Source organism: Phoenix dactylifera, chromosome 1, assembly GCF_051530095.1.
Source record: "Phoenix dactylifera cultivar Ajwa chromosome 1, Ajwa_hap1_PhDact_Kaust_v1.1, whole genome shotgun sequence".
In the NCBI taxonomy this organism is placed as follows: Eukaryota; Viridiplantae; Streptophyta; class Magnoliopsida; order Arecales; family Arecaceae; genus Phoenix; species Phoenix dactylifera.
The window spans coordinates 9239417-9361681 of NC_143190.1; the positions used below are offsets into that span (position 1 = coordinate 9239417).

At 37.5% G+C, this 122265-nt stretch overlaps 8 protein-coding genes and 1 pseudogene across 32 annotated transcripts in view; 4 read left to right on the forward strand and 5 right to left on the reverse strand.

Moving 5' to 3' along the window:
* LOC103718799 (indole-3-acetate beta-glucosyltransferase-like) overlaps window positions 1-223 on the reverse strand; it is a 3512-nt gene extending 3289 nt beyond the window's left edge. Inside the window, exon 1 of the mRNA XM_008807775.5 lies at window positions 1-223. This exon is cut by the window's left edge and continues 413 nt beyond it. Coding sequence (XP_008805997.2) covers window positions 1-208 — 208 coding nt within the window. The 5' untranslated portion in view covers window positions 209-223.
* A 17491-nt stretch (window positions 224-17714) lies between these two features.
* On the forward strand, window positions 17715-29888 carry TZP (zinc knuckle (CCHC-type) family protein). 19 transcript variants are annotated; one of them, XM_088720356.1, is made up of 10 exons: window positions 17825-18017; window positions 19165-19220; window positions 19862-19974; window positions 22813-22946; window positions 23097-23277; window positions 23404-23586; window positions 23659-26191; window positions 27898-28013; window positions 28216-28307; window positions 29485-29888. In XM_088720356.1, exons 4-10 carry the CDS (start codon window positions 22839-22841, stop codon window positions 29590-29592), a joined length of 3321 nt encoding a protein of 1106 aa, XP_088576482.1. In that variant the 5' UTR covers window positions 17825-18017; window positions 19165-19220; window positions 19862-19974; window positions 22813-22838; the 3' UTR covers window positions 29593-29888. The 19 variants fall into 19 exon arrangements, with proteins under 19 accessions (XP_088576481.1, XP_088576502.1, XP_088576511.1 ...); XM_088720355.1 differs by lacking the exon at window positions 19165-19220 and having other exon boundaries at window positions 17715-18017; XM_088720376.1 differs by lacking the exon at window positions 19165-19220 and having other exon boundaries at window positions 17715-18017; window positions 22906-22946.
* A 7103-nt stretch (window positions 29889-36991) lies between these two features.
* Window positions 36992-43694, forward strand: LOC103718776 (calmodulin calcium-dependent NAD kinase-like). Its single transcript, XM_008807737.5, has 9 exons — window positions 36992-37215; window positions 37410-37592; window positions 38060-38283; window positions 38385-38446; window positions 39386-39610; window positions 40610-40733; window positions 42280-42611; window positions 42734-42875; window positions 43150-43694. The coding sequence occupies exons 1-9, from the start codon at window positions 37206-37208 to the stop codon at window positions 43387-43389; spliced, it is 1542 nt and encodes a 513-aa protein (XP_008805959.1). The 5' UTR covers window positions 36992-37205; the 3' UTR covers window positions 43390-43694.
* A 1203-nt stretch (window positions 43695-44897) lies between these two features.
* LOC103718775 (small ribosomal subunit protein uS19) lies at window positions 44898-48376 on the forward strand. Its single transcript, XM_008807734.6, has 3 exons — window positions 44898-45930; window positions 46080-46137; window positions 47951-48376. Exons 1-3 carry the CDS (start codon window positions 45776-45778, stop codon window positions 48197-48199), a joined length of 462 nt encoding a protein of 153 aa, XP_008805956.2. The 5' UTR covers window positions 44898-45775; the 3' UTR covers window positions 48200-48376.
* A 2972-nt stretch (window positions 48377-51348) lies between these two features.
* Window positions 51349-54355, reverse strand: LOC103718774 (protein WRKY1-like). Of its 2 annotated transcripts, XM_008807733.5 has the most exons (5): window positions 54241-54355; window positions 52832-53680; window positions 52611-52736; window positions 51823-51939; window positions 51349-51686 (listed from the first exon to the last, which is right to left on the reverse strand). In XM_008807733.5, the coding sequence occupies exons 2-5, from the start codon at window positions 53623-53625 to the stop codon at window positions 51677-51679; spliced, it is 1047 nt and encodes a 348-aa protein (XP_008805955.2). In that variant the 5' UTR covers window positions 53626-53680; window positions 54241-54355; the 3' UTR covers window positions 51349-51676. The 2 variants fall into 2 exon arrangements, with proteins under 2 accessions (XP_008805955.2, XP_008805954.2); XM_008807732.5 differs by having other exon boundaries at window positions 51651-51939.
* A 16811-nt stretch (window positions 54356-71166) lies between these two features.
* LOC103718773 (PRA1 family protein F3 pseudogene) lies at window positions 71167-77199 on the forward strand (annotated as a pseudogene). The gene is made up of 2 exons (XR_015977360.1): window positions 71167-72408; window positions 76715-77199. The product of XR_015977360.1 is annotated as a PRA1 family protein F3 pseudogene (transcript).
* Window positions 77200-77505: 306 nt separating this feature from the next.
* Window positions 77506-94602, reverse strand: LOC103718772 (DNA (cytosine-5)-methyltransferase 1B-like). Of its 4 annotated transcripts, XM_088720435.2 has the most exons (14): window positions 94172-94313; window positions 93537-93675; window positions 91764-91872; window positions 83595-85068; window positions 81767-83258; window positions 81417-81581; window positions 81131-81332; window positions 80936-81047; window positions 80691-80838; window positions 80362-80559; window positions 79983-80261; window positions 79699-79860; window positions 79353-79571; window positions 77506-78822 (listed from the first exon to the last, which is right to left on the reverse strand). In XM_088720435.2, the coding sequence occupies exons 3-14, from the start codon at window positions 91804-91806 to the stop codon at window positions 78682-78684; spliced, it is 4635 nt and encodes a 1544-aa protein (XP_088576561.1). In that variant the 5' UTR covers window positions 91807-91872; window positions 93537-93675; window positions 94172-94313; the 3' UTR covers window positions 77506-78681. The 4 variants fall into 4 exon arrangements, with proteins under 4 accessions (XP_088576561.1, XP_088576553.1, XP_038970209.1 ...); XM_088720427.1 differs by lacking the exon at window positions 93537-93675 and having other exon boundaries at window positions 94172-94602; XM_039114281.2 differs by lacking the exon at window positions 93537-93675 and having other exon boundaries at window positions 91764-91864; window positions 94172-94307.
* Window positions 94603-96618: 2016 nt separating this feature from the next.
* AIP3 (ABI3-interacting protein 3) lies at window positions 96619-102093 on the reverse strand. Its single transcript, XM_008789900.5, has 3 exons — window positions 101963-102093; window positions 101714-101824; window positions 96619-97129 (listed from the first exon to the last, which is right to left on the reverse strand). The coding sequence occupies exons 1-3, from the start codon at window positions 101969-101971 to the stop codon at window positions 96869-96871; spliced, it is 381 nt and encodes a 126-aa protein (XP_008788122.1). The 5' UTR covers window positions 101972-102093; the 3' UTR covers window positions 96619-96868.
* Window positions 102094-103517: 1424 nt separating this feature from the next.
* Window positions 103518-121182, reverse strand: LOC103705977 (E3 ubiquitin protein ligase DRIP2-like). 2 transcript variants are annotated; one of them, XM_008789901.6, is made up of 7 exons: window positions 120628-121182; window positions 118821-118920; window positions 115320-115650; window positions 114750-115174; window positions 114601-114651; window positions 105953-106025; window positions 103518-104023 (listed from the first exon to the last, which is right to left on the reverse strand). In XM_008789901.6, exons 1-7 carry the CDS (start codon window positions 120770-120772, stop codon window positions 103850-103852), a joined length of 1299 nt encoding a protein of 432 aa, XP_008788123.1. In that variant the 5' UTR covers window positions 120773-121182; the 3' UTR covers window positions 103518-103849. The 2 variants fall into 2 exon arrangements, with proteins under 2 accessions (XP_008788123.1, XP_008788125.1); XM_008789903.6 differs by lacking the exon at window positions 105953-106025 and having other exon boundaries at window positions 103853-104023; window positions 120628-120918.
* Window positions 121183-122265: the final 1083 nt, after the last annotated feature.

The following is a 122265-nucleotide window of genomic DNA, read 5'->3' on the forward strand; positions in this document are numbered from 1 at the left end:
TGACGGCGGACTGCATGCCGCCTTCGTCATGGCCGTCGGAGATGGGCTCGACGGAGACCGGGCCAGCGTCGACGTCGATGGTGTTGATGATGAAGCGGGTGACGACGATGGTGGTCCGGGGGCCCTTGACGGCCAGCCGCTTCGCAAACTGGAGCATGGGGTTGATGTGGCTCTGCATGGGATATGGGAGGACCAAGACATGGGCCATGGCGGTGTGTGCGGCTTTGGGATTCTTTCTCCTTTAGTGGGATGAAAGGGCGTTGGTGTTTATATAAAGAGAGAGGAAGGGTGGAGCGAATGCACTCTTGCTAGGGTTGGTGTGAGGACAGAATTGAAATAAATACGGCATAGCTGGCAGACAAAGGTTTATGGTAACCAAAGCCACTGGTGCCAGATTCTCGTTTCGAGATTCGATTCATATTAGTATAATATAGTTCGATACGAATTTTTTTTAGCGTACCTAATATCGGTATGCCATCCTTATCAAACATCTATATTAAATCAGTACACTACGCACTGCAAAAAAATTAAACATTACCGATGATTTTTATTTTCTATATCGATGCTTATAAGTGTTGTTGGTTTTATTAGCAATGCTTCATAAAACGTTACAAAAGTGTCAGCAATACGAGCGTATGGTACATTTCATACTGTCTGATTCAGATTGATATGGCATAATGTTGTCTTATTGTACGAAGAATTGTCTACCTGTTAATATGTGAAATGGACCGGTAGTCATTATTTTCTTTTTTTCCTAAGTTTATCATTTTATTTTCTGCAGCGAATTGAAGGGTAGAAATGGTGGAATGACACGGATCAGTAGTTGCTTTCTCTTGGTGTTCATGTCTGGATCCACTGTGTATGGGAGATCAGGGTAGTTGCTCTCCGTTTTCCTTCATGTTTGTATCAACTTTAATTAAATGATATTTTTATTGCCTTCCCTAAATACCCCGTCCGTGTTCATGATGATAAGTGATATAAATTTTTCTTTATATATATATAAACAGGAAGGGGTTAATTTTCTTCTTCTTTTTGCTTGCTTTCTGCTTATTCCATCATCTTCAGAATTGATCCCAACCAGCATCGAACCCCTAATCTCTTGCCGATTTTTTAAGCGGAGCAAATGCTGGGTGGTAGGATGGTTTATTGCTTAAAATGATAAATTTCAAGTTTGAATACTCATGCACAATTTAGAAATAAGATATTATCTTATGGAAAGTAACATAATTAAATAATCTCATTTTTCACTATTAAAAAATGAAGGTTGTTATAAAATTAGCAGCTAGCTTTTTTCTTTAATATTATCTTAGAGTGGATAACGATGGTTGTTGGGATGGATTATTTTACTTCCTAAAAATCCAGCGCAATGCTTTTCTAGGTAAATTGCCTGCTATTTTCTCATTTTAACAGTAAATAATAGTTTTAGAGAAAACTACATTATATGAGGAGACTTTCTTAAAATAATAGTTTTAAAAAATGACTTTCTTTTGCTTTTCCCCTCTCTCTCTCTCTCTTCGGGTCCATTCGGGCCGAGTTGGGTCCATTCGGTAAATCCAAACCCGATCCAGAAAATGATTCGGGCCCAATTTTAGGATCCAATCCGGACCCGTGGGTCCTAAAATTCGGATCGGGTCGGGTCGGGTCGGGTCACGGGTTGACCCAACCCATTTGCAGTTTAGAAATCATAGTATTGCCGAAACTCTGATCCCAGGAGATTTGTTAAGAATGCCCAATTTTCACTACAGGTCAGACAACAGCTGCTGGACCATATTTAGTAGTATAATGAAACCTATCTATGCATGCGTGAGTCCTAGATGGTCTTTAATTTCTTAGTTTCAATTACACATCTAAAGCATATACGACTCGTATCTTGAGGAGGCAGGATGTAGCTCAAGTCATGATATTTGGACACTCCTCACCTTCAGATAATTATATATCGAATAGGCTTTAGAAGGGGAAAATGGCTTGGAGATTCAAGATGTAGCTAAAAGATTATATTTAATTTTTTGTAAATTTCATATTACATTGTGGCCCTATCTAGATAGTCGTGTGGCATCGTTTCTCAGATAATTAGAGAATCTTGATCATGTAATCCAAAACCCTCATGATGCTAAAGATCATCTTTTGGTCCACTCAAACAATCGTCTGCATGCACTTGCATTGATGTGGCTGCTCCCGTGCAATTGGCCATGCACACAATAGTAGCACAAGACTTGTAAGGAAGTTATTGCTTAGGTGTTCCCTTCTGCATTTGTAGAAATCTACTTAGAAAATCCTGTTCATGAGTTCATCTTTTTAACATGTTTAAATGGAATATAATACCCCAATTTATTAGAGATTATGTGATGTAGGGTTTTTTCGATCAGGACAATTTCTATAAGACCCAGGCGAGCTAGGCCTGACCTGGATTAAAGTCAGCAGGCCCAGCCGGCTTTGCTCCATCAAAACAGGGGATCACAATTTCCTGACCGAAACGCTCGAACAACTGTTAGAGATAGTTGTAACCGCCGAACAACTGTAACCGCCGAACGACCGTAACCGCCCAATAGCTGTAACCTTCGAACGACTGGTTGATACAACCGTCCGAGCTTATCCTCTTCCTCTGGGGGTTAAAAAACCCCCACTCCACCTGAACCTCCACCCATCATTCTTCTCCTTCCTCTTTTCTCCCTCCTCCATCTTCCTCCCTTTCTTATCTCCCTCCCTTCCTTTCCTCTTCCCTTCTTCCTTCCTCTGTTGTGTCACTCATATACCTCTATTTTATTTTTCTCTCTAAGTAAATAAGATTAGTAGGGGCGAAGGTTGGCTTGGAGGTCGTACTAGCAAGCTTGATAATTTTGTAGAAAAATTTTAATATTTTAAATTGACTATTAATTTGCAATTAATGATTTTCTGAATTTTGAGAATTATGGGTTTGGTATATATATTTTGATTTAGAAGCTCTAAACCAATATTGATTTTATTTAATAAATAATGAAACTGGATTCCTATTTAATTTATTATTTTTATGTTGGATTTGAAAGTTAAATGTAATGTTGCCTTCGTTTTATCGTGGGTTGTACCCCTCGGTAGCACAGTTGTTTCGTGCTGTGGATCTGGGGCACGATAAATCAAGCTCTGAATCTGGGGCATGACAAAAATGGTATCAGAGCAATAGGTTTAATCATGGATAAAACTTAAAGTTTAGCAATGAATAGTTAGGTCTCATTTAGTTAGGTTCCATATAGTTGAATAAGAAAAAATAGATTTTCTTAACTATAGAAATCGATTAATGTTAGTATTTTGATAGGTGACAATGAGCAACAAAAAGAGAAGGTTAGGGTTAATACAAACCATTCTAGAGTTTTGGGCCTCAGAAGAGTTTGTTTAGATCAGAGTTGCGCAATAAAAGTTTGGTGGAGTAGAAAATACTAAGTATTTTTATTTATTAATGAGCGAAGGTATGTTAAGTTTTGAAGATGGAACTTTTTTAAAGAGAGAAGAGTGTAAGATCCAGGCTAGCTGGGCCTGACCTGAAACAAAGTCTGCAGGCCCAGCTGGGCTTTGCTCCATCAGAACAAGGGATTGCGGTCCCCTACCCAAGCAGCTCCACGACGGCCATTAGAGGCCGTTATAATCGCCGAACAGCCGTAACCTCCGAACAACCGGCTTGTGCAACCGTCTGAGCTTATCATCTTCCAATGGAGGTTATAAAAAACCCCACTCCACCCGAACCTCCACCCATCGTTCTTCTCCTTCCTCCTTCCTTCTCCCTCCTCCATCTTCCTCCCTTTCTCCTCTCCTCCCTTCCTTTCTCTCTTCCCTTCTTCCTTCTTTTGCTTGGGTTCACCGTGCCCTAGCTTGTGTCGCTGGAGGTTGGGATTGCAGCGCCTCACCAAAGCGAGGTAAGGTCTTCCATGTTGGGAATTGTATCCTAATAGTCAACCCTCAGCATATTGATGATTGAATTTTGTAAATAAATTGATAAATTAATAAAGTGTTATTTGGCATTATTCATCATTTTACATCTTCAAATGAACTCTTATATGATGAAGTCCTTAGGACTTATTAATGATAAAGGAGGATTTATCTTCAAGTCCTTAAATCAGTTCGCGACCAAATGAGATATGTTGTTACTAGGATGACAGTCTTATCGAGATTAGGTCATTGTGTGACATATACGTTGGTTGTCCTCCTAACCAAGGAGTGTAGAGACACTGGTATGCCACACAGGTAAAGTGTAGGAGTACATTTCACTGAACGTGACCAATTTCGGAACGCTCTACTGTCAAGAGATGTTCCGAGTGGATATGGGTATAAGTTTGGCCCTCTGACCTGAGACCGCAACCTGTGACTAGCAAGCAACTCATTGTACTTTGGTACTGGACTATCTGGATTTCTAATTCAGTGACGGAAGGTCACTGGGTGCAGTCAAGTACTTGCATAGTCAGTTGTGAGTCGAGATGGAATTGACCCCTCTTGGAAACAGGAGATAATGTCTTGTGATTAATTTAGCAAAACCTTGGCCAGGGTAACCCAGTGAGGAGTCACGAGATATCTAAAGTTAATCACATAATGGATATACTAATTATAGGGTTGACAGTGAGCTCTAAGTCATCCTGGCATTAGGAGTCAAAGGGATTGAATTATACAGTAACCATAGTTCAGGGTTCCAGAATATTTGCTTCGCATATATTCGGCCTATCCGAACGTCGGGTACCATTGCTAGATGGTCACATCGATTAGTGTAGGAAGTCGTTCCTATACTACCGGCTTAGGTTCGAACCCATGAGGTCACACGCATAGAAGATTCCTGATTGATCAAGAAGGCTGATGAATGATTAAGAATCATTCAGGAGTAATTTGGTCAATTCGATTGATAAATTATCTTATAAAATAATTAAAGTAATTATCGAAGGATTAATTAGTAATTAGTTTGCTAATGAACTCAATTGGATTGAATAATTAGACTAAGGATGAGCCAAATTGAATTAGATTCAATTCTGGGCTCAATCAGGATTTTTGACCTAATTGGATTAGGTCTGAATCAAGAGGACTTAGGTTGACCAAATTAAATTAGATTAAATTTGTGCTTAATTAGGGATTGACCTAATTGGATTAGGTTCAACCCATGGTAATTGGATCATTCTAATTGTTAGGATTTAATTAAATTAAATAGGTTTGATCTAAAACTGTTCGGATCTTGAAATCCACTTGTCACATATCCATGCATGGCGCCATAAATTAATTTTTAATATGATTAAAAATTAATTTAATTTATTTAATGGTGCCATGGGATACTTGGCAACATCATGGACCTCTTTCATCATCAGATGGGGTGACATGGAGAGATAAATTCATGAAAAGAATTGGATAAGATCAAATTTTCTCTCTTCATGGCATATGTCATCCTTATCTTTATCTTACTTCTAATTAAGGTTGAATTTCGAATTTAATCACCACAAAATCACCACGTGACTCTCTAATCTGATTGGAGGCATGGAAATTTCGAAATTGAAAGAGGAAAGTGGCAACATGGTGAATGGTTTAGATTAGATCAAGCTTCATCATGTAATGGCGCATGAACTTGAATTTTGAATTCAAAATTCAAAACCCCACAAAATCCTCCTCAAATATGGGATGGTTGGCATGAAGTTAGAGAGGATAGCAACATTAAAAGGACCTCCATCAGCTGGTGGTCGAATTAAAGAAAAAAAGAGAGAAAAAGAAGAAAACAAAGGGAAAAGAAAAGAGAGGAACCCTAGTTCATGCATGGAAAAATTCTGCATTCAATCTAGCCGACTTCTTCCTCCTCTAAGTCCATCAAGCCATTAGTGTTAGGGGTCCCTGATCATAAGAGTCTTTAGATCAGATCTAAGTCCTCTTCAATCCCTCTAAACCTTTCCTCCAAGTTCTTCCAAGAAGGCGGATCAAAAGTTGATAGCGTTGGGAAGATCAAATTTCAGCCTCAAGAAATTCTGCGCAAGCTAGCACTTCCGCAGAATTGGATCTCTTCAGGAACTTCGCGTGTACTTCTCATAGAGACCATTCATGTGCGTGACTGCGAAGTCAAGGATCATATCCACAACTTTCATCCATCATAAAAGGTATTAATCTAGCATTAATCATTTATTATGGTGTCAAGATGTAGGTCCGATTCTCCGAGGTTTTACCCTCTTTTGGGGCTCCTCACGGAGATATCTCCAGAATCCATTCGATGGATATTCGAAGATTAATCAGAATAGAGTGTTTACCTTTCAGATCTGATAGTTAATCATGCATGAAAGTTTTAGCATAATTGTTTAAACGATTTCGGCATAATCTTATGTATTCTTAAGGTACTGATTTCTAGATTTGATCTTGTAAGCATACATGAATTAAATTGTTTGATTCGGTTTTTCCGCTGCATTTTAAAACTTAAAAAGTACTACGTATGGCTTAATCCCCCTTATGAAGGGGTACGTAGGCAACCCGATCAGGTTCAGCCATGGTTTTCAAAAAAAAAAAAAAAAATTCAGCATGCTTAACACCAAAGAACCTAGGATTCACTTTCATCCCATTCCCTTTCCGTCTCCTCTACTTCCTCTCCCTCCTTTCGGTCGACCGACAATGGCCGGAATCCAGCAAAGGGCCACCGGGACAAGGAAAAGAAGAAGAAGAAGAAGAAGAAGAAGAAGAAAAGGGAGAACACTTACCTAGTGGTCATTCCCACGGTCCTTGGCCTCGCCGCAGCCGGCCCTTAGCTGTGCCACTGCCGGGACGGAGGCCTCTTCCCTCCTCTGTTCCTACCCTGCTTCCTTTGGTGGCTGCTCCAACCTGCCGCGATCCTCGACCGCAACCGTCACCGGCTTTCGGCCGCAGCCGCAGCCGCCGCCAGGCCGGAGGCCCTTCCTCCCCTTCCCCTACTTCTCAGTGGCGTGGGTTTAGAAAAGAGGGAGAAAGAGATAAAAGGGCAATGAAGAAAAGAAGAGAATAAAAGAAGAAAAAGAGAAGAAGAAGAAGAAACGATAAAAAAATGAAATAAATAAATAAATAAAAATTAGGAGAGAGAAAGAGATCCCATCTTTGGTACAACCATTCTCTCTCTACTAGATTTATAGATCCACTACAAACTTACCCAGTCGAGATCTGAAGTCTGCTCAAATCTATTTCAGATTGCTTAAAGATTTTAAATAGAGAATAGCAACTAATTTATTTTAAAATAATTTTGATAGGTGCAGCAGAGTTGCTCAACTGAATCTAGAGATCTTTGGTCGAACAGAGTAAGTAAATCTTATACTCTTGACTAGTTTTTAAATTTCTATTTATTTTTTTGGTATTATAAAAATATAAAAATAGTGTTAAACGTTGATGATATCATGTCTTCTTAAAATTAAGGATCAAGCATACGATATTATGAAACTCATGATTTAGTGCGAATTAATGAATCCATAAGGACATTTAATATTTTATTCATGTATGATACAAAAAAATATAATTTGAGAAATAGGATTTAAGAAAGTTATCTTAATAACTATGGCGAAAAGGGTCTCAGATAACTATGTATAACCCCTAAAAGTGGGGTAAATCGACATTCAATTTTTACAACTCTGTCAATGGATAATAGTAGTTGGCATACGATCCTGCCAGTAGATAATAGTAGTTAGCATACAACTCTAACAACGGATAATAGTAGTTGGCATATGACCCTCCCAACGGGTAATATTAGTTGATGTTTATTGATTACGGCCCTGTCATAGATATAATAGTGATCTTAGCATTTAGTCTGAGAGTAGTAATTTGATCAATGATAAATGATTTATAATTTTATGCTATACACGAGGAACCATATTTTATAAATGATTTATGCATATATTATTGGTTTTATGACTTGTTTTTATATAATATACTATGAAACGATTTATTTTGTAATATTTGTTATTTTCTTTAAATGATGTATTGACAAAGAAAAACTTATGCTTGATCCGATAAGGTAGTAAAAGGTTTACTTACGGAGATGTGTGGCTCATATACCTCTATTTTATTTTTCTCCTTGGGCAAATAAGATCAGTAGGACGAAGGTTAGCTTGGAGGTTGTAATAACAAACTTGATAATTTTGTGAAAGAATCTTAGTATTTTAAATTAACTATTAATTTGTAGTTAATATTTTTTTGAATTTTGAGGATTATGGGTTTGAAATATATGTTGCGATTTAGAAGCTCTGAACTAATATTGATTTTATTTAATAAATAATCAAATTGGATTCCTATTTATTTTATTATTTTTGTGTTGGATCTGAAAGTTAAATATAATATTAGCTTCATATTATCATAGGTTGTACCCCTCGCTAGTATGGCTGTGTCATGCTATGGATCTGAGGCACGACAAATCATGCTCTAAATATGAGGCGTGACAATTTCCTTTTGTTTCTATTCATCCTTTCTTTACCTCTAGCTTGTGTTATAATTTATCAATAGAATCTAGTCTCCTAGTAAACTGAAGATTGTGTAACCTAAGATTTCTTAGGGTGCACTAGTTTCTTCTTTCTCTCCCTACTCTTTTTCCTCCTCCAGCACATATTGTAATAAATAAATATAATAATAGTATATAACCCATGCGATGCATGAGGTACATTTTTTTCTTTTTCTCTAACTGTTCTTGAAATATAATATGTAACAAATGATAATAAATAGGAGGCTTCAATAGCAACATAATAAGCAATAAACTTTAATATGATGGTGACACAAAATCTCCAACTCCTATCATTAGTACCAGTATTATTAATTTTAAAACTTCAGTCATTAATTCAGCATCATTAATTTTGAAACTTCTATCATGAATATCAACATCATTAATTTTAAAACTTTTGTCATTAATATCAGTATCTTTAATTTTGAAACTTCTGTCATTATTATCGGCATTATTAATTTTGAAACTTCCACATCATTAGTTTTAAAAATTTTGTCATTAATATTAGCATCATTAATTTCAAAACTTCTATTATTAATATCAGCATCATTAATTTTGAAACTTCTGTCATTAATATCCACATGATTAATTTTGAAATTTCTATCATTAATATTGGCATCATTAATTGGCCTGCACCACATGGGGGTATCATTCTTTTCTCTTTTTTTAATTATTTTTGAAATACAATATTACAATGTAACAAATTATAATAAATAGAAAACTTCAATAACCAAATATTTATTACGCATTAAGAAATTAACTATAATAATGGCCGACCATATTGATATTGATATCATTAATGTAAATTACACATTAAGCAATTAAATGTAATGATGCTAACCTTATTGATTTTGATGTCCTCATGGTCGATAGAGAGCTCCATGCAAGCTAAGCCTCAATTTTGTAAATAGTCATGTAATAGATAATAGATAATAGATAAGGTATATAAGCATTCAAAAAGGCCCTATATTGTTAAATCACCCCATGAGTTCCTTGCAATGGCATGTTTTGGCCTAGCATGTCGTGACTTCATCATCCATTATGAATTGAATCCATCCATATGAACCACTAGAATACCCACATCCATGTTAACATGAGAAATTGTTTTAATTGAAAAAATTCGAGCCCCATAAATTACTTATATTTCTAAAATATCCCTAATAATACTTATAATCTTTATTTCTTATGTTAATAATTTCAAGTTTGTCACCAATATAAATTTTAACTACTCTTGTGGTGGCAAAAATAAAAACAACTAATACAAATGCTCTATTGATGGAGAAGGATTGTCATGCTCCGAATCCGGATCATGACATGGCCATTCTATTGCAAACTTAAGTGTTGCCGAGATATGTAGCCCAAGAAGGGAGGTGTATTGGGTTATAAAATTTTTTTAACTAAATGCAGCAGATAAATGATAATTTCAATTTGAAAGATACAAATGCTGAACAAATGAATGAATGAGGGCAGAATTTAAAAGATAAGTATAAAAAGACAAGCACATACAAACACAAAAAATTTATAGTGGTTTGGTGTAACTCACACCTACATCCACTCCCCATGACTCTTGAAAATTTTACTATAACCTCCTTCATTACAGCGTGGTTGTTTTTCGAGTTCACAACCCAACTTGTTATTTTTTTTTGGAGGATCACAACGAACCTAGTCGGTTTTCACAGGATCACCAACCAAAATCTTTATCTATTTGTTTTTGGAGATCACAAATAACCCAATCAATTTTTAATGGATCACCAACCAAAATCTTTACCCGTTTGTTTTTCGGGATCACAGACAATCCAGTCAGTTTTCACCAGATCACCAACCAAAACATTTACCCTTGTTGAATTCTCAAATTCAACAACTTTCAATTCAAGTTTGGAAGAACCTTTATCAGTTTTAGAATAAATGAAACTATTACAGTAGAGTTAAAGCTAAGTAATAAATGCGGTAACAAAGTAAACAAAGCTTAAAAATAAATGAAACAATAAACATGCATGTGAAGCTTTGAAGATGGTTATTGGCTGCAGCTGAATATCTTGATTGTACAGCAGCAACTCTTGTTGAATATCCCCAACGGATTTTTTCATAAAATGGTTTTTCTCTTTGAAAGCTTTCTTGTGAGGATTTGATTTTTGGAAGCTTGAATTTTGAATTTTGAATTTTCTCTCTTGTTCCTCTCTTGTCTTTCTTTAGCGCTCCTTTAAATTTATAGGCTTCATGCTATTTGGGAAGCACCAACTAGCCGTTAGACCAAAAAACTAGCCGTTGAGACCTAAGGAGATCCCGTCGAAAGTAGCCGTTGGAATAGTCAGGATAACAGGGGTTGTCCCTCCAAATTCAGGGATTGTCCCATGTACTGATGGGGATGACTCACTAAGCACAAGGGTCGGCTCATTCTTTTAGTTCATACAAAATTTCTGTGCTGGCCTCAAAGGGTCGACTCTTCAATATCGGGGGTCGACTCATATAGATAATGGGTCGACTCTTTAAGCACAAAGGTCGGCTCATTCCTTCAGTTCATATAAAATTTTTACGCTGGCCTCAAAGGGTCGACTTTTCAATATCGGGGGTCGACCCATGTAGATGATGGGTCGATTCTTTAAGTACAAGGGTTGGCTCATCTAATTTGTCTCAGGCAGTGATTCTTCTCTGTCTTCTTTGAACTGCATAGGGGTCGACTCATTTTCTACATGAGTCAACTCGTTCAGATAATGGGTTGACTCTTTAAACATAAAGGTCGGCTCATCTAACTTGTCTCAGGTGGCGATTCTTCTCTGTCTTTCTTGAACTACACAGGGGTTGACTCATTCAGATAATGGGTCGACTCTTTAAACATAAGGGTCAGCTCATCTAACTTGTCTCAAGCAATGATTCTTCTCTGTCTTTCTTGAACTACACAGGGGTCGACTCATTTACTACATCAGTCGACTCATTCAGATAACAGACAGAACTTCAGAGACCTTTGATTTTTCTTAATTCTTTGGAGGTTGTAAGTGCTCTTTTCTTCTTGAAATTTAAACCTTCACACTTAAGACAAAAACATTAGAGTACACATTTAATCAATTTTTTGTGACCATCAAAATTCATCCTTTAGCGTTAACAATCTCTCCCTTTTTGTTGATGACAAAACTATTAAGTCTAAAAGAATTTTGCAATAATATTCAGAGCATTTTTTGCAATAAAGTTCAGAGCAAAACAAAAAGACATTCAAAAAATTCAGAACATGTGCATTATTGAATCTAAAAAACTTCAATATGTAAATTTAATATGAGAAAATCTCCTCCTTTATATTATGATCAAATAAATTATGCTTCTCCCCCTTTTTATTATAAGAGTTTAAGTTAAGCAGGGGTCTTAGTTTCTTTTCTTTTCAGTTCTCTCCCTATCTTTTGTCATTTGATTCCAATGATTTTGATCAATTTTCTCCAATAAAATTCTTGATACCACTATTTCTCCAAGACAATTCTTTTTCTTCTCTCCCTTTTCGAAATTCTCTTACTTCTCCCCCTTTTTGAAATTTTTTTACTTCTCCCATTTTTGGTCATCAACAAAAGGGTGAGGTGCTAGAAAATGTTCTACTTTCAGATCATTAAGTATTAAGAGTTAAAGGGAATAACTGAATAGAATGTTCAGATTTGTCATCACAGAATTAGAGTATCAGTGCAAGTATTAGTGCAGCAATTAGAGCGAGTATCAGTGCCAAGATTTCAGAGCATTATTATTTTAGAATTGGTAATGCATCAAAGTATTTTGATTTGTAAATGTATCAGAGCTTTGGAGACAAACAAAACATACAAGCTTGAACATAAAGATTGCAGTGAAGATATAGTTCTGTGAAAATAAACAGTCATTTCATTGATAACCAAGCAATTTACAAAAGATGTTTACATATTAAGTGAAGGTAATTGTGAAAAATGAAAGACAAAAGGACGTGAAAAACATTTGAACAGAGGTTTCAAGTTTTGATAGGAGAAGGTATCAGCCTAGATGAAAAGATCTAGGCTAAGAAAATGGTCCAAGCTGATTGGCCTCCTTGTTCCCCAAGAACTTTTTGATTTTGGAATCCGGAGCAGAGAGGCATGCAGTCAACTGCGAGTTTTTCTTCTTTTATCTACTGCAGTGACTCGAGGAATTCATTTTCTTGTTGCCTAAAATTTTCTTCAATAACTCTAAGTATTCTTTGTTGGATGGCAGCAAGTGATCTTAAACTCTCCATCTCAGTTTTTACTTCTTTTACCATCTCAATCAGGTCAAAAACTAAATTCCAACAAACTCCTGAATGAAAAAGTTCTTGCAGTATATGATCTCCAATAAACTTTAACTGGTCTCTTTCAAGCCTGAGAGACTTTACAGGTGGCCTTTCTTTTTGTGAACTAGTGCTAGGTGTCTTCTAAGAAGATCCTGCACTAGCTTGCTCAGCTTCAACTGGCCTTTCTACCTCTTCTCTAGCTTCTCCTTGCCTTTCTTCTCCTTTATGAATCCACTGGTTATTTACTTTAATGAATCCCATTCTTTTCAATGATTTTTCACTGTAGATATCAGTGTGCTTGAGTTCCATTTTAGTTTCTCCTTGAAGACTGATATCATAGCGAATAAAGATAAGGGTTAGGACCATACCATTAGGGAGTGATGCTCCCTTTCTCCGTCCAAGATTAGCCATATGTCTTATCATCATGGAAGGAAGGTTCAATGAGTAGCCTTGAAGTAGGTGGTGCATCACTAGAATATTCCTTTCAGACACATGATCAAATCAGCATGTTTTTGGAAATAGCATCCGATTGATGATATGATGAAGGAGTCTCATTTCAGCATTCAGTTGATTTGCCTTTATTTCTTCTGGTTTACCAACAACATTAGAATCAACCTAACTCCTTCATTTCTATCTTCCACATGTCGATGTCCTCTCCATCAATGGGAGCCCTAATTATATTCCCTAAGATTTCATCCGTGATGAGAATGGGAATATCCTTGACCTTGGATGAGATCTGTCCATTCCCATACCAAACATTGCAGTAGAATTCTCTCACAAGGTCTGTGTAGGTAGGCAGGTCTCGAGAGCACACATATTTCCAACCCATCTCTTTCAGATTTACCCCAATGTGAAACTCTTTTCTTTTCAGAAATTAAAAGTCTACCTTTCTTCCGGTCGACACTGTTCGGGTTGAAAGTGGAATGAATCTTGGAATGGGGGAAGAAGGTGACGAAACAGGTGAGGATGGAACGGATTGTTGCTGAGATGGTGGAGGATTTGTGGGTTCATTGTTCTGTCTATTCGTGCCTTGGATCTTCTTTCTGGATGCACGATGGGTTCCTTTCTCTTTGGTCCAGATGCCACTTGCTTTCTAGGAGCCATGAGGGATCGGCCGGGACCACACGAGAGTTTTAGAATTTTGTTTTTAGGAGAGGAGGAAGGCGGAATATTTTTGAAAGAGAACTTTCGAAACGACTGAAACGTTTTGAGGAAACATTTTTGAAAGAGAGTATCATTTTGGGAGAAAACAATTCCAGAGCAGCATGGGTCGATTCATTTGTTTCATGGGTCGACTCAAGTAGAGTAGGGGTCGACTCCTGACTGAGTGAGCTGTCCCTTCTAATTGAGAAAGAGTCGAGTTAGATTTCTTTATGATTCAAAACTCTCCCCTTCACTCCATGAGTCGACTCCTCATTATCATGAATCGTCTCTTCATAAATCAAAGAATAAATTTGTAAATAAAATCTTCAATTTAAAACCACTGAAAATGATTTAAAGACGAGAATAAAAAGAATCAATCATACCAAATATGCATTCAAACAATATTTACACTTAGATTTAATTAAAAAGGGTCGCAAATACATAATTCTCCTCTTATTTCATTAAATCTTTCTTTACTATGGCTTTAACATTTGTGACTTCGATAAATGTCTATATTGGAGAATATTTGATAGGTCTATTATTATCCTATATTTATATGTAGATGATATTTTAATTTTTAGTAGTGACCATGTCACAATTGTAGAAGTAAAGAAATACTTAAGTGACAATTTTGAGATGAAAGATCTAGGGTTAGCTAAAGTAATCTTAGGAATCGGAATTATAAGGACACAAAATGAGATTGTTTAGAGTCAATCTCACTATGTTGAAAAGGTGTGAAAGAAATATAGGTATGAAAATTGCAAGCCAGTTAGCACCCCATATGATCCTAGCATAAAATTAAAGAAAAATGGTGGGGATAGTGTTTCCCAATTAAAGTATTTTCAATTAATTGGAAATCTTATGTATTTATCTAACTGTATAAGACTAGATATCTTCTATGCTATAGGAAGACTGAGTGGATACACCAGTAACCCCAATAAAACACATTGGGATGCAATAGAAAGGCTTCTTAAATATTTGAAGGGTACTAACAACTATGGAATATATTATTCTAGTTTTTCCACTGTACTAAAAGGGTATAGTGATGCTAACTGGATCTCTGATTTTGAAGATACTAAAGCCACTAGTTGATTTATTTTTACATTAGATGGTGGTGTTGATACTTAGAAATCTTTCAAGCAGACCTTGATTACTAGATCCATCATAGAAGCTGAGATAGTAGCCTTAGAATTAGCTGGTGGAAAAGCAGATTGGCTTAGGGATATGTTATCAGATATTTCCATGATGGATAAGCCTATTCCTACTATTCTAATTAACTGTGATAATCAGATGACTATAGCAAAAGTAAAAAGTAAAAATCACAACTCAAAGTCATCTAGGCACATTAAGCTTCGATATAAATTTTTAAGGAAGCTCACCTTTACTGGAATTATAACTTTAAGTTATATTAAATCAGTAGAGAACTCGGCAGATCATCTGACCAAGAGCTTGTCGAGAGGACAAGTTCAATATGCTTCAAGGGGGATAGGTTTAAGGCCCATTTTTGAGTTACCTTCAGCGGCAACCCAACCTATCTGACTGAAGATCCCAAGATGTAGGTTCAATGAAATAAACAAGCTGACTGAGTAACTGGTAGGAGCACCAAATTTAAAGTAAACTTTGTTCACTATCCATCTCTATGGAGTAGGTGCTCAACTGCACTAGATAGGAGGATGGCGTAATGCTTTAATGATATCAAAGCTATTATAGTAGGGTATAGAGATGCAGTATACCCTTGAAGATATCACCGATGTGAGTGTGACTGTGGGGCTGCAGTCAAATAGAGAATTAAAGCTTGTTCTCTAAGAGACACTTACAAAAAAAGATACATGCGCACGGTCGTAATACACTACTCTGATAGAACTCACATGCAGGGTCAACTCTTAGTTGTTCGGTATTTTCAAAATTTATACATAAAATCTAAGTTCAAGACTCTATTCACTTCAGACCGGTGTAGATGGCGAAATACCAACTAGATGAAGGTTCAAGTCCGGAAGACACCTTTCATCGAAAACTAAGTGTACTGATTGCTCGTACATTGAATTTTCAAAAAAAAAATTCATTTTCAAAATTATCTTCAAAAAAAATTGAAACTTCAAAAATGGTGGGGAATGTAAGAGGTTTCTTTTTAAAATTTGAAACGCCTCTCTCTCATCAGAATGGTTTGAAACCGTCCCTCCATTTAAACTCATTAATGTAGAGTTGCCCGTGGGAGAACTCAACGGACAGCTCAATTAAAATGTAAACATTGGAGGGGTGAACCAGATAGAAGGCTACACCGAGGGAGAAAAAAAAAAAGAAGAAGAAAAAGAAGAGTTCTCTCATTTTTCTCATTTTTCATTTTAAAGTTTTGTTTCTTCATTCTATGAGTACGAGTATACATAAAAGTCTCTGTCGAGTTCAAGAAAATTTGTAGTACTGTGCATGTCTATAAATTCAACGGTCCGTTATATCTTGCAGAGGAATCGCCAGAATCTGGTGCACGTAAGGAAGCGAATCTCTTTTAAAGACAGTAATGCCATGCCTCGGACCAATCTACAGGAATTATTTATTTTATTTTGGATCGAAAGAAAATAAAAACAAAGAGGAACGCATCAGAACCGGTTGTTTGAGTGAAATTAAATTATTTGTAGATTATTTGAGTTCTTTTGAGGTGATATTTTCCATCATAAAATACTTTGTTTTGGAAGTTTAAATTTTCTAATTTTACCAATGCTTGTGCATAAATTATTTTGATCAAATTATGTTATAGTTTTTTACAGGTTCCAAGCCTTGCACATATAGGACTAATGCTGGTGAACATGTGGTAGTTGCTATGCCCTCCACTTCTAACTTTGGATTGGGGGCATGACAGTGTTGTTTGATAATACCCAAAAAACTGCATGACATCTCAAGAGTAGAACTTCAAGAAAAATTTACTTACCCAAGTGAGTTAAAATCCTGATAATCATAGCCACTTTATTCCCAGAAACTAGGATATTGTGTGCAGGCAGGTAGTACTTCAACTCTAACATAGTTAGACCCTTCAACCGCATATGAATGAAGCCAAGAAATGGAAAATCATTATTAAACACAAGTATTAATTAGTATCTTTTCCCAAATATATATAGCCATGTTCAGTTGTCCTGCCCTCTACACCATGACTTATTAAAGTATCCTTAAAGTTATAAAAAATAAGGATATTTTTTGTCCAATGAAAAATGGATAGATTGATAACCTATCATAACAGAAAGTAGGTTATCAATTCCTATATATATATATATATATATATATATATATGAGAGAGAGAAAGTATTAATTAGGAGGTTGAGAGAGTGAGTTAATGTGGAATTGTAAAAAGACATAAAATACCCTTAAGAGTTATAAAAAGTAAGGATACTTTTTGTCCCAAAAAAATGGGTAGATTGATAACCTACCATAATAGAGAGTAGGTTATCAATCCCCATATTTATATTCTACATGCTATGGATTTTTTTTCCAAAATTGTCAGCAGCATAACTATTAACTATTATCTTTTTTTTTACAAATGACGTGCCAGTTTCCAACTTATGGCTCATGCTTGACAAGCATAGTGGATGCATGCTGCTCATGTATAAAAATAAATAAAGATTTTACTGTGGATTAGCAGAGTTTACTGTGGATTAGCAGAGTTACTGTGGATTAGACAAATTCTTCAGTAGAGAATTTTATGATAATCATTATTGTATTTAAAAAAATTCAGATATCACAAATAACAAAAAGTATTTCTGTTATGATGGAAAATAACGGAGTCTGGACAAAAAATCCAACTCAGGGACGGCAACGAGAGAAGGCGGCGTTACCGGAGTCTTGGAGGAAAAAATCCAACTCAGGGACCGCAGCGAGAGAAAGCTTGAGGCCCCTGGCCTTCCACCTGGCAGCATTCTGACCTCCAAAAATAGAATGGTACAAAGTGGTCCGACAGATGACCCTCTCCTTATCTCTCCATTCTTTTTAAAACTCCTTCTTCGATCTTTTCCTCGCTTGTCTCCATTTTTTTTTTTAATAATCCCAGTCACTCCTCTCTCAGATTTCTTCCTCTTTACTTTTGTCAATATCGCGGATTTTTTCTTTCTGTTCATAGAAGGCCCTCCAAAAGTTGGTGGAACCGCAAACCCTGTACCAGAGCCTGAAAGAAAAATAAGAAAGAGGGCCCTGGAGTCCAGCACTCAGAATAGAGTAAGTATATAAGGGTTCCATTCATCTTCTCGATACTTTAGGCTTTGTGTTACCAACTAATATTTGTTTTCTTTTTTGGATATTTTTCTGCCTGTATTGAGTTTATTTATTTTTCTCATGGCTTGCTGGATTTGTGGCTTATCATTGCACTCTTACTCCTGTGTTATATTTGCTTTAACCAAAAGAATTGGTGGTGGTTCTTTGCTTTATTATTCCTTTATCTCATATTGATGCTCTGTATGAAAAGTTTGGAAGCTTTGTGTCTTTAATTTCTATTTTTTCCAAGATGCTTCGTAGTGTCCTGTTTCTTATATGCGGTGTTTGTTCTGTCGTATCGATTTGCGGGGTCTTGATGACTGGTTTTTTGCACCTGTTCTGAGATTTTTTTTTGTGTGTTTGAAAAAAAACCCCGAAAGGATCGATAATTATAGTGATGACCGCAGCCAATAAGTCTTGTTCAGACTATCTGAATCGGCTTTGTGAATGTTTCTTGGTGATTGATTTCATCATTCAATGAAGAACAAGCCGTCGTCCTTAAAGTCTTATCAGATCTTTTCCTGTTTTTTCAGAATACCTCATCGGATCTTTGTTGCACTTTGCCATGCAATTTACTCATTACTCCATCAGTTAAGTTAAATCTCAATTGATGGAAATTTTCTGTGTACTTTAGCCTAGTTTACTCGTGCATAATCCGGATAGATATAGTTCAGTGGATCCTCGTCTTTGTGATATGGCTATAAGAAAAGAGGCGAGCTAACACTGGTTGGGAATATTACTGAGCGTTAGAGCATATGGAATGGCAGAGAGAACGAAATTGGATGACTGGCAACTCACACTTGAACAGCACGGGCCCTTTCTGTGGATTTTGACACTTTTTTTATTTTCAGCTATTCGATGATCATTTAGATATGCCATGCTTTATCCTTTTATTCTTCTATATAATGGAATTAAAATAGCTAACATCTTGACAACGAGGTGCCTCTTAGTCATCAATTTCACATGCAATCTCCTGTTCACTTCCATTTATAATCTCCAATTAAATTGCTACCTACTTACTTTATGTTAGTTCTATTAATCTATAAATTTTTGATTCTTTAAAGCATTCCCTGATAGAAGATTTTTCGATTCCTGCCCTCTGGCTCTGCAGTTTGCTACGTGAAAATGAACATTCTCTGTGAAGATGTCAGAACATAATTCGGGCATGTATGTTGAGAAATTCTAACTATAAATTCTAGATCCTAATGTGTTGGATTTTGATTCGGTTTCAGGAAAATGTGTCTAATTATGTTCTGTTCTTATGCTGAATAATATGGATGTCTTAATTCTAGAGTTCATTGATTGATAAATTATAGGTTATTTTTTCTCGTAATTGTATATTGGGTACCCTTTGATATTTTGCTCCTAATTTTTATTTCTGTGTTATCTGAGGAACCCGAGTTAATAGAACCATACAAACTCCATTGTGCCAGGTAACTTTCCTCAAAAAATATAGCAAAACACTCCTATAATTTTTTTAACAATATAACTTTTACCACTGCCATTTCTTTCTTTGTTTATTTTTCTCCTTTTTTTTCTCTTCTGGTATGACTGACATGCTTTCCTACAACATAGATTAATGTTAAAAAGATTGGAATTCCGTATAAAGTATAAACCGTCTTTTATTTTTGTTCAAAGCTCAACTTGACTAGTGTGACTCTTTGTTGTGAGTCTTGTGACTATCATGAATGCAGTCACAACCAAGATTCCTTATCCACCATGCCATGTATGTTGCCTACTTCATGCTTTATCTAAATCCATGCAGGATTAATGTGCTTGGTTTGAGTATTTTGCTTTCTTCATGTCAGCCATACAGTTTGCCTGAACCGAGCACAAGCATCTATGGTGTATCATGATCCCCATTGATAGTGTACTCCAATGGATTTATAAGCTACAGGATCAATTCTTTTGATGCTTTGAGGTGAAGGATTCTGTCCACCTTTCTTGTTTTCTTGGGCTTGCTTCCCTGATGGTTGCCGAATGTTTCAAGAATAACATCGCTTCCATGATCTCTCTAATGCATTCTTAGTGATCTGCACACTGCAGGACTTATTTGGAGCTTCATTAGAATGCCATTCATTGATTGTCTAAGTTCTTCTTCGACTTACTTTTCCTTTTTTCTCTAAACAATTGTCTAAGTTCTTCGATTGGTTCATGCTGTGGATCTTCACATTCTTTGATATCTTCTGTAGGTTCTAATACCCCTTCCCCAGGGTTTGTGCTGTGAGTTCTATGGTTTTGCTATCATATGGTGACAAAGAGTGCACAAACTAACATACCTACATCTTATCTTGGCCTTATATTCCAATGCACTCCACATTATTCTCACAAACTCCTGTACTTTGGTGAGATTTTACTGTTCTTAACAATAAGCAAATGACCGTACTTATTTTTTGGGTTACTGCTATTTAGAAAAAATATCCTTCAAAATCCTACTAGTGTCATCATACCATTGGTACTTCAATTTGCATTATTTTAACATGGCTTGATGCAGCACACTTTTCACATAATTAACTTATCTTAGTTCATTGGTTGGTTCTTCACGTGCATCTTCTTTGCGTGAATTACTAATCAATTTCTTCAGAGCTCTATCACTTGTGTTTTATATATTCCATCTACTTCAACCTCCACTTACAATGCCCAATCTGATACAATTGATGTAGCTGATATCACAGACTGCTATCTAACTTCAGAATTTTGTCCTTGTTGGGGCTTTCTTTACCACAAATAGTCAGCATGGTCACTTCAAGTACTATGATTCCACATTATGGCGATAAGCAACTTTATAACACTTGTCCCCTCATTCAAAAGATTACATATTATGCTATTTTTGTTTTACATTTCCATTATATATACTTCTTATTGCTACTTTACAAAGATTTGTACATTTGTGAGATTTTGTGCTCTTGTTAAGTAACTCTCAATGCTCTTTGTTGATCCACCACGAAAACCAGGATGCATCTGTGAAGGCATTTATATATATGTGATGTACATATGCATGTCAGACTCTGATTCATCCTTATCTATGTGACTCATGCAGAGTGGTCTTTGTATTTGTGTACTTTTGCATAAAAGATATTATTTGATCTATGAGCCATTTGTTCTAAGCCATCCAGTTCTTTTGTTGGTTTAGGAGTCTGCTGACTTGCAATGGGTAATATTTCTAGCTTTCTGCTCAGCCTAGAAGCAACATTTATAGAGAACTGTCTTGTGAAGAAGAATGTAGTCTATAATGCATTAATATAACCATAGATTTATATATATAAATATATAATCGGGGAATGGTGTATTTGTACATGCCAACATCAGTATTCGTTTCCTAGTCTGACCCCTAGTTTGCATTTGGAGGTACTTGGTCTATCAGTCTTCCTCTTCCATATTCTTTGAAACCAACATTCTGTTGTTGGTTTTTGTTCAAAGACATGATATAGGACTCATTGCTTGTGGTACTGCAGAGATGGAATCGCTGCATGTTTTGATTTCAGGCTGGGTTGGCTGTACTTTTTCTGTTACAAAGTCATGCTACTCATGAAAATTTCGCATCATTGAGGTCGCATTAGTTGTTTATTACTGAGAAATAATTAGAAACAATTAGCATTATTTTGTCAGCATTTTATTAAAATATGGTCTAAGCATTCTTGAGACCTTTGTATAATGATGAAGAACAATAAATTTTCTCAAACACAAGATTTTAGCGCACATGACTGCAGTAGGTTTTCAGGCTTCTGCAGAACATTATTGTATTACTAAAAGCAAACTCCCAAGTAGTGTGTGAGCTCTTTTTAGGAGGTCATCCATCTCCATACCATGTGCACCACATTTAGCACATTCTAGTAAAGGTAAAATAAAAGAAGAGAAAGAGGGTCTATGCCTCCAATAGAACCAGAAAGATCTAATTCATTATGTTGGGCTTCCCTTTCTCTTATAGAGTTGTAATTACCTGTATGACACCTGATGATATTAGTCTGTCCAAAGACATACACGAACGTGCACGCATAAAGCTTTATACCATAAGGACAATCATACAGTGCTGATTATCAAATAAGCAACCCATCCCTCCAAGTTGGGGCACATAGATCAAGCTTACCCAACTTTAGGCAAGTAGGTCAAAGGTCTTTACAACATAGAGCATCTATAAAAATGTCAGCAGGTTGATTTTCTAATCTAATATGACTAGCTCCCTAGTTGTGTATCCTTGCAAACCACTATCAGAGGATGGCAGCTTATCTCATTATGATCAGTTCTCAAATGATGAACAGAAACTAATTTAATGCATCATAGCTATGCTAGCATTCGACAACACCACTTGATCTGCCCTTTTTATTGTATTTGTTTTTACCATATTTGTGTTGATTGAAGTTGCTTAAACCATATAAGCTGCAGAGACTATGGGATGACGACTGAAATATACTTCGAAAACTACTCTGCATGCTTCCAACTGTAAACTGAATTCTTGTAATGCATCTAGATATTTGTTTTCCTGCACGCATTTTGGTAAAGTTGGTCTTCTTTGCATTTGAGTAGATTATACATTTCTAGATAGCGTTCACATTTTTGTGCTTGTTCCCTCCATGTAAGGACACTGGCTAGTGCATCTGCTCAAGTTCCTGCTTTGCTTTATAGGTGTATTTGTTCTTTTTTTTCAATTTTCTTCTTATATTAGCATAGTTTACATATATAGAGGCATGGAATAAACTGTCCTGGATTTGATTTATATTTTTGGAAAAAAAAATCCTGCTAAAGTATTTGCTGTGAGCAGATCTTGAAAATTTCTTTGAGGAATCAATGGCAGATATACATGTCTTGGACTCTGCCGAAAGGTGTAATGAAAGCATAATAAATAAAGATTCAGGTGCAGGTGCAGGTGCAAATGCAGCTTCAAGGGCAGATATGGTATTCATTTCCACCACTCCTCTCTCAGAACTCGTGTGGTCTCCACACGAGGGACTGAGTCTTAAATATGCTGGTTCCAGTTTAGCTGAAAAGAAAGCCTCTCTTTTGTGGAATACAGAATCATTCAATATAATAATTTCATCACCGCAGCATACTAATGGTGGGGAGAGTGGCAATGTTGGAGATATTGCTGTGGGGAACATGAAAAATATGCAGATTGAATTAAATTCTGATAATAGGAATTCTAAAAGAGTAAACCTGCCGAGCTCTCCTAGGAGAACTGTCGACATGCAACCTGCCTTTCTGACAAGGCTATGCGAACAAGATTCAAGTAAGTGTGAACAAAAACAACTATGTGTCCATTAAACTTCAATTATAAGGATTCTGTAATGTGTGTTTCAGATTCATCACGAAAGCCATCTTCACAAGCCCATTCTAATTGCAAATATAATTCTAGTTGCAGGATCTCATGGAGACCTGAACAAAATGGAAGGAGCAATTTTAGATGATAAGTATGAGCATGATGAGTCAGATAAGAAGGAAACTGGCATATGCCTGCCCAGAAACAGCAAGGGTTTTGGCATCATCGATCCTGAGACAGTTGCAGCTGATACTACTGATGATAAGATTTTTATTGCAGGTATTTCCACTGCAAATTCACATTTTTGCTCTATCAGCTCACATCTGAAATATGTACCTTGTCATTGTGTAGGTCCATATAATAATGACCTGAGTACCAATTCTATATCATGTAGCCTAAAAGAGCTGAAGCCTGATCAAGCACAGATTGAAGTTGAGTGTGCATCCCATATTGGAACCTCAAATGACCATCACAAAGAAATGATTAGAATAAAGAAGCACCAGGCATCAGGCTTGGTCGAAGCATCTGCTCATGAAGATTCTATGTTAGCAAAAAATGGAAGCAATGTGAAATCAGCCTCAAGCTCAGGTTCTGCAGAGTGCGGGGATGCTGGCTTGGAATTAGGTGATGCAGAAGACAATACTGAAAGGATCACTGAGCAGTCTACTGGCTTCCATATTCTTGGTAAACCATGTTCAGGTGATGTGCTATCTGTAGACATTAATATTATGAGCAAGGTTGGTACGGCTGCGGTGTCGCAATCTCAGGATGTTGGCAATAATGAAACTTGGCAAGCAAATACAAACACAAAAGATGAGCCTGCTTTATTTGAGTCTCAATCAGCATGCAATGCAAATCCTAGAAGTCTGAAAAAGGGTAAAGAAAAAGTTCGCTATGTTGAAGACAGTGGGAGAGTTTCAATAGAGAGAGGGGACAGCAATGAAAGTGTTGAAAGCAGTACTAGCAGAAGTTTAGCATCAACACAGAAACGAGCACGGAGTTGCAACTCAAAGATGTCCCTAGGAAGCAAAAGATCCAAAAAAGAAAGCAATGAGAGCTCTTGCTCAGGATCTTTTCTCAGAAAAGAAAACTCTTTTATGAATTGGATTTCAACCATAACTAATGGTTTTTCCAGACATGGTCAAATAGCACCTTCCTTGGCAATTGTTCCAAAATCGTCTAACACTAGGAAAGAAAGCTTGGGTCCTTTTCCCTTGACAGATGATAAAAGCGACAGCATTGCCTGCAGAACAACGGGTTTTAACTCCATTTTTCAATCTCTCTACTGTCCAAACGTCACCGCACATAGTGGGCCAAATTATCATAATAATCAAAGAGAAGCTGATGCCTTGAAAAAACTAGAAGTTATGAGAGAGCAACTGGATTATGGTAATCATGTGGACGGGGATAGTCTGGAATTGAATATAAACATAAACACTACTGTAACAAGTCAGGAGACACATGATGTTTCAAAAGAACTTCATGTTACTGGTAAACCTTTTGCCATTGGCAGCCCTCATTCAGTCTGCGATAGGGAGGGTGGCAAATTAGATACTATTGTATCTTTTTCAGGTGAGAGGCTTGACCAGGGTACTTATCAAGTGGAGTTTCCATCAAACACAATCATTTTATCTTCCACTAGCTCTACTGTTAATCAGAAAGTAAAACAGGCTTGCACTGTGAACAACATTGGATCTTCAAGCTCTTCAGCAAAGAGCGGTTCTGGATCTCCTAAAGACAAGGGAACTGGAGTACCTGGTTCAATTCCAAATAGCTCTTTAAATCAGTTATTCGACAACAGAAGTGGTTTTTGTCAGAACTTATGGATAACTCGGCTGTTGCCAAAAGCTTCGTCACCAATATTAAATCCAGTACCTTGCAATCTGGGTGCAGGAGCAACTCAGAATCTCAATAATGAAAATAGTATGTTAAGCTCTCCTTCTCAAGGTAAAGTTGCTCCTGGGAAGGAGCATAAAAATTCAGAGAACTGTAGCCTCTCTTACCTAGAAACAAGAAGGGGTGCTAGAAATGGAGGAATGAAGCCATATCCAACGTGTTCTACAGATTCATATGATTTAAAGGAGCCAGGGGATCACAAGCTCACATCTAAGCTAAGTCCAATACAACCTTCACAAAGATTTAGAAACTCAGAATCAATAGCATCTCTCTTTGCAAAGAGATTGGGTGCCCTTAGACATATCGTGCCTCCAAAAATTTCAGATGGCACATCAAGTGCAGCCATAATCTGCTTCTTTTGTGGAAAGACTGGTCACAGCTTAAGAGAATGTTCTGAGCTAGTTGAATCTGATCTCGAGGATCTTCTGAAATATATGAATTCACAAGATGGCACAGATATGCCATTCGGTTTATGCATTCGATGTTTTCAGCTCGACCACTGGGCCATTGCATGTCCGCGTGCATCCTCAAAAGGAAAAAATAGCAGTGATAATTCTTTCATTGTTAATAATGAGAACTCTGGCAAGGTTGATGGAAGTCATGGACAACATAGTTCTGCGAATTATGATGGAAGAGGTGTTTTATGGTCTGAAGACAAACAGGAGCATCAGCAGCATGTCAGCATATATGAAATTCCTCCAATAAGAGAGTCAAGAGTGAAGACCAAGCTTGCAGTACATGGAAGCAGCAGTGTTGATGAAGTTGCAGGCCCTAATACAAGTGGTTTATATTCAAAACCAGTCAACGAGGATCTGGCAGAAAGGAGAATTAAATTGAAGGGCAGGGCTTTGAATTCAGAAGATGATGAGTTAAAGGAAAATTGTATAATACCATTCTGTAATTTTATGGCTACTGAAGTACGTGATGAGCCAACTGAAATTTTTGAGACAATAAGGAGGCTTCGTTTATCTCGCATTGATGTCATCAGGTAGAAGAAAACCTGGAATTTAATGATGATGATGTTGATATCCTAATAGCGGTTTCTGCAGCACTTCTTGCTAGCAATCACCAATCATGTTGCTCAAAATATAGTTTCCTGCACTAATTTCCTTGAAGCATATGTTCTTCTAGGATGCATCAAAATCATGAATGTTTTGACTTTTCATAATGTATGCTTGCTGATGTAAAACATTACCCTGCAGCATATTGATAATGAAATCAATATAAATATTTATCAGGGTGAGCATGACCATGAAGTCCACTTTAAGGACTTGATGGCTATGTCCGTGTGATAGTTGCTATGATTTTACACATATAGAGTTATTAGTTCTATGTATTTACTTTTCAGTAACATTTTTTTTGGTAACAGTACATGTTTTAGTATTTGCATTGCCACGTTGTAGGACATTGTCATGAAGTTTGTCTTTCTTAGTTATGCACAGAGGCAACCCATTGTACAAGAGAGCTATTTTTATTCTAGACATATATGAAAAATATGATCTAGAATGTGGATGTTCGTAAGTCCAAATAGTTTATGAAGACTGGAAGTTTGTCTAAGTGACAAATTTCTTGTCCTTGCTACAATTATAAGGGAGTTGTGTAGTGAGATACTGATGATCTGGAAATACATAACAATGGTCCTACTTCTCTACTCTTTGATTTTTATGACATGATCATACACTGAAGATACATTCTTCAGAAAATCTGGAATTAGATAGAAATTTTGAAGTCGGAGTATGATTTAAAGACAAAATACTTGATCAAGTGAGCAATCACAATGTCTGCAAATTGTATTCTATCAGGTGACACAAGTTACCAGTTTTCAATAATGTTTTTGCTAATCTCAGCCACATGCATTTAATAAAATTATTTGGAAAGAAATTGGTTAAAAGGTCTTTTGCTTTATATAGTAGTTACTAATTATTATGTATTAGTGCAGACTGGTGGCTTGTTCTCTTGCCAATAAAATGAATTGTTTTTTATTTGTTTTTCCTGACTGAATCTTGTTCTTCTTTTACACTAAAGAGACAGGCATTGCTGAAATGCATATTTTCTTGAGTTAATGGTTCAATAATTACTATGATTGCTAATATAAATTTACCTTGTTTGGCTTTTCTTTTCCCTAGGAAATGCCTGTCTCAATTATATCTTCAGCTTCAGAAACTAAGTTGCAGATAGGTTTTTAGTTTTGGTAATGGACCCTGTAGCTTGCTGGTATGGGCTGGGTTCAACCCTGTATCAATGCATGGTACATGTTGGAGGTGAGACAGCAGCTATACGGCTGTACCATGTGTCAGCACAGTACCGTATTGAGCCCTCATACTGTGCCGGTATCTTATTGGGGTGGTATAGTATGCCAAATGGCAGGCAGTACTAGTGAGTACGGAAAACCTTGTTATAGTTTGAGCTTTAAGACCCTGGTGCATTGCAGATATATAATCCAAAGAACTTTTACTGGTCCATGTAATTACTAAATCATGAAATAGATGGAATTGGATAACTTTCCTAAGTCATATTTATCAATGTTAGGAAATAATTATGATGCCTAAATTCTGTAATATTTTCTTAGGTCCCTGTTGTTTGGTTCCTTTAAAGGGGTCAGGTAGGATAGGTTCATGGAGATTTAATTGTTCTTATTTCAAATATCCTATTTTTGTAATTACTAATCATTATTGTAATCTATGAATTTTATAGGTTGCTGAAATCACCAGTTGCCCAATTTAGCGTAGAAGGTTTTTTCGTGCGCCTGCGGCTCGGAAAGTGGGAGGAAGGACTGGGGGGAACAGGGTATCATGTGGCTCGCATTAATGGTGACATTCTACCCTTCCCGCTCCTTGTTTGTGAAATAGTAGATTATCTCTTACGATCTTTATCAAAAATTGCTTATCTTTTTTATTTCTGAAAGAAAGGTAATAGTTGATGTTAGACATAAAATCAGTGCCATCTAAAGATTGACTTGCAGATTTATTTTTCATTCAGAACTTTTACAATGGTATTTCTTTGATTTCACAGGTACAAGTTTTGGAAACTGCCTTTCTGTAAGCATAGGGAGTTCCACATGCCTTGTGAAATATCATACTGTGTCTGATGATGATTTTCTTGAGGTAACATTTACAGCTTAGGATTCTATCTATTACTATGTCTATTGACTATTGTCAAGTGCTATGCTCCAACGTCCAACCCACTTCATGGACACAACAGCCTTTTTTAAACATGATGTAGCAGAATTTGCAGCCTTTCAGTTTTTATGCTATGGTCCTGTTGTTAAGAAACTTATAATTGTTTCACATTTCCTCCTTTTGCTCAAGTGGTCAGGTTGATCCTGAAATTATCATTATCTTGTTGGTGGAATAAGTTAGCTGTCTGTTTGAAATTCACCCTCATTCTTCTTGTTTCATCATAGACCAGACCTTTCCGAGTATCTTGACACGAGTGTCTTAAAATTATATTTGTCAAGACTCACATGCTGGTCAGCGAGCCTTGCCTTCGACATGCCTTTCTCAGCACCATCAGTAGAGATTCATATATGATTGTGCGAACTTAAAGCTTTTGCAGGAGATTTTTGATATCAACTTGGTAATGTTCAATTGATAGAAAGCAGAAGCTAAGAAATAATTATGGGGTTGATGACTGCATCTTTAGGGGCCTATTTGGATGCTGCCGTACCATATCCATATTATTGGTTGATAGTCATTTAAACAAATTTTAGTTATATATCTTTTTCCTATCGAGTGCATGATGGAAGCAACCTCGAAGTACAGAAGTGAAGGAAGCTAGAATTGCATGCAGGTTATCCAATGGTGTTAGCATTAGGCTTAGCAGGCTAAGCAGCAGCCAAGCAGAGATCTTAGGTGCTGTTCCTGATCGACCTGCTCTTTATAAATGGTACATTGTTTGGTGTTTAATGCCTCAGTGCTTTGTTCCTTGTATCTGTTGGGGACCTGATAGTGGAGCCTTTGTTATAGACCTCCTCTCTCCCTTGAGTACTTATTTAATTTTCTAGATGAAATTTGTCCTGGGAACACCATGGTTTACTCTTCTTTTGTCTACTCTTTAAATCATCCTGATTTATCTTATGCCAAACTATATTTCATTTCTCCAAATATGTCTTATATTTGCATTTTAAGCCATTTAATTCATTATCCCATTAATTTGTTTTTTTTATTGAAAAATTTGAAATTTGAAGAAGGCTCCAAAATCTTCTGTGTTTCAGGTCAGATTAATCAGTGATTCTAATGCTCATCCATAATTATTGATTTTGCTGGTGCTTGGTGATTGCAGGATGAACTAAAGGACTGGTTGTCTGCTATCATGAAAGGAGATGGTGAACTGCCCTCAAGAGAAGAGTTGAACAAGAAACTTAGTGAGAGGGCGGAGCTTGGATTCTAGAAACAAATGATCAACCAATGATATGCCTCTAAGATATCCTGTTGCCTTCAAGAAAAAACTTGAATCTGATCCAGATTGCTTAAGATTACTTAGAATTGAGGTCACACCTCAACCGAGCTATATTAATCATCTCAATTAGTTGGATAATTATAAAAGTAGCTGCCAAAAGAGAGATTGTTGTGCCAGTCTTAAAGAGGTGCTGCATAAAATAGTTGGTGGATATGATTACAAGGTATGGCATGAATAGATATTAACTGTATTGGTGTGTTACATGAAGAATAGCTGGTAAATTTCAAGTGTGGTATTATTTATGTTGTAAAAAAAAAAAAACTAGTTCTGATACTTGTGCAGAGATACTCTATTGTCTTTGAATCCTTTCCATCACTTCTCTTGATCCAAGAACATCAATGTGTGTTTCAAATATTAGTTAATCGGAAGTTGGAATGGTGAGAATGGGTTAAGAAGCTTTGGTTAATCGTCATTTCACTCACATATCCACATCAATATATTGGATTCCTGGTGTTAAAATATTTACAGAAGAGGAGGAAAATAAAAGAAAATGAGAGAAATATGATTTTATTTCTCTATTCCGTCATATTAGGTACATCTCGGAGGTTATATATATTCATGCACATATTCCATATAAGAAAAATAATATGAATTAATATAGTTTATGCTAATAAAGAAAAATAATACTTGTTAATATTAGTTGTTATGTGATCCTAAAATCATTCTAACAAGATTATGCTGACAAAGAAAAATAATAGTGATCGATAAAAGATCGCGCTAACAAAAAAAATAATACTGACGATACAGGATCACGCTAATAAAAAAAAAATAATATAGGCTGATACGTGATCTCTAAAATTATGCTAACATTCCTTTTCAAACTCAAAATAGTACTATAGGTGCCAACTTGAGTTTGAAAACTAGATCACGAATGTACCTAGAAACTAACCTACTAGATCAAGAGCTGAAGTAGCAGCTTAGAAACTAACGTGATACACTAAGAACTGACATAGCAGCACAGAGGATGATATGGTGATAGATCAAGAGTTGATGTGGCAGTATATAACCTGATGTGGCAGAATAGAGCCTGATGTGGCAGACCATGAGCTGTTATAGCAGCTTAGAAGTTAATATAACAGATTAGGAGTTGATATAACAACTCAAAAACCGATATGACAGGCTGATGTTCCAAACCAATGTGACAATACAGAATTTGATATTGTAGAATAGAAGCTGGCATAGCAGCTTAAAAACTGATGCGACAGACTAAGAAGCTTACGTAGCAAACTGATATGTTTGATAATGTTGACGTAGCTAACTGACACAGCAAACTAATGTGTCTACTGACACAGGTGACTAACATAGCAGATTGGTGTGCCTGACTAACGTGACATACTAACATATCTGTCAATGTGGCTGATTGACTTATCTGATAATATGACTGCGAGAAGACACATAAAAGATGATAGTTGCAGCGAGAACAGAGCTTAAAGAGAAGACAACCGAAGGTCGACAATCCTCGTAGACAAAGGCACCATGGAAGAGAAGCAATTGGCTGATTGACTTGTCTGATGATGTGGCAACAAGAAGATATATAAAAGATAACAGTTGCAGCGAGGATAGAGCTCAAAAAGAAGGTAACTAAAGGTCAACGATCCTCGTAGATGGAGGCACCATGGAAGAAGAGCAAATAACTTTGAACTGGATGGTGAAGGAGCCGAAGGCAGCAAATAAAATTGGAGGTAGAGAGAATGGGACTAAGCAATAGTAAGGAAAGACGACCAAAGATTTAAAGCTGAGGAGACAGGCGATGGTGAGAAGCAGCGGATCCATAGAAAACAAAAGATCTTTGGATATTAATCTACCATAAATAGAGAATATGCAGATCTGCTAATGAGAACAATATTGATTCATTAGGAAATAGAGGATCTGCGGAGAAACAGAGTATCTATAGATTGACCAAAAAATAAAAAATTTTTGAGTATTAATTCATCCAAAAATAGAAATTGATAGATTGGCAATAGTGGTCTTCAAAGATTCTAAATACGGCAACTGTGGCTATAACAAAGGCGGAAGAGAGAGTGGCAGCAATTAGGTGATTTGTGGTTCTAATACCATGTTAAAATATTTGCAGAAGAAGAGAAAAACAAGAGAAAAAGCGAAAAAAATGATTTTATTTCTTTGTTCTGTCACATTCGGTACATCTCAGGAGTTATATATACTCGTATATAAACTCAATACAAGAAAAATAATATAGACTGATATAAAATTATGTTAATTAAAAAAAACAATACTCGCTGATATAAGGTGCTATGTAATTCCTAAAATTACTCTAATAAGATCGTGCTAACAAAGAAAAATAATACTAATGATACATGATCACACTAACAAAAAAAAAATAATATGGATTAATACAAGTTATTATGCGATTTCTAAAATTATGCTCACACCTGGACCTATTAGCTGTCAACCTCAACATGAGCCTCTTAAATCCTATTCATGTTGTTTTGATTTGGATGTGGCACGAAGAACTCAGTGCGGCAAATTTGATTTTCGGATTATTCGGTCAATGGCAAGGCCTGTTTGGTCTGTCTGATCTGTTACGCGGTGGACAATATGGCATCAGCTATTTTGACCGAAAATTTTCCTTTCCAAATTAATGCTTAGATACAATTGTTTCATCCGATAATTTTAGAATCTCGTGATGTAGAATTCATAAAGTTATGAACATTAAAAAGAAACACCTGTAATATATATATATATATATATATATATATATATATATATATATATATATATATATATATATATATATATATATATATATATATATATATATGGATGAATCGAAAAAGATTGTATAAAAAAAAAAAACTTTTTGAGTTTGGCTACCAATCACCCATCCGATACCACCGAGGTGGTAGCACGGTTGGAACGGGGCCAAGATTCCACCGGAGTGGCCTAAATTCGAAATGCGCGGGTGTCGATTAAATGCAAAGATCGGATGCCTCCCGTCTGGTTTGCCCAGTAGAGACGTCATCTGGTCTGCCGGTACTGGAGTAACGTACTCACACGTGAAAGAAGGTGCCACGTTGGTGAGGCTCCCCACGGGTCGGAGAGGGTATGAGTGTATTGTCTATCCACATTGGACATTTTCTGGTGAAAGAAAAGCCCAGTGGGGACTGCTATACTGGTGGAGTTTATTCCGCGCCAATCACCCATCCGATCACCAAATATTGGGCTAATGCGGAAGTTGGGAATTGGTATGGTACACAGGCAGGTCAATCGTATCAGTCGGTCTCTATTTATCACTGGTTACCATTTTGGATCGGTGATCCGGAAGGCGACCTCTTGCGTTTACTTTTTCTTTGAGTTTATTCTCTGCAGATCAAGTTGGTCTACTTGATAAGTAAAGACCCATGATTGGTTTACCATGCGTATCCCATGATTAAAGTGCAGCACTAAAACAGTTGAGTTCAATGATTGCCAATTAATATATTTGGCTTCCCAAAATTATCCCATGTTTAAAGTGTGGCAGTAAACTACAAAGTTCGTTGATTACTAATTAATCACGCAAATGTGGTGGAAGACAGCTGGGCGAGTGGAAAGAAAAGAGGTCGCTCAAGTTTGATGCCAACTGGAACCTATAATTAATTTATAACCAGACTCGTAACTAATTTCTAGCAAATGTATGTAGATTTCTAACTTTTGATAGGAGATTTGAGAAAGTGTTTCTATATTCAAAACCTTATTTTGATATAACAACTCAGAACCTTACTCAAAAAGATTAGTCGGAAGGTATTATTTAATTTGTTGGGACTATATAAGTACCCAAGATCTATCCAATAAATAACCGATGTTACTTTCTTCGTTTAAATCCTGATGTCCTCATCAGGCTAAGATTCAAATTCATTTAAATCTAATCACAAGCATCACAATCGGTCTGTGGTCAGTCTCAATAAATCTGTGTTGCAGTGTCTCCTATTTCATATAGATTATGGGTCGGATCCGCTCTAATACTATTTATAAAAAATACAGAACCTCATCAAAAAAAGCTAATCGAAAAGTATTATTTAGATTTCTCACATTTTGAAGTGTGCATTTAAAACTCTGTTAAAAATACAGATCTCAAAGAATATGTAATAATGGCATTAATTTTATATATATATAAGAAAAATTTAAGAAGGCTCTAGCAAGGATAGATATCTTAGTTTCTATAGGAGGTTGTAAAAAAAATTGTTAGTAAATATATGAAAAAGTTTAGAATAACATCAAAAATAATCCTTGATCAATGAGGATTTATAAAGTCAACCACCAAGAATCGAGAAGAGTCTGGATGGTTAAAATCTATCCCTTGCTATCACTTCTAACTAGTTTGAGACGGTTTAGCGGCCCGTGTGAGGTCAATGTAGTGACCTGAAGGTTTCTTGTCCTGAAAAAACCTTCGGCGAGGGAGGCAGATGCCTCCAAGGCCAAGACAGCAAAGCAGAATTAACTCGTTGCTTGTAGCAACCGCCATCGAATTTGGACGGTGATGGAGGCCCGCATGCTTATGACGTGTCCTTCCGTGTACCGCACTCTCTGCTCGTCAGCCGATGTCATGTGGTTGCACGATCCCCAACAGCCCTTCAAACCCTTTTACGGTGGACGTGCTCTCACTATTTTTTTTTTTTTAAAATACAGCGGCAATTCACACAGCTTGAGTACATCCGCTGGAGTCAAAAAGAAATAGTCGACGCAAATGTGATACAAAGCAACCCAGCTGTACTATTTACGTTTCGTTCAACATAGATAGCTTGAAAAGCTGCAAGCCCTCCCATAATCTTATTTATATCTGCAAAAGTAGGTGTCTGCTCAGACGCATGCCTATCAATATTTTTTTGAATCCAATCGATCACCAAAGCTGCATTACCTTCAAGATGGATACAATCCGCCTCGAGAGCCAATCTGGCAAAAATAATGCTCTCTTATGCAGCTATCAACTCCGCATCACTTATGGACTCATTGAAGATGTACTGTCCTCCGGCTGCAATAAGCTTGCACTTATATTTCTGATCACAAAGCTCACTCTATCTCTGCCATCAGTGATATTGTCATCAAAATTAATCTTGAGAAGAGAGCTCTCAAAAAATCATAATGGACACAAGCTAAATAGACGCTCCAAATATCTCTGGCCGTCTCCAGCACCGATGCAGCAATAGTATCCATAGTCTCTCTTGCATGGAGTAAAGCCGTCTTAGGAACTTTTGTCACGTGCCGTTGAAGTAGAAAAGTAATTGAGAGTACGGCAACTCTCCTAGCCTTCTCCATCACGTGCCCGGCGTCTTGGGGTTTTTCATATTTTTTTGCCACCCAGGCGCTCGCCGTGAGGCTACGAGCTTGCTTGAGCATTTCATACCCACGTAAACAATTTTCTTTTAATAAATCTTGTCTTGCGTCCCATGGTTAATGGAAGCGTTTGCAGCTATTGCAGGAACTCTCCTTGAACTACTAAACACGTGGCTCTCCTTTTTTGCCTTTTTGAAAAAAAATCATATAAAAATTGGAGCAATTTTAGGTCTTGCATTTAAAATAACAATATTTCTTTTGTCAATACCTTGTGCATGTTCCAGGAGCATAAATTGGGTGCGGAGATTTCCAATGAAAACGACAAATGAAGGCACAAATGAGATTATCTAAGGATTTTTATGAGGGTAAACGATCTGCATTCCCATTATCCCAACAAGTCATTCCTTTTATTTATTTGTCAAGTTTTTTTTTTTTTTTTGCTGAAGCAAATGATTCATATAGTTCTAGTATGGACACATCCAAAAACATCAAAAAAATAGTAAATCACGAAATGTTACAGGTAACTCTCTCTTTCCAACCCATAGGGCACCTCCAGAGTAATTGGCCATATATAAGGTCATGCAGTCCGCGGCTCCATTAGCCTCTTTGCAAAGTGCTTGACTTGGAATGCCACACAGCCATTAATCATGGTCCGGATGTTTCGAAACAGAGGGTGGCACCCACCCACGCTGTTAGTGTCTTTCTAGATTTAGTCAATTACCATAGCCGAATCATCTTCATGCATAACTATTCTACCCCGCATGGCCCAGACCAGTCCATGCCGCCCTAAGCTCAGCTTCCGAGACCGTCCAACAACCACATGATGTTCCAGCCTTCTTCCAAGGCAAGCGATGGATTATATGCACATGAGTTATGATATTACCTTGTCCCATGGCAAAAGGGAATTCTACTTGATATGGTTAACATTTTAACTATATATATACATCTGGCTGCATAATTTTTATCTTGTTAGTGTGATTATACACATACGAAGTTAACATTAGAATTAATATGGGCAAATTCATCAATAATTTTCAAGCAAGCCAAATCTATTATTATCTATTGCTACATTTTATGCCACCGTAAAAAAGGATGATTGCTAAACCTGTAGGGACATTCTGGCCGGCTAAATTTATAACGAGATAAGCATACATTTTATAACGAGATGAGCATACATGTCACATCCTTGAAATCAACCATCACTCACTAAGACAAGATTTAAAGTAAGGGCAATGCTCTGGGCACATATTAATTAGTCGGAAAAGAAAAGGCTAGCAATCCAGCAAATGATGTGGCTCACTCAAATTGTGAACTAGGTAACCGATTTTCTTTTTTATCCCATACTCTTCTGGAACAATCTGAAGCGTCTTCCTGTTTGGTGCTGCTCTGGAACACCCAATAACAATCTCATGCATGCTTCCAGTGTACCGCATGCTGAAAAAAGCATCAACAAAAACAAAATACGATGATTCAAGTAAATTACCTTGAAATACAAATCAAAGAACCACGTATACCAATTTTTTAATTTTTATTCTTATTTATCTATATTAGGAGTAAAGTAGATCCGGATCTATTTTCGTATCGAAATCTATCTGAATAAGAATAAAAATTTAAGTAGTCGACTAATATAGATAAATAGATATGAATATAGATAAATAACTAATCGAGTTGTATTCGATTTCATTTATAATTTTATTTAATTTTAAAAAAATTAATGACCATATTAACATACTATTAATTTGATTAATCATCAACTTAATAATATTTTTAATTTTATGGTTATAAAATTTAGTTATCTGATTTATATTTTAATATTCAATTTATATTTATATCTATTTAAAATAAATATTCAGCCATAATTTTTTTTTTTTTTTTTGCTAAACAAGAGAAAGAAGGGGTGAGAAGAACCTCACCCAGATAGCAACTTTCACTGGGCCTCTATTTTGCTGGAGAATGTTCGATACGAGCAAGAGAAGTTTTTACTGGGGCCCCTTTCCGTTGGCAGACAACTTTTTATTCACACCCTCCCCACTTATAAAAAGCCCTACCAACGTGACCAGATGGCGACTCTATGATGCCCGTACGTTTCGAATATGAGTCATTTGGGTAGAATACTGTAGTACCACCTCGGTGGTGCCGCATCATTTTTCGTTTCTATATAAAGGAAGGCAGGCTTAGCCTTGGCGGTTCTATCATCTCACCTAAGCTCGGTATCTCGATCTTTCTTTTTGTCCCGCACCTTCAACACCAACAGGTGTACATTTCGATCTAAAATCATGCACAAAGGTAAGCACTCTCTCTCCTCTTTTTCTCATTTTGGTTGGAGGAATTTGCCCCTCACAACCCCCACCCCTTCTCTCTCTCATCTTCTTCAGATCTTATGTCCTCTCCCTTCCTCTCTCTTTTACGGGCTTCCTCTTCAAATTCTTCTTCTTCCCTTGCTGAAGAATCTCTTATCCAATCTCTATCGCTCTTTTTAGATGCAGTCATTAAATTTATCCTCCTCCACATTGTCGCGGTCTCCTCGGCCGCTGCAATTGCCGCCGCGGTGGGCTACCGCCGCAAGAAACGGCGATCGGCGAGAGACAGTCGGCTGATGCCGAGGCTTGTTTTGACGGACTCCGGCCGGATCGAGGAGCTCGAGGGTTTCTCCCACTACGTCGGTAATTATTACACTACCAGATCTCTGCCCATTAAGTCTCATCTTCTTTTTTTTTCCCCAAGTTTTTTTGGAACACAATTCGGCAATGGGCCTTTTTAAGGGTTGATTGGTAGAAAAAGCTCCGTTCCATGGACTTCATCCATATAATTTTCCCCAAACATTTTTTTCTTCTTCCCTTTCCTCTCCCCCCTCTTCTCTTGGATGGGGTAGTTGGCGTCTTTTTTCTCTCTTTTTTAATTTAATCTTCCATGATGACGAGTGGTCCCACTCCTTAGTTTAGAAATCATAATTGGGAACTGTTCTTGCACCAGCATTGAGTTCCAAAAAAGTACATTTACTTCTATGTTTTTGCATGACAGTCGTACACTAATGGCGATATTTGCTTCAGATTTTAAATGCTGTGTTTTGAGGAGAAAACAACAATTTTTTTTTTCCAGTTCTAATGGTGATCTGATGATGTTTTGGCAGCCAGGCAGCTGGGTTTCAGGGACGTAAATGAATGTCCCCAGATGTGCAAATTAGCGTATAATTACCTGAGGAAAACCAAAGGTTGTGAAGACAACATATTTGCCTTCTTTGCCAGCGACCCAAATCCTGAAGCTGGGTATGTGAAGTTCATAGAGGAAATGGACAAGTGTATACTAGGCTATTTTGCATTTCACTGGGATCATGCCACTCTTATGATTACTAAGGTAAGACCAGATCAATCAACAAAAAGTTACCCCTTTTTTAATTTTGTTTCATCTATATTTTGATGTATTATTATCTGCTGGCTATTTAATTATTTCTATAGGTTTTGGCTGCTGATGGTGAACCCAAAAGAAAGCTCAAAGACTTGGTCATGGAGGCTACAAGGTGGGCACTGCTATGTTCCCTGTATATCAATAGATGATATAAACACAGGGAAACAATTGAGAATCAGTAAAGTTACCAACCAATTGTGACCTTAGAAATCATTATTTGTCTAATAGTAAGTACTGGGAGCTATATCCTAGGTCGGTACTGACTCTTCTAGTTTTCTAATTATTTCTTGCACTATATTAATCTAAATATGGATGCTTGAAGAGTTCACCCCAAAGACTCAAGAATATATCATCCAAGACTTGAAGTCATCTAAATAGCAAGATATGACTCTTAGGACAGTGCCACAATTTATATTATTCTTCCTACTAAAGCTGACAAAGGGATGATGAATTCCAATTCTTAGTCATATGGATATAAATTAATAGAAAGGCTTTGAAGACGGCAAAGAAAGATTCCATTAAATTAAAAGTTTTATCGTTATGCTCAGCTGGCACATTTGACTTTCATTACATATATTATTGCAGCTGATAAATAATTTAGTGCTAAAAGATGCCTAATATGTAACTGATAAATTTTGTACTCTTATGATTACTTGCACTAGCCAATAATGGGTCATGGCTTTTAAACTTTTGAGAATGCGGTGGTTGGAGATTTAATATTTGAATTTACAACTTCAATGGACAAAGTTTAAGAAACTTAATTAAATTTTGCTAAAAAGTAATAGAAATAGATTTGAATTTGTTTTGAATTCTTTGAACATTATAATTTGTCTATACTGCAATCATAAAACTTGGAACATGCTGCTGACACCACTTGCTGTGATTCTAATAAGTAATTGGGCATACCCAATAGATGTGGATCATGAATGTTGCAAATTTTTCATTAATGATGTGCCTAGTTTACTACCGATCAATAAGCAAATTCAAGAAATTGGCTCAATGACATGAAACATGAGTCGGTTTAGCATTGGTTTTGTTCATTGGGACATAGGAAACAGAGGTTTGAGAGGGTGACAAGAGACCTAAAGGTGGCAAGGGTGTTCTCTACATTGGTGGAGGAGATGAAAGCCATCGGGATCGCACCGCACGATGATTCCCGGTGCACGGACGTGATGGTCCCTGCAGCCCACTGCGACCGGAGCCCCGTTCTACTTCTGATGGGCGGCGGCATGGGAGCTGGCAAGAGCACTGTGCTTAATGACATACTTGCTCAGGAGTAAGTCCCTATTTGTTCCTTCCTCACTTTCCTCTAGTCTTGTTACTGTTAGATTAATTGTTGAATGATAAGTTGTCGATTTTGTCATTATCATGATTGCAATGCACTGAAATGGGCTGGAGCTGATTGTAGGTAAGTCGCCAGTTCTTCCTGCTCTCCTTTTTGACATCCTTTTTGCTTTTAGAGGACGTTCAGCCGTGTCTTGCGCTAGTTTCACTAATTGTCGCTTCCGAAAGGATTCCAACCGGCTCCCATTCAAGAAAGCTATGCAAGGAAATCAAGGGAAAGGGATGGTTGTGCTCACAATTAGAGTGGAAACTTATGTCGTGTGCCAACAATAAGCAAAGCTTTTGCATTTCTTAAAAGGAAGCAAGTGCGGCCAAGCTAGCTTCCATCATGCGACGAATTTGAGCTCCGATTTAACTTTTTGGACACGTTTGGTTCATGAAAAAAAAAAAATTTCGGACATATAATGCTTGAAAAAATAGTTTTCGTATAATTGATTAACTATAAAAAAAGTAGTACATTTTAGAATAGCTAATATTTAGTTGAGTATTTATTTCGTATAATTGATTAACTATAAAAAAAGTAGTACATTTTAGAATAGCTAATATTTAGTTGAGTATTTATTTTTCTGAGAAAGTTACGTAGAATATCTGTTATCTAATATTTGCTTGGGCATCTATTTTTTTGAGAAAATTACATAGAATATATGTTATGAAGCATCTTATCTCATGGCGGCATATTTTATATATATATATATATATTAATTCTCAGCCGGTGAAATTGGACTTTTCTATATTATACGTGTATTTTTTTCCATAAAATATAAAAATTTTATTTTTATGAAAAACTATTTTTTTAGATAACTTTAATCAAATATAAGAATTTTTTTTCTCGCAAACCGATCGAACCATGTACAAATAAATCCTTATAATCAATAAGATTCTTAATTTTTTTTGAGTAATTAAGGCAGTTGTACGTTTATTTTGGTTGCAGTGTGTTTTGGTCGAAGGCGAACGCGGTGAGGGTGGAAGCGGACGCGTTCAAAGAGACAGATGTCATCTACCGAGCCATCAGCTCCCGAGGACACCACAACGACATGCTCCAAACGGCCGAGCTGGTATACATTAAGACTTGCTTCGTCCTCCTCCACTTGCGTCTCCTCGGAGACATCCGATAAAACTTATTCCTTCACTCGCTATTCCCTTACGCAAATCCTACTCCCGGACCCCTATTCTAGATATCAAAGCCATTTCAAGTGGATCCCTGAGGATAAGACGGTAACGTTCTCCCTCGTCGGTATTCCCCTACTTCTGTAAATGGTGCGTGGTAGGACAAGTTTGATGAAAGCTTTTCCGCAAGAATGAAAAATAGTTAATTAAGGACCTAAGCTAGGAATAAAAAAATCCAGATACTGTGGTTAAATCTTAGAATATTATGCTAATATCCTCGATAGATATTGATGAATAAGCTTTCTTTGACATTTTTTTCTAAAAAATGTCGTGTAATATAATTAATGTAATATAGCATATAATATAATATACTGGTATTATATTGTCATTTTGGAGCTCAAATTCAAACCTAAGTAGTGGCTAAAAGCTGCTATAAATTCTCAGAAAAGCATATCATACCTCATAGTTATCAATTATGAATTACCCATTTTTTAATGGCAAAGTATATGTAAATTTATATAATGCAAAAGAAAAGATTGACTTTGTCTCTCATTTACTCTCTCCCTCTCTCTACTATTCCTCATGGGGTGGAGAAAGGGATAATTGCGAGAGATCTCCATTCAGCCTAAAATATTTTGATTTTAATTTTATAGATATAAGGCTTGTGATTAAATATAAAAATAATTATTATACTAAAAAAATAAAGATAACAAATTCAAATTGGACTTTGCCCAATTCTTCTCTCTCTCTCTCTCTCACACTCACACACAAAAAAAAAATTGCTGAACCATAAAATGTATGATCATGTCGTAAACTATGGGATATAATTTGGGTCATTTGGTCCAATTGTCAAGAACTTTACTGGTTTAATAGCCTGACACCTTCAATAATCATTAATTTTCAATCCTTTTTAATATTAAAAAATTAGTTAAATTATCTTACATCCAAAATCTTTCGCAAAATCGTGCATCTGTTTGTTTTTATTCCCTTGTGTGGGCATACACATTGGTGATTGCAGATAGCCATATTAGATCAAAATCAAAAACAATAAATTCTGTTAACATTTAGGGCTATAATCCTTTTACAGCATATTAGGCGATTCGAGTACAAGTTTTCTGCCTTTGTTTTTCTGAAATATGGCTTGGAAAATGGCAGGGCAGCAGACTGAGTAGATTCAAAATAATTTGAATTTGTTTAGCCCATGAAAACAAAACCTTTTAGCACCATGGGTCTGAATTCTGAAGCCTTCTTAAAATAAGCACTGAGTAAACATCCAGCAGCCATGAACCCTAACCATTACATTCCAATATACGAAACTACATTGTGGGGTGCTACGTCGGATATTCCTTTTATTTTTAACATATTTTATTTTTTAATTCACACAAATGTATTTTTTCTAGATTAGTATGAATAAATTCTGATATTATCGAAAAAGGAAAAAAATAAGCATTACATTCCAAACAAAAACCAGGCTGATATGAAAGGCTGCAACAGGTGCACCAATCTTCGACGGACGCTGCCTCCTCCCTCCTTGTGACCGCACTCAACGAGGGCCGGGATGTGATCATGGATGGCACGCTCTCATGGGAGCCATTTGTCGAGCAAACGATTGCCATGGCTAGAGCCGTCCACCGCCAGCGCTACCGAATGGGGGTCGGCTACAAGGTCGCCGAAGATGGGGCCATCACTGAGAATTACTGGGAACCAGTCGATGATGACGACGGCAATAACCATGACAGCAGTCAGCCCAGCAAGATGAAGCCTTACCGGATCGAGCTGATCGGAGTTGTTTGTGATGCCTATCTTGCAGTAGTGAGAGGTATCAGGTAAAATTCTTACTACAAAAAGAAGCCAGCCCAAGCTCAGCCCATAACCCTATAGCATCATTGTTAGATCCACTCATTCTCTTGTGGTTGCTTGGCCAACCTTGGTTGTGGAATAATGATAGGAGAGCGATAATGACAAACAGAGCCGTGAGGGTGAAGTCCCAATTGAAGTCCCACCAGAGATTTGCAGACGCCTTCCAAAGATACTGCGAGCTTGTAGACAACGCCAAGCTCTACAGCACCAACACTTTGGGGACCCCCAAGGTCTGCTCTCCTCTTCCATGATTTTCCTTGTGTCAAACCAGCAACTGTGAATGATCCTGGAAGTTGGCCTCTAGACTCCAAAAACTCCAACTATTAGCTCGAGCATGCATCTGAAGACTGAAATGGAAGCAAGATAAGATCTAAATTGCTCGAAAGATAGTTAGCTAGCTTACAAGGATTTGAACTCGCAACCTCTAGTAATTACAATGTGATACCATGTTATGCCTATCGGTCTTGAGATGTCGATTTAAGTTTCATTGTGTTGTTGTTGCAGCTAATAGCGAGGAAAGATGTGGACACAGACTTGCTGGTGAACCATCGAGAATTCGGGTGCGTGGAGAAGGTGAGCAAATTGAATGCGGAAGCTACCTCGATCTACGAGCTCTATCCTTGTGGGGACACTACCTGCGGATCTCGCTCCATTTGGGATGACATAGTGATGTCGCCATCGAGGGAACTGATCCAGCGAGAACTAAAAGCAGCAGTTCAGATGATCGAGAACCACACCTCGTGACCTGGTCGCCGTGAAGACCCTCACCAGGTCCTGGTTGGTGTCATGTTGTCTCATTTGCCGAGTGTATTTATGTCCTTTATTTACGGATTTACTTAATGGTTCTTTAAGTTTATCCACCTTTTCACAAGTCCTAAGGCATTCCAAAGTCATTGTTGAACGTTAAGGGGGCGTTTGGTAACCCCAACAGGATCACCACGGTGATCTAAGATCTCCGGTGATCCGAATGCTAGGATGATTTGATCCCCAGTGATCTAAGATCAATGTGTTTAGTAGGCCATGGTCCAGTGATTAAAAATTTTCGAATATTCATAAGTAACTTGTTTGGTATGGTACGGGGATCCAAGATCACCGACCACATAATATTATAAATATCTCTGATATATCTTAGATGGATTTTTTATGTGTTTTTAATTCTCATGATCAAAAATGTAAGTCAATATGCTAATTCCTATAATAGCTCCATAATTTTGTCACATATTCTACTTTTAGTAGCCCTTATCATATATTTATTAATCATATAAAATATATTATAATAAATTATTAATATATTTATCAATATATTAATTATTAATATATTCTATAAAAATATATTTATTACTCCTATAAATTATTAATATTGTAAAAATATGTTATTTTTAATTATAGAATTAATATTTTTATTTATACTTATAATAGATTTTTTGTACTAATAATTATTTTGATTAAAAAATAAGGTAAATAGGAGTAATATATTAAATATTTTCATTATATAAATATAAAATATAATAATATATTTCTACTATAATTTAAAATTATCCTTCAATAATAATATGATAATAATATGATTAATAATATATTATAATATAATATATATCATTAATATAATATATAATATCAACATAATATTTTATATATATATAACATTGACATAATATATTGATAGTATTTTGATATATCAATTTTTCTACTAAATTGAGAGGTATTTTTGTCTTTTAACTTTCAACCCAAGATCACTGTCCTAGGGTGATCTTGGATTTCCGACCTCAAGGATGAATATCTCATCACCTCTACCTACATCACCCTTAATCCTGGGAGGATCACCTCATACCAAACGCTCCCTAAGGGGACATTGCAAGCTAAACAGCTGAGCATGGCGATGGGTTCGATGATCAGCTAAAAATGGGCTTGGACGATATCTGGTGTAAGCAATTGACAACTTTAACATGGACTTGTTTGAACATGTTGATCATCATTTTTTGTCAGTCCCATCCAAAATAATAATAATAATAATAATAATAATAATAATAAATAAAATTTTAATAATAAAGTTTACCGTCTCAGTACCGAACTTTATACTAGTGCCACACTTGCATAGTATCGGTACGGTACGGTATGAAAATTTTTTAGCATACCGAGTATCGGTCAGTACATCCGTACCATCATTTGGTACATCACCTACACCGGATAACAGTACGGTATGCTCCGTACTGCCTAGTTTGCCTAGTTTAGACTGGTACGATCTAATAGGATATACTATCATGAATCTCATCCATCCATAAAAGTATATTTATTATTTTACAATATTTTTGTTGCCACGGATCTCGGGATGCTAATGTTGACCGCCCCGATGGATCTACGAGCTAAAAAAAAAAAAAGTTAAGGACTCATCAGATTGGCTCCAATCAGCCCGCCGAAATCAAGTGGTGAGAATGAAAAAAAAGAAGAAAAATAGAGAGACAATCTCCCCCATCTAAGATATATGTTCAATTTTTAAAAATAAGATTTCAAGCAAGATATTTGTTCGAGTTTTAAAAATATGACTTCAAGCAATATGTTGAGCAAATAAAATTTTAATTTTGTCCCATTATGCTTTGTTGTTTCCTATTAATGGTGGAACAAATCAGGAGGACTAGTCAAATATCACCGGCCATTTATGCTATTACGAGTCCAGGAGACGGTCTCTTACTTTGGAGACATCAAAAGTACTTTGTCTAAACCAAATACTAGCGCATGGTCTTCTTGCCCATTGATAAGTTTGTCATCTAATATACCAGCTTTCACAAAATTATTCTTCTACGTGATTACATTAACCTTTCACAAAATTAACGGTCAACTAGCTCAAATCAGCTAAACGAGGCCGAAGTGGTGCAACCTTCTCTCCTGTCACGTGCATATCACGTGCTGAGACACAAGTCCGTATAAAGCTATCAGATTGCCGGGAAGGAAGGGGGGGGGGAAAAGCCCCAGAAACCCCGCATCAGCGCTCGCTTCTCCCTTCTTCGACCCAATCTCAGCGATGGCGAGCCTCCTCTCCTCTCCTCTACTTTCATCTCGTCTTTAACGAATCCATGCCTGAGTTGATCTCGTGGAAGGCCTCTCTCTCGCTACTTTTCTTCTTCTGGGATGAATGCAGGCGGATCCTGAGGTGGAGGTGCCGGCGGGGGGGCAGCCGAAGAAGAGGACGTTCAGGAAGTTCAGCTACAGGGGGATCGATCTCGATGCCCTCCTCAACATGTCCACCGACGAGCTCGTCAAGCTCTTCCACGCTCGCGCTCGCAGGAGGCAAGCCCCCCTTTTCCCCATTCCCCCTTATCTTCCGCCGGATCTAGTTTTCCTCCATGGGCATTGTCTCCCTCTTTTGTTTTAATGCAATCAAATCATTTGTATGTTTAATTTATTTCACGAATGATTGAATGAATTCATTCGATCAGGTTCCAGCGGGGCCTGAAGCGGAAGCCGATGGCTCTGATCAAGAAACTGCGCAAGGCGGTAAGATCATCCAAATCCTGTTTTGTATCTATTTCCTATGTGCCTTACGCACTGTTGGATATCCATATTAGATCTGGTATCTCTTACGTATTCAGTTGTCATATTATGTTATTTGTTGTATGCAAGGTAGGCCGTACCAGTCCAAACCGAACGGTACAGACCGTACTATATAAATTTATTATTAGTACAGATGGTGCACCGACACTCGGTATACTTCAAAAAATATCGGACTGTACTGTACTGCTAGTGTGGCACTGGTACAGGTCTGATATCAAGATGGCAAACCTTAATTGTATGAGCCAAGCTTCTATGTTTAAAGCAGCAATTTTTTCATCTTGCAAGTCTTTGATAAAGTGCAAGTGTTGGGGTGGTTTTCTATTCTTTCAGTGGATAGATTTTTCTTGTCGGGGGTTTTAGAGATGAGGGGAGAGAGAATGTGGTTAGTTGAATAGATTGGGCCTTATGAATAGTGGATCATGATATTTGAGCTCTGATTTGTGAAATCTAAGCTGCTAAAATCCTACAAGGGGGCTCTTAAGTACACTTCATAATTTCTCTTCTATAGATTATGTTGATAGATCATTTGTGTGTGCAGATTTCGAGGGAAAGATGACTGAGTGTTAGGAGAAAATATTGCAATTTTCATTAAATATATGATTTTTAATTTTCCTTCTCATATGTTTAGATTGTTATATGTGTATTGTCATCAAACAATTGATCAATATAATACATTCCAAAATATTGCCAAAAAAACTGTCAATTTTTCTTATTTAATTTTTTTTATAGTGTAAATTTACAAAGCCACATAATTGAAACTTTATGGTCGAAGATCCGAAATAATATAGTTCACTATAAAAGTATGTCTACTTTATTATGTTTTGACGTGGTTTGCCAACACCACTGTTGAACCCTATGTTACGTATAGTCACCGAATATCAACCAGAAAGACCTTCTCCAGTAGGTTTGCAGTCAGCTTGATATACCAGGCTATGATCACTGAAGGTTGAGAATGCTCATGGATTTGAGAGCTACATTTCGCGATTCTCCAGGATTTTCGAGTCTACACTGAGTTGGAGGATGGTGAATTTCTAGAGGATGGTCCATCAGTTATCTCCAGGATGCTTTATGAAAAAGCTTCGACTCTTGACGGTTAAAGTTATACCAAATGATGTAGTACGATCTTCTGAAAGTTTAGTGCACTCTTTTGAACATTGATGGTATGGTCACTCATTGGTAGAATGCTAGTTTACTTAATTTGTTTCATGAGGAAAATATGAGCTGACAGTATTTTTTATTGTTTAAGCATATAATCAACCTTATTACCTCTTGTTCTCATTCTTCAAAGCATATCTTTGAATACCATGATTACTTTTTTAATCATACTTGTTGCTTGTGTTGTTTCTTTTCATTCCTTAATGAGAGCAGGTTGGGCTTAGCTCAACTCTTTTCCTGAGGAGGGAGAAAAAGGAAAAATAGCTCATGCTAACTTATTTCTGGAGTTTCCATGGTATTTGGACTTTATAGAGTTTATATATAATATCTTACCACCAAGCGCTTGCTCCGGCGATATCACCCCTTGCACTTTGGCAAGGGGGTGGGATTTGATTCCGGTTGGCATCAACCCTTGAGGGGCCGATGGGGTTAGCGTAGGAGGTGGGGATTAGCCCTCCTATTCCCAATAAAAATAAAAAAATAAAAAGCGGTATCTTGATCAGCCTGATATTTTGGATTTTTTTTTCTAATAAGTTGATAGACACCATTACATGTGGAAAACTGATCCTCATTACGCCCGTGTTATCAATTATCCATGCAGAAAAAGGAGGCCCCTCTGGGCGAGAAGCCTGAACCAGTGAGGACTCACCTCCGCAACATGATTATAGTGCCTGAGATGATAGGGAGCATTATTGGCGTATACAATGGCAAGATCTTCAACCAGGTTGAAATCAAACCTGAAATGATAGGTCACTACCTCGCAGAGTTCTCCATCAGCTACAAGCCTGTCAAACATGGTAGGCCTGGTATTGGTGCCACCCACTCTTCAAGGTTCATTCCACTCAAGTAATGAGTTTTGTGCTGTCAAAATTTATGCTTTTGAGCTCCCTTAGTGGTTATATTTTGATGGAACCCTCTTTTCCCAATTAATGGAATTTTGACCTGGTTGAATTATTTGATCTGGATAATTAAACTATATTCCAATGACAATTTCATTTTGATATCCTTGTTGATATTAGTTTGATCTCACTGATTGCAAGTTAGCTTTTAACTTCCAGCACATTCTGTACTATCTGTTGTTTTGCTTGTTCATAATGGCCAATCAAAGCGATTAATTCCCAGAGCTGGTAATTACCCCAAAGCTGATTCATGGAGGTATTTTACTATCATTCTCTGCGAGAAGCGTGTCTGACGTGTGTAGACCTAAATCCTGTTTGTTACATCATTTCAAGTATTTTTCTAAACTGATCATTTTGGCAGAGAACACTAATTTATGGATGCTAAAAACATTAATACTTGAGAGGCTTGGACTCGTTGTAAAAATTATATTGCCTTGATATAGCTAACCAGTCATTGTTATTATGTGGTGACATAAATATCTGCTTAAGATAGATGCGGTGAGTATTTTCTGTGCGTTAGCATTCTAATTTTTGTTTTAAAGCACGATTCTATCTTCCAAATGTGTGCATTCAACATACCACAGGGCACACAATATGTTTCATATGCATTGGCCTTTTCGTTCGTTTCGTGGTCGGACGGTTGGTAGGAAAAAGATTGGGAGCAATTTCAATGTGGCCCGGCCTGAAGCTGCCTGGTGATTACTAGGCTCGGTCGCGGTCTGTGAACAATGAAAAAATAAGAAATTGTCTCACGTTTGGTTGAAGTTTTGAGATAAAATATGAGAAAGTAGTTTTTTTATGAAAACCACATTTATAAATATATATATATATATATATATATATATATATATATATATATATATATATATGGAATATGGGAAGCCTAATTCTCCCCTCATGTGAATTAGAATGTTTTTTTCAAAAATGCTTTTAAGTTTTTAGATTGAATAGAATAAGATTTTTTATTAAAAATATAATAAGTATTTTATATAATTTTTTTTTAAAAAAAAAAGTAGATGCTCAACCAATCATAAATTATTTTGGAATGTGCTACTTTTATGGTCAATCAAACATACAAAAACTGTTTTCTTATATAGGTATTAATTTTTTAGAAAAAATATTTCAAAATTTTTTTTCATTGAACCAAACAAGCTTGGTAGTAGGACAAATTAGCCTCACTAGTTGGGCAACCCAAATTTTACTCTTGGCGCAAAATAAATAAAAGAAGAGATGTCTATACCACAAAACATTGATAAATCTCCTTTTAGTTGGAGCTTCATATCCTGGGTTTCCCGGGATTGTGCATTCGGCAGCCTCTCCCAATCGCACCAAACTCTCCCTCTCTCGACCTACACGCCTTCTTCATCCAGAGCGAGATATCCAACGGATAATTGTATGTTCGCATCGAAAGAGGACCAACCACCAAGTCATTGTAACGCAGGATTCTCCTGCCAACCTCCACCAAGAAGTCTCATTCTTTGATTTGAAGACCGTAGTTGACTCTTTGATCATCCTTGTAACTAATTGGTACACAATATCCACGTTAAATTTATGCACAAGTTTCCCGTTTTCAGTTTCATAAACGGATGGTAACTAGCACTGCAAAGTTATAATGGAGGAAGTCTATGGCTAATAAAGTTCGTTTTATTATTATTTTTAGGTACAACAGCGGCTCACACCTTACGAGTATGAATGCGGCTAATAAAATCAGAAAATAACAGAGCAGATAAAGAATTCTACATTATGTCACGCTTCTTCCAAATGAAACTTTAGGAATGGTGAGCGGCATAGTAGGCAATCCAATCAGCAGAAGTTTGTTTAACGACGCTAAGAATGGCTTGGTTCCTCTACTGTGGCATCCAATAAAGGTTCATGATTATCATCTGGCGTGTAGATTAAGCATGAACTTGTTCTAAGTTCATTTACCAAAATACAAATCTGTTATTGAGCATCAAACCAAGTTTATTCCATAACACTTGTCACATTCCCCAGGGCTCCAGAAAAGGGAAGATTCGCAGTACGGAGTGTCATACCTTCACCCTGCCTGCCCACTTATTATAAAATTGTGAAACGAGAAGGAACATGTTTGCTTAAGAACTGAAAAAAGGCAAAAGCTGGCCAAGTTGGCTTGGAGCTATTGCGTTCGCTCTTCCCCGTTATTAATTTAACTGGATTGATGGGTACTTCTGGCATATAAGAGTAACCTATTATTATTTTAAATTTAACTGGATTGATGAGTACTTTTGGCATGTAAGAGTAACCTATTATTATCTTGGTACACGCCACCAGTCACGGCTTCATCTCTCCATGGATGCATTGAAGTCTGGAAGATAAAACAAATTATGGTATCTTATTATAAAGTTGTTCTCTTGAGGCTTGGAAACAACAACCAAACCTGAAACCTCTTTGCTTGCTTGCATGGATAAGACTGGATACATCAATCTCCCTAAATCCTGCAATCGTTATAGTTATAGATTAAGACGCGATCATATAGAAGATTTTGATTCCATATGCCCAATCCGTTGTCTTGCAATGGCTGCAAGCTTCAAGTTTTGGATCATTCCCACCATGATCTTACATCATGAGAGCAAAGCTATTAAGCTATTTGCAAAAGGATGCAACAACACATTTGTACCAGAAGGAAGAAAAGAGAGAGAGAGAGAGAGAGAGAGAGAGACAGAGATACATGTAAGACTCGAGGGAATCATTTTTGGGAGCAATTAAAATTTAAAAAAGAACTATTAGCTTTCCAAATGCATCCAAAATACTGAGGTTTGGAAGAGTTTTCCAAGTCAGGACAAGCAGACAATAATAGCAGTACTCAGCAGGAGCAAGGCTTGCAGAAGTGTCAGATGGGAAGGCACCGTACTTCACGAGGTGATGAGAAGCTCCATGATAATCAAATACTTGGCATCTCACAAAGCAACACCGAATGGAGACTTCATGGAAGCTTCATTGGTCCAGAAGCAAGCACCTTATAATTGAGAGTTTGAGACAGCTTGCAGGCATGGACCACCAGAGCATGGATGACCAAGTACTAATTATCCATAGAACAAAAGCTGAAATGAAGTACTGAAATGAAAGCAAAGCAAAGAACAGATTAGAGCAACATGAAAATACCACCATTTCCTTCCAAAGATTACAAGATGCCCATTGTTGTCTCAAAAAAGTTTGCTATGTAGTATCCTCCATCCATCTGCTTCTAAACATGTTTGAAGAGATGGTATGAGATGTAAATTGAACAACTCCAAGTTCATCCAAACGAGCAAGATCACATTCCAAAACCAAGAAAAAGAGTTCTTTGTTTGCTTTCTTCAACCAGTACTCGGGTAGCATTTCTCCTGTTGTATGCTCCCTTTTCGCCATGGAAAGCTCGCAGGACCCAGGAGACCTTGCCCACATCAGCAACTGCTCCACTGCTTCGATCTTTAAAAAAAACTGAAAGTTAACATATGCAGGAGTGATTAGGTCACCACTAAATGAGGGGCTGGGGATGCAAATGGAGCAACAGCTCTGCTGGTTGCTGGTGGAGAGGCTCTAATGCCTCTAAGCGTGGGCAGACTGGGTTAGCAACCTGGTATGGTTGTGCTCGCCTTCGTAAGTAACAATGAGCATTGAGGGGTCTTCCAGGCACCTCTCAACATGCTTCCTTGCAGGGCAGCCCCTCATGCTGCTGCATTTGTAGTATCCCCTGCATTACATTAAAGGTGCCATTTTCTTAGTGGGTTCTTATAACTTCAAATTCAATGAAAGACAGAACCTAAATAGGAATGGCAAGAATCAAAAAAAAAAGAGAGAGAAAATGGTAAGATCGAACTTTCTTGACATACGGTATTTCAAAACATAAATACACACCACCATCAAATAAGTTTGGTTCAGATCTACTCATAATTTCAGAGAAAACTACTGACTTGCTTTTGTCATCATGGGTTACTGTATGGAGTTGACAAAGTTTAGGTGCCTGATGAATAGAGTTGAATGAGTATATGCAACAAAAAAGTTTGGCAACAAGAAGAAAAAAAAGTGGAAAAATCAAGGTGTGTTCAGTTTCCACAATAGAGAGCATTACTCAGAAGTGCTTTGTACCAGAATCAACAACCTCATCCTATCAATGCTATTGTTACTCGTAGTTATTAGGACATGTGGGAAACCAAATCAATTTGCAGTTCAGAACATTTCAGAGCGCAAAATTCTGCAACATGATGTGCTTGTGATGGGATGCATTTATTGTTCTTTACATATGTCAAGCCAAATATATAAGCCGTGAACAAGGAGATCAAACTATAACTAAGCAGCTACCAAAGGCCATAAAATATTCATTGCCCAAAATTCATACAAGTTGGTGTTGAGAATATATTATACCTAGGATGAGGAGAACCTTTGATTGGTTTCTGCCCATACTTCCTCCATGAATACTCATCAGGCGGGATGTCAGCAAGTTTGTTACTGATTGCAGGAACCTTAATGGATCTCTTGACTCTCAGTTTCCTGCAATTATAAGAACAAAAAGAAACTAAGATTTCAAAACCAACAATGTATTAAATCCAACAAGAACCAAAAAAAAACAGCTCTAATAGTCTAACCTCCTCTTGGAGCAGTGGCACCTGCCGGTGGTTGCACATTTTCCGCTCCCATCCTCTCCTCTACCGGAGCACCTCCTCTTCGGAGGCGGTGCGTTCACTGGATCGGATGCTGCCGGCCCGCCAATCAGATGGAATGCCTTTCCATCCAAGCTGGCCACACTCCCATCCATGCTCAGCGATGACAAGAAGGACCTCGTCGACGACATGGTCGGCGTGCAGCTTGAGCTGTCAAACTTGAGGTTCATGCCACTATTGCTCCTCCTAAACATGTCAGCCTGGAACTTAATCTGCTGCTGGAGCTGAAACCTTTGGTTGCTCTGCTGCTGCCGGAGGAACTGGAAGTGCACTGCTGTTGAAGGACCCTGCGGTGCAAGCTGGAGAGTGCTCCTAGAAGAAGATGAATCCAAATCCAGCCCTGCGTTCTCAAGAAAGGTCATTTGGGTGACCTGCTCTGGATTTTTAGCACTGTGATCCAACTCTGGTGCTGAGGTATCTAATAGACTTCTTGGCAGGAATTGGAGAGGCTTGGGAGAAGGGTCCATCTTAGATACCGCAGAGTGGTCTAGGAAGGCCTTATGATTGAAGGGGGGCTGGACTCTCTTCACAATCCTCACCCTGGCATGACCCACACCATTGCTGAGCATCGAGGCCACTCTCTTGAACCTAGAAACAGCCTCCCCTGCCTCTGCCACCAGATTACTATACTGGACTTGATCCTGGGACTGGGAAAGAAGGCTCAGGACTCTGTGGCAGCTCTCCACAGCAGCTCGGTTAGCTTCTTCCACCTTCTCCATCTCCACACCAAAGTCCTAAAACACCCTAAATACCCCAAAGACTCAGCAGCAGCATCTGAAACCACCAAAACCCACTTCATCAGAAAGATCTCAAACAAAAACCATTACAGAGACCGAAGCGCATGGAAAGAAGAAAAATCCAAGATCCGATTTTTGATAGCTTATTCACGAGTCTTCTCGCGCAGTATACCAACAGAGAATCAAATTAGAACAATTGCAAAGGATTTGAACAAACAAGAAAGTGCGAATAAACGATCCAAAACAATAATAAAAGTAATGCAGGGAGTGTGTGGAAACCCCAAGATCTCAGAAGCAAGGACAACCAGCCAATCACATACCTTGACTCAAAAAAGGAAGATGTCTCTAAACTAAATTAAGAAAGCAAGCTTAAATGGAAAAAAACGTAACCGAGATGAGATTTTGATGATCTGAATCAGCCCCTATATAAGAAAAGATACTCTCTCTGGATTGATTCCATGCAATCTTATCAAAAGAGGAGCAATAATCTAGATGTTAGATTTTTTAACTTTTATACAGAAATCCAGCCAAAAGATCGAGACAAACCGGAACGAAAACAAGAGAGAGGAGGAAGAGGAGAAAGCGCGGAGGACTGACCTTGGATTCGAGATGGGGGAACCCTAGATTGGTCCCATGGCTGCCTTAGGGACTGGAAGGTGTGAAGGGGGGGTGCCTGCGCGGAGAAGAAAATTTCCATCCTTTATTAATATAAATAAAATAATACCAAAACCCCCGCCTTGGAGTGAAAAAATTAAAAAAAGTAAAAAAAAAAAACTCCGGGGACTAAAATAGTAGATTCCGCGTTGAGAGGGGTCTCAATTAAAAAACCAAGAAAAAAAAAAGACTTGGAACTTGGAAGGAATGGTAATGATGATTAAAATGGACGGTAGTGATTTATTTTTTAATCGTGGGTCCCACACATGAGACCTCGATTTTCCTTGCATTATTATAGTCTTCATGTCTTTTGCGTTGTTTTAATTTTTATTTTTATTTTCAGACAGGGGTTCTTTGTCAACATTTCCGTCGGGGCGCGGTCTCTGACCTTAAGGTGGGAGCATCTCGAAGTAGCCGTTGCGGCTCAGATCGATCCAGAGAGCGACACGTGTCCTCAGGTCCGGTTTGTGGGCGCGCGTTTCGGGTGCGTTTTGTTGACCGCAGCAGCCTTTGCTTCCGCGCTGGGAAGCGGTGAGCTCGAGTGGGCCCCAAGGAGGTCGGGGACTCCGTTGACTCCTTTGGTCCTCTCTCTCTCTCTCTCTCTCTCTCTCTCTCTCTCTCTCTCTCCCCCCACGTCTTGGGGTTAATTTTTGCGGTGGGTTGTCGGTGTCTGTGGCCAAAACTTGGTCCTTCAACGAGAAATTATTAGGTGGACGGCTCTCTCTCTCTCTCTCTCTCTCTCTCTCATCCTTCTATACAACGGTCCAATATTTGCAGGGCAATTGAGTACTTTGCCTCTTAACGGAAAAATCATGATAGTGTCAAGAAAGCTAAATTCTAAATCCCTTGTTTTTTAAAAAAAAGAAGTTTGTATCTCAAAATCATTCCATTCCTTCCAAGATGAAAATAGTATTTGATAAAATGTTTTTCAATAATGTGAAGAGATCTTATGCTTTGCTTAGAACTCAAAAATATTATAACTAAATTCTCGGCTTCAGGCCATGATAGAAATCCTCCTCTTATAAAATTGTTGGTTACATTTAGCTTTGCTAAAATAGATTTTTTATAAATTTTCTCCGCATTATGCAATCTTGATTTTAAGCTAAGCCCTAGGATATACGTTTTGCATAATGTGGATAGGTCTAATCCTAGCATGGCTTAATTCATTCTAGACTACTTAGAATAGGTTTCAAATATGAAACCAAAGGTGCAACCTAGCTCGGTTTAATCTAAATTTCGCATAATGTAATCCGTGCACGCACCTAACACGGATGTGGGACCTGATTTGGATTGAAAAATGTTAATATGATTTGAAGTCAAAGGATTAGCCAAGTCCCACTCTTTGTTTTCCCTCCTTGAATCAATTCAAAATTATCCATCCAAGGAGAAAGAAACTCGATGCTAACTTGACATCTAAGCTTTGCATTAAGTAATCTAGCTTAACATTTAATGACTCATTTTAAATCAAATCGGATTCGTGATCCAACTTGTTGATTGAGTGATATGTCATTATAACGCCATGCTGCCCATTTTTTTCCCCTTTTAAATAGCGTCAAATCATGACACGCTAAATTCCACCTTTTTTTTGCCTTGGCGAATATGAGCGTAATTATTACTGACGACTCTTTTGCGGTTTCCCAAACCTTTTTTTTATTCTTTGCCACAGCCTTTTGTAATCATCAAGTATTGAAGTAATCTCGCCTTAAATAAATGCTTAAAACGGATTATTAGCGTTAATTAATTTGTGAAAGGTGGCCATCCAAAGTGTGGCACGTTAATGAGAACATTATTAAAAGTGAAATCGAGCCTTCATTTGGGAACAGAAGATGGTGTATTTTGGAGCAGATGTTAAGAAATGGGACCCACCTATGAAGGAATTTGAGCCACGGAATTGATGCTGGAGCCTGGCAGAGCTAGGTTTAAACGGGGTGGGATCCTTTTTGGTGCCTCAAATGTTGGGTTTGTTTAGCGTTACTCATTTGAAAATCGTGATATATATTATATATTTTCAATTTAGTTTTTGATGCTTGTACGACAAGGAAGGAATATGGGTGAGAGTGCCCCATCATCCACCGGGCGTGAAAAAAAAAAAAAAACTTAAGGCTGAGTTTGACGTCATCATTATTTTCTAAAAAAATATAAAACAAAAATTTTATTTCTACGGTGAATAGTTAGAAACATGTGAAGTACATGGCTAATCCAATAACAAAAATTTCGTAAGAAACTGGAGCAGACTACCATGAGATAAAAGATTTTCTTTCTAAAAAGATCCGATTCGGAACTATTACATGTCCAAGATTTAATATTGAAATCATTTCAGAGTTTAAATATTTAAAAATAAAAATATATTTGATTTGTTTTCACAATAAGGATCAATGAGGAGGGAGAGAGAAAAATAATGGAGCCTGATTGAAAAAGTAGGAGAGAAAAAAAAAGTGGAGATAGAGCCAACAATGTGGCTAGGGCGAGAAATAACTTAGCCTCGGATGAAGAGATGGCCGACGAAGACCGAAAAGCTAGTGAGATTAGATGGAAGAGCTGAGGCTGAGGGTAAGAATGGGCGTAACATGGGTGGTTAGAAAAAAAAATATATGTAAATTTTTTTTTATTTTTTAAAAAATAATAAAAATTATTTTTAAAAAAATAGAAATAGGATAACCAAATATAATCTTTGTATTAGATTCCAAATTTCTATTAAACAAAAAGAAAAGAAAAAAAATATTACCAAACAGAAATGGGCTGATCCAATATTTAATATGCATTACTAACTCATTCTTTATATAGAATCAAAGTTTCAGAACTACTTGTATATCTCCATTTATCTAATATAATCTCAGATAAAGTAGCAACTTAAAAACCAGTTTGTCATGGTAATTACATGAGGTAGGATTACAGGTCCATTCTTCTATATAATTACGGATTAACAAACTTACAAAATTGAACCCTTTTATTTCCATATGAACTTGAGAAAGATCCGGATTTACTTAACTTGAATGTTCTCGATGCATGCCCCATCGTTTTAATTTCTTCTTGATAACGATGTCTCCTTTATTCTTTAGGCTATGATGTGGCCGGCGGATGGAGGTGGGACCTTGGTATTTGCCCACAAGAAAATATCTTGCTTCAGATAGATTTATAGACGCCCAAGCAGGATGGATGCACATCAAGGTAGCTTTTGATATCTTGAAAAGAGTTTGGCCAATTTTTTGTGAGCCAAAAGGAGATTCCCTCTGAAACTGAGACTGCTGTGATGTGTCTCGAACCCAAAGGTATTGAAATCATTGTGTCGGACGGACCCACTGCATGGCACACTGGTACTTGTGCTCGAGCTCCCATCTCCTTTTTTTTCCTTTTTTTTTTTTTTTCTCCTTAAAGATCTCTTCTGTTTAGGGTTTAAAAAGGTTCGAGGGGTCAATGCCAGTGGAGCACTGAGAACTTTTAAATCATTTCTTTGGATGAAGAAAAAACTATAATTAGCACTCAATTAGAGAGTTTGGTTTCTTAAGGAGTGGATCGAACTCTCTCTATCAACTGCACTTGATGCATGGCAAGGTATGGAGGTATGTTGCGTTCTTGTAGAATATCTCAACAATTGAATGTGTTAAGTACTTGCATTGATAGATACATCCCCTAATTCATTCCAGTGATCTAAGATCAATGTATTTGGTAGGCCATGATCCAGTGACTAAAAATTTCTGGATATCCATAAGTAACTTGTTTAGTATAGTACGGAGATCTAAAATCACCAACCACATAATACCACAAATACCCATGATATATCTTAGATGGATTTTTTATTTTTAATTCTTATGAATCAAAAATGTAAGTCAATATGCTAATTCCTATAATAGCTTCATAATTTTGTTACATATTCTACTTTTAGTAGCCCTTATCATATAGTTATTAATCATATAAAATATATTATAATAAATTATTAATATATTTATCAATATATTAATTATTAATATATTCTATAAAAATATATTTATTACTCCTATAAATTATTAATCTGATAAAAATATGTTATTTTTCATTATAGAATTAATATTTTTATTTATACTTATAATAGATTTTTAATACTAATAATTATTTTGATTAGGAAAATAAGGTAAATAGGAGTAATATATTAAATATTTTCATTATATAAATATAAAATATAATAATATATTTCTACTATAATTTAAAATTATCTTTCAATAATAATAGGATAATAATATGATTAATAATATATTATAATATATATATCATTAATATAATATATAATATCAACATAATATTATATATATATATATATAACATTGACATAATATATTCAAGGTATATTGATATATCAATTTTTCTGCTAAATTTAGGGGTATTTTTGTCTTCAACTTTCAACCCAAGATCATTGCCATGGGGTGATCTTGGATTTCCGACCTCAAGGACAGATATCCCATAGCCCCCAATATATGTGTAAGGATCTGTGCGAATGTATGTTTAGTCCTACATCAGTTATTCGTTGAATAGATGTTGGGAACTCAAATAATATCTTTCGTCTAGCTTTTTTGGGGGAGGTCCTGGGTTGTTACAATATGAAGGCAAGTGATAGAAGATGATGATATCTCAAATATATGTTTATTGTTTGACATGCAATAATTGTTTTTTTCAAGATTAAGAGAGATTAATCTCTACTTTCTATCGTATATCCATTCCATCCACCGAGAATTGATGCAAAAGGTGACAAAAGTAATGCCATTCAAGCAAATGCTATGATATATTTGAGAAGGGAAATATAGATTCTAATTAATCTTTACATGAGAAAATCAGGCAAATGGTGGGTGAAGAAAAAACAAAAGAACAAAAAAAAAAAAAAACCTCAACACTCCTAACTAGTGTGGAAATGAATAATGAATTAGACAAATTGAGTTGGTATGGAACGGGAGATCAGTATCAGATGCAACTGTGGGAATGTGGGTGATTAAACTTGATCGGTGCAACCGCATGTCAATTAGTAAAAGTTCTAACAAAATGCATGATATGTGAAGATCTTATAAGTCTAGATTTCTTGTCAAGGAAAAGGAAGAGATATTATGAGACTGGAAAAATTTTGAAGAGATGTAATCTAGAGTGGGTATAGGATGAGCCAAAATTTGGATGATGCAATCTAGAGTTTTTTTGGGCATGCAATTATATAATCCAGTTTCTCCTGAGCACATTCAGATCGTTTTTTTTGTATCTTGTCAATTTTGCTTTCATTATTGTTGTTGTCCCATGCTCATGCAAATGGAATGATCCTTAAGCCATCCTTATAGATGAAGCCACAATCACCACTAGAACATTACCATTGCGTCCATGTGATAATTAAAAAAAAAAAAAGTCCCTTCCGAGCTACTTGTGATAATTACTAGTTTTTCTCAATGAGATCTGTTGAATTAAAACGGGCACCAAAAATTGCTAAGCTATCAACGGCAGCCTAGCTTATTCAAAAATATTGTGAGCGGCAAAATCATTGTGACGACCGTGCGAGCGGCTATTTGGACTCACATCGGTTATTTGCTGGGTAGATTTTAGATATTTATATAGGATCAAAAAATTCAAATTGGGTGTGGTCTTAAGTTGTTACAAATGGTATCAGAGCGGACTCGGTTTATAACCTATGTAGCTTATGGGACATTGTAGCTCAGATCCATTAGGGCTAACCATGGGCCGATCGTGTTGCTTGTGATTAGATTTGAATAAATTTGAAACTTTAGTCTAACAAGAACGTCAGAGCTTAAATAGGGGAAGTATGTGAGAATCCGTGCATGCATGTATTTAAATGACGGAAGTATGTGAGATTCCGTGCGGGCATGTATTTAGTCTCATATCGGTTACTTGTTGGATAAATTTTGGATACTTATATAAGATCAAGGAACCCAAATAATATTTTCTAGCTAGCCATTTTGGATGAGGTTCTGAGCTGTTACAACCATGACTCTACTTTTTTTTATCATTCCAACTTTTTTTTTTTTTATTTACCCTGATATTTCAGCATTTTAACTATTTTGACAGCATAATCACCAGGGGTGGGTGAGGGGTTGCTGTAACGCATGTTGAAAAGTCAATTTGATAATAACCAAACCTGAAAGGTAGGAGCGAGCATGGTGCCAAAGAATGACAGGTTTGTGAATTGAGAGCAAATCGACTTGAATGCCTTCGGTATTGACCCATACTTGGATGACAGTGCCAAAGGCCATCACCCTCATGATGCAATCTAAAAGCTCGATGTTGGGTCCCACTCATACCGCAGTTTTTGAATTTGGATAAGACCACAAATCTGAAGATAGATATGTTTCTTTCAGCGGCTGCAAGAGTATTGGACAGAATGGTCATGCTTCCAAATTTATAAGGAATGGAAAGAGAATTTGATCAATTTTTATATTTTTTTCTCTCGAACTGGACCGATATAGAATTGAGTGGATTCCAAAAATAAGAATGCCTGCATAGAGGTGTTCAAAATATTCACTTAAAATCTATCCAATAAACAATCAATGTGGATTTAAACACGATCTACCCAGCGAACAATCGATGTGGGATTAAACGCACACCCACATGGATCCTCACGTACTCCTTCTGTTTAAGGCCTGACGTCCTCGTCAAACTAAGAGTTCAAATCTATTCAAATCTAATCACAAGCACAATGATCGGCCCGTAGTCAACCCCAATAAATGTGTCCTGCAGTGTTCTTTAGTCCATATAAATTATAGGCTAGGTCCATACCATTTGAAACAACTTAAGACCTTACCTAAAATAGCTAGTTGAAAAATATTATTTAAATTTCTTGATCCTATATAAGTTTTCAAGATCTATTCAGGGAATAACCAATGTGGGACTAAATACCCGCCCGCACAAATCCGCACAGTTATATACTAGTAATTTTTATTGTATTCGAGCCCTTGTTTAGCTATGGCATTTGGCAACAATTTTAAGTGCTCCATATAATTAATTTAGAGCCTTTTGCATCAAATACTTTTTCTAAGCCTCGGATGTTTTGTGCTGAACCTCTAAGTGTTTTCCGGCAAAAACAATCTCCATGTTTTAGTTCAAGTGCAATGACATGTTTTCAGATATACGCCCACTCCTCACACATATACCATCTTAATGTAATTTCTTCGACACCTGTGACACTGTTGCTGCACATACCATTATTATGCTGCTTTCCTTTTCCTCAAGTTCCTCTGGCTTCTTAAGCTTCCTATTCCTTTCCAAGGAAGGGACTATGGTTGCAATTTGCATCTGAGTGTTTGATTTCTTTTGTCTGAAGTCCTGCATTTGCACTCTGGCCTCATGATTTCAGATTGTAATTTTTACTATTTATTGTTGTTTGGTAGTCAGCCTAGAAGTTTAGCATTGGTGTTCCATTGGTTAGCTACTTTGATTCTATTTTGTTGCTTTCAGGCTTTCTTTGGCCCTGTGAAATCTGCTAGGCTGGCTTTCTTATCATTGCATCTCATTCTTCCAGGGTTTCTTTGCTTCTTGTAAAAAAAGTCGGGCCATGCACATAGTTTTGCCTTCATTCTCTCCATGTTTTGGCTTTGTGATTCTAAATCTACTGCTTCAGTGGGTTGAAGCATACCATTTGTGGAGTCCCATGCTTCTAGAAAGCAAATGAAACTTGAAAGGCCAACTTTCTCAAGGTGAACATCGGCAGCAGCATCTAGGAGGGGGGTTGCTGCAGTGCCGACTTTATCATCAGGGATCAATAAACCAGATTAGTGGCGGCTGGGGGTCGGCGCATCCTCGATCAGTTTATCAGCAGCACTGAGATCAGAGCAGCATGGGAGGGGGTGTTCTATGTGCGACGGGTGCTAGGAGCAAACCGTGTCATCCTGGAGGGAGACTCCGCCATGATGATTGAGGGGAATCGGGGGTCTAAAAGTGCCGATCGGGGGATGCGACTGCTACACGATATTCACCGCCTGTTAGGTGAATGCGCTTTCCACAAAGCTACTCATGTTTATAGGAAGGCCAACAATGCTGCAGATTGGATCCTATGTGGCTCATCACTTAGGTGAGTACGTTTAGGTGGACCAGACTTTTGTCCCGTCTCTCTTACAGTCTCTTTTACATTCTGACTCCTTGGGCAGTACTCACATCTACTGTATGTGAGTCGCCGATGTACCTTAAAAAAAAGAAAAAACTTGAAAGGTCAACAGGTCCTTCATATTTTGGATTGAAGATACTTCTTACAGATCCTCTGCCACTGCCTACAAAGAGCTCGCCGATGCTGCACGGAGAACCATGGCTTGCTTTCCAGCGGATAACTGAACTGTAGCGAAAATGTCGACACTATCTACACTTCTATGTCGGCGTGGAATCATGATAAGATTGAAGAGGAAATAGTCTCGCCAGGGGAGAAGACGAAAAAGCCATCAAATGTAGGGAAAAATTGGCTTCGTTGGAAAAGAAATACCCAAGATGGATGCTAACATATCTAAACATCACTCTTATTGATATCACAAATGCCTTAAAAATATATCACCCATTATTCCTGCTTTAACATAAGCAAAAAAAAAAAAAGGAACCTTTTTAAAGCATTTGTAAGATTAGTAAATTTTAATTGAGCTATAATTCAAAAGCTCGGCCACCATCTCACATTGTTAAGCTAATAGCAGAGCATGATTTTGGATGCAACAAAATGTTAGGTGGGTTAGGGCACAAATTAGTCGTGCTAGCATATCAATGTCATACAGTAACAACTTAGAACTTTAACCAAACAAACTTGCCAAAAATCATCAACTAGAATTAATTTTTGACTCTATTTAAGTACTTAAGATACCCGTAGAATAAAATTGAAATGGGATTAAAAATATGCTCGCACAGGTCTTGGTGCTATGTTTGTTACTTAACTTTGGAAACTAAGATTAAATGATAGAAATAAAAAGCTCCCCAAAAGCTAATTAAAGTAGCATATTAAAGGACAATGAATCTAAAAATTATAGTAGTGAATTGACTAATTCACTCATTATATTATTTATCCTATTGTCAATAGAGTCCAAAGGTATCCTATCAATGAAATCGACCTCTTTTTTATTTCAAAGTTTTAGCAAACTTTGAAATCTCCACCTTCATATGCTGATGTGTACATGGTCGGGAGCATCATCCACATATAAGATGTAAAACAAATACAGATCACATGCGATAAAAACTAGTAAGGGATAGATAGATTTCAAAGGCAAGCAAACATTTTGAAGCATCATTTTCAAAGTTATCTATTATTTTGCATTTATTCCTTTTACACTTAATTTTTTATATTTAGTCCCTTATGTCGTTCATTTTGCGCATACTTATACTTGTGTCCATCCTATGTACAGTTATTTTTTATCTTGCATATAATAATATTTTAACTACTGGATCATATCTTGTATGGATCTCAAAACACTCCAAACTTTTTTTATCATCCATCTGCATGGATTTCAAAGTGGCTATCGTGCAATTCAACGATTGACATCGCGAAAGAGGATGAAGCTTTTTCTCATGAAAGATACAACCAGAACCATTTTGAACGAAGGGGCGGCGGATACCAGGGTGACCTCCATCATGCATTCTAGATTTAACTAAGATAAGCCGCAGGGTTTCAAGTTGATAACTTTGCTCTACACTTTCATACATTGAGACGGTGACATGGGACAGGAGGTCCCAAAAAAAACTAAAGAAGAAGAAAAAGGGACAAGCATGATGATGGCAAAGTCTTCTTACGTGAGCCGTAGCATTGGAGGGTCCGTCCTCAATTCCCTTTTCCCACCACACTTTCAACTGGGCCTTTGAAAATAGCCTAGTGATGATGGCCCGGATAATGGAAAGATGTCAATGTGTTAGGTATTATGTTATAATTGCGGTAAGAGAAGTCCATCTCTGGACCCACCGTGGACTAAAGCCTCCCATCCGGTTGGCAGGAACCCACCTGGCTATCTCCCTTATAGAGCTGGTGGATTTGTCAATTGCCACTGTGCTTTTAGTACGTGATAAACAATGCTAATTGATCATTATCGAGCTATTCAATGTTAATAGAGCAGTCGATCCACCCGAACAACTCCAGTTAAGCAAACAACCTTTAAGAGTTTGTTCTTCTGCATCTATCTGAAGGTGGTTTAGGAATAAGAGATCTGGACAGAAGCCGGCAGCAAATGGAAGCGAACCATGTGGTTAATTTTTATGTAAGAATCTGTGCAGGCGTGTGTTTAGTCCTATATCGATTATTCGTTGGATAGATGTTGGGTACATATACAGGATCAAGAAACCCAAATAATACCTTCTGACTAGTCTTTTTAGATGAGGTACTGGGTTGTTACATTTTACTTGGTTTAGCTAACAAAAAAAAGAGAAAGAAAACTCATCTAAATAAGAAAAAAAGCAAGGTTAAGGGATGCTAATGTCGTTTTGGAAGGTATTAAAATGTGAAAACAGAACAAGGAGGAGAGAGGGGGGCTAAAAACTCCTAGTACGCCCTCCACTTTTCACAGTCAGCTGAGCCGACGCAGAAGGCCCATCTCAGACCAACAGAAGCCCGGTACACCACCGAACCAAAAGGCAGGAATTTCTTTAGTTCAAAAACACCAGAATTAAATATCTTAGTCATGTTGCCTAAATCTAATCCGCCATCATGGATCGACATATGGCGAGTATTTTTGAAAAAAATAAATTTAAAAATATTTGAATTATTAGTGGGATTCAAATAAAAAAGAAGATGAGAGGAGATCGAAATTCAGATAAAAGAGGAGGCTGCAGTTCGCCTTGATTTTTGTCTCCAAATCCTAATGATGCTCGCTTTTTTTATATAAACAAGGCCATGGAACTCTAAAAAGAAAAAGAAGTAACTAGTGGCTTCCAAACACAGACTGCGAGAAGCTCCTGAGGAGGTGCTGAGCTTATTAACTCTTGGCCATGGCAAGTATATGCATATGAACTTCTTCACATGATGGTTAATAGACCTTTAAAAAACCCACGGAAATGATTTTGAGTGCGAGATGGAATAATCTTGGATCCCAAGTTGTACCGATCAGCAATATGGTGATGTGTTTGTAGAGGTGTCATCCTCATCAAGGATGGCAAAGGTCACCGTATTACTTCGCCATCTGATCCTTGGATTTCCATGGCTCCATTGAACCAACAAAGCTATTCCATTTGACATGTCTTTCTGTGATGTTAGCACTTATTGTCTCCAATCTTATGACTGACCTCCAAGAGTCGAATGTTCCCATGATTAAGGAATTACTGCCTGCTGAAGGAGTTAATTGGGTTGCTGGCATTCCTATTCCTAAACCTGAGTTCCATCCTCACACCAAGATACATGCAAACATACAAGATATCTGCATGTTTGAAGACACATTCACTGAGAAACAAATACGTGCTAAAGTTTGCAGAGGCTGATAAGCCATTCCTCCATAACAAATGAATGCACACACACGTATAGACATACTTAAATATACATAGACATATGTGCAAATTGCACACATATAATAACTAAGGAACAAGTATGTGCCATGTTAAGATATTCTCACCTTGCCCACCATGAAAACTGATCAAAATGTTGAGCCCCCTTGATGAAAAAAAGGGAAGGAAGAGAAACCAACTTCTCTCCCCATCCATTCCACATGTACAAGTATTAGCACTCCCTGGAATTTACGAGCAATATCGTGCCTATAAGAAAATCAAACTTATATGATCCAACACAAGTATAAGAACATAGTATCTGAAATAAGCAATACAACTTTGACATGAACAATAATATGGAAGGAAACTCTAGAGCATACTAATGCATTACATCTTGCATGGTTCTCCAGCAAAATATTCATCATCGTTTCTCCTAACTAAAGTATTGTTGCTGATAATTTGATATTCAGCTTTCCCCAATCTTTATGGCAGTAGTTTCGAATATATGTTTCTCCTAACTGAAGTATTAGGATGCATTGTCAGTTTAATTGGAAAAACATTTAAGCTTTCTTGCATAACTAGAAAAATTTTGAACACATTGGTTGAATAGTAGTTGAATGTGGTACAACAAAACAGTCCATACAATGTAATAAGATAGTTTGTAACTGTTAAAGAAATTTAGGGCTGACTAAATGATGATTATGGTCCCTTAATTTTTAAAATTTCAACTGAACGTAGTAGAACCTGTTTGGCTCTAAAAATGACTCTCTTGGTACAGAAAACAAAGGAAATCTAATAAAGAATGTTCCTTTTTGAGCTCTTTTTGTTCTGAATCTAAAAGCATATGTTTCCCTTCATCAGTTTACAAGCACTAAAATTAATAAATCTAAAATGTTGAAGCATCTCGTACTGAATTTAGAGCTGATCACAAGGCTCTTGGCCTTGTTTCCTTGGCTTTTTGAAATTGGCTCATATTTAGGCCTATCATATAGTATAAAGAAATGACTACATATTATACCATGATTTCGATCATGGCTGGCTACGTAGTCACAGAGCAGGTGCAGTAACTTCTAAAAATCATACTTAGCCACTAAAAGATTATATTATATAGGTATATGTATGTATGCATGTATGTATGTATATACTTTTTTTTTCCAAAAACAAACTTCAACTACCACAAATTTCATTTGCATGTACATAGATGTGTGTGTGTTTCTATGCTGCTTGTATATACATATTTTTTCTGTATGAACATAAGTATGTTATCTTGCATCTTAATGCATCTGACATTACAGATTACTGCATATATCTTCTATAGAAGGTCCTAAAATAACTTGATTGTTCTCTCTGTAGCATTGCCAGCTTCCTGTTCTCACTCTAATTTATTCGATTTTTAGTAGCATAGGCAGCCAATACGGCTACTGACTTTTCTCATTATTGCATATCCAGCAATGGCTAACTTGATTGTTTTCTGCCTGTTCTCACTTTAATTTATTTGATTTTTAAGTGCCTCCTCCCCCCTTCCCCTCGGCGACTTGTATCGTGCCAAACCATTCACCGACTAGTATGCTCTCCAGTATTGATTTGGCAAATATTGATGAAGACAAGCAAAGTTCGAAATTATTCCCTTAAACCAATGGTCACTAATCTATCAAAGAATTTCTAATTTGTTGTGAAATGTTACTTGATGGTGAGATTAGAAAATATTTCCTAGTTTAATTCTTCACTAGTTTTAATTTTGATTCTTGAATCAAAGCGATGGAAATGGATCCTTTTGATGCTTGCATGCCAATAGGAGAGCCCTTGTTGGCTACGCCAGGGAGAGGGGAACTGGTCATTGTTGGACGCGAAGTTTTGCAAAATTCTAAGGGCCTGACTGGCCAAAAACAAGCTATCAGGAAGGTTGCAGCTTTGAATTTACTGAAAAATACTGCTAATTCTTACTTGCTTGTGCATACGCTTTGGTCACTATTTTTCACGTACTACAATTTTTAATGTTTCTTTAGAAATATGAAAGAGCTGCAGATGCTGGAAATGAAGAAATCAACAAAGCATTTTGGTATCTTCTCTCTTTGTGTGGAGGGAAGCAGGGGAAAGTTTATTTTATTATTATTATTTTGTTTACATCACCCCTCTGATTCTGTGTCACCTTTAATGGGATTATTACCCTCTTAAGTATGTGAGGTTACTTAGCTACAAGAAAATAGCTAGGAGCTGTGCTGTAACTTATAAATTACAGGCACCCCTATGATACAACGCTTTGTGTGGTTTATATTGTAACTGGTTCTCTGTTTTCCTACCTTGGACAGGGAGCCTATGGAATCTGTGAAGAAATCCCCTCGTACTGAAAGGATCAGTGAGGTATTCAAGGTTCGTTTTTGTTATGAGCTTCGAGGGAGCTTTGCTTTTTGTTATGTATGTATGTAGGAAGCATTGCTCTTTTTTTGTGCAGAACTTAAAAAGCAACATAGCATAACCACTGGATGGTTCTCTCTTTCTTGTTTTTGTTTTGGTTCTCAATGTGGTGAAAGCTTTCCTGGAAGCCTGGCAGCAGGAACATGTTTGCTTGTGTCACAGATCTGTTGTAGTTTGCTGAATTGCTGCATTAAAATGGCATGCAGGATCTCTGTGCATTGTGATGAAAGGAATTAAAATGGAACTCCAATTCCTCTCATCATGAAAATTGTTAAGATTGTTAGCCTAGATGCATAAATATAATTGATAAATCAATAATTGAATGTTTCTAATATTCATAAACAGTAAATAAGAAAAATAAACTAGCAAATTATTTACTTGAAAATAAAATAATAAAATGAAGAAATAAAAGAAGATGGCCTGTGGATCGAAGCACGCCGATGCGCTATCTCAGAAAAGTTTATGCCCCCCACGCACGAGTCCGCTGGCATAGATTCCTAGAGAAACGACGATCCAATAAAGAAGCACGTCTTCTCCGTCAGTGCACCTCTAAGGAAAAAAGAAGAGTACGTTCACGCTTGCAGATACCTCAAAAGAAACTTAGAAAAATAATTGAAATTATGTAGAGAAGAGAATAAGAACAAGAGGAAGAAGAGGAATTTTTCGTTGTCTTGAAATGATCCCTAAAGCCCTTTATATAGGCTCGGGCATATCAAAAGAAGCAAACTCTTCTCCCGTGAGTTGATGACATGTCTTCTTATGCTCCTTTGATCCTGTGGCTTGTTGCATCTTGGTCGTCCATGCTTCCTTCCTTCTTTGGGGGCCATTCCATGCTTGCTCTTGCGCGTGGATGCATGACACTTGTCTTGGTCTGCTTTTTTTTGGAAATTTTTTCATATTTGCTTCCTTACTTGCATGTGGATGCTTGACACTTGGCCGTTGACCAAGTCAAAGCAGACGTAGGCCAAAAGAAGCAGAAAGCCCGTTGGCGTGAAATTTGAATTCCAATTTTGAATTTGGAGGAAAGATTTAAAATATTTATTTAATTCAACGAAGCTACCTCTCAAAGATCTTTTGTGCCGCTTGGCCATGATTAAATAATCTGTGGTGCATTGGCTATTGGACCTGGTGCCAACAGGCTCTTAAACCACATGTTCCACTATAGTAAATGTTAAAATAATTAATGACATCTCTGTTGATTTTCTAGTGCTTTGGATCATTTTTACAAGATTTCTGCCATGGAAGTTTTATTCTTTTTATCAATTATAGAGCCTTGAGTATCTAAATTATATTATGATAAACTTTGTATGCCGATGCGGTGCACCTTGGTTTTTCAGATGCTGAACATATTTGCATGAGTGCTTATGATTATAGGCACTACTTTCTACTGACAAGCATACTACTTTTATTCTATTTGAGATCATTCAGAGATGAGTTGGATCTTGATGACGGTGATTAGAAAATCGCTTAATGTTAACTATTTATGCCTTTAATGGCAGACCATTTGATTCCAAAGGAGGTTCTTCAATTATGCGATGAGCATGCTTCTTGCTGGCTTACAATATACCTTGCAGAGTTTAATCAATAGAGCTACAGCTTACTGCATTGTCCAGTACTGGTTTTCCAGGCTCTTGTTCATGGTTGTCTTCTTCCTTCTATCTTATACCCACCTCAGTTCTTAAGAGCTGACCAAAATTGAACCTCTAATCTCTTGTCCAAGTGGCAAGGGATGATGCCATCTAAGCAAGTGATCTGAGAGTCTTGATCACGGTTGTTATGACATACATCTGTACTAGATTTGGCATCTATCGTTCCTCAGATTTCATGGAGCTAATAAATTGTGTGTTCTCTATAAAGCAAAATTAAAGAGAAACATTGCTGCTTATACGTAAACAGATGCTCTCCGGCTGACTTCTGTGCCATATTTTCAATACCAAGTTTTTTTCTTTGGTATATCGGCTGCTCTTACACAACAGGTGTGAGTACAACCTAAAGCACAGTCTGACAAACCGACCCGTACCGGCCGGTTCAGGCCATATCAGACTGGTCCGACGTGTAACCGATACGTTGGAGCTGTAAAAACCACTATGGGCCGAACCCAACCAGAGCTGGAAAAGACGAAGAGAAAGAGAGCAGGAAAGAGAGGGAGGGAGGAGAGGCCTCTGCCACCCACGAAGGGCCGCGGGAGGCCGACGGAGGCCCAGGGGGTGGCGGCGGAGGCCGGGGACGCGGCCACAAAAAAAAAATAGGGAGCCCCGTGGGCTCCGCCGGCCCCCCCAGCCCTCTGCAGGCGGCCTCTCCTCTCCTCCCTCCCTCCCTCCCCCACTCGCTCTCTCGTTCTCTTCTTCTTCCTTGGCTCCGACGGAGAAGAGTGTTTCAGTTCGGTACTAGTTTAAACGGATACGAACCGGAACTGTACCGATCCGATAGATGACCGGTACGCCTAGCAATACCAGTACGGCGAACTTAGGCCCAAAAAGTCGGACAATAAAATAAAATGTAAAGAAAACAAAACAAAGCCATGGTTCTCTCAGATAAAATCTTCGGAGTGATGAGCCGCATAGTCCGCAGCATTGTTGGCTTCTCTAAATACATAAATAGCCTGGAAAGCAACACATTGCCGATACCATATTCGCCGTTGCTTGCTAGCGTCCAAATTTTAATAGGTTTAATCCAAAAACCCAGGATGAAACAAAGGAATTCAGATTTCCTGTACTCATGTGTCGCCTTGTTTCATAGCCCCTTCTTGCTTTTCATTTTTAACATAACTACAAATGAAAAGAAACAACTACTCCGTATAAAACTAGCAAGCTGGATACGGATCTATTCTTTTCAATCCAACTATTAACTGCTCTTGCATTGAGAGCTTTTAACTTCTCTCATCACCACCACTAATTTCGAGGAATCAAACAGTTGTTGTTGGCAAACTAGTAAATATCCATCATTCTATTTGTCATATTGCTGTATACGCGGACATCCATACGAGAACAAAGCATCGAACTTTTTAAAGTTACAACAGGAGTTACAGTGACATTTTTGACTCCAGTACATCAAAAGAGACATGATAAAAATCTACAAGAATGCTGTGCAGTGCTCATGAAAACATCCATATCCAATAATGTCAATCCCAAAACATCTTCTTTAGATGTTGTCTCCATGTTCCCTGCCTGGATTGAAGGTAATGGCGTTCGTTCTGGTTCAATGCTCATGGTTCTTATCGAGTCCACTTGGTAACGTTCGTTTTGGAAAGGATAAAATAATTAATGCTCTTCTCACGCGCATGATACATCATCATGCACATTAACGTGGCACCGCCAGTTTTGTTCTGGTCTCAGTTTTGCTTCGGCCTCAGATCTCTTCTCCCTCTTCTGATCTTAAAACCGGAGCAGCCCCAACATCAAACACTTTAGATGCAAAGAGAGCCTCCCATGGAGATCTAGGGTTAGGTTTTCACCCCCTCTGCTATTTCTTGCCTCTGCCCCCCTTCTTCGAACAAGAGATCTGGGATTGAGGTTTTGGACCTCCACCGCCGGGATGTCATCCACCTCCTGGCGCGACGGCTACGGGGCCATCCCCACCGCCCCGGAGGCCGCGGTGGCCTCCACCTCCCGCGCCGCGGAGCTCTTCGGCCGGGCCAAGGAGCGGGGCGGGGCCCTCATCGCCACCCGCCGGCCGTGGCGCGAGCTCGCGGATCCCACCGCCTTCGGCCGCCCCTACAGCTACGGCGAGGCCATGGCCCGCGTCCGCCGCAACCTCTCCTACTTCCGCGTCAATTACGCCCTCGTCGTCCTGTTCGTCCTCTTCTGCAGCCTTCTCTGGCACCCCGTCTCCATGATCGTCTTCCTCGTCGTCTTCGTCGCTTGGTTCTTCCTCTACTTCTTCCGCGACGGGCCTCTCGTGCTCTTCGGGCGTGAGATCGATGACCGTCTGGTCCTCTTCGCCCTCTCCGTTGTCACAGTTGTCGCCCTGGTGTTCACGCATGTCGGATTGAACGTCCTGGTCTCGCTGATCATCGGTGCCGTGCTCGTAGTGTTGCATGCGGCGTTTAGGGTTACCGAGGACCTCTATCTCGACGAACAAGAAGCTGCCGGTGGGGGATTGCTCTCGGTTGTCGGCAGCCCCACGCGCCGTGCCTACGGCCGAGTGTGATTCGTGTTTCTGATGGCTTCTTGAGATTGGAGATTTTGGTTTGTGTTGCTGACTAGGGGTCTAGCCGCTGGTTTTGAAGAAAGTTTTGCTGCCTGTGTTTTTAAAAGTTGGATTTTTGAAGAATACCGACTCCACCGATCGTCGTGCCGTCGCGGGGTAAGAGACCGATAAATTGCGTTAAATGAAGGTTGTGATTTACTTCTTTTTGATCTGATTCTGGGTATTTTGGTTCTTGATTCCTGTTATCTTTTTAGATATCTTTGTAAATGTTTTAATGTTTTGTTAGAAACAAGATTGAATTTGAGGCACCATGGATTTTGTTTTTGAGTCCCCCCCACCGCCGACCAAGAGAAAAAAGAAAAAAAGAAGTTTGATTCATCTATTTCTTATGAGCTACTTTCATGCCATTAAATGTTGAATGAGTATGTGAAATTCATCGTTTCAATTGAAAGCTAACCTTCTTTATGCACAATATGTGGTTGGATGTTATGATCAGATTGTCAGAGCGAGTGCCATTCTATATGTCTATATTATTCTTGTTGAGGTTGTTTGCAGATTGTTTGACACCCTTGGAGCCCACTGTCTTATTATCCCTTTTGTGATCTTCCTTTCTTGATATGCGACTTGGCAATGGATGAGAATGTTAGAATAGGGCATCAATAGGCTTTTTGAAACTGTTAAGCTCTTAAATGACATCGTGAAAATGTTGTGCTATCTCCTATGTTCTTGATATGGGTAATTAAGATCTTAAGCCACCACCTAATGACTCTGTGGTGCTTACCTTCACATAGAACTGATCGTGGGCTGGGCCTCGGGGTCTAAACTCTATTCATTTTTAATCGAGCTTTTTTGTCGGGCCTATATAAAATTTTCTGTGCCCAAGTCCGGCTCATGATCAGCTTTACTTTCAAAGCCATGTTCGCTTGAACATCATAAGTCGCCTTATAGCCTTCTAAGCATCTTCTTGGATGTTAAAGTGGAAATTATTTTATTTGACTATTGGAATCATGATCCATGCGGAGGATAACTTTATTGATATAACAAGTACTTAGAAATACTTAATATACTAGTTAACACTATCTCTTGTTTTGATTGTGTTTTTATTTCATTTAATATTTTTTCCTTTCAAGGCTATGTCTAGTTTTTTGTCCTAAATATATCCGACCAAATGATTTTGTGCGGTATGCATTGTATTCCATCAGTTATACCGGTGAAGAAATGCTTTGCTCCTCCAGTCAATTGTGGCTAAAACACATGGATTGCTTCTCATACTCTCTAGATTTCTCTATCTTTTTGCTTTTTTCTTGTTCATCATCCTTAGTTCTTCTTTATGCATTCTCCTATCTTTAAGCACCTAAACATAACCGTCTTTCATGCTTTATCTCTCACACATAGACACATGCACTTCTTTCTCATCACTGTCATCATTATGTGCTACTTTTGTAAATATAATAGCTGCTCAATTTTATTTTTTGATTAAAAAAAAGGTCTCAGGCTCATGCCACAAGTGTTCAACCACAAAGCAAGCACCCACAAGGCCCAAAAAACAGGCACATGGGTGGCCCGGTAAATAACTAATATTGGGGTGCTGGGGGTTAGGTGTCCGATAGGGTACTTATAATCTTGTAACCCAACCTGACAACTTAATATAAGAAATCCCTTGTCCTTAAACCCACCCCAGAATTTCTATGTGCTATCATGTTAGAAGAGATCAGGAAACTAGAGGATGGATGACTTGTTGGCTGCGGCCGCAAGGGGTAGAACATGTCCATTGATGGTTTCTCCAATGGACAATAGCTGACGGTGGTTTAGATATGCAGTTTTATCTTTTCTCTCCCCTATTTTTTCTGCTTTGGCTTATGCACTTTTTCTTTTTCTTTTTATGTGCCCCTGGCTGCCCATCTATGGCCTGCAGTTTTTACAACCTTGATCTTCTTGTACTACTAGGTTGATATTTTGTTATGCCCTATATATGTTAAGAAATCACTAACAATTAGATGATTCATAGTGTTTCAGAGTTTGTTACATTTCAATATTATTTTACGTGGAGTGGCATATCTAGGGTGCCCCCCCCCCCCCCCCCCCCCCCTGCCGCTTCCTTAATCATGTCATTTTGAACACACAAACTGTGAAACTACTGAGCATTGCAGGGAAACCCACTAGACATGCACTTTCTAATTTTTTTCCTATTGCCACAGTCTCTCCCTTGTTCATGTTCTCCTTTCTTCTATGACAACTATAGACATTGTAATGACAAGCAATTTCAACAAGGGCAAACCTCTAGACAAGACTAGGGGTTCATGAATTAAAGATTCGAACTTGAACTTTCAAACTTGGGGTTTAAGAAATACAGTCACTTTTAACCTCTTTGCTTTGAACATAATATTAAAGTTAAAATATTAGGACAAGCTCCTAGACAAATTTAGTATGTAGTACTTTGTGATATACTTCCCACCACAGTTGAATGGTAATAATGTTAGATCAAGCTTCCGATCCTATTTAGTTTGCAAATGCATCTCAGGAAGGGGCAATCTAGGACTCCACTTTGAGGTTAGTAGTCACATAAAATGAAACCAATACATGGTTCCTTTCAAAGGCAATGTCATGGCATAATCAATTTGTCAGGTATGGTAAGTATTCTGAAAGGATGGTAAGTATTTAGGAAGACATGGATGCTATTTTCTTTTCTTCACCAGGGATGGTAAGTATTTTCTATTCTTTGGCATAATCCATTTGTTAAATCAATGCGCACCTTTGCTAGGGATGGTAAGTATTTTCTATTCTTTGGTATTTAGGAAGTCAAGGATGCTTTTTGGCCATGAAGATCATTTGTTTCTCCAATAATATGGACTAAATTGAGAATGTAGCTGTAGCGAGCATATTGTTAGCATGCATTTACTTTTTAATGAATAAAATTACTAATATAAACAACATGCTTAAGTGATGAAGAAATACTATTTAGCAGTAGTTCCTTGAATCGTTATATTGATTTCTTTTTGGTGCTCTGGATTTCTTTGATCAATCTTTACTTATAGGACAGATCTGAGCTGAATGGAACACATAATCTTCTAGAAGCAGTAATTAGCATTAGCAAATTGATGGAAAAGAAAAGGCAAGCACTAGAAAAGGTATTGCACGTTCTTCTCAAGACTTCAGACCAGAAGTACTGAGAAAAAAGAGAGAGGGAAGAGTTGCATGATTAACGAGGGGGCTTTCACAATATTATTGAAATGAGAACAGCTAGAGGCAGTATGCAAGCAAAAATAGTGCATTCTTGGCCATTTTAGTATAAAAAGATGCATGATCTAGGCAGATTGTTATTCCAACAACCCCTACTAATGACATTCTCTGGCTTAGTGGAAAAGCTTTCTATTATTCTTGATTTTTTTTTTTCCAATTTCCCCTAAGTTTGTTTCAAACTTTTTCAGTTCTTGTGTCTTCACAAATAAGTCACCTTTTTGTGTACTTCAGTAACCTGTTTTGGAATATTTTAAAATTTGTCCTACTAATTGAAATAAATTTCAATATTCAATCTGTGTACATTCTTTCACTTTTAATCTCCAATGTAGTCTGAAAATACCCCTGAACTCTTACCCAAAATAAAGAGCTTTGCCTTTTGGCAAAAATAATGTCAAATCTCAGTTTTGTTCCTATGAACAGCCATCTCAAACTCTGTTTGCTTTACCAATATGATGCTGTCAATGTATGTCATGAATTTGAGAGTGCATACCAACTACAGTTGTTTGAACACTGATTAGGCAACTCATAGTTCTTTACATTTTTCTCAACTTGATCAACATCTGACCACTTAAAACCATGGTGGAGGCATGCGAAGTTCAAAGTTTGATTCATTGTACTAAAAGCACAAGTGATTTCACTGTATCTTAGGCAGCGTTCAGGCCCTTACATGCGCCCTTTCACTTAGGGAGCCTTAGTCCAAATTCATTTTTTCATTAGCAGAAACTAAGTGATGTTTGCGATGATTTGATAAATTATGGTTAAATCCTCTTTCCAGAACGGAGAGAGAGCAAAAAGCCTATCTTGAGCTGCCTGGCAGTCAGTTTTTTTTTTTTTTTTTTTTTTTTTTGTGCTTTGTTTGCCACGCTTTGGAAGCTACATTTCATTATATGATCTGGATTGCAATAATTTCATAGCATAGCTGTTACCATATTTATTTGAATACTTATTAATAAACTTTACATGGGGAGTCATTCTACATTTAACCCTTTTGACAATTTAATATTGTCGTTTTATTGGATCACACGAAGCTTATGAAGGTGATGCCAAATCAAGCTTAGCTAATTGAGCGTGCCTTTTTTGGCAAGCCAATTGAGTTTTTAATTTGTTTTTCTCTAAAATATGATTAGTTTGACACTGAATTTTGATAGCGTAATCGCTTACAGCAAACAGGTATAAATAAAATCATAGAAAGAAATAATTTCATTATGACATATACGTGCAGGACTGTCCATGCATTATGCAGTGCGTTGCAAGATTGTAGTATACATTTGGGGACTTGTTTGTAGCTCATGGGGTTATCATTTTGGAGCCTATGGAGGGATAGTATGTGACTAATGGCTTACTTTCACAAACTGTTTTTTTCCTCGAATCTTCGCCAAAATGAAAGGTCAATGATTGTTAAAGGAAAGCAATTAATTCTTTGGAGCCTGATGGGCAATTATTATTGCTACTACAAGCCTCTTAGTTTTCCCGGGTGATCCCACCAACGATTTATGTGCGGAGCATCCAAGAAGAGCACTTTGATCTGGTGAGACAATGTATAAATGTGGAACAGCTTTATTTTTCTGTCGTGTATAATTCTACTTTTTGATTTCCAAAGGTGATTCTGTCATGGATGATCGTTTGCATTGGGAATTCCATATCAGCTACTGCAACTATTTTTTTTCATATTTTTCAATTATGATATCCACTAATCTTTTTGGCGGATTTGAGGAAGCTTCGATATCCACTAATCTGATATGACAGAAAACAGTACAAAGGCATAATTTGGCTTTAAGAGAACTCAACTGAAATGTTGCCTTAGATATCTAATGGTACAGCATGCTAGTATTGCATCATATTGGCCGGAAAACCCCTATCATTCATTGAGATAATGGAAAAGATGCTTGTCAGCATATTGGTAGATGATAAGATTAGACTTCTTGCCTTCATGAAAAATTAAATTGCCATAATCTTTGGTTGCAAGTTCCTCCTTTTTCTTCTTTAAATTAATCAGAAACTAAAGACTAGATATCAAGACCCAAACCGAATTAGCTTTATAAGCGTCAGGTACAAGATCCGTGAATCTCCACTAGTTGCACTAGCAATTAGCTGAAAATTCCAAGGCACTTGACTGAATTTAAACCGCTCAGCTAGTTCTAAGCTGAAAGGTACAAGAGCTCAGCAATCAAATGGTTAGTATCCATCAATGTAGTCGGCATTCAGCTGATTGCTATTACAACAATAAAGCAGTCAGAATTAGTCAAACCTAGCTTATATCTTTTTTACCTTGATTAAGGTTCACATGAGGACAGGCTTCGAACATTCTGCGACCTTTCACAGCTTCTACACCCGCTGTAGTGCACTATTCGTTCTTATTAAGCTTGTCACATATTCACTGATATCATATTCAAAAAGCAGACACGAAGCAAGTAATTCTAGAAGAATAAAGTTAAAATACATAATTCAAGGAAGATATGCTGAAACTGACGCAGATTTTCCATGGCTTAAAGCATCCTTTTACTTGATTATCGTACTCCAACAAATGCACTTCTTTCTTGAAAAGTCTTTATATAAACTCATACCGTGCCAATTCAAACTTAAATACACAACCGTGATAAAGATCCAGAGTGGTGCTCGCATGTTACAACATCTCAGGGTGGCAAATCTGCAATGTTTAACAACTTTACTGTATTGACCAAAAGAAAAGGTGGACTAGTTCGGCATTACAAAATCAGTCCAGATTTCCTTGGAAAAAAAGTGTCAAAAAATTTAACTTCCAAAGTAGCGATAAATGACAATTCCCATTCTTCAAGATATACAAAAGAAGCCTTGAAGTAAGCATGCTCAATTCCAGAGAATTCTAGGAGTACTCAGGGCCTTTTCTCTTACACATTGGTTTGAACTAAATTCCATGTTTCAAACCTGACACTCTTGTCACATGGAGCAAGGCCTGCCCTAATTAATTCTCATAACACCCTCAAGACAGAAGGAAAAAATAGCCATGACCTGACATCCACCTATCTGAGAAAACATGAAGCCACTCAAAATTGCCTCTAGCATGGTGGGGAGGAGGAATCCATAAACTGATGTGAAGAATTTGTATAATGAAGAAATGAAAGCTGATGCTTGTATAGGTATAGACAGTTTAGCAGATCCAATGTGGGTGTGGTGGCACCCCTGGACGACTAAGAGACATCCATGAGACAGTCAAGCTGAAGAAGACTTTGCATCAACAGCTTCCTTCAGTTTCAAACCTAGCACATAGGCAAGTGGAGGAGGGACAGCATTACCAATTTGCTTGTGCCTATTCTGAATATTCCCTGAAAAATGGTAGCTATCGAGAAATCCCTGCATGCACCAATATACACTGGAATGTCAGGCAGCGCAAGGAAAGAAAACGAAGCTTATGGTGTACAAAGTATTATGAGGAAGCATGCTACCAAAGTTTTGGAATGCACTGAATTCAAGAAGATGAAGTTGCTCTAGAGAAATAACAATATTTTTTATGAAAATATCATTTAACTTGCTTATTCCTTCAACTAAAAATGGAAGGAAAGAAAAAGAACAATGCAATTTGGCTTATTTGCACAGATAGTCTTACCTATATGTAAAACTGCCATATCTTTTGCATGATAACAGGATTAGGAATACTTAGAAATGATCGGAGAATATTAAGAAGGTAGAAATCTGTGCCAATAAACATATATGTCCATGCACTTAGACACAAATATATACAGTAATTGTTTTGGTTATCTGCATGCAGATAAGGTTATAGTTTCAGAATTAGGGGGAAAAAGGAATGAGTAGTTCTAGTCCCCAAATTGTAAGCGGTTGTAAGCAAATAATATTCATTAATGAAAGAAAAGTAAGTGACTTACTTGAGACCGTGCACATTCGCGGACTGTGATAATCCTATCTTGGTCAGGGTGAAAGCACATTCCGACCTTTCCCATGGGCTGGGGATCTGTGATCGAAGTAGGGAAATTTCCTTCCCAGTCCAACCTCCCAAAGAGCCCCTTCCATTGATTGTGCCTCTTTGCAGTGTTCGGTAGGCACCATGGAATCAAATCCACTATTTGCCCAGTTGATAGTTTAACCTACATTTTGCATATATGCTAGCTCAATCAACACTCAGAATTGAAACTGAAAAATGATTACACATTAGTTGTGTTCTCAACTAAAGCAATACCAGCATCTGTAGAAAATAACATCTTAAAGGCTTACCTTTTCATCCAGGAGGTCATGCCAGTCAGCACCTGGATGCTTTGGAATTCGTTGACACCGAATAAAATTCAGTTCATTCATTTCTTTGGAGATGTGATCATTCAGGGCAAACATGTTACCTCGAATTAGCTTTTGAAACCAGGAAACTGGTTGGCTTCCATACTACATGAAGGGGAAATAAGAACTGTGAGGGGAAAAGCTATATCTCTACTGTTCTTTAAGAAGCATGGCAATGGAGAAAGAAAAACAAATACTGACTTCAGAGTACGAGGGGAGAAAATTACTTCAATTGTGGGTTTTGAAGCTCCATTAGGGACTGGTGGAAGATCCCCTATCGTATCCCGAACAGTTATGGAACGGAATGGTGCTCCACCAGCAGTACTCCGAACAGCAGCATAGTGCACACCACCAGGCATTGTTATCTTCAGTTCTGGACTAGCAAAGACATGCATAGGTTCTGGCCACTTGGGAAGAGTCTCCTTGGGAGAAGCTGCCCAAATAAATGCTCTTTTTCTTGATTGTGGCACACCATAAGCTCCTGCCTCCAGAATTCCAAACCGCACCTAAACAAGAACAAAGAGGTGAAGAAAGAAAAATGACAGTTTTAGAGATAAAAAGTGAGAATGTGGCAAATATTTTCTGGTGGTGAGTATTGATTGAAACCTGGTATCCCATTTCCAATAGTGAAGCAAGAGTCAATCGGAATGTTTGCCCCTTATTGAATGAAACAAAATTTCTCACGTTCTCCAAAAGGAAGAAACGTGGCCGGAAATATTCGACGAAAGATAGAAATGCTAGAATCATCTCACATTGTACTTTACTCCATGTGCTTTGACTGAATCTATTCATGCCAGAAAAGCCCTGAAGAAGGAATAAGAATTTGAGCAAAATTATAAACAGCACAGATATAAACAAAATGAACATGGTGCCTATAGCATGTGATCCAAAGGATACAATAAAATGTTTGTCTAATAATATATAAAAAGACAGACCTGGCATGGAGGCCCCCCATTGATGAAATCTACTTCACCCGGCATTGGCAGGTTCTTAAGCTTCTCCTCATCAAGCCCAGCTGTCAATTTAACAGCCTCATCAGTTGCAATGCAATCATCTGCATCCCCACACTTCTCCATAATAGCCCTGAAAGACCGTATTGAGTGCTTTATAAGCTTTGGCTATTTGTGGGTGGAGGTAGATTGAGGAGGATGATTATTAGAGGTAAGTACTCAGTAATCACCTTAAAATTACATTGCAATTGTCTATAAACATCAAGGTTTCCGGATGATTTTTACTAAATGCTTCACCAGCTGGCTGTTCATATTCAATTGCCCATTTTGTAAATGAAACACCTATAGTTTTGAGCATTACAGGATCAGCGCAACCCAACCTAGTTATTGTCAAACTGTACTAGTATGGATAATGAAGGGCCTACCGGATTGCTGTAATCCCGCTGACAGGCCTCCACAACCAGCAAAAATATCTAGCGTAGCCAACTGGTTTTCTTGGGCTATGTCCTTCAATTTATTGGAGCCATCTTGCCTACCTTCTTTACATTTTTCCTTACCCTTATTCTTTTTCAGAGTAGTTTTAGATGCCTTTCGTGTCAAGGAGGCAAATTTCACATTGGCAGGCAACTGCTAAAAAAAATAATTCCAATCAGAAGGAAAGATGAAGTTTTAGCTACAGATGTAATGGAGGTGCAATGGAAGACAATTTACCTGATTGAGAGCTCCTTTTACAGGATCATAAGAATAGTCACAAAAGAACACATGATCAATAACCACAGGGAAGTCCAGATTTGGCAGATCATTTCTCTTTCTCACTTCGCATTTACCCTCTATCATCTCTACGGGCACACTAACTATCTCTTCACTGTAATAAACCTGGAGCTCAGCCACCAAAAATTTATTACAACAAGAATTCATGCTAAATTAGATAATAAAAGAAGACAAGCACATTGTATATTACTAGTTTCATTTCCTGAAAGCACCATATAGTGGTTTAAGTGCAGCTGTTCATTAAAATTCCACAAAACTGGAAAAAAAGAAATTATGAAGAAAGCACTTACTTCTCTAATATCAGAACCATATGCTTTTGCAGCAGAAATATTTTCAGGTCTGTAAAATCTTCTGACCTTGACCTGGGTTGATTTTGGGGTAGGCTGTTTAGGCCCTGCAGTAACATCAATTTCTAGCAAATGGCACACAACATAGGCTTTTAGTCCCACATTCCGGCCAGCCTTAAAAGTTCCACGATCCTCGAATTTGTTCTCACCAAAAAACTGGGGTGTGACATACAAAAAGTCATGGACATTGTACTCGATCTTCTTGTACACAAAACTTGTCATGGAGTTTATTTTAAATTCATTGCTCTCTGATGCTCTCTGTTTGCATGAGTTGCAAACACCAGTTCCAAGGCCCAAGTCATCATAAGGAAGAGACAAAAAGGCACCTTGCTGAGGCCAATATGAGCTTTTGCAGAAGAATTCCATAGGCAGTCCTTTCCTTTTTCTCTCCTCTGCCTTTGCCCTATCAATCTTATCCTCATCAAAGTACTCCTTTCTATGCTTGTGTCCCCATAACCGTGACCGAATTTCCACAGTTACAGATTCTTTAATATCTCCCAGTTCAAATTCCATGCATTCATTAGTCAGGAAAACCTCCCTCTCATTTGCAGCATTTCCAAGAACAGTTTGAGATCCTTTCTTCATTACCCTGCCATGTACCATTTTCATGCCATCAAGTTTTTCAAACATGTACTCAACAAATAATATAGTTGGCATTTCTTCCAATTCATCAGCTTCTACAGTTACTGCTCCACCAATGGCAACTACAGTTCCACGAACAACTGCTCGTCCATAAAGAGTTTCCCCAGAATCTTTTCTGTCAGTTAGTTCCCCATCCCATTTTATTTCCTTAGAATTAAGCTTTGGCTTGTGAGACTGTACGGATGACCAGGGCTTTGAATCAATCTCCCCCTGGATCAATATGTTCTCTTCTTCCATTTCTTCCTCTTCATTCTCTTCTGGTTCCTCAACATCTTTCAATTCATGATAATCCTCCTTTGAATCCTCTGGAAAGTAATTGGAGTAGTAATCACTCCATATCCTATTTATCAGCCTTGTTGTTGTAGCACGCATTACATCCCTCTTGGACAACACAGGCCTCATTGTTGCACTTGGATTCAGATTTGCTTCTTTCTTTACCACAACTTTTTTCTTCATAACAAGTTTTGTGTGACGTCTTTCCATCATCTTGTCTGAAAGGCCAGTGACAAAAGCACACTTTCGAATGTTCTCATCTGGATACTCAGCAAATTGCTGAAGGATAATCTGACCATGCACAACAATATATCTCTCTACCAATGTCAGATTTGAGGATATGTACGCAGGATGACGCTTTTCAAACTCTGAAACTTTCTTGATCACATCTGCAAAGGAAAGCCTTGACACCCGGCTTTGTTCTTTCAACAACTTGATGATACTAATAGCAACATTTGCAGTTTTAAGGACTGGTTCAAACCATGGAGCATACTGCTTTGTCGGCTTTCCTAATCTGTACCTGTAATTGGAGAGCACATATAAGTACCAGGATTACATCAAAAAACAAATAAAACAAACAGGCCATCTGAGTGTATCCCCACAGGATACACAGTACCCTTTCTAAGAATTGTTTCATATTAGTGATTTTATTTCAAGATAAGCAGAATAAAATTGGATGAATATGGTGCTATATTACCTGCAAGAGTGATGACACAACTAACAAGGGTAGTTCCATGTCAACTTTGTGCTTATTAATGGAAAGACATTAATGAATGTTCTAGCTAATCATGCGAGTTGAGAGATGGGATGCATATGTGCATGTGTGTGGGTGGACAGGGGCAAGAGGGGGACGAACCAGGCACAATCTGTTCGAATTGATACGAAAATAATGGAAGAGCCAAATTCAATCATCCATTCCTTAATTGCGCTCAGATATATTGGAAACCCACAATCCAGGTTGTCAAATGTATTTGAAGAAGACTGGCCTGGGTCAGCCTCTAAACAGAACCCACTACCATCATCCATTCTCATGTTACCAGATCCAAAAGCTGTCACATCAATTTCTGTGCAGGGCTTCATTGGGATTAGCTCTAAAGAAATAAGTCTTGAGTCAGAATTATATAAAGCCCAGTTGTCCAGAACTCTTCTGGGAAGGTCAGGATAGGACATGTAGCTGCTGTCACTGTCGAAGTAGATATACTCATCCATTTCTTCAACAGAGGGTTCATAGTATGCAGGCAAAGGATAATCATTAGCAATCTCTGCCTCACTGATTTTGATATATATATTCCTTTGAGAAGTCCCAGAACGACGGCCCCTCTGCTGCTTCATCAACTTCCACTCTTCCTCCTCCTGCAACAACCGTGCTAGTTTCTCATCCTCATCTTCAGTACCCTCCAGATTTCCTCCTTCATTAATCTTCACGCTACCATTTGAGACCATTGGAGGCACCCTATTGTACTCTATTCTACTTTTACATTCATCTCTTAAAGCAACAAGAGCTGGCAATGTGGCTAAATTCACATGACTGTTCTCTGTGGTCTCATCCAATCCAACTAGCTGTTTGTATATGAATTCACCAAGAGAGATCACAAAATCTTTACTAATAAATCCACCAGAGGCATTCTTGGTTCCATTCATGTAACGGACAACAGCAGCAAGTAGCTCTTCAAGACTTAAATCTGGATTTCCACCAACAGATCTGGCTAGTTTTCTGTAAACCTCAACACAAATGCATGCCTTGTCATAGAAATGATCATAGAACCTTCTGTAACTGCTTGCAGGTTTTACACATTCATAATCTACACTTTCAGTTGAAATCCAAACTACCGCTGACCCTTCATCATAACCAGAAATTGACCAAGACTCAATCCGCCCAAATCCTTCACATTTTACTCCCCTTTCTCTCTCTTTCTCCAAATCATCATCCATGGGCATGACAAGAGCAGTGATAAAAAGATCATCAATTTCAGACATTTCAAAAGGCTGAGGGTTTCCATCAGCATCATGCAAGATGAAGTCTAGAAGTTTTCTGCATGGTGGAAGATCTTCAGGACCAAGTTTGGTCAAATCAACGGCAGCCATCTCTTCCTCCACTTGACGGTTTTTCTTTGATTCAAGAACTGCAGATTTATCAGATAACCTGACAGATTTCTCCTTGAAATTTGAGCATGCAGCAGCTCTCTTCGGCCTCTTGCGAGCAACAGGTTCTTCACCATCCTCGACAGGCTCTTCCTTCATGTCTGTCATTATTTCATGTTCCACCTTGGTGTTATCAATGATTTTCTCTTTCTTCGTTGAAGGCATTCCTTTGTGTTTTCTCTTCACACCTGTAGGTGATATTAGGATGTTCATAGATTCTAAAGAAATAAAAGGAACTATAAGGAAAAGGAGATCTAAAATTCAAGTAAATGTAACAACCAATGAGCACAATTTCTAAGAGAATAAGCTAACACTACAATAAAGGAAAGCATTATAAAATGATGAGTAACAAATACAAAAAAAGAAGGCTAGGAATAGATTGTATAATCTTAGATTGTCTGAAGGATAGATGGCACCATACCATATATAACTGGGTGAGTAGATAAGGAAATATATGCTGATGACTATTTAAAACTTCATAGTACAAGAATAGCTGAAAAGCTGAAGCATGTTACAGACTCAGATATAAACAGCAAGATAGGTTTGGTCTGCCCACCGTCCCATGCTGCCAGTGCACCTCCACACCTGGCTGGGCAGGGGGAGGGCGAGGGCGAACAACTGTGATATCTCAACAGGAAGAATTATGAAAGCATAAGAAAAAAAATGTAGAAGTATCAAATTCCACTTGAAAACAAAGATCATGAGGTGAAAAAAAATATTGACCCATCAAGAAAGTTATGCAGACACACTGGCCAAATTGACCCCCGGCCAGCAAGAATACTGGGCCATGCCACTATTTATAAAACCCTGGACTATAGCCATAACAAGAATTACTGACCTATTATGGTACATTAAATCTTAAAATAAGTCAAAAGCTGATAAGCCAAGAAGATACCACGTATATGGCACATGTAGTGATATTTTAAGTAAAAGTACAATATGAATCAAAATCATACTGAGGAAAGAAGAAATTAACAAAAGATCAGTAAAGTACCTGGAAATTATATTATAATCGGCTAACTATTTTTGTCATATTGTCAATATGAAAGAGAAACAAAATTCAGTAAGTGTGAAGATAAAACCTTGGGGATAAAAGCAATGGCAATAAAAAAATCTTCAAAATTATGGATTAAATAAGGAAAACTATCCAATAATTATTAATATGACAAAAAATATCTTAGATGAATTAAGTAAAAGAATGCCTTAATTCAAATCATTTAACTCTTGGGTCTTAAATGCAACCATTTAATTCTAGACTAGAGTTTAAAATTAACATTTGCTTCAATCAAAGTTTGTAAGCCACTATTATCCTGTTTTAACATTACAGCATTTAACACAATTATAACCACTCATCATAAATGTAGGCATCCATATCTACAAGAAGAAGATACTTCTTGCAAAATTCAAGGTTTCAATAATGTATGGACTGGATTGGCTTGTAAATTGGTATGAAGCCGTTTTACAATTTACAGAACAGATTGGTTATACTAGCTTGAAAACAGAAAGCTGAATCACATTAGACAGTACTGAAAAGAGTTTCTTTTAATGTTGAAAAAAATGCAATTGCATTGGTGATCTTCGCTTGTTTTAATATGTTGTCACCAATATATTTGCTGTGACATGTAAGCCACAAAGAAGAAAATGATGTCTAAAAAAGGTCATAAAGTTTAGAAATATGAAATCATATGTTAAAAACAGGGAGACAACACATTGGCAACAAATGATGAACCATGGGAAAACTACTAAGAACTAGTTTGAAATGGTTTTTTATCTTTATCATACTTCATTTCTAATGAAGCTTCCTAAAAGTTTCACCTATGTCACAATTCAGCTTCCCACATGTTTTCTTTAGGGCACTTATAACTTGCTTCTAATACGAACATGTTTTCAAAATTTTGAAGTTAAAAATTATTATAATTTAAAATTCTGTTTAGTAACGGTGGCAGAAATGGATGGGAGGCAATCAGCAGTGGCGACTAATCCTAATTCCTGGGACAAGTAATTACTTCTCCGAGGTGATTTATGTTACCCGGGGCAACCAATGAGGGATGGTCATAATAAAGTTTACAAGTCATTTTCAGATGTAATTGAAGGCAAAGAAGGAAGATTTCGTGAGACTCTGCTTGTTAAACGGGTCGATTATTCGGGACGTTCCGTCATTGTTGTGGGTCCTTCTCTTTCATTACATCAATGTGGATTACCTCGAGAAATAGCAATAGAGCTTTTCCAAATATTTTTAATTCGTGGTCTAATCAGACAACATGTTGCTTCTAACATAGGGATTGCTAAAAGTCAAATTCGGGAAAAAGAACCGATTGTATGGGAAATACTTCAAGAAGTTATGCAGGGGCATCCTGTATTGTTGAATAAAGCACCCACCTTGCATAGATTAGGCATACAGGCCTTCCAACCCATTTTAGTGGAGGGAAAAAGTTATAAAAAAAATTGATGGAGAGATGAAATCTATCAACGATGGGTTCAATCCTTCATTTTAATGTTAAATAGTTCTTTCTGGAATAAAAATTGCAAGATGTTATTTTTCCAATGTCCTTAAGTTAATCAAGGAGTCTGAACAAGAAGCATATATACTGAAAGGCCTTACAAACAATATGTTTTAGTGTTTTCTATCATAAATATTTAACTATATAAATATGATTTAGTTGGAAATATATTCTTTCCTATGTATCCTTGTATCTCTATTTTATCCTCATATCGAGTCAGACATTTGAACACTTGAGAAGTCTGATTCTCATTCTCGTGTCTAAGCAATAGTGAAAACGAGAAAAGGGGTCCACGCAAAATATTTAGATAAGATATATCTAAGTACGGTGCTTTCAATATTTAGTAGATTATAAGGTGTATGTTGATACATGATACTTTACATGATGGTAATTATTATATCAAGTTTCATATTCATATGTAACTCATTAGAATAATTTACTATTTTAGATATTTAATTATGAGTTCACTATGGTACATTCTATTATATTTTATAGAACTTTGAAAATGAATCCTAGCCACTCATTTGTAAAGGGTATATAAGGAAATAAGCAGATATCCAAGTTATGAACAGATTGTGTTTTATTTCTATATTTATTTCCGATGAACGATTCTATTCATGTGTCTATCTATCAACTTAGAAGAGCACATGATTGTCACCATGCAACATCTCCTCCACTAAATGTTGGAGCTTGGGTTCACTGCAAGTTTCGTGATCAACCCAATGTTAGTTAGACCCATGACACAGTTGTTAGGTGTCCAAAAGAGTCAGATACAGCATTTTTTTAAATATTGGACAAGGACATGCCTGCATTATATAGATGTATCTTTAAATATGTATAAATATAGAAGCATAATGAATAGTTTGTTGGATCAATTGCTTGTTAATTTCATACAATTCACAAAACCTTTGCTAAATGTTACCATAACAGCATCATGGTTCAATGCTTGTAAGTGTCAAGGTGTCTCATGAAGTGTCCAAGTCTCCAGACATGGCAAAAAAAATGGGGGAAAAAAGAAAAGAAAAGCCAGATTTTGGCATATCTGTGTAGCACTAAATCCACCCAATGAGCTATTCATCCACCTCACCCACCAACTTTCTCATGGAGCTCATTGTTAGAGAATTATATCAAACGGAATTACCAAAATAAAGTACCAACATGAGGCACTAACCCATAGCCAGTCACAATCACTATAAGGGGGCATTTGGTAACCCTAACAGGATCACCACGGTGATCTAAGATCTCCGGTGATCCGAATACTAGAGTGATTTGATCCCCAGTAATCTAAGATCACTGTGTTTGATAAGCCATGGTCTAGTGATTAAAAATTTCTAAATATCCATGAATAACTTGTTTGGTATGGTACGGAGATCCAAGATTACCGACCACATAATACCACAAATACCTTTGATATATCTTAAATAGATTTTTTATGTGTTTTTAATTTTCATGAATCAAAAATATACGTCAATATTGCTAATTCCTATAATAGCTCCAAAATTTTGTTGTATATTCTACTTTTAGTAGCACTTAATAAGTTTCTTTTGCTTAATCCCCACTAAAAAAAAAATTGATTCTTTGACGACCATTCATGCTAATAAAATTTACTATGGATCTTTAGCATTGTTTCCATCTATTTATGGTTGATAGCAATAGTGCTCTAACCTTAGATAGCAATAGTGCCTCTTCAATTTAATATGATTCTTGAATGGAAGCACGGAAAAGTAATTACTCTAAAAGAAGGCCCATGAAATTGATTAAATAACTGAGATAATACTTGGCAATACTGTTTACCATGTCAAGCGAGAGCAAAATAGGAAAAGATTATCCCATGGCACTTCATGGTCAAGGTAAAGGAAAGAATTTGTCCAGAAAGGGACAAATTCACTAAAGAAGGCAAGGGCATTATGAGAAATTCACTCCATCTAACTAATAAAAATCTCATCCCATCATCTCCCCTTCGAGTACCCAAGCAGCAACTACAACATCACAGCATAGCAACCATTCAACCCCAAGCAGCCATTCAACCACAGAAGGCAACTCTCCACCTCCCTTCCATCAAAGGGGAAGACTCATAGCCAGCTCTTGTTCCCGTTTTATATAGGGCCTTTGATTCCTCAAATCTCACGATCAGACACAAAAAACAAGGCAAGGAACCTCCCTACCCCTCTCTCTCTCCTCTCTTTATTTCATCGCAAGTCGGTGCCTTTTTGCCTTCTCCCTTTCTTTTGTAGTTATCTTCTCTTTGCCTCCCGAAAGCTTTCCTTTGGGTGGAGGCTTTCCTTTTTTTATTAGCATTCGGACTCCTTTCCTGCGCTCGCTAGAAAGGAGAGCAAAAAGATGAGAGAGATCGGCGCGGAGATAGGGAAGAGGTAACGACTCGAGCGTAAAGAAAAGTTAAAGGGTATTTTGGTCTATAATTTTCAACTTAGGATCACTGCCCTGGGGTGATCTTGAATTTCCGACCTCAAGGACAGGTATCCCATCACCGGGATGAGCGGTGATTTGAGAAGTGGAAGTGATTTAGGATCGCTGCCACATAAGATCATCGTGGTACAACCAAACACGGTAATCTCATCACTTTCACCCCCATCACCCTTGATCCTAGGCCAATCACCCCATACCAAACGCCCCCTAAGATGGTTGGGCCCCAACATAGGGAGTGTAATTGAAGAATGTTGGTATACCCATTGGCCAGTCATAATTGTTGTAAAGTTGTAAGGCACCATGGGTTGAGTGTGTGTTTGTGTGATTTGATAGCATAGATATAGCAGTGAGGAGAATGCAAGCCAAGGCAATAGCAGTGATAGTGAAAGGCAAGAGGGCCATGAAATAATGAACGAGAAACTCCCCCCCCCTCTCTCTCTCTTCCTCTCCTCCCTCCATTATTAAGATATAAAAGTGTGTTACTTTATGTTATTTAAGAGAAAACCAGTAATTTTGACCGGTCATTTATTTTTAGTAGTTGGCAGTCAAAAGTTTTTGCCCTTTAGGTTTTGAACGATCAAGGTACTTGTGATGCATTACCATTCCATGTAGCCGACTATCAACTATCACCGGTCACTTGCCAAACCATCCAAACATTCCTTTCATGAATGGACAATTAGCATCAAAAAGGAAAAAAAATTGTATAAATTTTGAGATAGCAAAACCATTGCAATGATAAGCATTCAAATATTAAGTTTTTATCAAATATTAGTCCCTTAATATTTCATTGATTTTCTTAAAATTATATAGTTTGATGTCAATCCAAACAATCCATACTTAAGAATAATAAAAGATGCTGCAAAACAATCTAGTATACATTTCCTTGTTATTTTATCTTAGATTTCTAATTTTACATATGCAACTTATATGTATGTGTGTGTATCTTATATGTGGCCTAATTTTCAAGATCACCTAGTGTGTGCATCTTATGTTTAGATATCATATATATGGCATAGGTGCATTTATTGATGACTTGGCTAAACTGATCTAGATGACCCAACTTGACCCAACTCGACCTAACTCAACTCGATGTTGAAACAAGCCTAAGAAATTAAGATTGGGTTTGATTTTAGTTGTAGAGTTTAGGTTAAAGGCCAGGTTGGGTTGGGTTCTAGGCAACAGTCTTAGGGTATTAGGTTGGGTTCTGGGTAAAGGTCTTAAGGTATTGGATTGGATCTAGGGTGACCACCAACCCTACCCAGCCTGCTTGATTTCCATCCCTTGCAAGGAGGTGTCATCACTCATCAAGATAATTTTTTGCAAATGTAAGCATGGAAAATAACAATTTTGTTAGTTAAAAGAGAAACATAGGAACACATAGGTTAGAGAAATCAAGCAAGTCTCAATTGTTCCATGGCAATCAAGGTATCACACTTGCATTACATTTTAGGCATCCTTACCAACCATTAAAGCTTGGTTGTCATGCATTACTTAAAAAAATTCCAAGAATAAAAAGACCAATAAACATGGCGGCAAAGATATGCTTAGACAAGATTGATAATTTATTACGCAATTGCCACTATATGCACAAGACAAACTCATGGCCACTTAAAAAGTGCCATAAGGGAATTGAAGTATAGAATGTTTAATTGTTATACAAGAAGATGTATATTAATTTGTTTATAAATACAAATCATGGTATATGCAAACCAATAAAAATGATCGGCACATGTAGATTAAAAATACAAGATATCAAAGCTGAACTCATCATGCTATAGAGATTCAATATCGAGCCTTCATTTTATGGGAAGATTCCTATATGTGAACCACGAGCATTTTAGTCTTAAGACAAAAAGACTAGCAAAGTGACCACTGAACTTTTTAGTCGTACCTACAGAATAAAAAGCATCTATAGTACTAAAACTTTATATTAGAAGCATGTGTAATAATTAAACCTGTAGAATCTGCAGAACCAAGATTCCATGCCATACTCCCCATGTATGTTTGATAAGTCCAAAAACCAAGCACCAATTATCAACTCCAACAGGGTGATCAACTGTCAAACTTCACCAAAATAAATAAATAAATAAAGTTCAGGTATCAGGGAAGGAACCAAAAGCCCAAGATGCATGCAGGAACTCTAACAACAATCCCGATATCATAGCAAAATAAACATATGACCAGAATCAAAATTCTTAAATGCTTCTATTGCCCAAACTTACGGCCAAGACCAAAAAAATTAAGCTGCACCCAAAACTGATCCAAAATTGGGGCAACTTTGGAGTAGCAAGAACTAAAATACAAGGCCAAACGTATCATATACATGGGAACTTGGTCATTCTTTAAATTTTATGGAGCACTTCATTAAAGTTAGGCTTCAATTTCTACTGGCTTCAAGAAGATAAGGAGACGCTAAAATATTGGGTTCCAAAGAATATCAAATAAAATATTTAATAAAGTGGAACCACTGCTAGAGCTTAAATCTCATGGACAATATAAATCTTGTTTTCAGAACTGACACAAAAAATAATAATAGTAACATAAGTAACACTCAAATGATGTGGTCAATAAAAACAATACAATAAACTTCAAAAGGATTTTATCTTGTCTAATTGTTTCCCTTTTAATATTTTGGACAAAACCAGAGATAAAATCACCAAAAATGCCAAAGACAACCTTAATTGGCCAAACCAAAACAAATTGAGATCAAGCTAACAAACTTGGATAATCTTTTGATAGTTTTAGTGATTTCAAGTGACTTTTGGTGAATCTTTCCAATAATAATCATTTTTAAGAGTTCTAGCAAACTTCTAACAGGTGGCAAGCAGTGAAGCTTGAATGGAGAAAGAAAATAATGGATGGAATCAGATGAAAGTTTTAGCACATAAATCCAACATAAGCACATCTGGTTTAACGAAAGAAAGAAAATGCTTGAGTTAGGGGAACGGATCTTATGCTCTGAGAACATAAAAAACTTGATGTGACCAATAATAGAATGCAGTAAAACTTTGTTATTAGGTAACACCAGTAATAGAATGCAGTGATGACTCTCTTTTTTGTATATATGTTAATTTCATGCTGAAGAGGATAAATATAGAGATAATAGTATAGCTTGAATGTTTAAAAAACTAAGAAAGATTTTGACAAAATCTGACAAGGGATTTACCTCACGAACTGCAAGATCATTGTGAAAGGAAAACCTAATTTCTATTAGCTGATGCTAAAGGCATAAAAAGCGGGCAAAAAAATTATAAGAAAAGGCATAATAAATATCACTTAGTTAGCTAATAAAAAGATAAAAGATTTATCGCAACACAAGCCCCAGGTGGATGCAAGTGATTCCATGAATGGTTACATGATTACATAATAAAATCTTTCCCAACAGGAAGAAGAACAAGTAAATAAACTGAAGAACAGAGAATACAACCATAAAAGGCATCCACAACTGATATCAATTATGTTTGGCTTCAGAGAAAAGATACCACATGATTGCATGCAACGGTAGTCCATTTTACAAGCGTTTATTTCATAGCATCAAATCATTTGTAAGGATGGAAACACATTAATGTGCAGTAGATGGACTTGCAGAGTCTTGTACTAAACCCTAAGAGAAAAGAAGCAATTGGTTGGAGAGGATCATAAAATCAAATTCCCATTACGAAACAAGATGCTCTAAGATGGAAAACATAAAGAATCTGATTCAGTAGGAAACTCTAGCTGCACCAAACTTATAATTCGAGACTGAAAGAGATCATGTAAAACCCCTGAGCCACCTCTCCCATTCACTACCAAATCCATATTCATCAGCCATCACATGGATCCACGGCCAGCTGCGTGGAGACTGTGCCTTAAGAACAAAGACCTCTCCTGCGCAATAGGGCATCTACGATCAAAGAAATGAGACTTGATAAAAGAAATGGAATCACCATCATAAGCGGCAACCAAGGATAGAAAAAGATGGAATCAGAATGCAAAAGTGAAGAATGAGGGAGAGAATGCGACGAGGGAGTCCATTTTATCAAACCCTTGCGGCTGGGAGCATAGAGCGAAAAAATGTAACCTCTCGCTCGCCGCTTTTTTACCAAAATACACAGTCAACTGCTGAATAATTTCTATCAAGATAGAAAATATACGGAGAGTGGACCTTCAATTTTTGCCCGCTTGCAGCCGAAAACAAGAAATACATCTAAAAATCCCTCATCCATCATGCCAAAGTAAACCATTACGAACTTCGAAAAAAAAAAAAAGGCGAACACGCAAGAAAACCCTAAAATAGCTCATACCATCGCCAAAGATTCACATTTGGGTTTCTTTTACGTAAATTAATGAAGAGAGATGCAGGAAGAGAGGGAAGGATTGTTACCTGGAAGAGCGAATACGGCGCCGACGATCGGCACTGGCGATGATCGACAAAAGCGTCGAAGAGGCCGACGAGGGACGAAGATCAGATCAGACGCACACAAAGAGAGAGAGATAGAGGGAGGGTGAGGGGAGGGGAAGTGGGAGAGGGGGGTGTTAAATGAGGGCGAGGGTTGAAAAAAAATAGATCCGTTGTATTATGCTCACCTGGAGAGATGGGGAAATAAGACCTTCCCCCGCACGTGGTGGTGAGCGGGGGAGGGAATTCTTTTTGGCGGGAACGAAAAAGTTCGAACCAACGAGCAAGCGGAGAAATTTGAAATCTGGGTTTGCCGGGTCGCCAAATATTTTGGGGGAAAAAGGGGGATTTGGGTTTGGATTGAAGCCTTTTGGTATTGGAAAAGCTCTTTTGGGTTCAGAAGTTTTGAAACCAGAGCTATAACGATTTCTTGCTGCACGTGGGATTGTGTGAGGGTTTTGGAACGCTGGTTTGGTGGAGTCTTGGGGCGTTTGGGTTAATTTACTGTGCTGCAAACTAACATTTGATGAAATAATTTTAGGGGATTCATAGATTTACTTTTGTCATAGCTTTCTCTGTTTTACTATTCCAAGGGAAAGTAAAATCAATGTGCTGACTTCATCCATGAGTTTGATTGTCTAAATTGGCGATTCACTGGGATATGGTGAAGATTTTAAAAGACGTGCTTTGTCGAATAAAATGATTAGGGTCTACCCTTTTGAATTGACCACTATTTTTTCATGTTTCATTTCTTTTTGAGTGGATAGCTGATCTTTCTCTTCTTGTTTCTGAAGGCTGTTTTTATATTTATTTTTTGATACTTTATGCACTTGCAAACAATTATTCATTCAATGATGTTGTTAAATTATTTATTAAACATATACCATTATTCTTGACATATGCGATGTACGCTAGAGGTATAATTTATAAAAAGTCAAAGGCACTGAAAAATAAGAAAGATAAAAAAAAAATATGAAATAGAAAAGAGCTATGATATTCTTTTAATTTTTAAAAGAGTGGAATGAATTAAGAATGTGGATAAGGAGGGGATGGAGATTTTTAATACGCTCATTCAATAATTTACTAGCATGTGGTGAAATAGTTATAGAGAATATCTATTATCGAAATTACTCCTATGTCATTCTTAACTGCTATGAAGCTAAAAAAGTCGCACAAAATACACAATCATAGATTGCCAATGGTTTTATAAGAGCATGATTCTTATGTGGCAATCAAAACCAATCCCAAAGGTCTATTAGCATAATAGAATGCTTATGTATGCTCTAAGTAATGAGCTACTATTATATGGTGAAATAATTTTATGTGACCTACTTTTGTCAAAGATGGCTTGCGCACTTTGTTAGCTATATCTAAAGCATATCTTGAGACTTTGGAAGGTGTGTCATGTTGATAGTTACAAGCAAAATAGTTTTTAATTAATCATCTTCTATATTTTTCTATTTTCAACAAAATTATATAATTTTATTTAATTATAAACATGTAAGCTTTATCTCTACTCCTGCAACTATTATATATTTTTGTGAAAATTTGGTAATATCATCATCCATGTGGCAATTAACATGTCGACAAAAAGCTTATTTGGATGTTGGACCCAATTGTCTAGGGACAAGCACCCTTAGAATCAAATCCTTGGGTGAGAAAAGCCAGATAGACAAAAAGACGAGGATAAAAAAAAGTATTGGGAACCAAGATTCTCTCCAAGAGGTGATTTCTTTGAAAACTCTACAAAAAAAATCCCTCCCACCCTTCCCTCATCCCCCGCCAACATCTTCCCGCCTCCCCTTGTATAGCTCGAAATCCAATCCCCTATATGCTGAAAAAGTGCATTACAAATAATGGGAAAAACTAAAATAAAACTTGTGGTAGAATCTCAATTAGTTATTGGAAGATGCAAAGAAATAAAAATTATGAATTTAAAAAAAATGGAAAAAAAGGCATAGATGGCTGCTAGCTAAACAAGAAGATCCCAGACATCTCATGTTGAGGCCAACAGGAAAAGGCCAAAAGAGTAAAAGAAAAGTGATGATACAAGAGATGATACCCTCCTAACCAGTCACAGGTTATCAGACGGAAGAAAGTCTTGTACAAAGACCAAACAATAGCCTTTTTAAAAATAAGGGACAATTCATGATTTATTTCTACGCAGCGAGATTGAAATGCTGAATACAGGTTCTTATTTCCATCAGCATTCTCCCTAAGCTTAATTTTCTGATGATGGGCTCTAAAATACTAAAATCCCTGTTGGCGACCGAACCACGAGCATACCATGCATGGTATCATTGACCACATGAACATCATTTAATAATTCATCTGCAGTAGAGATCAGAAAAGTCCTTTCAACTCCCCGCAGAATGAAGAAGCTGATGAACATTTCTTCCAGCCTCTAATGACCATACCAAGGACAACAAATATAATAACTTCCAGATTGCTGTAACTTAAGGATTCATCCCAAGAAAAGCAGGACACATTCATACAACTTTTTTTTTTGGAAGAAATAATGACATCAATGGCGCCCAATTTATAGAACTGAGAGGTTCATCAGATGATAAGAAAATACCGACCAACGAACTTCTAGCAAACAAGCGGCAGCCTATTAAAAGTACACTGTTAAGGACTATGGAGATGGAACACAAATAAACACGAGGCAGTGCAAAGCCCCAATTAGTCTTCCTCCAAGTTGATGGAGTCCTTGAACTTTCCATACAAGATCTTCTTGAGCTCAGCCATCTGTGCAAGTACAGATTCCTTTTCTTCTTCCAGCCTCTCCAGTTCCTTGCTAGCATCCTCCTTCATCTTCTCCAACCTGCTCTCAACTTCTTCCCGAGGCATATGAGCAAAGACCTCGCCTATTTGGAACCTCACCACATCCTCATCAGACAAAATTAATTCGTTGCTGGCATCCTCCAAACTTTCATTTGCTTCCTGCAGAACAGAGCAAACAAGTCCATGACAAGTCTCAGGAATTACATCAAAATTTTGCATCTCTTTTTCCTACTTTTGTAGCTTAAAATGACGAGATCTTTCAAGAAGTTAACTGAGCAGTCAAGCAGGTGCTCTCACAGTACAGTTACATAGCAAATGTTCCAGGCAGTAAGGTGGATACGATTTTGCCGTCATACATATATCAATGTTATATTTCTAAAGATATAACAAGATAAATCAATCCACATAAAAACTAAAGAGTTCACAGTGTGAAATGTGCAGTTCAGCAAGACCTCATATCACAATTACATTGCCCAGTATTTCAGGCAGTTAAGACGTACAATTCCACTGTCTAACTTTCTACTTTTTGGGGGTGTTTGGATGCCAGAAGATCTTATCTGCCCCAAAAAGATCTTCCCAGCAAGGACCTCCTTTTAAATTTACATAGGAAGAGAAGCACTACAAGAAGCCCAGGCTGCCACAAGCACAATTAATCTCTAATTTAGCGAATAACTGATTCGATCTCCAGGATGTTTTATCTTATCCCAGAAACATAGGGATAATCGGTGCTCACCGGATCCTCCGCCTCACTGGTTTGCTTTGCTTCCATGGTAAAGAGTTTTTTGAGAATAAAATTCCAAAGAGTTAAACCAAGAGCCAGCGGGGAAGATCTTACCAGAGGACATGGTCTTCCATCATCAAAACACCCCCTTTGAGAGAAAACAAGGTCAGTCAATTCACATAAAAGGGAAAGGAAGGACACATTAACAAATGAGTTAGACATGCCCAACTTTAACAATTTCAGCACGTCATAGGCCAACTTACCCAGTACATTATGTTGCCATCACTTTTATGATACTTTTTGCATATAGCAGTTGCTGATTGGCAGCTGATAGTGTTCTGAATTTAATGTCGACCAGGCAAACTACAAACCAAAACAAATGGTACGAGTAGTTTTCCAGTTTATTCATTTTTTTTGATAAAATTCCAGTTTATTCATTAAAATAGGGGCAAGGATAATGTCCTGATTCAGTAATAATTGTAATCTGTCTTTTCTATATATTTTTATTTTTTTCAATGATAAATGATATAGAACAACGATCATAATGCAACTCAGTAGAAAATGGAAAAACCATCGTTTCCAATTTAACATGGACACTACCAGTGCTTAATCGGTTGGTGTTAGAATCTATCACATAAGTGACCGACATGTCTAACAATATAATGTATTTGTAGTGTTCCCAGAAAAATAAAAGAGGGAAAAAATACATGCACAACACAGTATCTTTAAGTGTTGCCACTGCACTGCTGCACATGGATAACTTTAGCATTGCACCATCTCATCTCTTTGTTGTTAGATCTAATAACATTATCTATCATATTTATGACAAAAATTTGCAATCGCTCAGACATCTCCCTTGTAATCCATAATCCCCAGAATCCTTTAAGAACCAAGCTTCCTTGAGTAAAATCTAGAATTTCTGAATCCCCTAAAATCTATTTCTATTTTCTATTCTTACTATCTGATTTAAGGACAACAGCCCCGTGGTCCATTAATCCTTCATAGCTTGCCCATCTCAGTCTACCATCAACCCATTCTTGACATCCCACTTCACAAGGAATAATTGGAAAGGCCACAGTCATGTGTAAACATATAAGTGCATTGGAGAAGTAGTTATTATATAGCAATTAAGACATTATATAAGATAAACATAACCAACCCCTGCCTTATCCCATCAATGTGAGACAAATTTATATGTTCTACATCATCACTAGGTTCTAATCATGTCCAAGACTTATCAAGAGAGCTATGTTTGAAGAATATCAACATGTACTACTTGGTAAGGAAAAAATGGCATAAATAGTATAGTATCAGTGCTGACTGCTTTAATCACCTTGAGAAAGATGATGCAAAAGATGTATCAAATGACAAACTTTATGATAGCACAAAGTATTTTGGAGACAAAAGATGTATACTAACTAACATCAATAGCCAATCATATCATACTAATGCTTATTCATTATCATATAGAGATGTATTAAAAAGTGAAAACAAAATGAAAACCTACCTCGGGGCAACTGTTGAAAATTTCACATTTCATCATTAAATTCTAAAGGGTACCTATGTTGGCCTATAATTTTAATGGGACTAAGAGATTTCTCTTAAGGTATCCATCTCACCGTCCATACTTAGCGTTTAGCAGATGTAATTGGAATTTGATCATTATATTAAGGTTAAGTCTTCCTATCTTTCCCTTTATTTTGCTTCGTGTTTGTGTGTCCACGTGTGTTTGGGTTTGTGTGGGTCCTTTTTTTTTTTGAAAGGGGGGATGGGATGTTTACATGCCCATTCAATATCCATGTCTATGTATGAGCATCTAAATTTCTAGGAAATATGCAGAGTCTTCTCTGCGGCAAGGGGAAAGAGGTACTACCATATATTGAAGTAGCAGGCTGTGTACGCATAAAGATTGTTGTCTTGCATCGAAAGGGCACAAGGACTTGAACTTAGCCATTGAAAATATTTCTAATGAATAGATAACTATGGGAGAGAGTATTAAATTTAGGATGTTACCACTGTTCATCACATAGACTGCAACCTATTTGGTGCTATGTATGGCGGGAGGCATGTTGGGATGTCTAAATGTCTGCTGCCTAATTCTAGCGAGCAGAGGGTATCTTAGAAGGTGAAAGTTTTTTGTAAGGGCATCAGGTGGAACGGAGGTAAAGGACGAACAACAAGGTTTGTAGAGACTTGCGAAGAAATACCACACTATTTAAGACATAGCTTCACCAGTTCATTTGTTGTCGCTAGAGATAAGATTTTCATCTAAGATCACCTTCCCATTAGAAGTGAAAATGCGACATCATTAACTGTTATTAGTATATGCAAAGGAAGGAGAGTATAGAAGTAAGTGTCAACACCTTGAATAACCATCTGCCTCTACAAATAGAGTTGCCAGACTTTGGAAGCACAACGCCAAAGGATGCCTCAAAACTCAGTTTTCATATGAAGGCTCAGAGGACCTATTAATCGTCACCTATAGGTGATTTTAAATACATGATTTTTCAATAAAAAGAAAAGAAAAGATATTGTGTCACCTCCAGTTAAGCTCTTAGGTAATTATGATACATGACTCATTACAAAAGACAGTGAGTTGAAGGATGTTGATTGAATTTCTCGACTATCGAGCAGAGTAGCATACATGAATAAAGAAAGAAAAAGGAAGTGGGAACTGTTCTTTCATTAACTTTGTTGAAGTTTTTAAAGGTCCAATAAGCATATTTCAAGTTTAAAAGCGACAGGTTGATATAGATGCGGACAAAACATATGTGTTGGTTTGTGGTTTTGGATATGTAAATGGCCGAAGAAACACTCTATTTGGCTGACTCTAACTTGATGCGATAAGAGCATCAATCCCTAAATAACTCCCCTTCTCATTGGCTCAACTCTTACCTTGATTTAAAAGTTGACCTAGGAAACCATTTTGATCCATGTTCAGCACCTAAAGTCTATCCTTTTCACTCATAGAAAGAGAAGAATAAAGGCTTTCAAATTGTAAACAATAACTCAACCTTAGCCTAACCAAGGTTTTTAATAAGCTGAGATATCCATAAATTTGGTGGGTGACCAAGACTGAGGCGATCCAAGATCCCAGTTTATCTCAGGCGAGATGGAAAAGTTTTGATTTTTGGGATGTTAGCTGATCAAGATATCGAAATCTTGGCCAAGAATGGAAAACCAGGATTGGCAACTATATTTGGGCATTGATTTTGAGATTCATTAATTAAAAAAAAATAATCTATTAGGAAGTTAAAGAAAAATATTGGAAAATATCAATCAATATGTTAATATTGTACCATCTATATGTTAATATCATACGAATTGATATCTCAAGAAATATTGATTTATATCAACTGAGATAAAAAGAACCAACATTTTATATAACTATATCAATGAGTGCCTGACACCGCTATAAATTGAGATCTTCGCCAACATGAAAACCTTGAGCTTAACTAAAAGCTTTATCCAAGTTATACGAACTGTGAAGATTGAAGATCAATGTATGAACCTTGACGTGTTGAATGTTTTTTAAGCACCTTAGCCAACCTTGTGAATTGGTGTTGAATTATTGGAAAACACAACCTTATCTCATGTGAAACCTCAAACGTCCTTCAATAAGAAAATGACGCAAACCTTGTTGAGGATGGAGATTAAGCTCATGCAATCCAGAGGAACTCTAAAGAAAAAGCAGCTGCCATAACATACCAAACAAAACGGAAACGAGAAAATGGACATATAACAGGCATCCCATATCAAACAAATTACAAGGAAGATACACAAACTTTGCATAACAGATGATGCTCGAACAGCATAACAAATGACATTAAAAAAAACGGTGCAGAAAGAGATTTGAAGCATTAAAAATTCTTAATTTGTTAAAAAAAAGGAAACTTCAAGGAAAAAACCAAACATCATAAGATACTAGCTTCCAAACCATAAATTAAAGATCCAGAAGCCAAAACAAATATAAAAACAGACGTCCAATATCGATTATAAATAAATCTACGAATAGATTATACCTTCGCGACCTTGATCTCGTCCTCGAGCTCGTGGAAGCGATTGTTCAACCTCCCAAACTTGTTGATGTTCTGCTGATCTTCCCACGTCACCTGCGCCTCCGCCCCTTCCCCCTTCCAAATCCCCGCCCAAAATCTTCAGAAAAATTTCCATATTTTGCACAAAAAAACGAACCCAGAAGGAGCTAGTGTAATAGTGTAAATGACATCTAGGGTTAGGGTTTTTTTTTCAGTTAGGGTTTTCGGAAGTACCTGCTGCATCTTGGGATCCTTTAGCTATAGATCGGGAAGCACCCGGGTCTTCAGCCGAGCCCTGGGTTCTCTGGAACGGCGAGAGGCCTTTAAACCCAATTCTTCTCGTGGATGGTCTCCCATCGTGCACCAGTTGGGGGCCACGGTAAATGAACGGAAATTCAAGTAGCAACCATCTGATCTCCATCCAGCGACTGATAATGGTAGAGTCTCGTGGTCTGGTTCGATTCGTCGGGGACAGATTGGAGGTCGTCAAGCAGCATAATCCATCGATGGACACGTGCATACAATTGTTATGCGGAAGTAAATGTGCATGGAAATAATATGCGGCGACCAGCACGGGATTTGGTGCGACCATATCTCGCTCCTAGCACAAGATTCTGGGGGGCATACAGAGATCATGTGCAGACGTTTTCACAATAATTTCTATGCGAAAAAAGGAAATCCGCATAGAAATAAATATGCGGACATATCTCAATCTCATGCAGGATATGGATTAGGTTTATGCGCGGACGCGCTCATAAAATTGCTACGCGGAAGTAAGTCCGCACAGAACTATTATGCGGAAATGGGAACTTGGGTCAGTTCGTCCCCCAAAATTTGAGGAAGTAAATTCGCACAAAAATAAGTATGCGAACGCTTGCACCTCATATCTGGTCTATCTGAGGATGGCACAGCAAATTAGTCCACAACCTCCAAAATCAAGGACGGCTCAATCCTTAGGCGATAGAGATGGCTGCCTAAGGTTCCGACTCCCAAATCCATTTATTATAGTAAGTTCCAAGCTGAGCGTTCCTTCAAATGCTATGTATCTTTATAGCTATAAATGCATTAAAGCTTCCAAATGCATTTATGTTAGAACGTATTTCTTACCTAAAAATATTTATTATCTTTTTTCTTATTTATACATTGAGGCTCCTAAATGTATTTATGTTGCGGTCTTTGCGTTCGCCTTAGGCCTCCAAATGTATTGAGCGGCTTTTGGCCAAGATCTTCGTCTTGGACAATAGTCTGGCAGGCAGCGGACCAACATCGGAATCTTCACCTCCAATGACGTCCTCGGCCACAACTCTCAGCTCGATCCGGTTGATAGCACTGGCGGTGGTAGAGGAGATGGTAGCTAGGCAAACGAAAAAAAATATAAAACAAAAATTCTGAAACTGAAGGGTCTGCTTGATGTTGCTGCTGTTTCCGTATTTTTCCTGTTGTATACATGTCAGTAAAATAACACAAAGTTTGATTATGAGGACAGAATTAGCAAAAACCTCTGCTATTTTTTTGCTTTTATCTGCACTTTTTCTTTTAAAGCAATAAAATCATGAAAGCCATAAAGATTTTAAAAATAATTTTAAAAAATAAAATTATTTTATCGTACATGCTCCTCAGTCTAGTTCATCTTCCTCTTGACTTTTTGAAAACAAAAACAAAAAACAGAAAGAAATACCAACCAGGCTGGAGTTTTCTTTTCTTTTCTTTTCTTGTTCCAAATGCTTCTCACCATTTTGAGAAACCAAAAAACAACAACAAAAAAAAAAGAGAATGGGAAAGTTCCTAATAAATATTTTAAACATATATATTTTCCTCCTCATATTATATCAGTGATGAACCGAAAAGCAATGAGAACTCTCTAAGTACCATAATGCTCTTGCAAGTCACTAAAATAACAATGTAATGGCACAAGCTTACATATATAAGGACATGTTCATATGAAATGAAGCACCCCAACACACACTAATGGAAACAAGAAGACATAGAAGGCATACTGTGAAAGATCAGGTTCAGCACTTCTCATCTAAGAGAGAGGAATCTCTTTAACCACCTATTAAAGAACAAGGGCCAAAACATGACAGGCTTATTGGAGAATTGAAAGATGGTGGTGTGATGCATTCATGCGGCGGAAACCTTGCGACGACCATAAGCAAGAACCATCACGAACTCCTTGCCTGAGGTACCACTGGATGCTTGCACCGTCTGCGATGATTCCCCCCTGAGCCACGTATCTACTAAATTGTGCAGTGTCAGAATGGGGTTCACTGGTTGGCCTCGGCACTTAATTTCCACCTATGACCACAAGTTGAATCATTTTATTTTTCCCTCAGATATAAAAAGAATGAGATAATCAGAGGGAACAATTACACAAAGCAAAGTCAGTAGATCAGATCAGCTTCTGTAGTAATTCATGTTTAATGTTCTACAGTTTGAAATCATAGAATTTCTATCTTATTCCGCTAAAGAAGATAATACAGCTGACATAATACAAGTCTCACGATCATTAGCATCTTAGCCTCCGACCTTGATTGTATACTTCCATTACACATTCCATGCACTAATAGTGCTGATCAATGGTAAGGTAGCATGGCCCAAAGCTTAACTGCTAATAACTATTTGTCTCCATATGGTGTTGAGTATGGCTAATAATGACTGTTCAGACATGGGCAACTAATTAGGTCGAAGCACATTAAGAGAGGATATCTTGTTAGATAACAAAAGGTTTAGTTTAACAAATTTTGCACCCATAGAAGAGAGAAATTAAAAACCAATCAAGATGGTAGAGGCATGTTCATGACTTGATATACGTGATGCCATTCTTTGTGATGGAACTAATCATTTGATTGTCTATACAAAAGGAAAGCACTTACATCTAGCTTCTAGAAATAAAATTCATGGGCACACTTGGTTAATATATTTTGGATTATAAGAAACATAATTGACATATTCAACTAAGCTAACAGTAGTACGAGAGATGCAAAGTTCTTTAAGCATATATTAGAAGATCTATGAAGAAGGCAACATTAAACCTAACAAATACACCTTGTTGAATGGACATGCAGTTGGTCATATAAATCATGGTCTCCTAGATAAAAATCTTAAACTACAACAACCTTCAAACTGACTTCAACAATTAAATCATTGTGAAAATCCTGGACTTGGTGACTTTGTCCAATAAAATGCCCTGCCACCTAACCTAAAAGGCCAGCAAAGAGGTAGAAAGTGTATTGATTATCAAAAAAGTTTACAGTGAACGAATACAGAGACTGGCATGATTGTGTTGGAAGTGAAAGTCAATTTGATATACTTGGCATACAACTGTGGCATCATAATTGGTGTCCAGAAGCTGGCATCCTTGTAGTAAAGTGACAGCTTGAAACATGCATCAAGCTTTAATGTAACATAAGCACCAACCTTAACGCACGTATATGGCCAATATGTCATTAAATCCCACAAAAGAAGTAAAAAGAAGAATCAAAAGCACAAAGAAATTATCATTTTATAATTTCTGCAAGCCGACCTTACTACTTTATTTATAAACCAATTGCTAGCCAACTAAAAAGTTACGAATTTCCAACCAGCTATAACTCTCTTAAGTCTTAACCCTTATAACATCTATAGAAATATATGAAAAACTAACATAATACAATAGAGCAAAAACCCTAAATGGATTTTAGCTTGCACAGATTAAATCTAGTTGCAGTTTATTTAAAACTCGCCCATGTAATCATTGAAAAAGAAATGTTGTATTTCTAACCTTATGTATTTTAGACATCTATTTGAGGATTGCCGCTTTTGTCTAGTATTTTTTACTTTTCCCCTAGTAATGAAGACTTTTAAGAAATCCAGATTTAATTAACAGCTTGTAGAATATCAAGGACAATGCTTGTTTGAAATCATTTTAATCCAATTCTACATTTGCTTTTACAACAATCAATAAAAAAATGACCAAGATTATTTGCTACTCTAACAGCAGTTTCTCGTACATCTTTGTTGCAAACTATCATTGTTCATTGTAGCTTCTTTCTAGCATATTTCTGCAGTCTTGATACATCATATGCAAGCCAGTACAGTTGAAGTGTAAGTAGGCTCAGTAGACCCAAAGTATAATTCTATCATCCTATCAACAAAAAGCACCAGTTTTTGCTCTTTATTACTATATGATACTAGGTTAAGATCGAAGCAAAATCTATTGATATAGGAAGCAAATTGGAAACTCACCTCAGCTTCACTTGCAATATTAAGCTTCTTTGCAAGGTATTTTTGGATGAATGAAACAGTTAGATTCCCATCCCTAAGACCAAAATTAGTCAAAACTAATATGTCAATACATGACAACAATGAAAGAAATGAAGCATAAAAGGAACTCATCAGACACGAACTAACATGCTACTTGTTTCCAATCAATTAAGATAAAGAGAGTGATAGTAATAACAATTCTTTGTAGGTTTGCATTAGGTTTGTCTTCATAGTTGATGCCAACAGAGATTACATAGCTAGGTAAATCTACAAGAAAAGTTATTTGACAAAGCAAAGATGGTAAAAAAAAGCACTTAGAATTAGCATCACTGATAGCTAAGTGGCTTATGTGACTATGAATACTTCTTTCAAAAGTCCTACACAGAGAAGAACTAATGCCCTAGCTAGTTAGACAACAGCCCTGCTGATAGACTGATAGCTTAACGCAAGTGCCTTGTTGTGATTTAATATACTTCTTTCAAACATCCTATGCAGAAGAGACCTAATTTCTTAGCTGGTTAGACCAATAAATGAGTAACAAAAATGCATACAGTGCCTATAATAGCAGCATAGTGCCTATTACAACTAATATATAATATTAACTTCGGATGGTATTAACAATCTCCAAATTGCATAACCATATTATACTCAATAACAAAATTCAAACCAACATATGAAATGGACAAGCTTTATGTGATTTTCCATATTTTAAAAGCTTATTTCGAATCTCTCTTTGACTATTATGATTTTGCCATTGTATACATATTTACATCTGCTTGTTTCTTTCTTTTCTTTTTTTTCCTTTTCCCCTTTGCATACAGAGCAATGAGCATTTCCCCTGACTAACTAACATTTGTTTTTCTTAATTATCACATAAATGACATAACATGAGCCATCTTCTACTAGATCCATTATGCTGTGAGAGACTTCAATCTTTCAGCTGTTGAAACATCTGATGCATAGCTTGTGTTTTATTGAAAAATTGCTGCATCAATCTTGCGGACATATAACAAACACTAGAAGCTTGATTATTAAACCACATACCATCGCATTACTAATACAACTTGAATAATCAAATATATTATCATGGGCATATCAACCAACTAGTCTTCGGGCCACAACCTCCCCCTTACCTAAACCCGAAAAAGAAAAAGAGAAACACAAGGCCCTACTAGATATGAACCTTTCTTCTAAATTTTCTTCAGCCTTCCTTCCTGGCTACAACGAATCTTACAGGAGCCATGCAGGCACGTATTTAGTCCCACATCGACTATTCACTAATTAGATTTTAGATACTTATACAGGGCTAAGAAATCCAAATAATATCTTCCGACTAGCCCTTTTGGATAAGGTCTTAGGTTGTTACAAATGTTATCAGAGCGAACCCGGCCCATGGCCTATGTAGACTAGGAAAAACTGCAGCATGGGCCCATTTAGGCTGATCAAGAGTTGATCGTGATGTTTATGATTAGGATTTATGGTACTTACGATTGGATTTGAATAAAATTGGATTCTTAAGCTAGCGAGGATGCCAGGGCTTAAAACTGAAGGAGTATATGAGGACCTATGCGGTAGGATAGAAACAAAGCAACAGGTCGAACTCTTCTTTAGTGTCAAGGTAATAGCTATAAATAGTCATTACTCCTGAAAAACGAAAGAAGAATGGGACCGATTATGGGACATACAATGCATTACAGATGTATAATCATTACACTTCAGCTAGGCTATTCTATTCCACCCAGGGTCCGCCGAGCTAGGCCAAACCGTCCGGTTCAAGTAGTACCGAGCCGACCCGGTACGAAACCACGTCGGTTCGGCTATTCTATTTGGATCTGCCGGGAACCGCTATTGGACCGGTCAAAACCAGCCCTTTACCAGCTGAAACTGGCCGGTTCAGTGCCAAGTCGGTGCGAACTGGTGAGTCAACCTAATTTTGAACCGAGTTGGGTATGGCATTAAAGGCATCAGGTGGCGTTAGGAAGGCCCGAGAAGACCTTTCCAACGCAATTTGAAAGCGGCTCCGCTGCTTTTTCCTTCCAAAAAAAATCCACAAACAACACTGATTCGGGCTATCAGAAGAAGCATCCAAGGTTAAATAAGGTGTCTTTCTCTCTTTTATCTCCTTTCCTCCTTTTTTTTTGGGATTTGAAAAAATAACTCAAAAATTGCAAAATAAGGAAAGAGCGTGCCAAAATTTTTGATTTGAGCTTATTTTTTTTATATGTTGTAGATTTATTGACATTATACATGCTGACATAAAAATCTTTTATTTTAGAATTATATATAATTTTTAAAAATTAAAAATATATTTTTGGATTAAAAAGAATAATTTTTTAAAAATAAATTTAAAAAATAAAAAAATATAAAATTAGAAACATATTTAGGGGCATGCAAGCTACTCTCCATAAAAAAATTTGGTGTCCATTCATTCAGTTTTGATACGATAATAAGCATAGTGGCCTAGATCTAAATTTAAAAAAATTGAGAAATAAGTAGCCTTTGATGCATGCCCGAAGGTTTAGAAAAATATATGTAGCATCTATTGTTGGATTCTACATGAATTTGAGCTAAAATTAATTTTTTAATATTAATATTTCAAAATTAATTTTAAATTCAAAAATAATATAAAATATATAAATAATACATAAAATTAAAGAAAATTAGTAGTACGTATTAAATCATATTTTTTTAATTAATGATATTTAAACATAATTTTAAATTTAAAAGAATTAAAAATATACAAATAAATAAATAAATAAGGATTATATATTAGATAAATCAGATGTATTTTTTAAGATAAAAAAATTATCTTCATCGTAAATTAATTTTGCTATTTTTAAATAATTGATAAACTGACGTACTTGATAAACCTGCAGGAATGGAGCCATCAAGAAAAAAGAAAGACCAGAACATGACATTGGCTGGGATCATGGGCAAATGCTCTCGGGCTGGCACTATTGAAAGTGCAACTGGTGCAACACAGAGTTCAAAAAAGGAGGCAGAAGCAAGTTGAAGCACCACCTGGTGGTTACCCTGACGTATCTATGTGCCAGAAATGCCCACAGGAGGTTCGGCAGCTAATGAAGAAGCACTTCATTGATTTCAAAGCAGTAAAGAAAAAGGTTGCCAAGAAGAAGGTGGAGGTGGACCGTCGAGCGGCAGAGCTACCTTTCTATTACTCTAGGGAGTCATAAGAAGCGCCCGCTCCAGATGACAAGGAGGCATAAATTCAAGCTGCCATGTAAGCGAGCCTGAATGATCAGTGGTAGCAGGATAAGGTGGCCAAGCATAGGGCTCGATTTGGGCCCTCGTACTACGAGTCCAGCTCTGATTCTGCGAACAGTGGGCCAAATCCAGAGTTCAAGAGGACCATCTCAGTCGGAAAGTCCGTTAGCAGAGGTGGTGGTCGAATTGCATCTATGCTGGAAGCTTTTGGTAGCAGAAAGAAGTCATCCATACATATTCTACCAGCAGCAACAATCCATGATTTAGATCTACATGCCTTCTCCAGCAAAAATTCGAAGCAGTAGAGGATTGACTCAATGCTGAAAAAGAATAAGAAGAAGGATATGTGGCGAGCTATTGGATCCTGATTTTGCTTTAGCCACATCCCAACAAATGCGCTAGACAATACGTACCATAGGTCTGCCATTTCCGCTATACAGGCTATTGGTCCCGGTGTAGATCTTCCAAGTCCGAAGGACATCTATGGTGAGCTTCTTGACAATAATAAGAAGGATCTAGAGAAATGGATTGCCTCCTACAACAGCAAGTAGCCTACATATGGATTGACTGTGATGTGTAATGGTTGGATCGATCCTCACAGACAGAGCATCATCAACTTTCTGACATACTATGATACGAAGACTTTCTTCCACAAGTTGGTTGATGCTTCTGATTGGTGCACGACGTCGCGTACATCCTCAAACTGATGGAGGAGGTGATTAATCAGGTATAAGAGAAAAATATCGTGCAAGTTATCACTGATAATGGACCGCAATATAAGAATGTCAAGGAGATCTTAATGGAGCGGTGGCCACATATTTTCTGGACCCCATGTGTTACACATTGTATTGACCTCATGTTGATGGATATTGCGAAGATTCGTAGGATGCAGCAGATAGTGGAGACAGCCCAAATCATCACCAGGTATATTTATAAGCATATGTGGGTCCTTTCACTGATGAGGAGGTATGCAGGGAGAGAGATCTTGAGACCAGAAGTCACATGGTTTGCTACCAAATGTATTGCACTTGATAGCCTTCTTGAGAAGAAAATAGTCCTACATTAGATGTTGGTCAGTCCCAAGTGATAAGAAAGTAGATATGTATTCTAGCAGCAGGCCACTGCAATAGTGAAGGCTATCAAACCATTGTATGAAGTGCTTCGGGCTATGGACAGTGAGAGGTACCTCCAAATGGGTTTCCTGTATCACATGATGAGAAGGCAAAGACCCAAATCATCGAAGCAGATCTGACGCATGCCCGAGAGTACATCGACATTATTGAGCGGCAGTGGGACTATCGGATGGGTAGAAAATTGCATTTAGAAGGTAAGCAAGAACATTGAAAATTAGACTGCTCCCATACTTGTTTAATTTTACTAAGATAATAACGAACTCTATGTGCATCATATTATCTGAACCTTCGGTTCCAGTACATTGTACTTGGAATCAATATGGATAATGAACTTCTGGCCATTCTCCATAATGTGATTTACAAGATGGAGTCAGATCCAAAAGTCGTGGCCCTATGTTTAGAAGAGATAAGTTAACTTAAGTGATATGTGTAAATTAACTGGTATTTTCTATTATTAACATAGTACAACATGGTTCTTTGACACAGAACAAAATATTTAGAGAGAGCAGCGACAACTTTGGAGTACCAGCAGTTGTTGTAAGTAAGAAAAGTATGAATTCAGATATGTTATAAATGAGGAGGACAATTACCTAGCATTAGATGGTTACTAATGTAGTACTATTTTATATGTAATTTTCTCCAATATATTTATAGTTGAATGGTGGATTGATTTTGGGCTGTCCGCGAAAAATCTTAAGCGGTTAGCTATCCGGATCCTCTCCCAAACAGTCTCCTCGAGTGGCTATAAGCGCAACTGGTCCACCTTCGAATTCATTCACAGCAAGCAAAGGAACCATTTGACACAGAAGCACCTCAACGACTTTGTATATATTCACTACAATTTGAGATTAAGGCTGAAGTGCATTCAAGAGAAAGTGGAGCTCAAGTATACAGATCCGATCCATAGTGTTTTCGTTGATGATGAGGATAATCCTATAATCGGATGGCTTGTGGACCAGCAGCAGGAGCCGGAGCTTGATGAGCAAGGATCGCCTCCACGACCGGCCAGTTTCATAGCCAGCGAGGCTAGGGTCGATGCAGGGCAATGAGCTGAGCGCAATATTCCACGCGTTCTTCCAGCTGATCAACCACAACCACAAAAGAGGCAGTCACCACATGACTTCTTGTCCGAGACTTCCTCTTAGAGATATGATTGAGAGATGCTTAGACAAGGCCACTACGCTACCCGATCGATTCGGTCAGAAGGGAAACATACATCCTCCCAACATAGTCAAGCAGAGAGAGACACAAAGGGTAAGAATAGTACACCAAAAAAAGAAAAACAAAAGGCACCTACAACCCCAATGGAGAGTGTGGAGGAGGAGTCAGTACACTCATATTCAGAGACCAGAAAGAGCAGCGATGACAATTCTAGTGGTCATGAATCTATTGGCCAGGAAGGAAGTGGAGAATAGGAGACCACTGTTTATGAGATACAGTTATAGGGTGGTCTTCGATTTACCGGTGAATTCCAGTTTATGCATACTATACAGGATAGGGACCACGATGCACAATCTGGTAGAGCCCACGAGGATACGATTGCATATAGAAGACGGGCTCTTTGAGGTCATTCAGGAAGATACGATGCAACTGCAAGTGACCTCGCACGTGGAGTATGATCCATAGACGTATCAGGTTTCGAGTCGTATATTGGATCCTATTACCCGCAGCCACAGACAGCCTATGACCTATATGGATACGGATATAGATATGGTGCGTCTGAGGCATCTTTCGGTGGCTACTACCCTACGCAGTTTGGAGCATCTTATAGGTCGGATTTTGCTGCCGACATTTCGGATGGGTCTTTCCACAGCTGTATTATCAGCCAGAGGACACCTCTCAGAGCTAAAGCTTCAACGAGAGATCCGATAGTGCTTATAACCCGACGCACATTCCTTATGGCATAAACGTACAAGACTACATCGCTTGGTTAGAGGGGTTGGTTGATGTGCCTTCTAACTATGCTGATAATCCGGATATCTACGAGAAGCATCGCCACTCGGCCCAATTTTAGATATCGGTATGTATGTTAGACTTTTAATGTATGTAATTGATTGTATTATTTTTTAATTTTCACGTTTCTACTTGATTTGAGAATATTTTATGTTGTTCATTTTATGATTTGTATCATTTTAAAGCTATAAGATGCATCATCCAGGTTAAACCGTAATAATAAAAACACTAAAAATTAACAAAAAAAATCAAGAAAACATCCAAAAAATATCAAATTAGACTTAAATTTATGGAAAAAGTTCGAAAAGAGTGATTACCAATTTAATTATTTTTTAGAACTCCAAAAAAAATAGGGCGTGTCGATCTGTAAATCTGCATGTTTTACAGATTCGGTACGGTACGGAACCGGTACCGAACCATATCGGGTGCCAACCGGGACGGGTCCCGGTACCGGTTCAGCCGACCTTGATTCCACCACTTATAGAGAAAAGAACTTAAAGCAAAATACATTGCTTCAAAACTTCATGATTTAACTCAGAAACTAATTGATCTAGACAAAGTTTCCAAGCTTTCTGCTTGGATACTCCACTTGATTAGTTTTTTTTTTCAAATGATCAGTGATTTGGACAAGTTCCAACTCAAAATCTTACCCAACATCATAGGTAAATTGATTATCAAATAGGAAACATTTAGGTGAGAGTTTAAGATTAATATCCATGCACATCTCCTAACCTAGATGAATGTTTTAACCTTTTTTTGGCTTTCCTCTTCCTTCTCTGCTCCTAAAGCTGCCATTTCCAAAAAGGCTTTTTACCACCTTTGTTCTTCTCATGAATATTGCTTCAAATCCAACTATTTGGAGGGGAAAAAAAAGAAAACCATTATACAGAATAATCTTTTCCTTTTGTCCTTTGATCAAAAGCTAAGTGATAACTGCATCTTTTATTTATTTTTTTGGACTTTGTGGCCGATGAAGATTTATAAAAAAAAAAATCATGCCCAAAGGTTTCTGGACTCTATATCCTCTATCATCAACTTCTTCTAAACAACCTCCTTTGCCTGATCCGAAGCTGCACTATGCTCTTAATCAACATTTTTTACTTTCTTTTCCTGATTTATTTTATATTTTTAGAACTAGATGTTTGCTCTAAAATTGGAACAATATATTTCTAATTTGATAATACAATTTTTCTTGAAATTTAATAATCGAGATACAGATACATGGATACGGAAAAATCTTAGTTATTATTACTAATTCCTGAAAAGTTATCATTTTTGCATTGACTTCTGAATTAGCTTGCCTGACACTAAGCTACATGAATTAGTAAGGTTCTCAGTTGAACCTCTCAATGTAAAATGATAGGTTTGCATTCCCATATTTTTGTTAGTTTTGTTTCACCCTTCTAACAGAATTTGTATCCATTGCCATAATCATCAAACCACCAATCTGAAACTAGGTCATAGACCTAGGCTATAACCCAGGTGACTGCCTATGCAACAAGTGCAGAAGCCACCCAATCATTGATTTATCCGCTTCATCAGATTTCGAATAGTATTCAATAAGAAACATTTTAAATCATGCCTTAAGTCATATGCAATGAACATATTTTACAAATACTTATAAGAAAAGCACTGTTACAGATTCCTTGTGACAGGTAACCATATATAACAGGAACAGCTTCATCTACAGATTTAAAAAACCTAACAAAACAATGTTGACACCCTTGAAACCTTTGGCCTAATCTCAGCTAATGACTTGATGGAAATCTTTTACCTAGTGTACTGCATCCCCTAGACAACCTTACTTTACACCCTCACACCTGCTTCCCTGCATGCTTCCCTGCAGTGAATTTTTTTGAGAGCTATGCTGGCATGCTTCCACATCCATACCTGCTCTAGTACTAAAATGTTTTAGGCAACCAAAGAGCTAAATACCAAAAAAGGCATGGTTTTTGAGAAGAAAATAAGGGCGTTATGTACACTTTTGATCATGTGATCTGTTATGTATACCCCTTTTTTAGGTAATTGTTGTATGCAGCACCAGTTTAGCATAAAAGACATAGAGAATTTACTTCATTTTCCCATCTTCCTTACCATTTACTCTTTCATGCTAATACGCTATTCTATTTCTTAGAGAACTAAAATATTTCCCAAAATGATTTTGTCCCATGAAAAGCATCTTGAAAAGAATGCATCATATATCATGAACGCGCATGATATTCAAATGACCAAAACAGGGTAAAATCAGATATATTTTCAACAAAAGAGTTAATCATGGCATTTGCATGGTCTAGAGTTATATTGAGGCGAAAAACTCACTTGATCCTCAAGTAATTTGCAGGTATCTGGGGCAACGGTGAATCTCCCTCCCTGAAACCATGTTGCAAACTTAGACAATAGGCTGTTAAATATATAATATAGCATACAAATCATAATTATAACTTCCAGAAAGGGGAACAATTCCTCACTGGTCAAAAGAAGGAACTAATGAAAACCAAACTTGATTTATCCTCCTTTCACGTTGGGCACTTGCAGAATCAAGTAGCATCTGAGTTGAGGTTCCAAGCTCTTTCCTTTTTCGGCAATTTCCTTGCAGTCTCCTAGTTCTCACCATCACTGGAGGCATGGGAATACTTTCATTTTTCTCCTCATGGACTTTTGATTTATTCAGATGTTCCCTACCCTTTGCTTTATGAGACTGTACTTCATTATCAACACCATTGATTTGCTCTACCTTCATAACAGGACCCCGAGGACTAGACTTAGGAGACTTTGTTCTGTTTGCAGCTTCAACCAGACGTTTCCAAAGTTCATTCTTATCCAGCAAAGACTCTCCACCATTCTCTGTATCTTTGCTAGGTCTAAGGTTAGATGGCTCTGCTTTTGAAAAAGTCTGAAAAGGTTCACCAAATATGAGTGTCAGGACAGATAATTATAGCAAGGCAGTTCTGAGCACTAATAAGTATGTAAAGAATATTTTCCATTTAAATCTGCTAGAGTGATGAACCATAAAAAAACAATGACCGTAGTCCCTCTACCTGTCTTCTGTTTTGAGTCATCTTGCTCAACATCTCAGTTGAGTTTGAGTTTTCTGCTTGCTTTTCAGCACTGATATCCTCTTTTTTAATAGAATGATTAATAACAGGACCCAATCCACGTAGTGCAGCAGCCCTTCTAGCTGCTTTTGTCCTTCTTCCTGTCAGACCTGTCTGTGTTGCTATTCGAGGAGTGTTTACTACCAAAGAAGAAAGCGATCTTTCTTTTCTTCTAACAGGCAATTGAGTGGGAGGCACAACTTCTGGAGCATTAGCGTTTCTTCTTTTGAACGGAAATATCTTTGCCCTCACTTCTTGTAGATTGTGGTCAGGTCTGCATAAATTCTAGCATCAATTCATGCACTTACATGTAAACAACGTCAGAGGAAACCTCTCTCTTGAGATTCTTTTGTTGCATTCAACTTCAATAAAATGAAGAACTTTCATGCTACTAAATTTGGCGGAGTAAGGAACGCATCAGTCTAACAAATGTTAGACATCATCCACAAGCTTTCTGCCTTTTAAATCATTTAACTGAGAGAACAAGGAGCAAGATCCCTCCAAAGGCAACATACAATTACAGCAAGATCACATAATTTTCAAGTTCAGTAATGCAATTAACAAGCTGAAGTGGAAAAACCACATAACAAGAAATATCTAATTGAGTCGGAATGCTGGAAGCAACAAAATAAAAGGCTGAAATACACAAGGTGCTTCAAATGAATCAAGGAATCATTTCAACAAGTTTTGTTGAAAAGAAGATAGGTTCAGTATTATGAAATCAAAATGACCTGAAGATTTACCGCTTATATCTTCAACAACTTCAAGATAATCTCCAAAACCCTATGCCAGTATAGATTAACTATTCCTTGAGATTATATCACTACCTTTTAAGAAACCTAAAGCAAATAAAGGAAAAGTGGCAATAATTTTCACACAGTTCTTTTGCACGGTGGCTAGTTAATCTGCATAACATAGGCACAAATGAAGGATGAACAAAGAGAAAGACGGTGCCTACTCCGACCACTAGACTTAGGGTTTCGCATGTAAGAAAACAGGGAGAACTATAAATTGCAAGAGTAATGCTTCTGGTGTCCTAGGTACTTACAGCAGAGGGGCACAGAACCATAAAAATCAACCAATTAAAAGAACAGTTCATAAATGGGAAATTAAAGGTTTAGGAAATATTTAGGGTGATATCCTGTGGTAGCACTGGAAAATTTATAATGCTATTCTATTGGATTCTAAGAGATTTTTAAACAATAGATATAAAATAAGGAGCTTGTGGTGACAAAAGAATTCGATGACTAGAGTTTGACGCCATAGCTAAGATCTTCTATAGTTCTCCAATAGAAGGCTGAAGTGAACTTCACATTTGGTTTCAGGATGAGTTGATGGAGTGGTCTGTAAACAGATCAGTTCCTCCATTATTATGGATTAATCAGTGAAAGGATATGGGCCTAGTGCTTTCTTTTAACACACTCAGCATATATTGAAAAAAGTTGTATGTTTAGCAAATACTGTGGCGAGCAATTAAAAGAGAGATAAAAAGTTGTGACATATTTGGGATCAACACATGATCACATGATAGGGCTATTAAAAGAAGTTTTGAGGGGAATTAATTTTGGTTTTTCACTTTATCACTTCCTATACGCATGGAAATAGCTTATGGAGCCTTCACTCTAAGCACTGAATCACATTTAAACTCCATAACTGAAGGCTCGATGGTGAAGCTCCTGGAAGGATGACCCTGGAAGACCTCAAGTTTAGTCACCTCCTTTAATACTTCTAATAGCAATAATGAATTATATTGATTATTTTCAGCTTTTTACTCAGGCCACTAAAAAGCAGAGTTCTCTGTCAGGACAAACACAGTAGGATGCAGCAAGATCAAGTGCTGCTATGCATTGATCCACCCAACATTTTCAGTCTCAATACCGGACCCCACACTGGTAGCTTATAGATACAGGTTGGGCTAGTACCGTAACCCCTGTACTAAACACATGTTGTACTGCTGGAGGCAAGACAGAAGCAGTACCATGTGTCAGCATGGTATCATAAGAGCCGCCATGCCGTATGGGTATCGTATCTGATCGGTGCAGTGTGTTCTGTACCAGGCAATATGGGTCAGTATAGAAAATCCAGGGTACTCCTTTACCTTTCTTTTATAATTCTGTTTTCCTCTTTTCTTGCTATTTTTTCCCTCATCTAACGTGCAGATATCAACATACAAAGTTTTTCAACAATGTCCAGCACTATTTTCACATCACAATTGTACTTGCAAAATGCGAACTCCAAGTAAATGGGACATGGCTTAACCTCCATGGTTAAAGATAGTACGATAAAAATGCATTATTGATGGACTAATGCATTGGTACAATATAACAAAATGTGCTTTCAATAAATTTAAGAGACAAACAAATCTGCCGTCCTGATATTATCATGCACTAGGTCCACACAAAGAAAAAATAATAAACAAGTTAAAAAACAGACTTTCACATGTGGATTATTATATTATTAAATCAAACTTTTTCCTCCAAAAAAACTTTGTTGAGAAAGATTTTCAAAATATAATTTAAATAACAATACCCCATCAGTTTGAACATATTATGTACATACATACATACATACATACAGATTTCTGGGATGCAAAGAGGAAATCATGGTCTTGTGGCAAACAATTTGCACCTGAAAAGGGTTTATAGCAAGGAATGCTGAACCGAGCCATACCAGCCAGTTCGGCGGTGAAAAACGGTTCTAGCCCTCTAGGGGCTGGAACCTGATTGGATCTCGCTGGAACCGGCCAGAATTTGACGGTTCAGTTCGGTTTGAACCGGTACGGGTCTCGGTACCGGTTCGGTGAACCTTGGTTTATAGGTCCTGATTTTTTTATTTTTCTTCAAGAGGCTACTATCTTATACGAATCTGGTGTCAAGAAATCTAGTTTTATGTACTTTTATGTACTTCTCTTCCCACATAGATTAATATCACATAAAACTGAAGTTACAAATCCTCACCTTAGTAACTACCTCTCTTCTTTTTTCTTTTTGGAAATCACTGTCTTAGTAGTCGGAATCTTATACCTCAGTTGCTGGGGCACTTCTTTAGAATCATCCTTAGCTCACTTCTGGGGCACTTCTTTACTAAAAATTTACCAAAATCTAGGTTTTCTGCCCTTACACACTCACCCATTCCTGGTTTAGGTAGCCAAGATCCCTATCTTTCTATTTTAACACCCTTAGAGAAGAAATGGCTGATATTCCCTATCTATGGTTTTTTTCCTTGTCTTCCCATTCCCACTCTCCGTCCAACCTAACAAGGAATAATACTTTATTGCGTAATTTGAAATTCTATTGAATCAACACCATCAATAGTTTAGCCATAAAACTGTACAACCTTTGTCATCCAAGATGCTTTCAAGTAAGGGTTTGTAATCAAAGTTACAAACTTAAGTGAGCAAAATAATAAATGAAAATCCAAATATCCTAAATAAAAGAAAATAACCTGAGCTTCTCTATTGGAGTGCAACCGAGATCAATATTACATATCGGGCAGCAATCTACCTCCTCATCGTTGAGTTTCTCCAGGATACACTTCCTGCAAACTGTTTCAATGATAAAAACACATTAAATTGTTGTTACAACACCAACCCACTAAGCATATACAAAATTGCAAAGAGAGGGAAAATAGAAAAAAAGTCTAGCAATGAAATATTTTATTCATTGCTTTAAGCTATACAAGAAAAAAAAGCATCAAATATTTAACTATCAGAAAATAGTTTAAAGCTGAGAGATAGAAATATAAGTTAGGAGTAAAGAAACATAATATAAGAATATAAAATGTGGTGGCCTAGAGTACTTGCTAGCCTTCAGAGCTATCCTCAGTCGGAAAAGAGAGAATAAGGAGTCAAGGACAGTGTCATCATCGAGGAGCTGCTGAAATGAATTGTTTAGGAGGTTCAGCAGAAGATGGCAATGCACTTATATTAGAATCAGGAAACTTCAACTAAAATTATTAAGGTTTTTGGGACAAAGGTATGCCTCCAGCATGATAACCTTATAACTAATTAATCACTATTATTAGCTTCATGATCTTGATTAGTCAACAATTACCCAATGAACTAATTAATCATTATTATTAGCTTCATGATCTTGATTAGTCAACAACTAACAACTAAACAGCTTCAACTGGCATGACAACCTAATAACCAAGCCAATAAAGATTATAAACTAATTAATGACAAATAGAAGCTTCATGCATCATGATCGATCAACAATTAACAACTAAGCAGCTTCAACTGAACAGGAGAAAGTAGGCATGCAGCTATAGAGATTTTCTGCATAATTTAACAAATCTCACAAGAAGTACCAGGTTTGCCACACTTATATACAGAGATGTTTCTTCCTTAATGGTAAAAGAGAATGAAATATAAATTGAAGAAGAGAGCAGAAGTCTATCAAGTACTGAGTGGCATTTATGATAGAGTTAAGGGAGGGAGGAGCATAGATTTAACCAACAAAGCATACATTCGACCATAAGGATAGCAAGGCAATTCCAAAGGAAATTCTAGGACATGGAGAGGTTGTTCAACACTGAATACCAATATCATTTAGTTCATGTCTACATCACTCAGAAAAGGAAAGATACCCCAAGCTTGCTACTTCTGTGCTAAATGAGCAAGAAGCAGAGGGCACCGGCAAGATGAAATTTAATTTGAGATGGAATCACCCACGGCATGCGTGGAGCTTCCCTGCTTCTTTCAACTGAAAAATACTCGAAAGAATTCACCTTTAATCTCGATAGCTTATGCCGCGGTCAAATGAGTAATGACACTAATAACCCGATAAAGATACCACCTTTCTCCATGTGCAAACACCCACTAACCTCCTCCTACCTCACCATGGCAGCAGAGTAGGAAGACGACAACACAGAGGCCGAAACAACCAACGATGCATGCGACTGCAAAACCTCATGCCAAAGGGGAAATAATCGAAACCATAAAAGAACCACCTTAAAAACCATTTTGGACGGTAGACCAGCCTCCAATCTCAAGAAACCAAGCGAAACGAAGAAGAACCAAGATCGCAAGATCGAATAATAACAAAAAGTTTCACATCACAAAACCCGTGTGAAAAAAAAAAAGAAAAAAACGCAAAACCGGAATCGAAGAGCCCGGAACCAAACGGCAACCACGTGGAAAAGAATCCAATAAAACGAACAAGCGAGATCGCGAAACCAGAGAACGCGAGAGAGACAGAAAGGAGAAGGCTTGGAGGTGGGGGGGGGGGGGGAGGGGGGCGGGGACGCTCACACGTATGAAGGCATTCGGTGATGGTGGTGGCGTCGCGGAGGAGCTTATGGCACAGGGGACACTTCATGCACGCAGCCAGAAGCTCCCTCTTGACCATCACCACCTGCGGCGGCCCCGCCGCCGCCCCGGACTCGTCCGCGGCCATCTCCTGCACCGCCAGCCCGCGGTCCCCGCGTCGCTCAGCACGCCCCCCTGCATGCCAGCTCGGAGCGCCACAGCCTTCCGTCCTCGCCCATCCCTACAGCTCCGGAGCCCGCATTGATCGGCCAATCACGTCGGGAATGAGGGAACGAGGGGGATCTGACGACGAGGACAGATAAAGATTGGAACTTTATGCAGAGAAACGGAAGGGAAGAACGGTCTGAGGGTGGATTTGGAGGAGAGGTGAAGGGGGTAGGGGGGTTACGGTGTGGTTGGAGAGAGAGAAAGAGAAAGAGGGAGGGATCGAGCGACGACGACGAGGACCGAAGAGAGAGAGAGAGAGGGCGGGGGGAGGAGAAGGGAAGGCAGAGGGAGGGTGGGGAGCGGAGAATAAATATTTATAATAAAAATAACAAATGAGAGAAGGGAAGAGAAGGGTAAAAAAAAAAGAGAGAGCACGGAACGAGGAGGTTTTTGGCGTGCTCGGGCTTAAACAACGTGTCTTCGAGGACGGATGGATTGCCATCCCCGCGACAACGCCTCACGCTAGCCGGCGCCACGTTTGGGTGGTTCAGGATTGAACCGTTGGGTTTACTCCAACCCGGTTCTAGCTCTTTGTCTCTAGCTCTTGCTGATTTGTTAATTTGGACCGGATGTTGGCTAGAGCAAGTTCAGCGTGAACCGGCTTTTTTTTTATCCTAGGGTGTACAAAAGAGGATCAGCTCATAGATTCCAACCACCAAACAAGAACTATATAGGTCTTGCTTCACGCCACGTGTACAGTTCTAATATTAGACGCCAAGGAGCCATTTTAGAAAATACAGTGGGGACGGTCATGTAGACCGCCTCTAGAGCAAGAAAAAAAGAAAGATAAAATAAAAAGATAAAATCAACTTTATTGTAGTAAGCGAAAATAGCGCAGAACATATACTGCACTGCATAAAAGCATCTCCATGCATGCTTCACGAAGGATACGTAGCATACAGCTGTCTATGAGCAATAAATTTTTGAAAAAGGTTGGACACGTGCCAACCAATGCATAAAATGCCTGAGAGATCATTTTCCAGCAAGAAAAGCATTGCTCGATTGCAATTTGATTTTTTTTCAATTGCAGTATCTTTTATGTATCGCCAGTATATCTTGACAACATATTCTAGCTTAGCATGCTCTTGGGCTAGATATTTGATCGGTACTGATTTCTTCTAGGGCATCTTAGTAAATTTACCTACCAAAAGCTTCTTTTTTTTTGTTTAACTTACTACCTCTCTCTTATAGAGAAACAATAGAAATGCCCAAAAAAAAATTATCAATCTTAAATGTGTAAAAAAACATTTTTATCGCATGTAGTCGCTGCATTGTTTCTCATGTATATTAGAAAAGCTTGGAACTAATTATGGATGTTATATAGAGCTGACTGGAGAATTCAACTAGGGCCACCATTTGGATCATGCATAAGGAAAGAAAGAAAATAAGAAAGAATAGATAAACCTCACTTCA

What these genes read in the sequence shown, in the direction of transcription:
- TZP (XM_088720355.1), top strand. Translation starts at nt 22,839, where the DNA reads ATGGCAGATATACATGTCTTGGACTCTGCCGAAAGGTGTAATGAAAGC. An exon ending in CAGCTTCAAGGGCAGATATG is followed by an intron (nt 22,947 to 23,096) that starts GTATTCATTTCC and finishes TCATCACCGCAG; the next exon opens with CATACTAATGGTGGGGAGAG. An exon ending in TCTCGCATTGATGTCATCAG is followed by an intron (nt 26,192 to 27,897) that starts GTAGAAGAAAAC and finishes TGAATTTTATAG; the next exon opens with GTTGCTGAAATCACCAGTTG.
- LOC103718776 (XM_008807737.5), top strand. An exon ending in CCACTCTTATGATTACTAAG is followed by an intron (nt 38,284 to 38,384) that starts GTAAGACCAGAT and finishes TTATTTCTATAG; the next exon opens with GTTTTGGCTGCTGATGGTGA. An exon ending in GCAGTAGTGAGAGGTATCAG is followed by an intron (nt 42,612 to 42,733) that starts GTAAAATTCTTA and finishes GAATAATGATAG; the next exon opens with GAGAGCGATAATGACAAACA.
- LOC103718775 (XM_008807734.6), top strand. Translation starts at nt 45,776, where the DNA reads ATGCAGGCGGATCCTGAGGTGGAGGTGCCGGCGGGGGGGCAGCCGAAG. An exon ending in CACGCTCGCGCTCGCAGGAG is followed by an intron (nt 45,931 to 46,079) that starts GCAAGCCCCCCT and finishes TCATTCGATCAG; the next exon opens with GTTCCAGCGGGGCCTGAAGC. An exon ending in TCAAGAAACTGCGCAAGGCG is followed by an intron (nt 46,138 to 47,950) that starts GTAAGATCATCC and finishes TTATCCATGCAG; the next exon opens with AAAAAGGAGGCCCCTCTGGG.
- LOC103718774 (XM_008807732.5), bottom strand. Translation starts at nt 53,625, where the DNA reads ATGGAGAAGGTGGAAGAAGCTAACCGAGCTGCTGTGGAGAGCTGCCAC. An exon ending in TGCCACTGCTCCAAGAGGAG is followed by an intron (nt 52,737 to 52,831) that starts GTTAGACTATTA and finishes TTATAATTGCAG; the next exon opens with GAAACTGAGAGTCAAGAGAT. An exon ending in AAAGGTTCTCCTCATCCTAG is followed by an intron (nt 51,940 to 52,610) that starts GTATAATATATT and finishes AATGTAATGCAG; the next exon opens with GGGATACTACAAATGCAGCA.
- LOC103718772 (XM_088720427.1), bottom strand. Translation starts at nt 91,806, where the DNA reads ATGGGGAGTATGGCATGGAATCTTGGTTCTGCAGATTCTACAG. An exon ending in TAAAAGGAGCTCTCAATCAG is followed by an intron (nt 81,333 to 81,416) that starts GTAAATTGTCTT and finishes TTTTTTTAGCAG; the next exon opens with TTGCCTGCCAATGTGAAATT. An exon ending in AATTGCAATGTAATTTTAAG is followed by an intron (nt 80,839 to 80,935) that starts GTGATTACTGAG and finishes ACGGTCTTTCAG; the next exon opens with GGCTATTATGGAGAAGTGTG.
- AIP3 (XM_008789900.5), bottom strand. An exon ending in ACGAGATCAAGGTCGCGAAG is followed by an intron (nt 97,130 to 101,713) that starts GTATAATCTATT and finishes TCTGTTCTGCAG; the next exon opens with GAAGCAAATGAAAGTTTGGA.
- LOC103705977 (XM_008789901.6), bottom strand. Translation starts at nt 120,772, where the DNA reads ATGGCCGCGGACGAGTCCGGGGCGGCGGCGGGGCCGCCGCAGGTGGTG. An exon ending in ACTCCAATAGAGAAGCTCAG is followed by an intron (nt 115,651 to 118,820) that starts GTTATTTTCTTT and finishes GAATTTATGCAG; the next exon opens with ACCTGACCACAATCTACAAG. An exon ending in TGACTCAAAACAGAAGACAG is followed by an intron (nt 115,175 to 115,319) that starts GTAGAGGGACTA and finishes GAACCTTTTCAG; the next exon opens with ACTTTTTCAAAAGCAGAGCC.